A 144,179-nucleotide genomic window follows, 5' to 3' on the forward strand; every position below is an offset into this window, starting at 1 on the left:
AGTCTATGGGCAGCATAAAGGATCCAGCTGGTTTCCATTATGCAGGAGTAAAAAACTAAAAATCGGACGACCCTTTTAACTTTATTAACAACAGAAAAACTTCACAGCCACAAGTAAATCCCAAAAAAACTTCACAGCCACAAGTAAATCCAAACAGTGAAGCAGTGGTTGCAATAACTATAATGATACCACCGTTATTTTTAGTTGGCCCATATATGTCATGCTACCCTGTTGCTAATTGAATGCCAGGGGTCATATGGTGTGTGTGTGTCTGTGTTTAGTCCTATTTGGTTAGCCCATGAACATACATTCTTCTACATTGAAATTGCAACACCAAGAAGGAAAAGCCATAAGGTTATGCAAATCGAGGTAGTAGCAGGCGTTGCTAAAATCTGTAAATGCAAAAGACTAAACAAAATGAGGTACCCCCACAGGGGTAAAGGGGAATCCCCCGGTCTACCCAGAGCAAGGTGGGCCCCCAATTTCCCACCCCCTGCACAAGTGGCACATAACACAGTAGACTTACTGCACTACATACATATATTCAATATACAGCACCTCAACCAGCCAATGTTCATATAAAAACCAGATAAATTAATAAAGAAACTCCCCAGTTTATTATTATAGACACGATCAGAGCTGAGATGACTTCTAGGTGTAGAGGAAAGCTGCCAGTATCCTCCTTCTCCAGGACCTACCTTCTCAAAGTTACTGCAGGGACCCCCATATTAAATCATCTGGTAGCATCTTGCTGCTGTGTGAACAGGTAATATTTAAATGTATCCATAAAGTGGGCACCCAAAATAAATTTCACTTGTGGGCCCTAGGAACCCCAGTCTGACACTTCATGCATCACCATGGCTGAAACTACAAAAGTAGGGTGACCAGATGTCCTCTTTTGGCCAGACATATCCTCTTTTTGGGACCTGCATGGCTAGAAATGTCTGGGATTCGGGTGCTGCTGGACGGGCATAATTACTAATGATCACTTAAATGCCTTTTTTCACCTACCCTTTCTTTCCCTACTCTATGTGTGGTGTGGTATGTCAGGGTTTGTGTTATATGTATAGTTGTTCCATGCCTGGTCTGTTTTGGTGTGTATGGTCCTGCATGGATGCTAGACACTCTCCTGTCTGTCTGTGGCTTCGGTGAGAGGGCTCCTGGGTTCCCCGGAGGGGGAACAACAAAATAAAGAAGTGAAAGATCACTGTCAGTGCAAGCAAGTCACCCCAAAACTGCCGCCAGCACGCCCGAACCACCAACTAGGAAACAGGCAGCCAACAAACAGCCAGAAGTGACCGTACTGAACATAAACCACACCATACATAGAAAGGGGTAACGTAGAAAGACATGGTAACAACGGGATGACATTGATGTCTCACTAGGTGGCCCTCAATAACTGGGCAAATGGAATACCCAGGACAGGAGCATAGCTCCAGCACCAACAGAGACTAGAGGGCAACTAAACTCCAGGCTACCATCCACAGGCAATATAAGCACCTAGTGACCACACCCAGCCAGGTATTTAACCCCACAAGCACCAGACAGGGAAGGGAAACAAACTTTAAAGTAGAAGTGTACACACATGCTGGATAAACTAGACATTGCCCCAGGCAACCAGCATGAACTGCAAACGTGTCACAGTAAACAACACAAAGACCGAGACACAGCCGTGACAGGTGCTCAGAGGTGAACCTCTGCACGGATGGATTGTCTAATGAGAAGAGTGGCACATAGTGATCCATTCTGTACTGTAAGTGAAATTGGACGTCACATCCCAAGCTTAGGGAGGCAAACAGGATCTACACAATCCATCAGATTGTTTTTGCACGACAATGGGCTACGAATCAGGCATCCAGATATAGGTGTTCTATTGGCCTCATGCCACTGCCAAAGGCTATCATGGTCCACAGCAAGACGACATTGGAAGCTGCAATGTAGGTCTGTCCTCTTCAGTGATGAGCCCCGTTTTTGTCTCGGATACAGTGATAGCCGGAGATTGGTTTAGAGACAACATGGGCAATGCCATGAAGAGGCCATCACAATGGTATGTCACACCAGTCCTACTCCCGGGATTATGGTATGGGTGGCATAAAGTACATAGCCATACCCCTCTAGTCTTCTTCATTTCAAGTACATTGATTTGGTCGTGTGGTACGGCGAGTTCTCCAAAATGTTCCAGGAGTTGACTTTTTTCAACAGAACAACTCCAGGCCGCATGTTGCTAGTGCTACTATGAGCAGCCTGCGTGACTTAAATGTACTACCATGACCTGTTCTGTACTTGTCTCTCATAAAGCACATCTGGAACGTCATTGGTTGGCAATTGCAAAGGTAGCCGTCAGCAGTGGATCTTGATGATTTGCATGCCGAAATGCATTCAGCATGGTAGAACATCCTTTAGACAATCATTAATAAACTTATTGAAAGCATACCAAGGTATGTAAGTGCGTGTATTTCTGTGAATGGCGCTTTTACTCAATATTGAATAAATCAAGATACATTTTTTGTTTCCATTTTTTATCATTTGCATACCATTAACATGTCTATCGACCCTCTGATTTCTATAATTCTATGACTTTTCCATCCGGGTTGCAATTTCAATGTTGGGAAGTGTATTACACAGCTGCAGAGACACAGGGGTTACTGCACTGGCATAAGAACAATATGTGAGCAAAATGTTAAATGCATTAGAAAACTATATGATTTCACATCCTATAAACCAATAAATACAAAACAAGACAACCCCTTTAAAGGGGTATTTTCATCTCAGCCATTCATGGGTAAGATCAGGATAACTGTCGTAATGTCCAAAGTTGGCTTTGGTTATTGAAGCAGCTGAGTTGGCTGTGCTATGTTGTGTCCTGAACACCCACAGAAATGAAAGGGAGCTATGGAATCAATGTACCACAGCCTGCTTGGTTGTTTCCATAATTCCTGCCACCAATGCCCAGTGACATTTTTCCCCACTGTTTGGCACCATTTTGTTCACATTTGGTGTGGTCTTGGGTGCATGGCATTATTTTTCAAAACTCAATGCTCTAGTCATGGAATTTTCCCTCAGACTTATCTATAGGGCTTGAAAATTGCCTGAAAAAAAATGTCTTTTAAAAGGGGTTCTCCAAGATTTGTTCAAATTTGTCAGGAAGCAGGGGTCGTTGCCACTCCAGCACTGTTGCTCTGGTCCCTGCCTCTATGATTCCTGCTGGGCCTGCAATGGTCGCAATTCCTCTCTCCCATGACCACTGTAGCCAATTAGTGGCCTCAGTGGTGACGTACCATTCATGCACACGTGACCTGCTAAGGCCAGTGACTGCCTGCAGCAGTAACAGAAACTATTAATGTGATGTCATCACTACAAGCCGCCCAGCAGGCATATGACATTCATGACCTTTTTCTACAGGCTAAATACACACCATTAAAAAAAGCTGCTAAAGGGAACCTGTCACATGGTGTCTGAGCTGCAGGCAGCATGTTACAGGGCAGGAGATTTATTTATATCGTTTTGTGTGAAAATATTCAGTATAATTTGTATTTCATTCATTTTAATTTCTGCTCATTCTGGGCTTTTGATTTAGTAGGCAGTCCTATTGGCATACCTACTGTCGGGTTGTAATAATTCAATTAAGAATTATTAATTATGGTCATAAAAATAATTAACCATAAAAAATAAAATTTATAAAATTTGTCATAAATTCTTAAAATCATGACCTGGTGAATTGTAGACAACCTAATTGATACAATTCACATCTGAGTCCGACTATTTCCGACAGATAAATAAGTTCTTTTTGACGTGAGATGACGCTAATGATAAAACATGTAGTTCTACATTACACAATAATACAAAGGTATTATAAAAATATGCAGATTTATTGGTTACAAGATTATAAACATATATAAGTAAATAAACACAATGATACATGCAAATGACTATATATAGCGTTAATATAAAGCATTACAAGCTTAACAATACATGTGAGTGGAAATAACTTGTCACATTACCAAGCCATTATTAGGTTAGGATATCAAATAGGAATATAATTTATATACATCACTTCTGTTCAGAGAAAACCTCATGATATCAGGATGGGCATGTCTAATCCTAGACATCAATATGGAATGCTAAATACATTCCGCCCCCCTCTAACCAACTATACATCACATGACCTCAAGATGGGAAAATCCATTCAAGGATATAACTTAGAAGAGATAACTGTATCCTTCCGCCCTATCCTGGACTATTTTCACACATATAACTTTGGTAAGAATATTAAGACAAATAACAGGGATCTAGGATCATTGCTAGATCATATCTTAAATGGGAAGGACTTTGAAATATGTATTTCCTGTGGGAATCCATCAATTAGCTTGGCGAAGAATGTTCTATCAATATATATATATATATATATATATATATATATATAAGCAATTATTTAATGCTTTGCTAGATTATGAGTCTTGATTCTTCTGCAGGTAGAATGAAGCCTCACAATATCCTAAGACTACATCTCAATATGGAGATGATCAATTAATTAATGTATTTATTCGCCAATCTAGATGGTATAATTTCACCCACACTATCAAATTAGTCTTGATAAAATGAAATATCATTTTCTGTGTCTCTTACCAAGTCCTAGTAGAAATCTCACTTCTGCTCCTAGGAAAGCTGGGTGGTCCATCATAACGCATCTCCTTATGGCTTTCATCTTGATAGACCCCTCTAAAGAGCTTAACTTCTCTTTCCTCTCTTTCTTGTGTGTGTCTCTCCCCCCTGTGTATGGTTTATGATCACAAACTTATCAGTTAGACACACCTTCCTAATTTGGAAGTTTCCAATCATAGTCGGATGGGCGTGACTATTGATAAGAAATGACATCATAACCTTACCCAGAATGCACTTTTGCTACTGTTGTAATGTCACCTACTCATACCTAGGTGGCACTGCTGTGTAAGCTATTTGCATCATAGTATAAAGGGTTAACTTCTGTAAGTCTGAATAAAGGTATAATATACATTTTAACCTTAAAAGCTTTAATTCAAAGCTTTAGGGATTAATTCTGACACTTGTAGCAATTAGAGACAGACCTCTAGGCGTCTCTCTGAATGTTTCTCACACTGTTTATCTGTGTATCGTAAATAACTTCAATGGCTTTGTTTTCTCAGAGATATCAGTACCTCCTCTCATACCAAAGAGGTGAATAATTGTTACAAAACATACATCTTCACAGACACTCTTTTAGAGACAAAGATTCTCCCAATGAGAAATATATATAATATACTGGATACATGTTGTCTTCATCACATATAACAGTATAATATACAGACGTGGACAAAATTGTTGGTACCCTTTGGTCAATGAAAGAAAAAGTCACAATGGTCACAGAAATAACTTTAATCTGACAAAAGTAATAATAAATTAAAATTCTATAAATGTTAACCAATGAAAGTCAGACATTGTTTTTCAACCATGCTTCAACAGAATTATGTAAAAAAATAAACTCATGAAACAGGCATGGACAAAAATGATGGTACCCCTAACTTAATATTTTGTTGCGCAACCTTTTGAGGCAATCACTGCAATCAAACGCTTCCTGTAACTGTCAATGAGACATCTGCACCTCTCAGCAGGTATTTTGGCCCACTCCTCATGAGCAAACTGCTCCAGTTGTGTCCGGTTTGAAGGGTGCCTTTTCCAGACTGCATGTTTCAGCTCCTTCCAAAGATGCTCAATAGGATTGAGGTCAGGGCTCATAGAAGGCCACTTTAGAATAGTCCAATTTTTTCCTCTTAGCCATTCTTGGGTGTTTTTAGCGGTGTGTTTTGGGTCATTGTCCTGTTGCAAGACCCATGACCTGCGACTGAGACCAAGCTTTCTGACACTGGCTAGTACATTTCTCTCTAGAATTCCTTGATAGTCTTGAGATTTCATTGTACCCTGCACAGATTCAAGACACCCTGTGCCAGACGCAGCAAAGCAGCCCCAGAACATAACAGAGCCTCCTCCATGTTTCACAGTAGGGACAGTGTTCTTTTCTTGATATGCTTCATTTTTTCGTCTGTGAACATACAGCTGATGTGCCTTGGCAAAAACTTCGATTTTTGTCTCATCTGTCCACAGGACATTCTCCCAGAAGCTTTGTGGCTTGTCAACATGTAGTTTGGCATATTCCAGTCTTGCTTTTTTATGATTCGTTTTCAACAATGGTGTCCTCCTTGGTCGTCTCCCATGTAGTCCACTTTGGCTCAAACAACGACGGATGGTGCGATCTGACACTGATGTTCCTTGAGCATGAAGTTCACCTTGAATCTCTTTAGAAGTCTTTCTAGGCTCTTTTGTTACCATTCGGATTATCCGTCTCTTAGATTTGTCATCAATTTTCCTCCTGCGGCCACGTCCAGGGAGGTTGGCTACAGTCCCATGGATCTTAAACTTATGAATAATATGTGCAACTGTACTCACAGGAACATCTAGTTGCTTGGAGATGGTCTTATAGCCTTTACCTTTAACATGCTTGTCTATAATTTTCTTTCTGATCTCTTGAGACAGCTCTTTCCTTTGCTTCCTCTGGTCCATGTCGAGTGTGGTACACACCATATCACCAAACAACACAGTGATTACCTGGAGCCATATATATAGGCCCAATGGCTGATTACAAGGTTGTAGACACCTGTGATGCTAATTAGTGGACACACCTTGAATTAACATGTCCCTTTGGTCACATTATGTTCTGTGTTTTCTAGGGGTACCATCATTTTTGTCCATGCCTGTTTCATGAGTTTATTTTTTTACATAATTCTGTTGAAGCATGGTTGAAAAACAATGTCTGACTTTCATTGGTTAACATTTATAGAATTTTAATTTATTATTACTTTTGTCAGATTAAAGTTATTTCTGTGACCATTGTGACTTTTTCTTTCATTGACCAAAGGGTACCAACAATTTTGTCCACGTCTGTATATTATATGTTCTACTGATTGTCTTATGCTAAGGACTAAGGCTCATTAAATGAATACATACATATTATATATTTTGCTTCATTAATAAATGCCTAATTGTATAGGTAATTATCACCAGCTGCATAGAGCTTATCTTTATCTTCCGTCATAAATTAAAAAGTGGTTAAGGAGGCCTCTTCTCAGACTGGTACATTCATGAGAAGAATAACACTAAAAAGTAGAAACCTTCGTGTGACCTTACTTTGGCCTTCTCAAGACATACAAAATTGTAACTATAGTCGAGCATGGCTCTTAAAGGGAATGAACATTCATCTTGACTAAAATAATTGGATATCAATGCATTTACCTATGAAAAGGCACAACACTACCAACTCTTCAAAACCCCAAGAAGGGACATTATCAGTGGCATAGCGTGCCGCAACAAACTTTTTATGCTAAGTCACACCTCTAACTCCACCCAATATCTGTTTATACCCCATCCAGTCCTCTTTGTGACCCCCACACAGTATAATGACCTCTTCACAGTAGTTATCCCCCGTTAGTGCCCCCACAGAGTAGTTGTGCCCCCTTAGTGCCGCAACACAGTAGAATGCCCACTTTTGTGCCCCCACACAGTAATGTCCCCTTAGTACCCACACACAGTGGAATGCCTCCTTTAGTGCCCCCACACAGTAAAATGCCCCCTTTAGTGCCCTCACACAATAGTTATATCCCATTAGTGCCCCCACACAGTAGAATGTCCCCTTTGTGCCCACACACGGTGGAATGCCCCTTTTAGTGCCCCCTTACAGTAGTGCTGGCCCCTGTATTGTTAATAAAATAGAAAATAACACTAACCTAACCCCGTTCCCCCAGCGAATACAGCACACATGCTCTCCCCAGCAGCAGGCGCTGATAGGACCGCCTCTTTGACAACAAAGCCCAGAACGAGCATGAAATAAAATAAATGAAATACAGATTACACTGAATCTTTTCCCATAAAACCATATCAGAGGGGGTTACCTTCAGTTTGGGGCTAGTTGACTAGCTTTAAAGACCAGAACTTTGATCGAGCAGCCAATAAATAATGTGAAAAGAATGACAGCTAGGGTTCAGCTTTATTCATGTAAAAAATTGTGCAGTATGTGACAGATATATTGTTTCTTTATGTCAAACCTTGTCAATTTTTCATAACTCTGTAACATGCTTTTGGAATGAAAATTGATAAAAGTTAATAAAGATTATATTTAAAAAATAAAATAAAAAAACATATCAGTCTGCTCAGCTTCCCCTGCTGTAATATAGTATGTTCACATGGCATCTTTTGACATCGGAAATTTAGTACAGATCCCACACCACACCAGCTACACGGAGTTCCCCTCTCATTGTTCTCGTTTGAGTAATCTGCTACAAATTCTTACTGCAGAAAACGCTGTGTGTAAACATATCCTTACATACTACCTGCAGATTACACTGCATTTTTAAGGTGACAGGTTCTCTTTAAGAACGTCAGTTAGTTTGAATGTGACCGAAGTCTAACCAGTTCAGCTTGATTCTCCGAACAGCTCCTGAGTCAAAGTGGGCTGGGCCATGCCAGCTTGCCAACATTCATGGGCTGCTTACAGACACTTAAGCACCAGGATCTAGAGAATCATATTGCTGTCCACAAAACTGTTGACTTTTATCTTGCATTAAATATAGTGCACACAATCCTTCATAGAAGTGGTGGGTTACCAGATATATGATGAGCTTTTCATGACGTATCCATTAAATCAGGCATGTCCAAACTGCGGCCCTCCAGCTGTTGCAAAACTACAACTCCCAGCATGCCCTAATAGATGTAATCTATCCAGGCATGCTGGGAGTTGTAGTTTTGCAACAGCTGGAGGGCCGCAGTTTGGACATGCCTGCATTAAATGGATGCCATTATGGTCTATGGGAGACAGCAGCCACGGTTAGGCCAGCCATACAAATAATAGGACTCCTAATGTCCTCATACAGGTGCTCAGCCAAACAGGAATGTGTTTTCAATAACAAGAAGGTGAGAAAGCAGCTGCCAGACTCTTCTAGCAGTAGCTCATCTACTTGAGAACAAAGGGATTGGGCAGCCACAATCCCACTGCATGATCCTTATATCTCTAGATATCTGGCCACCCCCTTACACATTAGTTTGGTAGGTCCTGCCAAAATTGGCCGGTACAGCTTGCATACACCTAATATGTATTTTCAGCTTATGGCATCAATCACCCATAGGCTATATTGACATTTATTTAAAGGGATTCTGTCACCACATTTTACCCCCTACAGTAAAACATAGCTACTTGTAGGTCTCCCTGAGCTGTATTAAATGATGCCCTTATTAACTAATAGTCTTGATTTATTTCTTTAAAAAATAGATTTTAGTGATATGCTAATGACTTACATAATGTGCCCAAGGGGATGTCCTTTCCTAACTTGGTGCCCAGCCGCACCCCTCGGTCCGGTGCCCAGCGCCGCCTTCCTGAGTCCAGTGCCGCCTCTAATATAATATATTCAAGAGCCGGCCCGCTGACGTAATGCCTGAGCCAGTTTGAAATCCCGCGCGTGCGCACTACACACTGTAGTCTGCGCCCGTGCGGACTACAGGTAATGGCATAGTTGAGCGAAGTGCGCTGCATGCCGAGGGGTGCGGCTGGACACCAAGTTAGGAAAGGACATCTCCTTGGGCACCTTATGTGAGTAATTAGCATATCACTCAAATCGATTTTATAAAGAAATAAATCAAGACTATTAGTAAATAAGGGCATCATTTAATACAGCTCTGGGAGACCTACAAGTAGCTATGTTTTACTGTAGGGGGTAAAATGTGGTGACAGAATCCCTTTAACGGATACAATATGAAAAGTTATTAAAAAGCTCATGCTATATACTGTATGTTTTACAGATGCCTGAGATGGATGCCATACAGTGGTATCCGTTACCCATAAGCCACCATGTTAAAAAACGTGGAATCCGAGGGATGGAACCGACGTATACCAGTCAGATGGAGGTCAAAGGACACTCTTTAGCCCCCCTCTGACAAACGGAGCCTTATAGACACGTTAATTGTGTACGTCTGGAGCTTTCTTCTTGCACACAAAATACTAATAAAAAAATCCTATGTGAACTTAGTCTTTAGGCTAATTTCACAAAGGTGATGTTTCTGTCCAGATGTGGTCCATTTTTACAATGGACAGCATCTGGACTGGTCCCTGACCCATTCATTTCAAAGGGAATAGGCACTTGAGCATTGTTTATCACTGACCATCTGTGTATTCAGGAAAAATCAGAGCATGTCTTATCTTTATCCATTTTTCACACAGGACTGGTCTATTTAAGTCAATGGATCAGTGAAAAAAATGACAGCATATGGACGGCATCCGTGTGGGGTCCATTTTTCACTGATGGCTGCTAGCAGATATGTATTATTCTTCAGTTTTTCTTGATGAGCATGAAAAACAGATGACAAATGGAAACAATATGTACAGAAAGAACAGAAATACTGAACACAATCACAGACAAAACTAATTCAACTTGCATCCAAAATCATACATTTTTCACTGAGCAGAACCTGGCACATTCCATATCGCTTACAGAGGTTATCCCATGACTAATGTAAAAAGTGAAAATCAGACATCATATAGTACACAGCATTCTCTTTCTAACAAAGCTAGAATCAGCCCTGTACATCACATGGATCCAGAGATCTCCCCATTCATTGCTCTGCTACATTTATATCAAGCTGACAGCTCAAGGGGAATGTTTTTTCTGCTGCAGCTCAGGGGGCGTGTCCATGCTCTCCCTATCACAGCTCAGGAGGCAGTAAAGGATAAAACTGAGCATGTGCGGCCATCTCAGTGAGCAGGACAAAGAAAGAAAAAAAAACAAAAGGTGGCGCTATACAGATACATGTTATTGAATAACTCACTGGCGATACAAATTTTTTAATTACATGCAATTACAAAAATATTCAGATCTAGGTGCTGGTATGAAAACTGTAGAATATTTTTTATGGGACAACCCTTTTAAGTATTGTAGGGTCTTTGGTGATCTTACGCCAAATTCACATTGCGTTTTAACCCTCCGCAGGGCATATACAGTGGATATACAGTAAAAAGGTCTACATACCCCTGTTAAAATGTCAGGTTTCTGTGATGTAAAAAAATGAGACAAAGATAAATCATTTCAGAACTTTTTCCACATTTAATGTGACCTATAAACTGTACCACTCAATTGAAAAACAAACTGAAATCTTTTAAGTAGAGGGAAGAAAAAATATAAAAATAAAATAATATGGTTGCATAAGTGTGCACACCCCTAAACTAATACTTTGTTGAAGCACCTTTTGATTTTATTACAGCCCTCAGTCTTTTTGGGTATGAGTCTGTCAGCATGGCACATTTTGACTTGGCAAAATTTGCCCACTCTTCTTTGCAAAAACACTCCAAATCTGTCAGATTGCGAGGGCATCTCCTGTGCACAGCCCTCTTCAGATCACCTCACAGATTTTCAATCGGATTCGGGTCTGGGCTCTAGCTGGGCCATTCCAAATCCATATCTTTTGGAATTATAGCCATGTTCAACCTTGGTTTCATCAGACCATAACACCTTTTCCCACATGCTTTTGGGAGACTTCAGATGTGTTTTTGCAAAATGTAGCCTGGCTTGGATGTTTTTCTTCGTAAGAAAAGGCTTTCGTCTTGCCACTCTACCCCATAGCCCAGACATATGAAGAATCCGGGAGATTGTTGTCACATGTACCACACAGCCAGTACTTGCCAGATATTCCTGCAGCTCCTTTAATGTTGCTGTAGGCCTCTTGGTAGCCTCACAGACCAGTTTTCTTCTCGTCTTTTCATCAATTTTGGAGGGACGTCCAGTTCTTGGCAATGTCATTGTTGTGCCATATTTTCTCCACTTGATGATGACTGTCTTCACTGTGTTCCATGGTACAGTCAGGTCGATAAATATTAGGACATCAACACAATTCAAATATTTTTGGCTCTATACACCACCAGAATGGATTTGAAATGAAACGAACAAGATGTGCTTTAACTGCAGACTGTCAGCTTTAATTTGAGGGTATTTACATCCAAATCAGGTGAACGGTATAGGAATTACAACAATTTGCATATGTGCCTCAGAAAGCTGAAAGGATTTGGACCTTTCTGCCTCCCACTTGTTAAGAAACCAAAAGTAATGGGACATAATAATAATCATAAATCAAACTTTCACTTTTTAATACTTAGTTGCAAATCCTTTGCAGACAATTCCAGCCTGAAGTCTGGAATGCATAGACATCACCAGATGCTGGGTTTCATCCCTGGTGATGCTCTGCTCAGGCCTCTACTGCAACTGTCTTCAGTTCCTGCTTGTTCTTGGGGAATTTTCCCTTCAGAAAGTGAAATGCATGCTCAATCTGATTCAAGTTAGGTGATTGACTTGGCCATTGCATAACATTCCACTTCTTTCCCTTAAAAAACTCTTTGGTTGCTTTTGCAGTATACTTTGGGTCATTGTCCATCTGCACTCTGAAGCACCGTCCAATTAGTTCTGAAGCAGATAATATTGCCCAAAACACTTCAGAATTCATCCTGCTGCTTTTGTCAGCAGTCACATCATAATAAATACAAGAGAACCAGTTCCATTGGCAGTCATACATGCCCACGCCATGAAACTACCACCACCATGCTTCACTGATGAGGTAGTATGCTTAGGATCATGAGCAGTTCCTTTCCTTCTCCATACTCTTCTCTTCCCATCACTATGGTACAAGTTGATCTTTGTCTCATCTGTCTATAGGATGTTGTTCCAGAACTGTGAAGGCTTTTTTAGATGTCGTTTGGCAAACTCTTATCTGGTCTTCCTGTTTTTGAGGCTTACCAATGGTTTACATCTTGTGGTAAACCCTCTGTATTCACTCTGGTGAAGTCCTCTCTTCATTGTTGACTTTGACACACTTACACATGCCTCCTGGAGAGTGTTCTTGATCTGGCCAACTGTTGTGAAAGGTGTTTTCTTCACCAGGGAAAGAATTCTTCAGTCATCCACCACAGTTGATTTCCGTGGTCTTCCGGGTCTTTTGGTGTTGCTGAGCTCACCTATTCGTTCCATCTTTTTAAGAAAGTTCCAAACAGTTGTTTTGGCCACGCCTAATGTTTTTGCTATCTCTCTGATGGGTTTGTTTTGTTTTCTCAGCCTAAGGATGGCTTGCTTTACTGATAGTGACTGCTCTTTAGATCTCATCTTGAGAGTTGACAGAAACAGATTCCAAATGCAAATAGCACACTTGAAATGAACTCTGGACCTTTTATCTGCTCATTGTAATTGGGATGAGGGAATAACACACACCTGGCCACGGAACAGCTGAGAGGCCAATTGTCCTATTACTTTTGGTCCCTTAACAAGTGGGAGGCACATATGCAAACTGTTGTAATTCCTACACCGTTCACCTGATTTGGATGTAAATACCCTCAAATTAAAGCTGACAGTCTGCAGTTAAAGCACATCTTGTTTGTTGTATTTCAAACCCATTGTGGTGGTGTATAGAGCCAAAAATTACATTTTTTTCGCTGCTGGTGACAGCGACATTAACTGCGCTACATCTCCTATATAACGCTTGCACATCCTAAATATCTGTGACATTCAGTTAAATTTTTTCGCTGCTGGTGACAGCGACACTACCTGCGCTACATCTCCTGTGTAACGCTTGTGCATCCTAAATATCAGTGACATTTGGTTAAATTTTTTCGCTGCTGGTGACAGCGACATTACCTGCGCTACATCTGCTGTGTAACGTTTGTGCATCCTAAATATCTGTGACATACAGTTAAATTTTTTTGCTGCTGGTGACAGCGACATTACCTGCGCTACATCTCCTGTGTAACGTTTGCGCATCCTAAATATCTGTGACATTTAGTTAAATTTTTTCGTTGCTGGTGACAGCGACATTACCTGCGCTACATCTGCTGTGTAACGTTTGTGCATCCTAAATATCTGTGACATTCAGTTACATTTTTTTGCTGCTGGTGACAACGACATTACCTGCACTACATCTCCTGTGTAACGCTTATGCATCCTAAATATCTGTGACATTCAGTTAAATTTTTTCGCTGCTGGTGACAGTGACATTACCTGTGCTACATCTCCTGTGTAACGTTTGCGCATCCTAAATATCTGTGACATTCAGTTTAATTTTTTCGCTGCTCGTGACAGCGACATTACCTGCGCTACATCTCCTGTATAATGCTTGCATATCCTAAATATCTGTGACATTCAGTTAAATTTTTTTGCAGCTGGTGACAGCGACATTACCTGCGCTACATCTCCTGTATAATGCTTGCATATCCTAAATATCTGTGACATTCAGTTAAATTTTTTCACTGCTGATGACAGCGACATTACCTGCGCTACATCTCCTATGTAACGCTTGCACATCCTAAAAATCTGTGACATTCAGTTTAATTTGTTCGCCTCTGGTGACAGCGACATTACCTGCACTACATCTCCTGTATAACGTTTGCGCATCCTAAATATCTGTGACATTCAGTTTAATTTTTTCACTGCTGATGACAGCGACATTACCTGCACTACATCTATGTAATGTTTGCGCATCCTAAATATCTGTGACATTCAGTGTAATTTATTTGCGCATACACTTACAAAACCTGCGCTACTGTACGTGTGACATACTTGCAAGCATATATACCATTTAATATGCTCAAGGCTAGTAGTAAGAGACAGGGAAGTGGCCATGCTGATGATGGTGCACGAAGAGGCCGTGGCCCTGGTGAAACTGTGCCTGCTGCCAGAGCACATGAAACACACTCATCCACGATACCTAGCTTTATGTCCCAGTTTGCAGGGTGGCGCAGGACACCACTCTTAAAGTCACACCAGTGCGACCAGGTGGTCGGTTGGATTGGAGCAGATAATGCTTCCAGTCGGTTAAGCACCACCCTGTCTTCCACAAAGTCGAGTCTCAGTAGCCAAGAGTCTGTTCGACAGAATCCTCACCCTGATTCTCCTTCCTCCCACCATGGAGAGTCTTGGAAAACAAGTGATCCCACACTCAGATATTCCGAGGAGCTCTTTTCATCGCCATTCAAGTCCGCTTGAAGAGGGACATGAGAAGATCTTATGCACTGATTCCCGAACTCTTGAGCATCCACAGTCAGAAAAAGATGACGTGGGGAACGACAATTAGTGTTTCACGAGGTGGATGATGATTATGAGACACAGTTGGCAATAAGTCAACAGCAATTAGTGTCTCAAGAGATTCATGATGAGGATGAGACACAGTTGTCAATAAGTGAGGTTCTTGTTAGGTGAACAAGTCAGCAGGATGACCAGAGTGAGGAAGTGGAAAAGGAGGTGCTGGAAGATGAAATCACTGACCCAACCTGGGAAGGTGGCAAGCCGAGTGAGGATAGCAGTACAGAGGGTGAGGGATCCGCAACACCGCAACAGGCTGAAAGAGGCAGTGGGGTGGCAAAAGGGAGAAGGTGGGCCACCCCAAACAGGCCCTCAACTGTTCCCCAGAGCACCCCCTTGCGGAAATCTCCCTTGCCAAGGCGTAGGTGTTCTGCAGTCTGACGCTTTTTTGAGGAAAGTCCAGACGATAAAAGAATTGTCATTTGCAACCTGTGCCGTACCAAAATGAGCAGGGGCGTGAACACTAGCAACCTCACCACCACCAGCATGATCCGCCACATGGCATCAAAGCATCCTAATAGGTGGGCTGAACGCCTGGGTCGGTCCACAATCAGTGTCTGCAGGTCACACCACTGCCTCCTCTTCCCGTGTTATGTGCTGGCCAATCCCGTCCAAGACGCAGGCCCTGATGCCTTCCACCTTGCACCTGGACCTTCGCAAGCACCATGATCTAGCACATCCGCTTCTGTGTCCCAGTGCAGCGTACAGATGTCCATACCCCAGGCCTTTGAACGAAAGCGCAAATACCCAGCCACCCACCCACAGGCCATAGCACTAAATGCACACCTTTCCAAATTGTTGGCCCTGGAAATGTTGCCATTTAGGCTTGTGGACACTGAGGCTTTCCGCAGCCTGATGGCGGCGGACGTCCCTCAATACCCCAGCCGCCACTATTTTTCCTGGTGTGCCGTCCCCGCCTTACACCAGCATGTGTCCCGTGACATCACCCATGCCCTGACCAACGCAGTTATTGGGAAGGTCCACTTAACGACTGACACATGGACAAGTGCTTTTGACAGCACACTGGGTGAACGTTGTGGAGGCCGGGAGCGAGTCGTACCCTGGGATGGCACAGGTACTACCGACACCAAGAATTGCGGGCCCTACTTCCATCAGGATTTTCGCCACCACCAACATTAGTGGCTGCAACCCCCCCTTCTCCTCCTCCATCTCTGAATTCTCATCTTGCAGCACCAGTCAGTAGCTGGAAGCAGTGTAGCACTGCAGTGGGTAAGCAGCAACAGGCCGTGTTTAAACTAATTTGCTTAGGTGACAAACAGCACACCGCCGCAGAGCTGTGGCAGGGTGTAAGGGACCAGACTGAGCTGTGGCTCTCGCCACTCAACCTACAACCAGGCATGGTTGTGTCTGATAATGGCAGTAACTTGGTGGCGGCTTTGGAGCTTGGCAAGCTCACACACATACCATGCCTAGCCCACGTCTTCAACTTAGTGGTTCAGCGTTTTTTTCAAAACCTACCCCAATTTGCCTGAACTATTGGTGAAGGTGGGCCGCGTGTGTGCCCATTTTCGAAAGTAATCTACAGCTGCCGCCGGTCTGCCAGCTCACCGACTGTTGTGCGACGTCAGCACATACTGAAACTCCACGTTCCACATGTTGGCCAGGCTTTGTGAGCAGCAGAGGGCAGTAGTTGTATACCAGCTGCAATATGGTCGTCGCCTTTCCAGTCAGCTTCTGCTCTTCACAAGCGACGAGTGGGCATGGATGTCTGACCTCTGTGAGGTTTTACGCAACTTTGAGGAATAGTGAGCGGCGATACCGCAATTATCAGCGTAACCATCCCACTTCTGTGTCTACTAAAACACTCGCTGCTCACAATGAAGGCAGAAGTTTTGCATGTGAAAGAGGCGGAAATGGGGGAAGACCACCCTCTTCTTTGTCTTCTCAGTGCGAACTGAATAATGATGAGGAGGAGCAGGAGACGTTGCCTCCGCTACAGAGGGTAGTACCCATAGCAGGTTTATTCCATCTGTTCAGTGTGGATAGGCCGAAGAGGAGGATGAGGAGCTTGAGAGTCATCCTCCTGATGAGGACAGCGAAGTCTTGTCTGTTGGGACAATGGCACACATGGCTGACTTTATGTTATGCTGCCTTTCCTGTGACCCTCGCGTTATACGCATTTTGGCCAACGCCGGTTACTGGTTGTTCACCCTTCTCGACCACCGCTACAAAGAGAACTTCTCATCTCTCATTCCTGTGGTGGAGAGGATTAGCAAAATGGTGCAATACTAGAAGGTCCTTGTGAAAAAATTGCTCCAAAAATTTCCAGCTGACTACACTGGTGGCAGAGTACGTAGTTCCTTGGGCAACCGAGGAGGGGAGACGAGTGGAACACACAGAATTTCCAACAGAGGCAGGGCAACACTCTCCAAGGCCTGGGACAGTTTCATGGCACCCTGATGCACGGCCTAGTGTCACAAGGAGGGAAAATGTTTTGAAAGATGGTGAAGGAGTATGTAGCAGACTGTGTCAGTGTCCTCAGTGATCCCTCTGTGTCTTACAACTATTGGGTGTCCAAGCTGGACATGTGGCACGAACTGGCGCTCTATGCCTTGGAGGTGCTGGCCTGCCCTGCTGTCAGCATTTTGTCAGAGCGGGTATTTAGTGCTGCTGGGGGCATAATAACTGATAAGCTGAAAATGCTGACAGCTTGACTCTTATCAAAATGAACAAGGCCTGGATTGCTCCTGACTTCTCTACTCCAGAGGAAAGCGGCTGAACATAAAGGCTTTTATGGTGTATTGAATACACTGTATTCCCATGCACCCCTTCCAGCACAAAAAAGGGTATATGGTTCAATCTTCCTTTTCTCGTCCTCCTCCTTCATCATATCAACATGCTTATTAGGCTGCCCTCGCTCCTAATGTTTTAGAGGGTCAGCTCAGCAGCAGGCCCTCGCCCCTAATGTTTTAGTTGGTCAGATCAGCAGCAGGTCCTCGCCTCTAATGTTTTAGATGGTCAGCTCAGCAGCAGACCCTCACCCCTAATGTTTTAGAGGGTCACCAGCAGGCCCTCGCCCATAATGTTTTAGATGGTCAGATCAGCAGCAGGCCCTCGCTCCTAATGTTTTAGATGGTCAGATCAGTAGCAGACCCTCACCCGTTTTAGATGATCAGATCAGCAGCAGGCCCTTACCCCAAATGTTTTAGAGGGTCAGCTCAGTAGCAGACCCTCACCCCTATTGTTTTAGATCGTCAGATCAGCAGCAGGCCCTCACCCCTAATGTTTTAGATGGTCAGATCAGCAGCAGGCCCTCACCCCTAAAGTTTTTGAGGGTCACCAGCAGGCTATCAATCATAATTTTTTAAAGTTGTGTATGATGTCCTCCTTTATGTGTAATAAAGGGTGTATTAGAGTGCCGGTTCCATGTAATTTTTGGCAGCCCTTTCACTTAGTGCATAGGCTTTATGAGTGTAGTCCCACTACCTGAACAATTGTACAATGTGAATAAGGCCCTCCTTTATGTGATATACAGGTTGTATCGGAGTGCCTCTTCCTTGTAATTTTTGGCAGCACTTGTACTTTATATACAAGCAAATATATAGGAAAGAATATTTCCTAACAATTTTTCCTCTAAAATCGATTTTTATCTTCGGTTTTGTGTGTATTATTGTCAGTCTGTAAAAGTGGTGTTCTACTCGGACAACATTATTCCCAGCAGCGACCTGGGAGTCCAAGATGCATCCAGACATCCTCCCCATGCTGTTCACGAACCATTTCAGTGGTGTTTCCACCAACTATTGATTGAGGCCTGTGATACACTGGCTTCCACAAAATACTGATTGAGGGGTGCGATATACCTGCTTCCACCAATTATTGATTCAAAATACCAGAATGCTGGATCCGTCCTTCCGGCCTGCGCAGACCGGTAAAAATGTGAAAAAAGATCCGTCTGTCTGCATGACAAGCGGAGAGACGGATCTGCTCTTGCAATGCATTTGTGAGACGGATCCGCATCCGGATCCGTCTCACAAATGCTTTCAGTCACATGCAGATCAGCGGATCCGGCGGCCAGTGTGAAAGTAGCCTAAGGGGTGCAATATACCTGCTTCCACCAAATATTGATTCAGGTGTTCTATATACCTGTTTCCACAAAATACTGATTGAGGGGTGCAATATACCTGCTTCCACCAAATATTGATTCAGGTGTTCTATATACCTGTTTCCACAAAATACTGATTGAGGGGTGCAATATACCTGCTTCCACCAAATATTGATTCAGGTGTTCTATATACCTGTTTCCACAAAATACTGATTGAGGGATGCAATATACTTGCTTTCACAAAATACCGATTAAGGGGTTTGATATATCTGCTTCCACAAAATACTGATTGAGGGGTGCGATATACCTGCTTCCACAAAATACTGATTGAGGGGTGCGATATACCTGCTTTGACCAAATATTGATTGAGGCCTGCGATACACCGGCTTCCACAAAATACTGATTGAGGCCTGCGATACACCGGCTTCCACAAAATATTGATTGAGGGGTGCAATATACCTGCTTCTACAAAATACTGATTAAGGGGTTCTATATACCTGCTTCCACAAAATACTGATTGAGGGGTGCGATATACCTGCTTCCACCAAATATTGATTGAGGGGTTCGATATACCTGTTTCCACAAAATACTGATTGAAGGGTGTGATATACCTGCATCTACAAAATACTGATTAAGGGGTTCTATATACCTGCTTCCACAAAATATTGATTGAGGGGTGCGATATACCGGCTTCCACCAAATACTAATTGAGGCCTGCGATATACCTGGTTCCACAAATACTGCTCTTCTCTACGGACTTTGGTACATGGTCAATTTAAAAATGAAAGGCAGAGGAAGAGCCAGGCCATTCCACAGGGGTGGTAGGGGTCGGGCAGGTTCAACAGGCCGGAGCCTAAGTGGGAAGTTGGAGAAGGCGCGTGCGATTACGTCAAAGGACACACCAGAGTTGGTTGCATGGCTCACTCAGCCTTCCACTTCTAAACCCTCCTCAGCCTCTGTATCTGCACCCTCCTCACTCTCTGCTGTGTGCACCCCCAAATACACCACCACCATAGCCCCTCCACTCGAGTCAGAGGAATTATTTCTCCATCCATTCCCAGACATTACAGATGCGCAGCCATTCTTGGCATCGGATGAGGAAGAGGAGGTAGCAACGGCTGCCAACCAGCGGTCTGACGACAGTACCCAGATCAGCCCAAGGAGAGAGGTCCCCGCTGTTGCTGTCTACTCTGAGATCTCTAATGTCAGTGGTGGTGGTGACGATGATGATGTGTAGATGGACGTCACGTGGGTGCCCACAAGAAAGGAAGAGAAGGGGAGTTCAGAGCGAGAGACGGAACAACAGATAGGGAGGAGAAGCAGGTAGAACTTGCAGTGCACAGGAGACAAAAAGCAGACTGCAAATGTATCTGGAGCGAGCCATCCACCATGCACGGTCACATCTTGCGCTCCCAAAACGCCGGCACATGGCTCCGCAGTGTGGGCTTTTTTTTTACCTGTCAGCTGCTGACAACAGTGCTGCCATCTTAAGCCTGTGCTGTCAGCGCATAAGTCGCGGTAAGCCCAACACTCACCTAGGGACGATCGCCTTAAGAAAGCACCTGGCCTCCCATCACCAAGCCCAGTGGGAGCAACGCCGTCCGAACCCACAAAGCCACAGCTGACCGCTGGCTTGTTGGAACTGCTAACCTGCTTACTACTGCCATATAAACTGGTGGACTCAGAGGCCTTTAGAAAATTTGTGGCCATTGGCACACCACAATGGAAGGTCCCCGGGAGGAAATATTTCTCCCAGAAGGGCATCCCAGAGCTATATGGCCACATTCAGCGGCAATTGAATATATCTCTGGTACACAGTGTTGGTGCCAAGATACATCTGACCACAGACACGTGTTCTAGCAAACACGGGCAGGGAAGGTACATAACTTTTACTGCCCACTGGGTGAACCTTCTGACGGCCGTCAAGCATGTTACCCGTGTGGATTTGGTGTTACCGCCACGGATTGCATGCAGGCCTGCCTCTTCTTCTCCTCCATCCTCCCATCTCCTCCTCGGCTGACTCCTCCTTTTCCACTGCTACCGCCTCTTCCGCTGCAACCCCCAAAGCTCCCCAGAACCTATTTGACGTGCCAGGTGATACATTGCCATGCTGTGCTGCAGTTGTTGTGGCTGGAAGCCAAGAGCCACACTGGTCCTGCACTCCTTTCAGCTCTGTGGCCACAGGTCAATCAGTGGCTAACCACGCTCAATTTGACAGTTGGTAAAGTGGTGTGCGACAATGGTGCCAATCTGCTGAGTGCGCTGAAACAGGGTAAAATGACACACATCCTGAACTTAGTCGTGCAGCGATTCGTTGATAAATACCCCGGAGTCCAGGACGTCTTGCGGCAGGCCAGGAAAATCTCTGGCAATTTTAGATCTTAGGCTACTTTCACACTTGCGTTCAGAGCGGATCCGTCTGAGACAGATCCGCTCATATAATGCAGACGGTGGATCCGTTCAGAACGGATCCGTTTGCATTATATTGTAAAAAAAATTCTAAGTGTCAAAGTAGCCTCAAACGGATCCGTCCAGACTTTACATTGAAAGTAAATGGGGGACGGATCCGTTTGAAAATTGAGCCATATTGTGTCTGGACGGATCCGTTTGAAAATTGAGCCATAGTGTGTCATATTCAAACGGATTCGTCCCCATTGACTTACATTGTAAGTCGGAACGGATCCGTTTGCCTCCGCACGGCCAGGCGGACACCCGAACGCTGCAAGCAGCGTTCAGGTGTCCGCCTGCTGAGCTGAGCAGAGGCCAAACGCTGCCAGACTGATGCATTCTGAGTGGATCCGCGTCCACTCAGAATGCATTAGGGCTGGACGGAAGCGTTCGGGGCCGCTTGTGAGAGCCTTTGAACGGAACTCACAAGCGGAGCCCCGAACGCTAGTGTGAAAGTAGACACGACCATGACTCGCCTTGCTGACGTTCAGTGGCGATACCACCTGCCTGTCAGACGTCTGATTTGTGACAGCCCGAAGCGCTGGAACTCCACCTTGTATGTGCTTGATAGACTACTCCAGCAGCAACGTGCCGTTAACGACTACCTGTACGAACTCTTCAGCAGGACAGGTTTTAGGGAGCTTGTTTTTTTTTTTACCGTGCCAGTGGCTGCTTATGCGCGACACATGCAGACTTCTGCGGCCATTTGACCATTTGATAAGATCACCAAACTGGTCAGTCGCAGCCAGGGCGACATCAGCGACATCGTACCTTACGCCTTCTTTCTGGAGCGTGCATTGCGTGACGTCGAGGAGGAGCTGGAAGATGAGGAAGTCACAATGCTGAATGAATTCCCGGGGGGGGGGGGGGGCTACTCCATCTGAGACAAGTTAGCAGGAGTCTGAAGAGGAGGATGGTAGCTGGGGGGAGGAGGAGGAGCAAGAAGAGCAGGCTGAGGGGAACTTTAAACTTTTTGGGGATCCCTGGTGTTGTCCGTGGCTGGAGGGAGGAGACAGAGGACGACATTCTCCTGGGCGATGAGCAGGAGCCAGGGCGCTCCACCGCTTCCAATTTAGTGCAAATGGGGGACTTCATGCTCCAGTGTTTGAAGAGGGACCCCCATATCAAAAGCATAAAGGACAAGGACCAGTATTGGGTGGCAACGTACTTAGACCCCCGTTACAAACACAAAATGGTGGACATGTTACCATCATCACAGAGGGCTGTGAGAATGCAGCATTTCCAGGCCTTGCTGCTAGAGATGCTGCATTCTGCTGTTGCGGGCGCTAGCAGAGGAATTTCCACCCACAGCGAAACAGGTTCGGGTACGAATCCTACCGCGCCTGCAAGAAGAGGGCGGTTTGAAGATGTGTTGGTCACTTCGGATATGAGATAATTCTTGCAGCCAACCCATCGAAAGCCGCCCTCCGGATCCAGCCTCAGGGAATGTCTAGACAGGTGTCTGACTACATCGGGTTAACGGCCGATGTGGACGCTCTGAGAAGCAAGGAACCCCTGGACTACCTGGTGTGCAGGCTTGACCAGTGGCCACAGCTGGCACAATTTGCCATAGAATTCTTGGCTTGCCCCTCGTTGAGTGTCCTGTCCAAAAGGATGTTCAGCGCAGCAAGGGGGATAGTGACCGATAAGTGCACTCGCCTAGCTCACGACAGTGTGAACTACCCCACATTTTTAAAAATGAATGAGGCATGGATCTCGGAGGAATTCAACACCTGTGATGACCATGTGTAATTGAATTTCCTCATGCCAGCCCACACATATCCGCCACCACCCAGAACAAAGAATGGTCCTTGTCTTATGTATATACAGAGGAATAAAAGGCCTTTTCTGTCAGATGAATGCCAAATTTTTGGGGCCTCCAGTTATATATTTATCCAGTGACCGCCTAATATACCTCCAGCCACATAATCACTTGTTCTTTTCTGTCAGGTAAATGCCTAACTTTTAGGGCCTGTACTCCACTGGCCTAAAGTAAAATTGTTATCCACTGACCGTCTAATATACTTCCAGCCACATAATCACTTGTTCTTTTTTGTCAGGTGAATGCCTAATTTTTGGGGCCCGTACTCCCGTGGCCTAAAATTTAATTTTTCTAGGCTCCGCCAGGGCACATTTTTGAGAGTTCCCCTTTAAGACGCATAAAAATGGCCCCTGATTAAAATAAATATTTTTTGTGAGAATTTTTGCCATTGATCCCCCTCTGGTATGTCACTGTCCATGTTGTGGGACAATCTGTGCACTTCTAGTAAGTATTTGGTGGCTGCAAATATGAGCTGAAGGTTTTTTCAGGTTCGCCTGCCATTAAAGTGAATGGGGCTTGCCGCGAACGCACAGTTTGTGAACATTTGATCGTGAAATGTCCCGGCCGATGTTCGTCCATCACTAGTCTAGGATAGTGATAATAACGGAAGCATTACCGGTGGTCTATGATAGTGATAATAATGGAAGCATTACTGGTGGTCTATGATAGTGATAATAATGGAAGCATTACTGGTGGTCTATGATAGTGATAATAACGGAAGCATTACCGGTGGTCTATGATAGTGATAATAACGGAAGCATTACCGGTGGTCTATGATAGTGATAATAATGGAAGCATTACTGGTGGTCTATGATAGTGATAATAACGGAAGCATTACCGGTGGTCTATGATAGTGATAATAATGGAAGCATTACCGGTGGTCTATGATAGTGATAATAATGGAAGCATTACCGGTGGTCTATGATAGTGATAATAACGGAAGTATTACTGGTGGTCTATGATAGTGATAATAATGGAAGCATTACTGGTGGTCTATGATAGTAATAATAATGGAAGCATTACTGGTGGTCTATGATAGTGATAATAATGGAAGCATTACTGGTGGTCTATGATAGTAATAATAATGGAAGCATTACTGGTGGTCTATGATAGTGATAATAATGGAAGCATTACTGGTGGTCTATGATAGTGATAATAATGGAAGCATTACCGGTGGTCTCGTATACTGATGATAACGGAAGCATTACCGGTGGTCTATGATCATGATAATAACGGAAGCATTACCGGTGGTCTATGATAGTGATAATAACGGAAGCATTACTGGTGGTCTATGATAGTGATAATAATGGAAGCATTACCGGTGGTCTATGATCATGATAATAACGGAAGCATTACCGGTGGTCTATGATAGTGATAATAATGGAAGCATTACCGGTGGTCTCGTATAGTGATGATAACGGAAGCATTACCGGTGGTCTATGATCATGATAATAACGGAAGCATTACTGGTGGTCTATGATAGTGATAATAATGGAAGCATTACCTGTGGTCTATGATAGTGATAATAACGGAAGCATTACTGGTGGTCTATGATAGTGATAATAACGGAAGCATTACCGGTGGTCTCGGATAGTGATGATAACGGAAGCATTACCGGTGGTCTATAAAAATGTGATAATAACGGAAGCATTACCGGTGGTCTATGATAGTGATAATAACGGAAGCATTACCGGTGGTCTATGATAGTGATAATAACGGAAGCATTACTGGTGGTCTATGATAGTGATAATAACGGAAGCATTACCGGTGGTCTATGATAGTGATAATAACGGAAGCATTACCGGTGGTTTATGATAGTGATAACGGAAGCATTACCGGTGGTCTATGATAGTGATAACGGAAGCATTACTGGTGGTCTATGATAGTGATAATAACAGAAGCATTACTGGTGGTCTCGGATAGTGATAATTCTGGTGGTCTATGATAGTGATAATAACGTAAGCATTACTGGTGGTCTCGGAAGGTGATAATTCTGGTGGTCTAGGGTGACTGCATCAAAGTAGTTGTCCATGATCTACAATACAGATGTGGCACATCTGCTGGTAAGAAGAGCCCACTTTTTCTAACCCTGTACATCCCCTTGACTTATAAGTATTAATGCCATTGCTTGGAGCAAAATAGTAGAGTGTATAGGAAGTGGGCAATCCCTGTTTTATCATGACTAGTGAAGTAAAGGTGTCTTCTATTAGGGATATATGCGGGCACACCCGGTGCATGCCCTCATAGCCCAGCTGCGGTATACCATACGTGAGTAACGTGATCGGAGTCGGCTGAATGTTGTCAGCTCCCCCCTCCGTTGCTCGGTGACCCGGTCTGGGCGCACCAGGAAGTGCCGGCCCTTTACCGGCAATGCATTGTGGGAACTCCCCTCAGATCCAAGATGGCGGCCAGCAGGAGGCTGATGAAGGTAATGGGGGGATAGGGCGGCTCTTTCATTCGGAGAAAGCGGGGTTCTGACTGCTTACCGCTCTCCACTTATATTTCAGCCCCTGGGGGGGAACTAGAGGCGGCGATCAGTAGTAATAATAACCCAAGGGCTAGGCCTAGGATCACCGGCCTCACCCCGCGCCGCCCGCCGAGTCCGGCACTCCCTGTCCCGCGTTGTGTGGGAAGCGGGATCGAAGCGGCTGGAGACGAGAGCTCCGCCATAAGACGGGAGCACTGGCTCCGGGAGGTGATGTGCGGGGACATGGAGGAGCGAGCGCTGCGGGGCCCGGGGATCTCGGTGTGTGCGGGGCAGTCATTGTGTAATCCCGCCGGTATGGCAGGGGAACCTACCTGTGCCAGTCACAGCTGGGGCACTGCATGCTTGTAGTCTCCAGCCCCTTGTTACATACATGTGTACAGTACAGGCCTGTAGTTATTACATCAGCAGCCTGCTCTGTGCTGGACACCTACTTACTGACTGTTTCCAGTGGAGTCCCATGTAATGATCATCTCAGCAGTTACATCATATTTTGCTCTGGTTGGAAACCATGATAGGGTCATCTTCACTGACTCCTGGGCGGTTATGATCGGCAGGGGTTGTGTATTATTATTTTTTTTTATCCATAGCGGATGGATTTGACATGAGAATGGATAGATTGGTCTGCCTCCCCGGTAATACACCGCTCTGGAGGTGCAGAGGGCTCACGTTATTATGTCTCCTCAAGTGCCACCTGTCAATTGGCTAAGCAGGTAGAAGTCGGGTCTCCTCTGATGGAAGGTGTTATGGGTCTGTGGCTTTGGGTGATGGGTTGAGCTGGACTTTGTGATACAGTATATGGGATCTGCCACTAGAAGTCTGATTTCTGCTCCGCAGCCATCTAGTCATGTTAGATAAAGTCTGCTTTCTGCCAATATTCCTCTCCTTTTTATGACCGGAAAGAGTGACTGAAGCCAAGCAAAGTCTGTGGAAAAGTCGGATATTTTTGGGTATGGGCAGCTGCTTGTGTGATCTTCAAGGCTTCCACAAACATCATGTATGGGCACCATAAGGACTTCCTTAGAAGTGAAAGGGGACTTGGATATTGATGGCATATCCTCAGGATAGGGTATCAGATCTGTGGAGGTCTGACACCTAGGGTCTGCACCAGAAACCATATAGTGGATGAAGTCGGAACCATCCGCTTTGTAGTGGCCGAGCAGCTCAAGCCAGTGCTTGAGTAAATAGTTGTGGGCACGCTGGTGCCATCTGCTCTGTTACTTTGGGTGCTCCATTCTAGGGATAGGTTTGCAGAGGTGGTACCCATACCTTATCTGACTGACAAATTTGTGTCTTTAAGAACTCTCTTGCATGGGGTGGCGCTGGCAGCACACTGAGGCACCATGTGCCAGTATTGGGCTCTGTTCTCATCTGCATCAGGGGCCCTGTGATCTTTGGCAGCAATAGTGTAAGAGCAACGACCCCATGATGAAACCCCACTGAACCCTGTTATAAGGCCTCATGCACATTGTGTGGCCGTTCCGTGCATTGGGGACTGCAATTTGCATGTCCGTGCGGTGGCCGGGACGGATCGAGACCCGTTCAACTGGAATGGAACAAGTACTTTTTTTTTTTTTTTTGCGCAGCGGCATGGACAGAAACACCATGGAAGCCCTCCGTTCCGTTCAAGTGAATGGGTCCGCTTCCGTGATGCGGGGAGCACAAAGCCAGTGCCCTCATATTGCTGACCTGCTGTTTGCGGGCCGCAGTGCTGCCACGGCCGGGCAACGGCTGTGTGCATGAGGCCTAAGGCAATAAGATCTGTCCGGTGTTGTGAAGATGTACACAGAGCCTTAAAAGGGTTGGTCCAGCTGGGATATGCCATTAGTATCAGATAAGTGTGGGGCCCGCATCTATCTAGAGATCAGGGCCTCAAGTGAAGGAAAGCACACTGCACATGCGTGTCATGCTCTCCATTTATTGCTATGGGTATACTGGAAATGGCCAAGCATGACCACTTCTCCATTCACTGCTATGGGACTGCCAGAAATGGCCAAGTGGTTGGCAATTTTCAGAACTCCCATAGCGATGTATTGGAGGGTGGCTGTGCTTGAACGTCTGCTGTTCACTTTGGGGGTCCTGTTCTGGAGATAGGAGTGTGTCTGAGACCCATGGCCAACCCTTTTAATTACTCTCCCCCAGCATAGTGTTTGCCAGTTTCGGGGCTAAATTGCCTGCTACAAGATTAGTGTGTGGAACTTCACTGAGAAAAACCTCCCCCCAGTGTAGGATACAAGGATTTCACGGCCGCTTAACAGATTCGCAGGGTATGAACTTATCCCGGCTGTTCTTTAAAATTTCCCAAAGCAATGAATTATCACTTTATGTACAAACCGCTTATTTCTCACTGTATTGGGTTGGTGAATACTTTATGTAAGCAGGGGTTGCGCAACCTTTGTTCCAGAAGAGTAAAAATACTCTGCTTGCCATTTTGGAGGAGTATTTTTACCCGAGGAGTACAAATACATAATATATCGGCCTACACTTGTTCACTTCTGCCTTGGAGGCTACTTTTGGAGCCTCTGTTGCAGATTCTGTAAAAAAAAAAAAAAAAACCTTATATGCAGGACTTTTTGTCCGATAAAAAGACAGAATCCTGAACGGATCTAGTCAGTCAATGGAGTCTTCAGCTCCGTTCCTGTCAGTTAGGCTGGGTTCACATCACATTTGTGCCATACGTTTAACGTACACAAAAAAAGTATATGTTGACAGATGCCATACTGTCATCACTATAGAGTTCCATTGTACAAAAAACATATGTTAACATGTGCGGTTTTTTGTTTTCTTTTGGATGGATGACACAGTATGGCATCTGTTAACGTATACCTTTTTTGTGTACATTAAACGTATGGGGGGAAAAAATGGGATAAGAACGCAGCCTTACGTGCCCGATCCAACACTTCTGTTATTGTTCTGCTCATCTAACAGAGCAGAACAACGGAAAAAAAAAGCAGTGGTGTAAACGTGGCCTAATAGTTGGGCATTTATGCAGAGTACTATTAATGGTGTAAATAACATCCAATATAGCGGATCTTCCCTGTACTTTACCACTTGGCTATAATAGCCTGCTGTGCATTCGCCACACAGTGCGCTCCAGGCGTCGCCCAGATCGATACATTGCAGCTGCGCTGTCACCTTGTACTGCACATCAGACTGGATGTATGGGCTCAGCTTTAGTTGTCCACCACTCTGGAACTGGATCGGCTTGGGGGCTGTATTATGGCACACTAAAGATGGCCATACACATTAGGCCTCATGCACATGGACAGTGCCCGTTTTGTGGCCCGCAAACAGCGGGTCCACAATATACGGGCCCGGCCGTGTGCACACTGCATCACAGATGCAGACTCATTTACTTGAATGGGTCCGCAATCCGGAAGGTGTGGTGCGGAATAGAGGCACAGAAGCACTAGAATATTATTATTATTTTTATCTATTTTTTTTGTGTGGTGCGGACAGATCATGGACCCATTCAAGTTAAATGCGTCTGGATCCGTCTGCGGCAGCCGCACGGATAATGCCTGTGCATTGGGGACCGCAAATTGCAGTCCCCAATGCACCAAATGGCCATGTGCATGAGGCCTTAGACAGAAATAGGTTGAGATTTGACCCGCAGTTAAACTGATGATCTGGTGAACAACCATTAGGGCTCGACCTATAATATATATATTATTATTTTTTATTTTTATTATTTTTTTTTTTTCAGGTGTCCGCTCACTGAGCGGAGGCTGAACGCTGGCAGGCGGATGCATTCTCAGTGGATCCGCCTCCACTGAGAATGCATTAGGGCCAGACGGCTGCGTTCAGGGCCGCTCGTGAGCCCCTTCAAACGGAGCTCACGAGCGGACACCTGAACGCAGGTGTGAAAGGAGCCTTACACTGATATTTTATCTCATAATATACAGTACAGACCAAAAGTTTGGACACACCTTCTCATTCAAAGAGTTTTCTTTATTTTCATGACTAAAAAATTGTAGATTTACACTGAAGGCATCAAACTATGAATTAACACATGTGGAATTATATACATAACAAAAAAGTGTGAAACAACTGGAAATATGTCATATTCTAGGTTCTTCAAAGTAGCCACCTTTTGCTTTGATTACTGCTTTGCACACTCTTGGCATTCTCTTGATGAGCTTCAAGAGGTAGTCATCTGAAATGGTCTTCCAACAGTCTTGTTCCCAGAGATGCTTAGCATTTGTTGGCCCTTTTGCCTGCACTATGCGGTCCAGCTCACCCCAAACCATCTCGATTGAGTTCAGGTCCGGTGACTGTGGAGGCCAGGTCATCTGGCGCAGCACCCCATCACTCTCCTTCATGGTCAAATAGCCCTTACACAGCCTGGAGGTGTGTTTGGGGTCATTGTCCTGTTGAAAAATAAATGATGGTCCAACTAAACGCAAACCGGATGGAATAGCATGCCGCTGCAAGATGCTGTGGTAGCCATGCTGGTTCAGTATGCCTTCAATTTTGAATAAATCCCCAACAGTGTCACCAGCAAAGCTGAATAAAATAAAACTCACCTCTCCTGCGCCGCGGCTCCCCTTCATCTCCGGGTCTGGCGTCTCGCTCCACCGTGTTCTCTAGCCCGCGCTCCACTGTTACCTGACAGCGTGCAGCGTCAGGTCATAGTGCGCGGACTACGTCCTGACGCTGTACAGGGTCAGGACAGTGCAGCGCGGGCTCCATCAAAGAAGACCAGCGAGGGTGAGTATCGGAAGCGCTTGCTCCGCTTCTTCCCGGCACCCAATGCATACTAGTGCGCGCTTCCATAATGGAGGCGCTCACAAGTATTCGCTTTATATGCATTATCGGTATATCGGCAAGGTTAGATGCCGATACAGATAATGTACAAAATCCTGAATATCGGCCGGTAACATCGGTACTTCCGATAATCGGACGCACCCTAAACATTTTAGTCCATATTGGCGGTTTTAGTCGTTCAGACTGGCCGTACATGCTCATTGACAATGGACGATGGATGTAAGATCTTTCTTGGCACATTATTTTAAAGAATGAACTTTGATCTGACTATCGGGTGAAAATTTTTGTTGAAATTAAAACTTTTCATCAACTTTAGACTAATATGTATGACCACCTTAAAGAGCTTCTGTCAGCAGATTTGTACCTATGACACTGGCTGACCTGTTACATGTGCACTTAGCAGGTGAAGGCATCCGTGTTGGCCCATGTTCATATGTACCCGCATTGCTGAGAAAAATAAGGTTTTAATATATGCAAATGAGCTTCTAGGAGCAACAGGAGTGTTACCATTACACTTAGAGGCTCTGCTCTCAAACTGCCACGCCCTCTGCACTTTGACAAGGCCAGGTAGTGAAAACATCATCGCGCCTGCCTGGCCCTCTCAAAGTGGAGGGCACAGCAGTTGCAGAGAGCAGAGTCTCAAGGTGCAATGATAACGCCCCGTTGCTCCTAGAAGTGCATTTGCATATATTAAAACATCGTTTTTCTCAGCAATGCAGGCACATATTACCATGGGACCAACACAGATGTCCAAGCGAACATGCAGCAGGTCAGGCAGTTTAATGATCGGCAGGGGTCCAACCACTGGGGCCCTTGCCAATTATGGGGGCTTCTGTTACCCATTTGAATGTGAAATGCATTTGTATCCACCTGCTCCATTCAGCTCTATGCAGTCGGCGCATGCATGTCTGTTGTAGTGATCTGCTGGGACCCCAATGGTGAGACCCCAGCTTATTAGACACATCCCCTATCTCGTGCATAAGGGATACGTTATTGTCATTGGCCAACCCTTTAAGTTTTCTGCAGTTTTGGGTGTTTGTATAGCCGTCTACCTCAGTATGAAATTGAAGGTACTACAGGTGCCTTGGTCAACTCTTTATGGAGTGTACATGAAGTCTCACTCATAGTATGAGGTACATGGGGGAGATTTATTAAAGCTTAAACCCAAGAGTGTATTGGAGTCGTGCCAAAATTTGTGGTGTACAATGGTTAATAAATTTGGTGCATCTTGCCGCCTCCTGCTGCCAGATGTCAGTGGGAAGTGTAGTTGTGATCTCTGTGATTCTCGGGGCTACAGTATCTCCCCCACTTGGCTGTACAAGTCCTGGGTGGACTTGAGTTTGTTCTGCACGGCTCCATCCAGTTCTCTTGCTTGGGCAGCATTTGAAGCTGTGTAAGTCTCTTATCGTGCCCCTGAGTTCCTGTCAAACGGGACTCCAGATCTCATCGGCACCTGAGCGGCATGTCAGGAGACAGACTTCAGGTCTGTGTGTGTTTGTTGGAAGAGCTTTTGGGGTATTGTAACTGGATTTTGGGAATGGTCAGCAGGTGGTGGAGATCCAGCTAGTGGCTATCGTGTGGCCATTAGAGATATACCTTGACAGACAGATGGCTCTCGCAAGTAGTCGGCAAGTGATCTTGGTGTGATGAGCACAGTCCTTTCTCCTTTCCACTGACATTTTGAGGGGTAGACCTTAGGCCAGTGACGATTAATCTTTTAAGAGACCAAGTGCCCAAACTGCCATAAATAAGTGGGTTTTGGGTTGCAAAGTGCCAACACAGCAATTTAACCTGAATCCCATTACAGTATATGTTTCATGTATTTTATCATTTTAGCTATAATACCCTGCCTACATTCAATGTGCTGCCTGCGCTGTTCATAGTGCGCCTTGTGCTGATGACTGGCAGGAAAAGTCTAAGGCATATTGGTACACCATAGACCCTTTTCCACGGTGCGGGTGCCCACAGAGAGGGTTCGGAGTGCTGCCTCTGGCACCTGTGCCATAGGTTCGCCACCACTGCCTTAGGCTTTCTATCCATGGATGGCTCCATAGAGTGATAAGCAGGTAACAGGTGCTGTTTAAATGGGCTCTGTCATATTGCCGCCATGTTTCGGGAAGTTCTAAAGACAGACATTGAAATCTACACCAGCTGACGCACATTTCCACTACAATTTACTATAATCTCATACATTATAATAAATCTGTTGACTTGTGGGAGGCCATGTCACCTTCCGATAAAACTCATACGCTTCTCTTTGTTTAAAAGGTGATGAGAGAAGTGCAAAAAGCTGCAAGTTGTGGCTTGCACAAAAATGTGCAACTTTTATGCGAGAACTGGCATAAAGCCAATGATGAATCCCCCCCACACTCATCCCAAATTGTCTTGAGGATTCTTCCCATACCTTGTGTAATGATTGCTTTCCTTCTGAGGAGTCATATGACCAGACTGGCTCTGTTGGATTGTCATACGAGCGCCCATGATTCACTGCTCACAGTGACGCTTGCATTCAGCCATACTCTTCTGTTCAAATTGCCCCACATTCGAAGAACTCTAGTATTTTGGTCCCTTTGCCTTGGATCTGGACACAATTATCAAATCGTTACAGTCTGAGAGCACAAGGGAGAAACCTACCAAGTGTGCCCAGGCTAGGGGTTAGTACAGCACTGTATACACCAGTTCTCCTAGACCGGTGCGTCTTTAGTCACAACTAGTTACCTTAGTATTAGGCCTTATAAACATGAACGTATTGTTTGTGTCTGTTCCGTGTTTTTTTTTTTTCTTTGAATAGGATGCGGACCGATTCATTTCAGTGGGTCTGCAAAAAAATGTGGACAGCATAAAAAAAAGATAGAACATGTACTATTCCTGTCCATTTTGTGGACAAGGATAGGCATTGTTTCAATGGATACGCAAAAAAAAAATGATGCCAAGACATTTCTGTATTTTTTTTTTGCGGATCGCAAAACACATACGGTCGTGTAAATGTAGCCTCAGGCTGAGGCTACACAGCCTTAGAAATGGAGTAACTGACAAGCTTCCTTGACTGCTGCAGCCCCATTATAGGGTCACTGTAGCTTGTGAATTGTGCTGCAACTCTATTAATTTCTATGGCCATCCTTGGTCATGTGAGAGGTGTCACAAATCGGCCCTAGATTCTGCACTGATGACATGTATAGCTTCCAGAAAGATGTTTTCAACTTTTTGGGGCCTACACCAACACACCCTAAATGCACTATGGGAGAAATCGCTGCTGTAGTCTCTAATTCTGGGGAGACACACACAGGCAAAGATGCAACAAATTTTCTAGGTGGCCTTTGTCTCAATAAATTCATCACATTCTAGTCCAGCACAGTTTGAACTAGGTCTAGTGTGTAGGGCTGTCACGATACCAACATTTTGATTCAATTTCGATACTAGAAAAAAGTATTGCGATACTTGATACCGCACCAATAAAGCCACGTGCATTCCACATTTTATTGAATGTCCAGCCCATAATCGAACAGTCTGATCCTATTGTTTTGGGGGGAGCAAGGTGACAAAAAGGCAAATCACACGGTTTTTATTTATTTTTCTGTTATGGCTTTCACCGCATAGGAGATATTTTCCCCACGCCTCCACAACGGCACTTCCTAAAAGGGTACCCTACTCTTCAGGGACAGGAAAACAATGAAGATCAACGTATAAAAGCCCCCTCCTAATCAGTGAAAAACAAAAATAGTGGATTGCGCTTCTCGGATAAGTCCTCCCGTCCAAGTACCACATAATGATGCCAGAGGTCCAGTCGGGGGGAGATTAAAAAAACTTCGACCAAGGCTGGGTTCAGATTCATGCATCATCTTGGGTACTATCTGTAATAGCATCCGGATACAGGCTGGAGCTATCAAGTATTTCCCAAGACAGATACCTGGAGAATTCAAGAGAAACAAACTATAGAATCACAGATTGTGCTTCTACTTCAGAGGAAGGGGGAAAAAGGGGCTGCTATTCAGTCTTTATGGTGAAGAAACCAGACCAGTCATTCAGATTGATAATAAATCACAAAAATCTAAACAAATATATAACATACAAGAAGTTCAAAATAGAGACAGTAAGGGCCACAATCGACCTGATATACAAAGACTGGGTAATGTCAATAATAGATCTATCTATTGCTTACTACCACATCCCAATCCATCAACATTACCAGAAATTTTTGGGAATGGCAGTCTGGATTCAGGGGAGAATTAATCATTTCCAGTTCCAGGTTCTTCCCTTTGGTCTATTCTCTGCCCCAAGGGTATTTACAAAAATTATGGCGAGATTTCAAGCTTCCTCCATCGGTCAGAAATGGTCTTGATTCCGTACCTGGACGACTTGTTAATAACAGCCCCAATGACAGAGTCCTTTCTTTTGCAGTTACAGACTCTAGTCAAAACCTTATCACAATTAGGTTGAATCATCAATATGAAGAAGTCAGACCTAGTTCCACATTATCGGAAAGTATTTCTAGGGGTTCTCTAAGATTCTCATCTAATATTCTCCTTTCTTCCGGGGGGAAGAAAGGAAAGACATGGTCCAAAGAGTAGAAAAGTTTCAAAAAGTACGCAAGGCATTTATAAGAGATCATGATGATTATGGGGGTAATGACTTCCACAATATCATCAGGGAAATGGGCCCAGGCTTACTCAAGAATTGTAGAATGGCAACAGACGGAGCAAGTAGTAGTCACAACGGATGCAAGAAGCCAAGGCTGGGGAGCTCACCTGAATGGCAGGACATGTCGGGGTCTATGGCAGAAGAGCCTTATCCGCCCATCTTCAGGCAGTTTTGCAGGTATTAAAATATTTTGCTCCATCCCTGGTCCAGAATCATGTAAAAATATTTTCTGACAACTCTACCGGTTGCTCACGTGAACAAATGGGGGGGCGGGGGACAAAGTCTTCTCCTCTCGAAGGTGGCAGAAAGAATATTTGTCTGGGCAGAAGCAAACCTAAAATCTGATGTGCTCATATAAAGGGAAAAGAAAATCATCTAGCGGTCTTCTTGAGCAGAGAAAAACTGAAAGGGAGAATGGAGCTTAAACCAGACAATATTCAACCAGATCTCGGCAAGATGTGGAACACGTTAATCGACTTGTTTTCTTAAAAGAAAAAACAGAAAGTCAGCAAGTTTTTATTCCCTTTCTTACAAAGACAGACCTCTGCAAGTGGATGCTTTAGCACACAAATGGCCGAAGGGTCTCCTGTACGCCTTCTCTCTAATACCAAAAGTCCTGACAAAAGTGATAGAAGAAAGATCCCAATTGATATTAATAGCCCCATTTTGGCCCAAAAGGACTTTGTTTCCGATACACAAGTCTCTAGCAGCCTTCCCCTTCTTCCAAATCTCCTACTCCAGGGTCTGGTTCCTCATCCCAACGGTCTGCAACTCCATCTGACAGCCTGGAGATTGAACGGGACATCTTGAGAAGGAAGTGGCTATCCAAAAAGGTAACAGATACATTACTGCGTAGCAGAAAATCTGTTACTTCAAAAATATGTTTGATTCTGGAAAGCTTTTTCTAAATTCGTTCAGACCCCCAGACCTAGGACTAGTTCTAGATTTTCTCCAATCGGGACTAGATGGAGGTCTTAGAATAAGCACCTTAAAGGTACAGGTATCAGCATTAACTGCTTTTATGGGTGAAAAGCTGGCTGAATCGGATCTAATTAGAATTTTTTTTTGTTTTTTTTAAAGGGCGCTAGTAGATTACACCCAAGATAAAGATCCTCCGTCACATCTTGGGATTTAAATGTAGTTCTTTCCGTCCTTTCGGTTTCTCCCTTTGAGCCCATTCGAGATGTAGCTATCAGACTGACCTTTTTTAAAACTTTATTTTTTTTCTTGCAATTACGACAGCTAGAAAAGTCAGAGATTCAGATTTTTTTTTTCAATTCAGCCCTTATATTTTACAATACTGGAAGATAGAATTGTTTAAGACATTCTCCTGAATTTCTTCCCAAGATGGTATCTATATTTATCTTCCGTCATTCTGTCATCAGGCTTCTTCTGAAGAAGAGAGGAGATTCAGTAACCTTGATGTGAGAAGATGTGTTCAATATCTGGATATTACAAATTACTTCAGAATGACTATTCAATTATTAGTCCAGTACCTGGACACTAACCAGGGTGGAGCAGCTAGCAAGGCTTCCAGAACACCGATTTAAGTCCCGTAAATCTCTGTTACATTGAGAAAGAGATGACTCCCCTGTTGGGACTAAAAGCCCATTCTACGCGGGCTATGGCTGCCTTGCTTGAAGATATTTGCAGAGCAGCAGCTTGGGCGACCCCCTTCTACTTTTTACAGACATTACAAACTTGATGTGCTATCCAATAGAGACCTATCCTTTGGCAGAAAAGTTTCATCTGCTGTGGTCTTACCGGGAATTGGATTTTCCCTTAGCCTCCACAACTGCACCGGGAATTCCCACCCAATTTTTTATTTTCTTTTAGTTACATTTATTTTGATTATGGGCAGTTGACCCTTTCTTTCATTTGTATCATTATGTCTTAACCTTATTAAATGATGCATCTACTTGAAGTTCTAGTCTAACTGGTAAAGGGGAGGGGGCTTTTATGCCTTGATCTTTGTTTTCCTGTCCCTGAAGAGGCGGGTACCCTCCAGGAAGTGCCGCTGTGGAGGCTAAGGGAAAATCCAGATACCGGTAAGAGTAATTTTCATTTTAATAGTTTGGACTTTTTCGGACGTGGCGATATGTAATATGTTAATTTATTGTGTATATATTTTATATGTAAAATTGGGAAAGGGGGGGTGATTTTAAACGTAATATTTTGGTGTGTTTTTTTTTTTTTTTTTTTTTTTTTATATTTATTCAATAACCATTTCCCCTTTAGGGGCTAGAACCTGGGATATTTTAATCCCTTGTCCTATTCACCCTGATAGGAGCTCTATTAGGGTGAATAGGACATCACACTCTCCCTGCTGCCCTGTGCATAGTACACACAGCAACAGGTAGATTACCATGGAAGGCTTCAGTAGCGTCCTGGCTGCAATGGTAACCGATTGGACTGCCGCTGTACCACCAATGAAGGGAGTGAGGGGACCCTGTGACCACTGCCACCAATGTTTTTAATACTGGGGGGTCGCACTGCACCACCAAAGAAGATAACTAATGTTTAATACAAATACAGACGGCAGGTGCCAGTGGTAGAATCACATAGGCCTCTATGACAAGGCGCTGCGATCTGCTGCAGTTAACACCAAGTGTGGCACCTGAGGGGTTAACTGCCATGAATCACAGCGCCCTGTCACAGCCTAGTATCGGTAGACGTCAAATCCCAGTATCGAATCGATACTGGTACAAAAGTATCTATTTGGTTACCATAATTTGATACCCGGTGCAACCCTACTAGCATGTGAAAATTAAAATTCCTCCTATATCTTTGACATTTTGAATTCTTTCTAACCATGGGCTCAAGGTGATAAAGTAAATTGCAGATATAAATGTTAAACATATTGAGTAGGGTTTTTCCAGCCCATGAAATCTTTTACAAGGCAGTGACAATAAAGTATAATACTCTCCTTATCAATCCCAAGGCAACGTTTCTCTGGTCCCCTGCCAGTTTCTCTCCACTGAGCTCCAGCAATTACGTTGCACGCCAACATTTTACTGCTGCAGCCGGTCACTGGCTGTATCGTCAGCGTGCTGATTGGCTGCAGAGTTCACTATCGCTGGTGCTGAGTAAGCACAGACTAATGGGGAATTGTGGGCTCTGGAGTGGCAGGGAATGGGTTGGGTTGCTCCATTTTTGTTTCATACCAGTGTCGGCTATTTGTAGAAATGTATTGGGGTTGGAAAGCCTTTTTAGGGACATAACTTGAGTATATAAAAATACTTACTTTTGTCGGCGCATAAAGTTACAAGCCTGCTGCTGCCCGTAGGCCAACACTTATTGCTCTGGCTTCATTTAGCCTTTTTATGGGGTATGCATACAACATTTTAATTCAGTGGCTCACATTTATTATTCAGTTTGTCTGATTTTGGCAAAAATTGCATAGGTTAAAAATGTGCAACAAAAAGTGTGCCAAGTTTGTGCAGAAATTGAGATCTGCGCTGCGATTGGCCAGCGCTACAGCCTGGGAGAAGGAGACGCCTAAGAGAAAAAGGGCAGACTCCTCCCAGTATAACCAAATCAGCGAAAATATCGGGGGATATAGCGGAGAACGGAGCAGCACCCCGGAATAATAGGTGCAGTGAGATCCCGGGGTGCCGCTCTACAGTCTGATGGTTATCTTACAATGTTTGGACCAATGACAGGTCCTCTTTAAAGGGACGCTACTGTCAGAAAGGGATGTTGTTTTTTTAAATCTGTTTATCAAGCCCTGCACTTCAAAATTCTGGCTTAAAAAAATTGCAGAAGAGGATCAGTAGATTTATGACTTATATATTGTTTCATGCTATTACACTGGATGACCCCCTTTTAAAGGGATTAATAACTTCTTGTAGATAAATTAGCCATAATTCTGCAATCACTGGATTCAAAAATATACTGGTTTGATAATTTGTAATTGCACTTTTTACAGAGGCAGGCTGAGGGCATTAGATAAAAAAAAATCTTTATTCCTGGAGAACCCCTTTAAAGTTTTATTCCAGGACTGGATCCCTTTTTTAATTAGGGCCCACTGACTTGTGGTACCTAAGTAAAGAATGATATTTACCTGGTCCCCAGGGCTCAGGCTCCATTTGTCAGTATTCCGGTCTCTGGCTTGCATACTTCCAGCTGGGAAATGGGCAGGGCATGTGTGCTGCGGCTGCTGCTATGCCTATGGTCTTGACTGCAGCAGCGGACAGGAAGTGAGATGGCACATGCACACTGAGGATAGGTCATCAATACTAAAAGCCTAGAGAACCATTTAAAATGGAGGCCAATCCGGGAATACCCATTTAGTCAGTGTATGTGATGGTAAAGCTGGCCATACACGTTAGGCTTATGTCCTCTGAACCCGCTGATTTTGGCAGGTTCAGCCAACCATCTATTGTGTATGAGGCCTCTAGGCATCTCCTGATGACTGATTTGGGGGTGATGAAGATTTTTAACCGCCTGATCTTTTTGTTCTCCTCGTTTACTTGTATGTATGGGAGGAACGGGGCGATGGCTGTTGTTGGAATGAACGTTTGGCTGGCATCTCGTGTATGGCTAGCTTTAGTTGTCTGGTCCTAAAATGAAAATTCTTATGTGCTCCTAACACCCCTCACCATGCCTACATATGCCCCAATACCTGTTTTTCATGTCTGAGCACCCCCCCCCCCCCCCCCCCCCCGACACACAATGTAAGTCAATGGTGACGACAGATCTGTTTTGGCTATGTTACAGATAATACAAATGGATCAGTTCTGAACGGGTGCATGCGGTTGTGTTATCTGAACGGATGCGTTTGTGCAGATCCATGACCGATCCACACCAAACACGAGTGTGAAAGTAGCCTAATAGTAAGTGCAGTGAGATCCCTGGGCGCTGCTCTACATATACTGATAGTTTACAATGTTTGGACCCATGAAAGGTCCTCTATCATTGGTGGCACAGTGCGCCAGCCCCTCTCTTATTAACAGCAGCAGCATGGGGGGGGGGTTAGAAGAGTGAGTAACTCCTTCTCCACTGTGCTGCTGAGGGAACATGAGCGCGCTCATGTTCTCTGATGCTAGGCTGCGCAGGAGGGCAGCCTAGTATCGATAAATGTCAAATCCTGGTATCGTATCGATACTTTTGTCCTGGTATCGATATTTGGATACCCGCAACAACCCTACGTCCAATAAAGTCAGCCTAGTTTGGTGACTTCACTCGACTGTCAAGTGTGTATGGACCATGGAGGTATCTCAACTCTCCCCTGAAGACAGATTCTGTGGGGAAGGTATGTTGCATTTCAGCAGTGAAGGTAAGCCATCGCCGGTCTTGCAACTGCTGGTCTCCCCTCTGAACAAAAACAAGCACTCTTAACATATGCCATAGTTTTCTGGTCCTAGATTAGAAGCCAGCGTGTGATATTTTCAGGTTGCAGACATGCTCCTCGGGACTAAAATCTGCCTGTTCCTCTGTTTTATGTATTTATCCACTCGTTATTTTTTAGGAGCTTGAAGAGATCCGCAAATCTGGGCTGAAAAGTTTCCGCAATATACATGTTGACGAAGCCAATTTACTGACCTGGCAGGGGCTCATAGTTCCAGTAAGTATATAGTCCTAATTTTCTTTCGTTAGTAAGTCACATTCCTACTATAGGTGACTGTCCGGCCTCCCTGACTCCACCATTTAGACTTGCTCAGCACATATAGGCCCCATGCACATGACCGTATCCGTTTTGTGGCCAGCAAATCGCAGATCCCTAAAATACGGTTGCGTTCCATTTTGCATCCACATTTTTTGCTGGCCCATAGACTTCAATGGGTCAGTGGTCTGCATTTTGCAGACAAGTATAGGGCATGTTCTACCACTTCACAGTATGGACATATGGATAACAATGGGTCCACATATAAAATGCGGACAGCACACGGATGACATCCATACATCTGTGATTTGTGGACTGCAAAACGGATACAGTTGTTTGCGTGGGGCCTTAGAGTCATATAAAAGGAAGGATAATCTCACCAAAGATGGTTCTGGCTCCTTGTGCTCATCTAAAACTACAGCTTGTCCAGCAAAAAAACAAGTTCTAAAAAGCCTGCATTGATGTAAAAATAATAAATAGTTGTAGCTCTTGGAAGGCGACGATCAAATGGAAAAAAATTGCTTGTTCAAAGTCCTAAAATGCATACTGGGGAAAGAGGTTATTGATGGCTTATCAGGATATGCCATCAACATCAGACTGGCATGGGTTAGACACCATGCACCACCTAGAATTTTAATATTGATAACCTATCATCAGGAATCAGGATAGGCATCATTAGCAGATTGACAAGAATCAGACATTTATTTATTTAAAGTAATGGATTTGAGACCTCTTTGGTTACTTTTGCCCACACTTTAGCCTGAAAAGGATGTGAATGATTCTTATATAAAGCAGAACAAGATGATCTATTATTTTATATTACACCAGGACAATCCTCCATATGACAAAGGAGCATTTCGGATTGAAATCAACTTTCCTGCAGAGTATCCATTCAAGCCTCCCAAGATAACCTTCAAAACCAAAATCTACCACCCGAACATTGATGAGAAAGGCCAGGTATGCCTGCCGGTGATCAGTGCTGAAAACTGGAAACCAGCAACTAAAACTGACCAAGGTAATGATTACTTATTCTATTTTTTGGTATGTATTTTGGCAATTGGTATTATATATATATATATATATATATATATATATATATATATATATATATAATTTTATTTTATTTTTTGCATCAGTCTTTTTCTGCAAAAAAATAAATTAAATAAAACTGCAGCCCCATATGTTACCTGTAAGGCCAATTTCATATGAGCGTATGCAATGAGAGAAATACCCACACAGAGGGTATTTCCCACTGCTCCTGTAAGAAACTTATAGCATTATAATTTATAATGCTGTGTGTTGCTGCCGGACCACGGTTGTAATGATTTGTACTGACCACATTATGTGACTACAGTTCATTAAAGTCAAGGTCTGGCAGGAACACAAAGCATTATAAATCATTATAAGACTCCATGCAAACGACCGTATGCCAAGTCAAAAGTATATAACTGCTCGCTTTCTTGTTACTATGGGCAAGGTGCTCTTGTCGATTTGACTCACCCCGTGAATGTGATGAATTAATGTATATACCCAGGACAGGCACTCTACACTTAGAACCATCCCGAGAGGGTATTACTTTAAGATAGACATTTTTGCTTGAGTCTGCATTGTCTTACCTTATACCGCATTTATCGAATCTCACATGTTTGAAAAATTTGTCTTATCCTTAAACCTAACACTTTTTTAGTCTAGAAAAACTAATTCAGTTTTCCTACTCGAGCGAGATTGCAACTCGAGGAAAAAAAGTCTTTAAATCTGTAGTGAAACTCATTAACATAGCTAACCACACCCACTTTCCCGCCGACATGACAAAATTGGAGTGAGTGGTATAAGAATGCAGAATTTTGCGCAAACTAATGCAAAAAGTCACAAAAGCCCGATTTTATGACCTTTTTGAAGCCAGAATTCTGGAATGAAGGCATGATAAATTAAGGCCTTCGTTTTATATAGCAACATTTATTTCAGTTGCATTTTTTTTTGTGTTTATGGCATTTTTTTTTAATTGCAGCGTTGGAGTATTTTTCCATACCTTTCTGTCCCAAAAAAATAAATAAAAGCTGTATGTGATATGAAAAGAACGCATGTAGTTGCCGGCGCATCATCCCGCGAGAGTCGGAATTTCGCGTGAACATGCGTGCGCATTCACAGCGACGCGCGGCTCACAAGTTAATCTACAGCCTGCCAGCGATGATCATTCGCTGGGAGGCTGTAGATGTTAAAATAATCGCATCAGAAAGGTATATTAGACGCTGTTTTGTTAACAGCGTCTAATATACCTGCTACCTGGTCCTCTGGTGGTCCCTTTTGCTTGGATCGACCACCAGAGGACACAGGCAGCTCTAAAAGTAGCACCAAACACCACACACATTACACCCCCCCCCCCCCCCCTTATTAACTCCTGATTACCCCCCTGTGTAAGGCTCCATTCAGACGTCCGTATGTGTTTTGCGGATCCACGGATCACAATTGCGGACAAGAATAGGACATGTTCTATAGGCTCTACAAAAAATGCAGTGTTTGCTTGATCAGGCCTGATCTTGTGCACACACTTGCGTTCAGTCCGCCCCACCGCAGTGATCACTGCAAAAACACTGTAAAATCGAAGAGGCGCTGTAAAGATCACTTTTTAGGGGCATGGCGAGTTCATAGAATTTTTTTTTTTTCATTTTTTTGGCACAAGTTAGCAGAAATTTTTTTTTTTATTTTTTTCTTACAAAGTCTCATATTCCACTAACTTGTGACAAAAAATAAAATCTTACATGAACTCGCCATACCCCTCACGGAATCCAAATGCGGAAAAATGCCCTGTGAAATCCTAAAGGTACTCATTGGAATTTGGGCCCCTTTGCGCATCTTGGCTGCAAAAAAATGTCACTCATGTGGTATCGCCATACTCAGAAGAAGTAGGGCAATGTGTTTTGGGGTGTATTTTTACATATACCCATGCTGGGTGAGAGAAATATCTCTGTAAAATGACAACTTTGTATAAAAAAAAATGGGAAAAGTTGTCTTTTACAGAGAGATTTTATCTCACCCAGCATGGGTATATGTAAAAATACACTGCCCTACTTCTTCTGAGTACGGCGATGCCACATGTGTGACACTTTTTTGCAGCCTAGGTGCGCAAAGGGGCCCAAATTCCAATGAGTACTTTTAGGATTTCACAGGGCATTTTTTACACATTTGGTTTCCAAACTACTTCTCACGCTTTAGGTCCCCTAAAATGCCTGGGCAGTAGAAATACCCCACATGTGACCCCATTTTGGAAAGAAGACACCCCAAGGTATTTCGTGAGGGGCATGGCGAGTTCATGTAAAAATTTTATTTTTTTTGTCACAAGTTAGTGGAATATGAGACTTTGCAAGAAAAAAATAAATATTAAATTTCCACTAACTTGTGACCAAAAATAAAAACTTCCATGAACTCACTATGCCCATCAGCGAATACCTTAGGGTGTCTACTTTCCGAAATGGGGTCATTTGTGGGGTGTTTCTACTGTCTTGGGCATTGTAGAACCTCAGGAAACATGGCAGGTGCTCAGAAAGTCAAAGTGCGTAAATTTTGTAAACGCTATAACTTTTACCCAAACCAATAAATATACACTTATTGCATTTTTTTAAATCAAATACTTGTAGAACAATAAATTTAGAAAAAAATTTATATAGAAATTGAGTTTTATTTAAAAAATTACAACAGAAAGTGAAAAATGTTTATTTTTTTTGCAAAAAATTCAGTCAATTTTGATATAAAAAAAAGTTAAAATGTCAGCGGCAATGAAATATCACCAAATGAAAGCTCTATTAGTGAAAAGAAAAGGAGGTAAAATTAATTTGGGTGTTAAGTTGTATGACTGAGCAATAAACCGTGAAAGTAGTGTAGTGCAGAATTGTATAAAGTCTTCTGGTCATTAAGGAGGTTTAAGCTAGGGGAGCTGAGGTGGTTAAAGGACTTTTCCGAGTTCTATATATTAATGTTTATCAATATCAGATTTGTGGTCCAACCTTGAGTGGGCAGAGCCAGAAACAGTTCCCATTCACCACAGTGCTGTTGTAACCTGGCACAGCTATTACACATTATCCGTATCTAGGGCCCAAAAAACCTTAAGGTGGTTTGTGTTTCTTTGAGATGAAGATCTTCAGGTATCATCAGAAATGGGGGGGGTTAGTGAGCACATCCCAATGGCTGAAAGCACAAAAGCAAACACAATGCAATAGCGCTTTGCAAACACAAATAATAAAGTTAATACAATAGTGCCATACACACTGTAGAAAATGTACTAATGCTACGTGCCTCTTTGCCCCCAGCAAGGCAATGTCTTTAGGACAGGAACCTATGCTGAATACCACTTCTTTTGGTGCCATACCAACCTTCATTAAATTCAGGGAATGCGGGTTCCACATGCATGCTGAGGCCACTCTGTTTCTTACCTCTTTTGGTGCCATAATGGCCTCCAATGAATAAAAGGGAGAGCAGGCTTCAGCTTTATGCGGGCACTAATTCAAGTCGGCCTATGGGGTTAGTTTAGTCAGGAGTGCAGGACCAATGGAGTTGGCCACATCTCCAAATGCAGACTGCAAAGAAAAAAAGGGGGTTCGTCAGCAGATCCCAATTGTGCAGATGTACATCACCAGACGTGCAGTAGACTGATTGGAGTTCTTTATTGCTATCTGGCTGAATAGAAGAATAGGGTATATACACACACACAGTAGATTATTATTATTATTATTTTTTATTATTTTTTCACCACTGATTCGCAGCACAATTCACATTTATTACATTTATTTTGTTAAATGGAATCTGTCACCTGCTTTTACCATTTTAAGCTGTCACCATTGCCATGTTCATTAAAGTACCTTATTTCCGGCAGTCGTCTTCTTACTTTTATTTAGTTTTGTCCTTTTGATAAAAAAAGGCCTTTTTATGATATGCTAATGAGGCTCCAAGGTGCCCAGAGGGGCGTGTTTTTCCTCTGTGGCATACCCCTGCAGTGCTCAGCCTGCCTTAATTTGAATCCCAAGAACGCCTCCTGTTCCTCAAATAACCTCCCTCAACCCCGGCAAACGGTTCCGCCCCCTCCCCACGTCATCGGCGAAATTCTAGAAATGCCCCGTCCTTCCTGTCGGCGGCCAGAAGTCTTGTGCAGGCGCAGCACCGCCTGCGGCCTGTGCGATCAACCACTTCCTGGGGGGGGGGGGGTGTGTGTGTATTTTTTTATTTATTTTTTACTGATGGCCTAGGCACAGCTTCATTCTCAAACAGCTGATCTGTGGGAAAAGGTCATGTGACGTCGCATGGCCTATGCACAGCTCAGTCCCATAAAAGTGAATGGGGCTGAGCGTGATGCCAAGCACAGCCGCTAACTATGTATGGCACTGTGCTTGGTGAGCAAAGAGAAGGCAATTGCGCTACTGCGAATGCCAGTGCCTCCTCAGACAGTTGATCGGTGGGGTTACGGAGTGTAGGATCCCCATGATCAGTATAAAAGTCTTGGGAAACCACTTTAATATTAAAGTTTTATATACTGATACATTATTTTACTTGCAATTGATTATTGTAGAAAACCCATTCTTACTTTCTATTCCTTTCCATCTTTTTCTTTGTCTAGTCATCCAGTCTCTCATTGCCCTGGTCAACGATCCCCAGCCAGAGCACCCACTGCGTGCAGATCTAGCGGAAGAATACTCAAAGGACCGTAAAAAATTCTGTAAGAATGCTGAAGAGTTTACAAAGAAATACGGAGAGAAGCGACCTGTGGACTAGACATTGAGGCCTTGCGCCAGAGGAAAACGCACACAATATACAAACACAAATTCAAAAAGCGCAACTGAAGAATTGGAGTCAGCGAGTTCAGAATCCCCTCCTTCACCTTTACCCTGAAAATACACAAGAGGCAGGACTCCGCGGGAACACGGATAAGAGGCGCAGCGTCAACCCACGGCTTTTGCTAAACTCTATTTAAAACTGTTAGAGGAGGATTTAAAATGTGTGAATTGGGAGTGCAGTTCTGCTCTCTGTGTAAAAAAAAGTCACTCTTTTCCATTCTTAATTGCAGAAAATGTTTTTCTTTTCATCTGCCATTCTGAAATAAATTACACACAACTCAATGATTTATTTTCCAATAGGGTTAAACTGTAGCATCGCTTAGTGTCTTTCTTTTTTTCTTTTAGTACTATTCTTGTCATCTAATTTTGAACACTCCCAGGCGAAGGTCCTTTATCTGTTAGGTTTTAGTCTGCTGTCACTACCCCTTCCATTAGCAGTCTTCTCTGTGTCAGATTTGTCTTCTGACATTGGCGGGATTACATAACCATGGCCCATAAAACCCACCAAAGGGAGGGGGATTGTCGAACATTTGGCTCTTAGTTTTCCTTTCAGTGTTGCACTGTGCTTTGTGGGACTTGGTAAATTCTCCTTCAGTTTGTAACATAAGAATATTAAAGAAAAAACAAAAAAAATTTAAACTGTTGGAAATGAGCCCGTTCTTCTGTAATTCTGCCGGATGTTGAGATTATGTTTATTAAAGGGGTAAACCAAGCTGCCCTGTTGTGACTCAGTTTTTCAGATATAACCAGCATTTTCAAATGTCTTGGTTTCCTTCCTAAAATTTCATTTAGGACTGGGTGCTACTTAAAGGGGTTTTTAGCAAGTGGCCAGCAGCCTGCCCCTCTGAACAGAAGACTCTTATCTGCTCCGGTCCTCCACGCTGTGTCCATGTTCCAGTGTCTGCTGTGTTGACATCTGATGCAGCATGGTCACATGCTTTAATGCCGCCAATGACTGGCTTCAGCATTGACATGCTGCTTGTGTCCTTGTAACTGCTGAAGCCAGTCATTTCTGGGACCGGGAAAAATGGCCACAGTGAAGGTGGGGAGCAGGTAAGTATGAATCTTCTGTTCAGAGAGGCAGGCTGCAGGCACTTGCTAAAAACCTCATTCCCAGAGACCAGCATTAAAGGGATTGTCCTAGAGCAAAGGTCAGCAGCCTCTGGAACGCCAGCTGTTTTGGAAGTTCAACTCCCAGCATTCCTCATTTCTGTGGGAGTCCCAAGAACAGCTGAACAAGTGAGCATGCTGGGAGTTGCTGTTACAACCACTGGAGTGCCAGAGATTGCCTGATGCCTGTTCTAAAGCTTACAAAAAAAAGCACCAAATCACTAGTCAGCCGTTCAGTTCCCTGCTGAGGCTGTGGTGGTCTGTCATCAGTCTTTGTTGTTAGAATGACAGCAATAAAGTACTGTATCAAGAGATGGGTATGAATTTTTTTTATTTTAGTATATTTGCTGGCACCAAATCAGAAGTTATAGCAATTAGTAAAGCTTGGTTTTTATGTTAAGTACTTCTAAAGTATTCTATTATTGAATTGGCTTCTCAATAAGGCTGCTTTCACGCTGTATTTGCCATTTGTTTGACACATGGGTTGTGAAAGCTTCTGGTGTCTATAGCAAATGTTTCATTGGCATGATGCCGATGGCTTCAGTTAGGATCTGGTGTAATATATTAATATACAGTACAGACCAAAAGTTTGGACACACCTTCTCATTCAAAGAGTTCTCATTTTTTTCATGACTATGAAAATTGTAGATTCACACTGAAGGCATCAAAACTATGAATTAACTCGTGGAATTATATACATAAAAAAGTGTGAAACAACAGAAAATGTCATATTCTAGGTTCTTCAAAGTAGCCACCTTTTGCTTTGATTACTGCTTTGCTCACTCTTGGCATTCTCTTGAAAAGCTTCAAGAGGTAGTCACCTGAAATGGTCTTCCAACAGTCTTGAAGGAGTTCCCAGAGATGCTTAGCACTTGTTGTCCCTTTTGCCTTCACTCTGCGGTCCAGCTCACCCCAAACCATCTCGATTGGGTTCAGGTCCAGTGACTGTGGAGGCCAGGTCATCTGGTGCAGCACCCCATCACTCTCCTTCATGGTCAAATAGCCCTTACACAGCCTGGAGGTGTGTTTGAGGTCATTGTCCTGTTGAAAAATAAATGATGGTCCAACTAAACGCAAACCGGATGGAATAGCATGCCGCTGCAAGATGCTGTGGTAGCCATGCTGGTTCAGTATGCCTTCAATTTTGAATAAATCCCCAACAGTGTCACCAGCAAAGCACCCCCACACCATCACACCTCCTCCATGCTTCACGGTGGGAACCAGGCATGTACAGTCCATCCGTTCACCTTTTCTGCATCGCACAAAGACACGGTGGTTGGAACCAAAGATCTCAAATTTGGACTCATCAGACCAAAGCACAGATTTCCACTGGTCTAATGTCCATTCCTTGTGTTCTTTAGCCCAAACAAGTCTCTTCTACTTGTTGCCTGTCCTTAGCAGTGGTTTCCTAGCAGATATTCTACCATGAAGGCCTGATTCACACAGTCTCCTCTTAACAGTTGTTCTAGAGATGTGTCTGCTGCTAGAACTCTGTGTGGCATTGACCTGGTCTCTAATCTGAGCTGCTGTTAACCTGCGATTTCTGAGGCTGGTGACTCGGATTAACTTATCCTCCACAGCAGAGGTGACTCTTGGTCGTCTTTCTTTCCTGGGGCGGTCCGCATGTGAGCCAGTTTCTTTGTAGCGCTTGATGGTTTTTGTGACTGCACTTGGGGACACTTTCAAAGTTTTCCCAATTTTTCGGACTGACTGACCTTCATTTCTTAAAGTAATGATGGCCACTCGTTTTTCTTTACTTAGTTGCTTTTTTCTTGCCATAATACAAATTCTAACAGTCTATTCAGTAGGACTATCAGCTGTGTATCCACCTGACTTCTCCACAACGCAACTGATGGTCCCAACCCCATTTATAAGGCAAGAAATCCCACTTATTAAACCTGACAGGGCACACCTGTGAAGTGAAAACCATTTCAGATGACTACCTCTTGAAGCTCATCAAGAGAATGCCAAGAGTGTGCAAAGCAGTAATCAAAGCAAAAGGTGGCTACTTTGAAGAACCTAGAATATGACATATTTTCAGTTGTTTCACACTTTTTTGTTATGTATATAATTCCACATGTGTTAATTCATAGTTTTGATGCCTTCAGTGTGAATCTACAATTTTCATAGTCATGAAAATAAAGAAAACTCTTTGAATGAGAAGGTGTGTCCAAACTTTTGGTCTGTACTGTATATTAAAATATTTTTTTTTTCAGAATTGTAAAAAAAAAAAAATCCAGGTACTCAAGGTACCCTAAGGCTACATTCACACAAGAGTGAAAAAAACTATATTAACTGCAAAATGGTCTGTTTTTAACTGATGCCTTTCTGAGAAACAGATAAAAAATGGTCCCCTTCAATTGTATTAGGGGCTATTGTTCAGTCGTTATTCACTGGCTGTGTAAATAACCCTACAGGCTATTCTTAAAATATATGTAATGGCTGGTAAAAAAAAAAAAGACATCCGTCATAGGTCAGTCGTGGTGTTTATTATTTTTTTTTGTTGTTTTTATTTTTTTTAACCTTTCACAAAGCCAGAGGAAGCCAAATGCTGAGCTCTCAATGCGTTCCCACGGGTAATTTTATTAAAATAGTTGGTATAGAATTGGGATAAGAGTATGAAAGTTCTGTTCTCTTGGTAGGTGTATAGTAGGGATGAGCAAATCGACTTTGAATGAAACATCTGAAGACGATTCGCATACAACTTTGGTCCAATACTGTACAGAGCGAGCGCGCCATACAGTATTAAAATGTATTGGCTCAGATGAGCTGAAGTTATTACTTTGCGAAGACTCGCGTGACTTCGCATAATAACTTCATAGATTAATTTTTACTGTAAAAAAAATATATAAAAATTTCCTGAACTCTGGTTCAGTTCCAAGTGGTACCTTAGTTCGGGAAATGTGTAATTTTTTTTTTCAGTAAAAATTTATTTATGAAGTTATTACACAGTCACGCGAGACTTTGCAAAGTAATAACTTTCTACATTGATCATGTAGAGAAAGTTAATACAAGGCACTTACTAATGTATTGTGATTTGTCCATATTGCCTCCTTTACTTGCTTGATTTATTTATTTTTCATCACGATGCAGTTCTTGTTTCCATGGTTACGACCAGCCTGCAATCCAGCAGCAGTGGTCGTGTGGGCACACTACAGAAAAAAAAAGCACTGGCCTCTCTGGTGATTTGGACCACAGAAGTGCACATAGGCCTGAGCTTTTTCCTATAGTCTGCAAGCGCGGCCACCGCTGCTGGATTGAAGGGGATCATAACTATGGAAACAAGTAGTGCACAATATGATGGGGGGAAGCAATATGGACAATTGCAATACATGTGCCTTATATTAACTTTCCATACATGATAAATGCCATTTGCTGAAGTGAGACAACAGCTTTAAAGTACAAGTAAAATATACATGGTGGGAGTGCATATATGCCTTTACAACTGAGTTGTTGGATCATGGATCTGATGGTTAATAAAATGGCAGACAAAGTATTAAGTTACTGAACATCCCACCTTGATCCAAAATGTGGTTGTGTGCAATTATGCAATCATGTTTGGTTTTATTGATTTAGCTTTTTTTAAAATTTTTGTTAGACATATACAAGTATATATATTTAACAAAATGCAATGTGTACATTACTTAGTGTTGAAAAGAGATTTTAAAAGGAAAGGCTAAAAATAGAGAAAGTCATAAGTAAGAGTTAATCCTTATTCACACGTCCATGCTTAAATCCGTGAAAAGGTGGTCAGTGATGGATCCATTTTTCATGGACACTGCACAGCAGAATTTTTATTTTTATTTTTTCAAAGCATCTCTGCCTGAAACATGGATGGCATCCGTGGTTTTGACAGACCCATAGACTCTAATAGAGCATGCTCCCGTGCTAAAACACTGGTGTGTGAATACACATTAGAATGAATGGGGACATGTGCTGTCTGTGGGGCACACGTAAGTGGAACACTGATGTGAATGAGGCTTTAGGCTTAGTTCACATCACCATTTAGCTTTCCATTCTTCTGATGCATCAGAAGAACAAAAAAAAAAAAAAAGGATTCCTTATTTTGAGCATCAGTTATGATCAGTTTGTCACTTCCATCACAGATCAGTTATTTTGGGGGGGTTGGTATCCAGGTCATTCTGAAACCGCAGTGACTAGGGACAGGATTTTCACAGCAGGAGCTGAAGGACCTGCGTTGAAGTTACCATCATGTGATCAGTGCAATTATAGGCGGAGCTTACTGGTGGTTAAGGACCTGCGATGACATCACCATCATGTGCTCAGTGCAGGAGGGGCTGGAGCTCAGCAGTGAAGAACCTGTGATGATGTCTGACATGACACATAATTCCTGGAAGCTGAAAACATCCCAGTTCTTGCATGGCCAGCATACTCACCGGATGTGTCACCCATTGAGCATGTTTGGGATGCTCTGGATCGGCGTATACAACAGCATGCTCCAGTTCCTGCCAATTTTCTGTAACTTTGCACGGCTATTGAAGAGGAGTGGACCAACATTCCCCAGGCCACAATCAACAACCTGATCAACTCTATGCGATGGAGATGTGTTGCACTGCGTGAGGCAAATGTTGGCCACACCAGATAGTGACTGGTTTTCTGACCCCCCCCTCCCTGGCTGTGATGCTCTATGCCAGTGTTTCCCAACCAGTGCTGCCTCCAGCTGTTGCAAAACTACAACTCCCAGCATGCCCGGACAGCCATTGGCTGTGCGGGCATGCTGGGAGTTGTAGTTTTGCAACAGCTGGAGGCACACTGGTTGGGAAACACTGCTCTATGCTACAGTTGGACAGCGCTACAGCCAGGGGAGAAGGAGACGCCCACAGAGAGATAGTGTGTCTCCTCCCCATTGCTCCGATGCTCAGTATTAGCATACGGAGCATGACATTTGCAGGGGGCCATAATGGGGCGCAGGAGCACTATTTTTAAAAACCAGGCAGGGTGGCAGCACAGCAGGGGGTCCCCACAGGTACAGATATTTATCTCACTTACTACAAACCCACGAAAGGTCCTCTTCAATATCAGCTGTCAAAAGACCTGAAGGGTAGGGACATTTTTCTACAAGTTGTGTATTTGCGTTTTGTTTATATGGTGACAGAAAATGGAAAGAACGCTGCTCTTAGAAGAGGGGTCCTTGCAGGAAGGAGGGGGGTCTCATCTAATGAAATAAATGGCCATTAAAAATGGTAACAGTCAGCTTTTCATAGCCATTTTGCATCAGTGTGTGCATCCATTTTATGACCACATATCTTTGTTTTAATGGCTATTTTGCATCTGGTGACCACTTATCTGGTGTCCCCGCCCCCAGGACAGAAAAAAACGCTGAAGAATTAAGAATATCCAGCTTGTAATGATTGAAAAAAGTAATGGGGCTTGCCCACGTGGATGCTCTGCAGCTCTGGTTTAGAGAAACTGAAGCTGACTCCACCCAGGAAGATGACACAGCCCTAGTTGAGGGGGATGAAGAGCTCTCTGGATATAGGCTAAGGCAGGCATGTCCAAACTGCGGCCCCCCAGCTGTTGCAAAACTACAACTCCCAGCATGCCTGGATAGCTTACAGCTATTAGGGCATGCTGGGAGTTGTAGTTTTGCAACAGCTGGAGGGCCGCAGTTTGGACATGCCTGGGCTAAGGTAAAACATCCCTAAACCATCTTTCTATGGATGACTTGCTGGCCGCCTGTCCCTTATTAGGACCTTGGTATTGGAGAAAGAGATGATCCGATTGTCTGAAACTATTTGTGGCATCCGGGTAAGATAACACGCTTCTAACATCCAGGTTGTGGAATTTCGTATCTCTTTCAGTACTTGGAAATGAACAAAAGGCAGGCAAGGATACTTCCTGTTCACAATGAAACCTGGAGACAACCTTGAGAAGGAAGAAAGGACAATGCCTGAGAATTATGTGATCATCCTGGACTGTAAGATATGGAGGCTTGTAGGAAAAAGCCTGGATTTCTCCAATCCTTCTTGCGGTAGTTATTGCTACAAGAAAAACTGTTTTGTAGGCAACTAGTTTTAAAGGGATCTGATCCAGTGGTTCAAATGGAGATTCCATCAAGACTGAGAGGACCAAGTTTAGGTCCCAGAGTGGAATGACTGAACGGATGGTAGGCCTTATGCATCTCATAGCCCTTTTAAAAAAAATTGGCAGGCTCCCCACTTATTTAATCTAGGAATCTAAAGCTGATATCTCTACTTTGAGTGTAGCAGGCCTGAGCCCTTTATCCAATCCTGCTTGCAAGAAACTAATAATCTGAGGGATGTCTGGATAAAGGCGATTATTTGAGAGGGATAGAAAAGCGTTCAATGTTCTTAAATAAATTTTGGATGTAAGAGGCTTATGACTCAACATTAATGTGGCAATGACACCATCCGACAACCCTTTCTTCTTAAAGCTGAGGCGGTCAGCCGCAAGGTTGAGTTGGTTCATCTTTGGATGAAATACCGGACCCAGATGGAGAAGGTCCGGGATCGAAGGAAATGTCCAGAATATTCCCGCAGACAGCTGGAACAGTAGGGGAACCCAGGACCTTCTTGGCCAAAATGGTGCAATGAAAATTACTTGAGCCCCTTCCTCCTCCACCTTTATTAGAGTTCTTGGAATCAAGCTGAAGGGAGGGGACACAAAGAGTCTTCGGCCATGGCTGGGCTAGAGCATCTATCCATAAAGGCTGGTCTTGACGCGAGAGGGAGCAAAACCTCTTGGTCTGTCTGTTGTTCCTTGTGGCGAATAGATCTAGGTCTGGTACTCCCCATTTTTCGCAGATCAGCTGAAATATCTGAGAATTTAGGAACCACTCTCCTTCCTTCAAAGTTTTGCGGCGGAGGAGGTAGGCTATTATATTGTTTTCCCCATGGACTGCAGTTAAAGTAATATTTTTTTCTGCCCAAAGAAAAATGTCTTGAGACACTGACCGCAATGAGCGACTCCTTGTCCCCGTTCCCCCCCATTTGTTCAGGTAAGCAACAGCTGTGGTGTTGTCTGAGAACACCTTCCTGTGTTTTTGAGATGAGGCTCCACGGTGTTTTCTTTAGCTCAGCTATTAAGATCAGCTAGTGTTTTGTTTGCGTAGTCTCCAAAGCATTGCTCCTGGTTAGCCAGAATCCTACTCCACACTGATGAGGGGCCACACCCCGAAACAGCTGTCTGTGGATGGATAACCGGCTTAGGTCTTCCCCGTCACATCCTTAAAGCTTGTAAAAGAATGGGATCTTAACATAGGGGCCACTTAATATGGTGGATCTTGTGATCTCTGCAATGGAGACACTCCTTTGCTTGGTTTTTCCTTCCTTTGAAGGATATCTGGCTTCTCTGTGTTGAGGACCCATAACTGGGGCTCCACAGTTCTTTTGCATATTACTGTTTCCCAGGGAGCTTTGCATTTTGGATTGCTGTGTTGAGACTAAATTAGGCTCCACAGTGTTTTCTTTAGCTGGTCTCCTTAGGATCAGCTATTGTTTTGTTTGTGTTTTTAAGATAAGGGAGTGTGAAGGGAAGTAATGTGATGGCAGCGAGTTCTTTTAGATTGGAGGAAGCCTATAACATGTCTTCTTCCCATTTGCCCTGCACTATCTTTCCCTCTGCAGGACCCCCCAATCCTGATGTGATGGCATCTGTGGTTATCATCATTTGTCTCTCCTGTCGCCAATGAACCCCCGGCTGCAGGTTCTTCCCCATTCTCCACCACATCAGGACCTTTTTTTTTTTTTACAGTATTGGGAATGTAAACACGCTTTTCTAGAGTGGAATTTGCTCTGTTCCAGGAGGATTAGAGGAAGGCCTGAAGGATCCTTGTGCAACAGCCCATCTGACAGACAGGATTGCAGCTGTCAGAAGGCCAAAGACAGTCATGATATTCCTGATGGAGAAAGTCTTCTGGCTGCAGAAGCGAGAGACCTTTTGAAGTAGATGGTTCCTCTTCTCTATGGGTAAAAAGGACATTAGTAGACGAGAGTCTAACAGTACTCCCTGGAAGACTTTTCTTCTGTCCGGGGACCGGTCTTACTTCTTGAAGTTTATAATCCACCCCAGGGTGGTAAAGCATTTCTGAACCAGAGAGGTGGGATTGCAGGATTTCTTCTGAGGGTGAAGCGATCAGGAAGTTGTCCAGATATGGTATAATTAGAATCTCCTTCAGATGTACAGTGGCGGAAATAATTATTTGACCCCTCACTGATTTTGTAAGTTTGTCCAATGACAAAGAAATGAAAAGTCTCAGAACAGTATCATTTCAATGGTAGGTTTATTGTAACAGTGGCAGATAGCACATCAAAAGGAAAATCGAAAAAATAACTTTAAATAAAAGATAGCAACTGATTTGCATTTCATTGAGTGAAATAAGTATTTGAACCCCTACCAACCATTAAGAGTTCTGGCTCCCACAGAGTGGTTAGACACTTCTACTCAATTAGTCACCCTCATTAAGGACACCTGTCTTAACTAGTCACCTGTATAAAAGACACCTGTCCACAGAATCAATCAATCAAGCAGACTCCAAACTCTCCAACATGGGAAAGACCAAAGAGCTGTCCAAGGATGTCAGAGACAAAATTGTAGACCTGCACAAGGCTGGAATGGGCTACAAAACCATTAGCAAGAAGCTGGGAGAGAAGGTGACAACTGTTGGTGCGATTGTTCGAAAATGGAAGGAGCACAAAATGACCATCAATCGACCTCGCTCTGGGGCTCCACGCAAGATCTCACCTCGTGGGGTGTCAATGGTTCTGAGAAAGGTGAAAAAGCATCCTAGAACTACACGGGAGGAGTTAGTTAATGACCTCAAATTAGCAGGGACCACAGTCACCAAGAAAACCATTGGAAACACATTACACCGCAATGGATTAAAATCCTGCAGGGCTCGCAAGGTCCCCCTGCTCAGGAAGGCACATGTGCAGGCCCGTCTGAAGTTTGCCAATGAACACCTGAATGATTCAGAGAGTGACTGGGAGAAGGTGCTGTGGTCTGATGAGACCAAAATAGAGCTCTTTGGCATTAACTCAACTCGCTGTGTTTGGAGGAAGAAAAATGCTGTCCTATGACCCCCAAAACACCGTCCCCACCGTCAAGCATGGGGGTGGAAACATTTTGCTTTGGGGGTGTTTTTCTGCTAAGGGCACAGGACAACTTATTTGCATAAACGGGAAAATGGACGGAGCCATGTATCGTGAAATCCTGAGCGACAACCTCCTTCCCTCTGCCAGGAAACTGAAAATGGGTCGTGGATGGGTGTTCCAGCACGACAATGACCCAAAACATACAGCAAAGGCAACAAAGGAGTGGCTCAAGAAGAAGCACATTAAGGTCATGGAGTGGCCTAGTCAGTCTCCGGACCTTAATCCAATCGAAAACCTATGGAGGGAGCTCAAGCTCAGAGTTGCACAGAGACAGCCTCGAAACCTTAGGGATTTAGAGATGATCTGCAAAGAGGAGTGGACCAACATTCCTCCTAAAATGTGCGCAAACTTGGTCATCAATTACAAGAAACGTTTGACCTCTGTGCTTGCAAACAAGGGTTTTTCCACCAAGTATTAAGTCTTTTTTTGTTAGAGGGTTCAAATACTTATTTCACTCAATGAAATGCAAATCAGTTGCTATCTTTTATTTAAAGTTATTTTTTCGATTTTCCTTTTGATGTGCTATCTGCCACTGTTACAATAAACCTACCATTGAAATGATACTGTTCTGAGACTTTTCATTTCTTTGTCATTGGACAAACTTACAAAATCAGTGAGGGGTCAAATAATTATTTCCTCCACTGTAAGTATTTTGTGACTTCTGAAATCATCTTTGAAAATATTCTTGGGGCTGAGGAGAGTTCGAATGGAAGATCTCTGAACTGAAAATGGCTTAGGGTACTTTCACACTTGCGGCAGGACGGATCCGACAGGCTGTTCACCATGTCAGATCCGTCCTGCGGCTATTTCGCCGTGCCGCCGCTCCGTCCCCATTGACTATAATGGGGACGGGGGCGGTGCACGGAGGAAGCCAGCCGGACTAAAATTACCGTATGTCAGGCTTTTTAGTCCGGCGGCTTTCTCCGTGGCTCCGCCCCCGTCCCCATTATAGTCAATGGGGACGGAGCGGCGGCACGGCGAAATAGCCGCAGGACGGATCCGACATGGTGAACAGCCTGTCGGATCCGTCCTGCCGCAAGTATGAAAGTAGCCTAAGATGATCTATGAAGACAGCTATTCTCAAATATTTCTGATGACCTGGACATATCGTAACATGATAGTAAGCATCCTGGAGGTCCATTGTTACCATGTAACAATCCTGAAGGAGTAAGTTGATGGTTGATTTTAGTCTCCATCTTGAACTTCTTGTAGATGATGGATTTGTTTAGGGTTTTTAAATTATCAAACGGAAGGATCAGTTTGGTTTTCTTACCAGAAATATCGGAGAATGGAAACCTCTGCCGCATTGCTCTTCTGGGACTGGAAGGAGAACTCTTTTTTTCTACTAGGGTAGAGACTTCTGATTCTAAACACAACTGTTTTTCTTTTTGAGGCATCTTTCTGTTTATTATAAATCAATCTGGAGGAGGGGATAAAAACTCTAGTTTTAAACCTTCTCTTAGAGTAGAAAATACCCAGGCCGAGGCGAAGTCTATTAACCTGCCTCCCACATGACTGCTGGTGTCATCGAGTGGGGCGGAGGAGCTTTCAGGATTAAATAGGAATCCTCTCCCTCTGCCACTAGAAAGCTGCCAGTTCCTTGATCCTTCTTTCTTCTTCCGATCCAGCCTTGTTCTTTTCTGGTTCTGAAAGTATCTCTTATGGTGAAAATAACAGCTCTCAAGGGGGAATCCTTTTTTCTTATCCAAGGCCTTCTCTACGATATCATCCAATCCTGAGCCAAACAAATCTCTCTCACAGCAGATTGAGCTCAGGCGGCTATTTGAACTTGCGTCACCTGACCATGACCGAAGCCAGACTGCTCTAAGAGTTGCATTAGACAGAGCAGCTGACCTGGTGGACAATCTGACTAAGTCAGCAGACGCATCAGCTAAAAAGTTTGATGCTTTTTTAGCATAGGCAAGGAGGCTAAGATCTCCTCCATCAGGGTACTTGCAGCCAAGTGCTCTTCTAACTGATCAAGCCAGACAGATAGTGTTCTGGCTGTGCAGGTCGAAGCGATACTAGGGAGCAGCACAGCCGTATTTTTCCATGGGATCTCGTAAGAGACCCATATCCTCAAACGGGAGAGAGGTTTTCTTAAAAATGCAGGCAACTGGGGGATACATGTTTGGCGTTTTGTCCCCCAGATTAGACTCAATCTCTGCAAAAGGATATTTTCTCTTAAAGGAGTTTGTTACAGCCGTTCTCCTTTCAGGATTCCCCCATTCTTTGGCCATTAGGGATTTAATGTTATTATGGATGGGGATGACTCTTTTCTTTCTTTCTCCCAGACCCTGGAACATTTGATCCTGGATGGAGTGGGCTTCCTCCACGTCTTCAGAAGACAGTCTGTTTCTTCCGGGAGAAACAAAGGTCTACCCCAAGCTGTCATCTGAAGAAGCAGAGTCTGGATCAGATACCAGCTCCCCCTCATCCAGATCAAATACAAACTCAGAAGTATGGGATCTCTGAGACATGGATGGACGTGGGGATTGTGGTGCAATTTTCAAGTCCACTGCCGCATTAACTTCTTCCTTGATTCCATACGAGCTATGATTAAGGAGGGCGGGCGACGCCTCTTTAACCACTTTTTGGCACACTTTTGACCTAAGGCTTTTTTAGATTTAGCAGAAAAGGCCCTACTGCAGATGGCAAACTTTCTGCGTGCCGAATCTCCACTGGCTGGTTTTAGTGTCATGGTCTCTGTGCCCTAAGAATTAAAAGAAAAAAAGGACTATAGGGCCATGAATCTAAAAGACCAACACCTTCACCAGGGTGAATTTACTGCCGTCAATAAAGATAACAGCAGCTGCTGTGTAGATTATAAGCACACAATAAGAAAGGATAGAATATATACGAGTCCCACCGGGCTGAGTTAGCAGATTGCGGAGTCGGGGTCCCCCGGGGCAAGCATGACTGCAGGCGGTGAGCGCTACATCTGCAGTCGCGCTTTTATCCCCAGCCACATTATCGCAAGATTCTCTTGCCCAAGGTGATGTCACGAGTCAAATCACATGTGATTTCCCCTTACCTGGGAATATCGCGATACCAGGGAGGCCTGCACGCAGGGCTTACTCAGAGTACCAGGTAAGGGAGGCAGTGCTTCCCTGGCGTACCCGTTCCCTGCACTAGCCCTCCCACTGGGGAAAAGTAGTAAGGCTGGGTGAATAGTAGAACATTCCTGACTCTCCAGGAGAGGCTCCCACTAATCGCGAGGACAGGAATCAACGACTGAATAGGGAAGTGGAGGAGGCCTTTTTAAATCATGTGCTCCTGCGTTATTTCCTGTCCTGGGGGGCGGGGACACGGGGGGAAAATATAGGTCATCAATATCAAAATCTCAGACAACCCTTTTATATATAATTTATGCCCCTCACAACATTTTGTAAGCCCAGGCCAGGGCTTCTAATCTCCCAACATGATTGTACTGACTGCCCAGTTGGGAATTACTGTTCTAGACTCACATTATACAATGAGTATAGGGCAGGCGTAGGCAACCTTCAGCACTGATCCCTGGTATAGGGACTGACCAGCCTAATAGGCCCCAATTTATCATACCTTCACTGCAGAATTGACATTAAAAAGTCCCAAAAATAGGGCTCTTGCAACTTTTTGCACAAAATTTACAATTTTTACACCACTTGTTCCAGTTTTGTAATGTGGGTGGAAAAGTGGGTGTGGTTAATGAGTTTTACTCCAGATTTATCATTGCAATTTTACTCCAGTAGGGTGGAGTAGGAAAACTGGAGTAGCTAGGTCTAAAGATAAGACAAATAACATGAGACATTTGATAACTATGGCATAAAGTACTCCAACGCAGACTCGAGCAAAACGGACTTCAAATTTTAGCTGCATGATAAATTCCCCCATAGTATGTTAGAAAGTTGCGTAACTTAAGTCATAACTACCTTCAAGATTTCTTCTTGCTGTCAGTGATGGCATTTTATTACATTGCTGGATGTCAAGATTATACCCTATATACTGAATGTATACCAATGACACTTCTATGTATACAGGCAAAGGGCGATACAGAATAGAATACTTTAATGATTTTCTCAATGCAAATTGATAAAATGCAGTGAAGTTTTATAGACCCTGAATTGCACACTTGTTAGGCAGCAAAATCAGCATTTACACTCGTAATAGTAGATATTTGAACATTGTCCTTGGTAATGGTTTGAAATTTTAAAAATATCTACTATATTTATACAGAATTTACATTTAAATTACTTTTAAATTAACTTTATTTTGCAGACCATGCTAATGATGAATTCACTTTAGGTACATATCTGTCCTGGCCCTGGCAGGGTGTCTAAGCTGGAATACCCCTTTAAATGTTTCACAAAAAACAAACATTTCTTCCTGATCCCCAATTTTTTTGTATGCTAGTATGTTACCATTTGCTGTTCAACAGAATGCACATCATAAACCCTCTATCATAAGTCTCTAAATGCACACAGTTGTATACCTCTTTCACTGTAGGAACTATGCAATAATGGGTCTTTAAGAATTTTCATTTCATGCAATCTTTCCCAAGACTGGGAAAAGTCATCAGGGCCCTCCCCACAGCCCCCTTCAGATAATATACTGGGGTAGCCAGGGTGGGTCATTAGTTCAATACTGGTACTGGAGCCAGACGTCAGACTGTACAGGGAGCTCTGTTGTGTTAGGCAGCTGTGAAAAGACTCAGTGCTGTAATCGAGGGCTCGCTGAATATTCTTTACCGTCATGTTCTCCCCCATGGTACTCAGACCAATGTATACATCAGGCCACCTGTATAAAAACAACAACAATAATTGAGTATGAACCATCTTACACCTCACTTGCTAGCTCTGATGTTGGAATAGAACAGTTCCCCATACACTGTACAAAGGATGATTCAGCTCCAAGCACGTATCACAAGGGTCGGCAACCTTCAGCACTCCAGCTGTCATGAACTACAATTCCCAGCATGCTCCATTCTCTAAGGAATTTCTGAGAACAGCTGAGCAAGTGTGCATGCTGGGAGTTGTAGTTTAACAAGAGCTGGAGTGCTTAAAAGATAACTGTCGTATACATTTTTTGGGAGTATTGGATTGTGGTGATTAATATCACCTTGGTGGCCCTATTTAAACTTTTCACTGTGTATTCAATTACCCCTGAATTCCACAGTTTAGTTCCTGTACTGCCTACTTTTACCTCTGCTTAAAATCAGGTTGCTATGCATGGTCCGTCTATGTGTTGGAGGACAGAGGACGCAGCGTGTAGGGTCAGATTACAGACAGCCAGGGACTGTGAGTAAATGATTAAAGCCAGGTCCTCCCCAGCAGCTGATAACAGTGCTGGGCTGTGTGCACTTCTGCCTGTCCCTGCGCTTGGCAGACGCTCCCTCACTCAGCAGACTGGGACAATGCAGAGTTGAACCAGTGCAGACCAGGGAAGGGAGATCTGCCGTCTGCTCAGTGTATAAATGAAAGCAACATGTGGTAAGAGGACCCCTTTGTGCTGCAGGAGACTAACCCTTTAGGGGGGAGGGCTCTCGTTACTGACACTTTTGGGGGGCTATTGTTACTGGCTAGTGAGGGCAGGCGGGATTAGCCTCAGGGTGAGGGCAGGGGCGGCTATCTTAACTGAATAGTGAATTTGCAGTTTTATGCAGACTGGTTGCTAAGGGCTGAATCTTATTAAATATGGGGTAAGTCAGTCTAATAGTAACTGATTCTGGAATATCATGTTATTAGTAACTACATATATGAAAATTGAAATTAGGGTCCAAATGTGACAGTTATTCTGTAAGGTTGCTGAACCTTGTATTATAATGTTGCCAAGTACTGCAAAATGAACCACAGTGAATGTTAACATTTATTATTCCTTTTTGATGTACGATCAAGTGCTTATATGACTGTGGTTTATCGTCCTACTCAATAGGTGGAAAAAAAAAAAACCTCAATATTATGTGATGACTTTTCTCCATAATTAATAGTCATTAACATGCACCATTAGTCGCATGGGGTATTCCAGGATTTTAATATTGATGTCATAGCTGTGTAGTCTCAGCACCAGAGTAACAAGGTAATCAATGGGGGTGCCGGGTAGTGGATGGAGCGGGTGGGTAACTGCAGCTCACTCGTCAAGCAGATATTGATGGCCTATCCTGAGGCTGCCCCATCAAACTAAGATTAAAGAGGATTTGTTACCTTCCAAAACGTATAAAATATAGCATTACCTATGGATCTCCTGGTTCCAGTTACTGAAGCTGCCCACTGGATGTGGAGTTTCCCTATTCTGTCTAATAAGGGTCCATTCACACGTCCGTAATTTGGTTCCGCAATTTGCGGACCCATTTACTTTCAATGGGGCTGGAACAGATGCAAATCCACATTTCCGATCCGCAAAACACTTGCGGATCCGCAAAACACTTACGGACGTGTGAATGGACCCTAAGGGAGGACGATGTCAGAGCAGAATGAGATACCACGTGATCCTGCTCTCCTCCTGCTCATGCTGCCAACAATGAGTTACTGGACTCGATATGTGAAGACAGGAGAGTGAGATCATATAGCAGTGATGGCGAACCTATGGCACAGGTGCCAGAGGTGGCACTCAGAGACCTCTCTGTGGGCACCCACACCCTGGATAAAGTCTATGGTGTACCAATATGCCTTACACTTTTCCTGCCATCCATCAGAGCAGGGCGCACTATGAACAGCACAGGCAGCGCACTGAATGTAGGCAGGCTAACATTTAGCTATAAGTACATGGAAGTAGGGCTGCAACGATTAATCGATGTAATCGATTATATTCGATAACTGGATTCGTTGTCGACGAATCCAGTTATCGAATAATCGCCGATTCGTTGCTATTCGGGCGGGCGGTCGCTGCATCTTTATTTTACCTTTTTACAATGACGCTCCCGCTCCTGTAACAGCCAGGCAGAGCGGACGGCGGCGTAACGTCACTCACTCACGTGACACGCCTGCTCCGCCTCCTTCATTCATGAAGTGGGCGGAGCAGGCGCGTCACGTGATTGAGTGACGTTACGCCGCCGTCCGCTCTGCCTGGCTGTTACAGGAGCGGGAGCGTCATTGTAAAAAGGTAAAATAAAGATGCAAGCATCGGGGCCGGGGCTGTTAGGGGGGGAAGGGGGAGGGGGGATCTGTCTATGCCCATAACAGTGCACATATCACCCTCTCCATAACTACGCCGTCCACAGACCCCCCTCTCCATAACTACGCCGTCCACAGACCCCCCTCTCCATAACTACGCCGTCCACATATCCCCCTCTCCATAACTACGCCGTCCACATATCCCCCTCCCCATAACTACGCCGTCCACATACCCCCCCCCATAACTACGCCGTCCACATACCACCCCCCCCCCCCCATAACTACGCCGTCCACATACCCCCCCCCCCCATAACTACGCCGTCCACATACCCCCCCCCCCCCATAACTACGCCGTCCACATACCCCCCCCCCCCATAACTACGCCGTCCACAGACCCCCCCATAACTACGCCGTCCACAGACCCCCATAACTACGCCGTCCACAGACCCCCCATAACTACGCCGTCCACAGACCCCCCATAACTACGCCGTCCACAGACCCCCCATAACTACGCCGTCCACAGACCCCCCATAACTACGCCGTCCACAGACCCCCCATAACTACGCCGTCCACAGACCCCCCATAACTACGTCCGTCCAACCCCCCAAATATGCGTCCACAACCCCCATAATAGTGTCGTCCACAGACCCCCCATAATAGTGTCGTCCACAGACCCCCCATAATAGTGTCGTCCACAGACCCCCCTATAGTGTCGTCCACAGACCCCCCATATAGTGTCGTCCACAGACCCCCCCATAATAGTGTCGTCCACAGACCCCCCATAATAGTGTCGTCCACCGACCCCCCATAATAGTGTCGTCCACAGACCCCCCATAATGTGTCGTCCACAGACCCCCCATAATAGTGTCGTCCACAGACCCCCCATAATAGTGTCGTCCACAGACCCCCCATAATAGTGTCGTCCACAGACCCCCCATAATAGTGTCGTCCACAGACCCCCCATAATAGTGTCGTCCACAGACCCCCCATAATAGTGTCGTCCACAGAACCCCCCATAATAGTGTCGTCCACAGACCCCCCATAATAGGTCGTCCACAGACCCCCCATAATAGTGTCGTCCACAGACCCCCCATAATAGTGTCGTCCACAGACCCCCCATAATAGTGTCGTCCACAGACCCCCCATAATAGTGTCGTCCACAGACCCCCCATAATAGTGTCGTCCACAGACCCCCCATAATAGTGTCGTCCACAGACCCCCCATAATAGTGTCGTCCACAGACCCCCCATAATAGTGTCGTCCACAGACCCCCCATAATAGTGTCGTCCACAGACCCCCCATAATAGTGTCGTCCACAGACCCCCATAATAGTGTCGTCCACAGACCCCCCATAATAGTGTCGTCCACAGACCCCCCATAATAGTGTCGTCCACAGACCCCCCATAATAGTGTCGTCCACAGACCCCCCATAATAGTGTCGTCCACAGACCCCCCATAATAGTGTCGTCCACAGACCCCCCATAATAGTGTCGTCCACAGACCCCCCATAATAGTGTCGTCCACAGACCCCCCATAATAGTGTCGTCCACAGACCCCCCATAATAGTGTCGTCCACAGACCCCCCATAATAGTGTCGTCCACAGACCCCCCATAATAGTGTCGTCCACAGACCCCCCATAATAGTGTCGTCCACAGACCCCCCATAATAGTGTCGTCCACAGACCCCCCATAATAGTGTCGTCCACAGACCCCCCATAATAGTGTCGTCCACAGACCCCCCATAATAGTGTCGTCCACAGACCCCCCATAATAGTGTCGTCCACAGACCCCCCATAATAGTGTCGTCCACAGACCCCCCATAATAGTGTCGTCCACAGACCCCCCATAATAGTGTCGTCCACAGACCCCCCATAATAGTGTCGTCCACAGATCCCCCCATAATAGTGTCGTCCACAGATCCCCCATAATAGTGTCGTCCACAGATCCCCCATAATAGTGTCGTCCACAGATCCCCCATAATAGTGTCGTCCACAATTTGTTTTAATATGGCCTTTGAACATAATTTTTCAAGTAAGATCATATAAACCTCTGTTTTGTAATTTTGTCGTTTTTTCCGATTAATCGATTAATCGTAGTAATTAATCGGCAACTAATCGATTATTCAAATAATCGTTAGCTGCAGCCCTACATGGAAGATATTTTATATTGGACTGTAGTATTCAAGGTAAATTGCTGTGTTGGCACTTTGCGATAAAAAAGCGGGTTAATGTTACAGTTTGGGCACTCTGTCTGTAAAAGGTTCGCCATCACTGTCATATAGTATCTAAGAAATATACAGTAACTGGATCTTTCTACTCTTACTGCTCTGAGAATGGAAAATAATAGAGAGTGAATAGTGGGTAACATAGCAACTCAGGAAAAAGTGGCTTCAGTAACAGGTGAACCACAGGATAATATGATATTTCACACTTTTTTGGTGACCGGTCCTTTTTGAAAGTTGTTCACCTATTTACAAGTGACGGTCTTTCCTCAGGACAGGCCATCACTATCCAATTTGCAGAGGTCTGACACTAACCCCCCCACTGATCAGCTGTTCTGTAGTAACTCTGGCACTGGAAGTCAGTGCCAGAACTACACAACTCCGTCCATTGTGCAGTGGATAGAGGTGGTTAATGTATGGCTGCTCCCATTGAAGTGAGTGGGAGCAGCACTGCTATAACCATTTCCACTGTGTAGTTCAGGCGCCAACTTCCAGCATTGGAGCTACTACATCTAATCCGCCAATCAGATAGCGATAGCCTATCCCAAGGAAAGGACATCCTTTGTAAACTAGCATGGCGCTGGAGGGGTCTTTAAAGATAGCCACAGGGTGCCTCCTGTTTCATAAAGCAAACACCCACGGCTTATGCAGTTCACGTCCATTTAAACAATCTCGACCACAGCATCCGAGCACACAAAAACCCCGAAGCGGTGCGATCGGAGCAGCTTTGCAGCAGCCAGTCATTAAAAATGATAGGCTGCTGCATAGCGTTTCCTATTGAGCCCCTGTCTATAACAGGGCTCCATAGGAAAGTAATAGATTTCTCATAGACTGCTAAATGGGCGATTTGCTGTTTTTGGTTCTTCATTTCCCACCAAATCTATAAAAATAAATAAAATAAAAATAAAAAATGGGGGGGGGGGGGGGGGGGGGAATAAAAAAAAAGTCACACCTACACACACACACACACACCAGAATGGTATCAATGGTACAGATCACTCCACAAAAAATGACCCCTCACACAGCTCCATACACACACACAACTACAAAAACGACTGAATTGGGCTTACTGGTAATTCCTTTTCCATGAATCCACCATGATGGCAAGATAGGAGATTGACCCCTGACCTCTGTAGGGGCAGGAAAACTAAAAGATACTAACATGATTTGAGCACACAATTTTTTTGGGGGTGGGAATTCCATGCAGTCATGGTGGATTTATGGAAAAGGAATTACCGGTAATCCTAATTCAGTTTTTCCCAATTTCACCACCATGACGGCAAGATAGGAGACCTACCAGATTACCTAATTAAGGGGGGGCTATGGCTTTGAGGACCAAAAGATAGTTCTGAAGATCCCGACAAGTCAAGTCTATAATGCTTAATAAAAAAGGTATGGACATTGGACCAGGTTGCAGCTCAAACGATGCACCCGCTTTTTCTCCATTGACTGAAGAGACAGCCCTGGTGGAATAGGCCCCATCGTTAACGGGGCATGGAAGATTTTGGAGTCGGTAGAAGTCATACATAGTTTGCTTTATCCACCTAGAGATGGAGGCCCTAGAAGCAGCCTTCCCCTTATTCTTCCCTCCAAACTGGACTAACAGATTGTCAACCTTCCTGAATTCTTTAGACACCCAAAATATCTTAGCACACCCTGTTTGACATCAAAAAATATTAAATTCCTCCTCCCTTAGGTTTTTCGAGTTATTACAGAACAAAGGCAGCACTATCTCCTGGTTTCTATGGAAGTCAGAATCTACCTTTGGAAGGAACTCTGGATCTGGTTTAAATATTATTCTGTCATCCGAAATGGTTAAATGTGGATGTCCGATAGAGAGAGCCTGAATTTACCCTACTCTCCTAGCAGACGTAATTGCGATAAGGAAGGCTGTCTTGAGTAAGAGCATTTTGACCGAAGCATCTTACAGAGGCTCAAAGGGACTTTTTGTTAGACCCTGTAGGACTATGTTTAAGGGTACTTTCACACTTGCGGCAGGACGGATCCGACAGGTGAATACGTCCTTCCGCTGTTTCGCCGCTCGTCCCCATTGACTATAATGGGGACGGGGGCAGCGCTCCGGCGCAGTACGGCAGTGCACAGCGAAAGGCCACCGGACTAAAGGTCCTGCATGTCCGACTTTTTAGTCAGGCGGCCTCTGACCGCGAACTGCCGTACTGCGCCGGAGCGCCGCCCCCATTATAGTCAATAGGGACGGAGTGGCGGAACAGCGGAAGGACGGATCCGACAGGGTGAACAGCCTGCCGGATCTGTTGTGCCGCAAGTGTGAAAGTACCCTTAAGTCCCAGGTTGGGATTCTAGGTCTGACAAAGGGTCTTACCCATCCTGCTGCTCTGAAGAACCTTTTGATACACCTGTGCTCAGCTAAATCTAAGTAAAAAAAAAAAAAAAAAGTTTAAACCCATTCAATCTTAAGCCCTCTCTTATTCTTCACTCTTACATAGTATAGAGCGGATCGTCCACGGCCATTTGATATTTATATTTGATTTATTGCATGTTATTGTTGGTGTTACCAATACCATTTCCCTCAGTAAGAGGGTGGTTGGGCACATGGCCCATCTTTAAAGGCACACCCTTGTGTGTTGTTCTGTACTATGATGGTTGTATTTAAGCCATCCATTAGACTGCATACTATATTTTAATTGTTATTTTACAAAGTTATAAAATGTTGTGTGTCAACCATTGACTAGTAGGCCACTGCTGATTCAACATATGCAACTTTATGCCTTAAACCACCTACCCCTCTACAATGTCCCTCCCCATTCTTGCCCCTCTCCTTTTCCCTGTGCCATATGCTACATGACATACTTTGTGATATTTTGCATCTGATGTGTCAACATTACTCTTATGGCATTGCATACTTACTTTCTCTATAAAATCTTAATAAAGAGAGAAAAAAATAAAAATAAAGTTAGGGCTGCAATCTGCACCTTCAGGGTCGAAGGACGGAGGCCTAAGTCTAGCCCTTGTTGTAGGAAGTCCAGAATTCTCTGTATATTTGGAGCTGACTGGTTTATATCCTCTTGTCCCCACCAGGAGCAGAACTTCTTCCAGATTTTTAAATAAAATCGCAGCTGTAACTTTTTTCCTACTGGCCTTGAGTGTGGAGATGACCTTCTCTGACAACCCCTGGCCCTTTAAGATTTCCAACTCAGGATCAGTAACACTTTTACATGCTGTGGGATCAGGACTTTTTCGGTCTAATGATGTCCGTCTCCTGTCACAGCATCTCGGTAGCCATAGTTGAAAAGTTCTGAAGTGGAACTGAGACCAAGGAACCGACGCTATGCATGTTGTTAATACATCTAGGAGGCTCATTGCCTCTCTGATGGAGCACGAGTTTCTTTTTTGGACCTTCCCTCTTAACCAAACAGCTTTTTCTTCTGGAAGGAACGAGGACTGCATTTCAGAGTCCAGGAGAATTCCCAAGAATTTTACACTTGTTTGGGGAAGAAGACATGATTTTTTTTTTTTTTATTTGCTATCCATCCCAGATTTCCCAGCAAGGCTAGGAAGGAATTTAGGCCGCTTTGCATCAGTTTTTTCAGGGAAATACCGAATGGGAGGGCCTTAAACTGGAAATTACAATTTTTTCCTGTACTGTCTCTTAGCGCAAACCTTAGGAACTTTTCAGATTGTTGTCTGATCGGTACATGGTAATATGCATCCTTCAGATCGATAGAACACGTTAATGTGCACAATCTTATTAGCGGGATTGTGGACGCCAGAGACGCCATCTAGAACTTCCTGTATAGGATGTTCTTGTTTAGTCCTTTTAGATTTATTATGGTTCTGAATGTCCCATCTGGTTTGTCCACCAAGAAGAGAGTAGAAATCCTCCTATTCTTGAGAAAAGGGAACCTGCGTAATTGCCCCATTTTAATTGCCCTAGGCATCCCTTCCAGAGTCTTTCCCTTAAAGGGGTTCTTCAGGAAAACCTTTTCTTATCCGTCGCTTTTTCCAGGATTTTGTCCAACACCGGACCAAATACATACTCTCCCGAAAAAGCAATGGAACAGAGTTTCATTTCTGCGGCCTATAGGGGCAGGAAAAACACTGAAGTGGCTAGGGGGCAGGGGCAATTTAATCTGTTTTCCTGCCCCTACAGAGGTCAATCTCTTATCTTGCCATCATGGTGATGAAATGGGAAAATTATTTTTCTAGGTTTTTATTATTTTATCAGAATCAAGACGCAAGAAACAGTACACAAGGTATCGCTGGAGTTGTACTGACCTGGATAATGAAAGTAACTGGTCAGTTTTATTGCATATCGAATGTAAATAAAAAAACTGCAAAACACTGGCGGTATTGCTCCCCCCCCCCAATTTGGAATATTTGTCCCGCTTCCTGCTACATAATATGCAATATTACATGGTGGCATTAGAAAGTACAACTTGTCTCCCAAAAAACAAGCCCTCATACGACTGAATGGAAAAAAAATAAAAAATAAAAATAAAAAAATTGTGGCTCTGGAAATGCAGGGAGTGCAAAACGAAAATGAAAAAACGTCAGAGGTAAAAAGGGAGTGGGTACTTTAACATAAAGGGTACGCAATCTGGAAGGTCGGTACGGAACGGAGTGCTTCTGTGGGGTTTGTATTCGTTGTGGCAGCTGCAGGGATGTTGTTCATGCCCCCAATGCATGAAACGGCTGAACAATGGCCGTGTGCAAGAGCCCTAACACTGCTTATGGCAAGGAAGACTAGCACGTGTTATTTAATGGGCATCATCAATTGACGGGTCTAGTTACATGCCCCTCCATCAACAGCCTCCTAGGGATGAGCGAATTTCATATTTTGAAATTAGAGTTTGGTTTGTGGTATAATCTGAATTGCGTTATGGATTCCGTTACCACGGATCATAACGTAATTCCATGAAGGAATGCATAATGGAATGTCTTTAGAGGCCTTGAGAGGACTCCAGCATAACGGAAACCGGACGGATACGTTATTTAGGCCATAGACTTCTATTATGACGGAATGAATAACGGAATGCCTCTAAAGGCATCCCGTTATGGACAGGGCTGTGGAGTCAGTAGATAAATGGTCCGACTCCAACTCCTCAGTTTTTGGTACTTCCGACCCGACTCCTCTGCATTTAATATGCAAATGTATTTTATACATTCCTTGAAGGAAAGAAAGGCAACATACATGTCATTACCACAGAACTACTGGCTAGGAAGCTGCTACCTTCTCCTTTGTGTGCTGATCTTCTGCTGAAGATAGGGCAGTGGGAGGATCCAGGAAGGGGCATTTAATTTAAAACATGATTTCCCTAGTAGAATCCCATAGTCATGTTTAAAGTTTAAGCTAACAATCTGAGTTTACAAGTTTTTAAAGCCTTAGCTGAATGACAGCAGTTTTTCAAATGGTTTACAGCTTCAGTCTTGAACTATTGACTATCCATTCCCTTCACTTATACAAGTGTCTAGTCCTGCAAAAAACATATTTACTTAATCAGTTATCAGTGAGAGGCTAGGTTAACCATGGGCGTTATGTTCCCTGTAACAGCAGAACACAACACAATGGAAAGTATAAGTATTGCCGCTCCTTAACTGTGCGTTGCGTGCTATATAGTGAAGCATATGAAAAGCATGCTTCTTCATGGTCTCTTAACGTGTTCGTTTTGCGGTAACGTGACGCACTGCATGCATTGGCCTTTATTCTTACAGTAGAGAAGTACCATATTTTTTGCAGAAGTGGGGGAAAAAAAAATAGCAGTGCGTCTTATGGGGGAGAATGCTGCGACCGTCCGGTGAATAGGCTGAGAGGGAGGAGGGGCTGGGGGCTCCGCTCACTGTAGAATACGGTAATCATATCCAACTTGTGGGTATTGTTAAAGTATTCCAATCATCTTAAATCTAGCGCTGTACTACTTAGTACTAAATTCTTGGCATTTAGGAGGTCGGGTGGGCGCTCGTATCGTAGCTCACCAAGTCACGCGCCTGCTCCGCCCACTTTCTGAAATGAAGCTGGCACCGGGCCCCGCTGCCATTACAGAAACAGATGCCGGCCCCCATTCACTACACAGGGACACTGTTATGATGGGGGGGGGGGGGGAATCATCTGTGGATGACACATAAGATAAGATGCCCCCACAATGATCCCCCACAACAGTGCCACCCACAGAGCACCATTAGTTCAAAACCCACCAAAAGCGCACATTTTGGTTTAAATTTTTTTTTTCTTATTTTCCGCCTCAAAAACCTAGGTGCGTCTTATAGGGTGAAAAATACGGTAATTAAATTATAACTTTTTGTGAATTAGGACATTTAAACGTGCTTTTTTTTTTTATTCCAATTTAAATCTAGTAGGAGTCGGAGTAGGTTCATTTTTTGCCAACGGCAGGAACCCAAAATTGCCTCTGACTCCATAGCCCTGGTTATGGAATTGCATTATCGTCCGTGGTAACGGAATCCATAACGCAATTCGGTAAATGCCACAACCCGAACTTCAAAATATGAAATTCGCTCATTCCTAGCAGCCTCCTTTTAAGTGTAGTTTTTCCCGATAAAATCATCCCTTCACTGTATTATTATAATTAGACTGCGTATTAGAGTACGTATACAAAAAACCCTCCACCTGATTTTTTGAATGAATATTCACATGTAGGTTGTTAATAGGTGATCAAAAAATCTGATAGAAGTGTCCCTTTAAGTGAAAGTATATTATAAAGCTGTATAACTTTTCATTTTGCATTGATTAAAAGGCGTTTGAGATATATATGCTTAAGGCCCATTAGATGAGAAGTGTATTCCAGATCCATCATTTTGCCTGTGTAATGTCATGCAGGAATTTCTGCGCTTTTCTATGCGGATATTTATTAATTTTAAATTTTTTGCTCATTTCTTTTCTTTACCTTGTCTATCTTCGGTACACCCAAGTTTGTGTATGTATTACCTTTGTTAAAAACTAAAAAACAATTGGAGGGGGGAAAGGAGTTTGAGATTTTGGCTTAGAGTTAACAATGAGTCTGTGCCTAGAAACTGTCTAAAAAGTGGCACAAATTGGCACAACTAGGGCTTCTACAGTTTTTTCGGGATTGCTCAAAAAGGGAGGTCGGGTTTAGCAAGAATAAGGTGTTGCTTCATAGGAAAAGAGTGTGCACCAAAATTGACCACAATTCTGGGTGTACAATTCTGTCACAAACTGGTATAGAGTCTCTCCCTGCGGCAGATTCATCATCCAGCCTGATCGCTGTGATAAATCTGCTGCAGGTCCGGACAGTCTGACTACGCTTACACTATCTATAAGTTTAGTAAGTCTGCCCCTTTGTGTTTCAGTTCCTCACCAATTTTAAGATGTGCTTGCTGTCAGTGAACGAGTATACCAATTTACAATCAGAGGCTGGAAACCCTGTGTTTATACCTAGTTCTGCTCTCAGCTGAGAAGGGGATACAACTGTATCAAGTCCAAGCTGTAGACATGTAGAAATGCCACAATGAATCTGGAATCCGGGCTGTCTAGCTCACAGTGTGCGCATTCCCTGGCAGCAAATAAACATTGTGAAATTGGTGACAAATTATTACTATTTTTATAGCAGCACTGTACATCCACTGTCACCACTCATATCAGCCCCTGCCTCCACTGGGGCTCACAATCTAAATTCCAAATTGAACTGCCAGTGTGCCTTTTAAATGTGGGAGGAAATCTATACAAACAAGGGGAGAGATTACAATCGCCATGCAGCCCACTATACCAGCTACTTATTGGCGGTGTTCTAAATCAGTAGGTTCTTATTTACATTATTTGCCTACTTTGGTGGGATTGTCCCTTGATTCGGCCTTACTGAACTAAGATGTGCAAAGTCTTATTCAAGATATACCCCTAAGTTCATAGTTTTGAATCTCCTCCCTGCTTCTCGTACTACATAACAAGACTCTCTGATAGCTAAGGCTATGGGGTCCCACTATATTGGAGACAGACTTCAGCTGCTTCTATTTTTCATTGGCTTCAGAAGGTCGCTCAGATTGGTAGTCTGGAGGAGCTGTGCCATCTGGCAAACCGTACAATACCTAAACATAGGTGTATATGGTCTCCATGGCTGGAGCTCGCTGAGGGTCAAGAGATCCTTCCTTTCTATCTTCCCAATGATTGGTTATGGGTGGGTCTGGCATGTTTATTGCCCTTTCCCCTTGTTTTAGTCCTTATGTGCATCTCTGTACCTCAGTACATTCCACCAGGGGCGTAGCTATAGGGGGTGCAGAGGTAGCAGTCGCTACCGGACCCAGGAGCCTGAGGGGCCCAAAGACCCTTGTGCCACATAAGACACTGGCATTATAGAAAGTGCATCCTGGTCAATTTACACCTCTGGCTGGAGGGAAGGGGTTAGGTCAAGAATTTAGCTTGAGGGGGTGCCCTTTCAATGTTTGCCTCAGGCAGCAGGAAGGCTACGTGCTCCCCTGCCCCTTTCCAACAAGCACTGAGGGAAGAGGGGCCCAAGCTGAACTCTTGCGCCAGGGCCCATGAGCTTTTAGCTATGCCCCGGCATTCCACTGCTCTGATACATCTTGATATTTATGTAAGTCAATGCAGTTTTATATGGCATGTTTGTATAGGCTGTTAGACCGTTATTCTTGTGGACTTACTTGTGGCTCCTGTGTAATAGCCCTGGCTTATTTTGTATTTGGTCCTATTTTCTTTTAAGCCTAATAACGAGAGATTTGACACAAACACCATGTAGATGTTGCCCTTGGTCCAATATAAACCCCAAACCCCAAATACTGCAAGACAACAGCGCTAACCACTGAAAGCAAAGTATATTAGAGAGTGGTTATCATTTCTACAGTGATGTGTTCACTGGTCAATACCTGTAGGATTCCATACACCTATTGTGCCCTCAGAAAATGTAATTCATTCTCACCGAATCCCTTGGCTTCTGAAGATTTCCACACTATTTAACGCATCCTTCTCCACGCTTCGATAAAATTCCATTAGTTCCTCCTTGATCCAGTTACATCTGTGCAGTCCTATCTCCACTGGAATACGCGTGTAACAAATACCATGTTCCTTCAGCACATGTGCAAATTCCTCTCGGATTTCTACATAATAAAAATAAAAAATAAAATAAAAATTCATAAAAATAGTTTTACTTGGCAAAAAGTTAAAACGAAATAAGTAAAAAAATTACATAAACATATGTAGTAAGAATGTTTAGCGTGCTACAATATTGACGCAGCAAACATTCATGCTCTATGCTATTTATGTGGCACATAATATATGAACTGGGCGCTGTGTAAATTACCTAGGAAAATTCTGGTAATGCCACAGCGGCAGCGCGTTTAACTTGCTAATCTGTATATGGTTCTGCCACAATCGCAACTTGGTATAATAAAGTTAACACATTATTTAAACTGCATGGTGAACATCATAAAAATAGTGACATTGATAAACACCAGTCACCCTGCAAAAAACGAATCATTGTACAACCCTTATACATTAACAATAAATAAATAAAAACTCTTAAAGGGAGTCACCAAGAAATTCACTGGTAAACCAGGCACAACGGGTAGATTTATCATCTCCCTTCCGCCAGAAAAGTGGCTTTAACAAGTCGCAAGCTGTAGGTTTGACTTTTCAAATGTGACTTATTTTTATATATTATATATTTTTTATTTTTTTGGGGGGGAGGGGGGAGAGGAGTTGCAAGTGCCTCCTTGTCAAAACGAGATACAGCAAAGGTGGGTAGGAAAGGGGTATGGCCAACAGCCGAGACACATTTATCTCATCAGTTTTGAAGCCAGAAATCTACGGCAGCTCTGAGCCATCAAAGATTTCCATTTAGGCGAACGGACTGCTGAAGGATGTGCCTAATTTATGATCAGGCCTGCACCTAGTCATAAATGTGGTGCATCCTCCAGCAGTGCAGGGAATATCAAGACTGGAGCAGAACGCGTCTGTCTTGATAAATCTCCCCCACAGACTGGTAAGGCTAGCACAGCTGAATGTAATGATACCTTTCACTTAGTGATCTGTTGCTTCATTCTGGAGAAAATGTATTTGTAATCCATATGCAAATGAGCCGATACATGCATCGGAGCACCCCTGCTTCTGGCAGACCCTCTTTCTTTCTTAGGGTCCATTCACACGTCCGTAAGGTGTTTTGCGGATCCACTAAACACAGACATGGCAATGGGCGTTACGCGTTTTGCAGACCTCACATCGCTGCCACTAATAGAATATGCCTATTCTTGTCCGCAAGAATAGGACATGTTCTATTTTTTTCATTGCAGCTCTTCTCGTTCAGACTGGCTGCTGTGTATGAAAATAATTTCATTTTACACCACATTTTGTGCATCTAAAATTCTGTTAGGATGCCATACATTATATTCTACTAAATGAATTTCTAAAAGAAATCACTCAAGGTAAATGACAGACTGCTCAATGTAATGGATGGTATATACTTGTGTGTAATGTATAAACCAGGCTTTGGAAGTTAGTATATGTACAAGTTCCAGATGTGTACTGTATACAAATGCACCCATTATACATCTAGAATGTATGACGTAAGGCAACGGCCTATAAACAACTAGCTTCCAACAAAACTTGCTGCAAAAAAATAAAAATAAACCTTACTTGGTAAAACATGAACATGCTGATGTCCATCCATATGCTGGGGGTACTGTCCGGTCAACTCACGAAACAGCTTGACCTGGGCATTCAATTCTTGACGAACCTGCCAATAAGATGGTCACCGGTTGTACAGTTTTGCATTGTAAAATATGCTAAACAAAGATTGAAGAAAAATTTGAGTTTGCTTAAAAAAAAAATGAAAAAAAGAAAAAAAAAAGATAAATAGCTGAATGACAGGTGAAAGCCTATTCATTGGATCGCAGTCACAGCGCTGCAGTAAATTCACATACAACTGAATAGGGTCTACATTTACCATTCCTGCCCACACAGAGCTTAATGAGAGTTCTGTATACAGATCAGGAAACAGCCATACAGTCTTAGGCCTCTTTCACACGAACGTGTGTCCCCCGTGGCAGTGTGCGGACCGCAAATTGCAATGCACAGTCACTGACCGTGGGCCAGCTGCATGCAGATCGTGCCCCCATTCACTTGAATGAGTCCCGCAATCCCTCTGCTGCGCAAAAAGATAGAAAAAGTTTTGCGGAACGGAACCTCACAGAAGCACTCCGTAGTGCTTCCGTTCCGTAACTCCAGATTTGCAGACCCATTCAAGTGAAGGGGTTCACATCCGTGATGCAGAATGCACACGGCCGGTGCCCAGTGTATTGCGGACCCGCTGTTTGCGGGCCGCAATACGACCACAGGCACACAGCGTTCATGTGAAAGAGGCCTTAGCTAGCATGTGATTGCAGGTGCCGTGTTACCATAAAATATATATACCCTATATCAGTGATGGCTAAACCTTGGCACTCCAGCTGTGGTGAAACTACGACTCCCAGCATGCTCCATTTATTTCTATAGAGTTCTGAGAGCAGCCAAGCAAGGGGGGCATGTTTTTATTTCCACCTAGGGAGCTGTGTTAGAGCTCCTTTTCTGTGGGGCGATGCGAGTGCTTCTCACAACTACTATTGCATTAATTCACAGTAGTGTATGTGTAAATCAGCATACTCCAATGCAGTACTGCCACAAGCAGCCCTACATTTGCACATACCTGCGTTAGACCTAGTAGTCTCATACTGACTCCAACCTATTACAACCAACCATTTGCCCCATCTCAGCGCCTCAGACGCCATGGTCACAATCGAGGAGTTAAAGGTCTGCCTGCTGATCGCAGACATTTTGTCTGCTGGTGAAACAGCAGAAACTGGGCAGCTATGGTGCCCGCTCTGGAGCAGGCGCCATCTTTAAAGACCCAACTTGCGTCATACATTTACGGAGAAAGTAGGGAAGGGGTTAAAGATGTGGGAGGTAGACACAGAGCAGCAATATGACATACAGGCCTGACCTTTAGTTTGTATTATTTACCTTTGAACAGATAAGAACACCTTTGCATAAAGTACATTTCAGTACAAACATTGCTTCAGGCACAGGTTACAAAGCACCCTGCCTGGTCAAAAAAGGGGCTCCCCAGGTATTTGGTCTAATCTGCACATGGTGCTAGCTCGCACTACCTCGCTCCCCGGATGCAGACGTCTCTGCTGCGCTGTCACACGCTGCGGGCTCCTCCTCCAGATGCGGCACTTTTTTTCCTGTTCCACTGCCAGAGGATGCACCCAATTTATGGCGAGGTGTAAATTAGGCATATCCTCCGGCAGTCTGTGCGCCTAGACTGAAATGTGCAGCAGCTCGGAGCTAGAAATATAAAAGAAGATAAATGTGCCTGGAGGCCCTGTCCCCTTTCCATCTTCATTATGCCCCCTTCTCAAAGTGGAGAGGGTGGCATAGAAACAGGGTTTTTATGCCAGAAAACTGACATAAGGAATGATAAATCTCCCCCAAGTATCCAAAGTAAACCCATTAAAAGATGTTGAAAACTCAGGACCCCTCTGAGAGTTAGTAGAGGGCAGTTTTGATGGACGTACCTTGTCCATGTATTACACGGTCAGAAAGTCACTGGAGGCATTGATGTTAATTGGCATACATGTCAGAATATATCTATCCATAAACTACTGAAAATGAGAATTGGCATCAGCTGCCATCTTGTTCAAACTTTTAATACATGTTTTAGGTTGCTCTACACAATCTATTTGACTTCACATCCAATCATGGACTCACCTCCGACATGATAAGGAGCCCTTGTGCCAGTGCTTTTCGTATGCCCATCTTTCCAAGAAAGACTCCTCGAGAATTGACAAGAGTGGAGTTCTGACGAAGCTCTCGACATACTGGTATGCCCTCTGAGAGATTAGCATGCAAACCTATAGGAATATTACACCTAAAAAATAAATCATGACCCTTTAACAGTGACGACAGCACTCGGCACATTTCACACTCAGAATGTAACCACAAGCAACAAAACAAATTGACACTGATTTTAAAGAGCACTTTCAGCAGGATCGACTATGAAACCAAGTATACTGCCTGGTGGGGTTGATCCTGCTGGCTAAACTTAAGGGTATGAGGCGCAGGAAACAAGAGGAGCTGAGGGGCGCTGGCTGGGGGACACGATGATGGGGTCTGATGGCGATGGCGGGGGACACGATGATGGGGCTGATGGCGTGAGGGGGCTGATGGCGCTGGCTGGGGGACCCGATGATGGGGGCTGAGTGGCGCTGGCTGGGGGACACGATGATGGGGGCTGAGTGGCGCTGGCTGGGGGACACGATGATGGGGGCTGATGGCGCTGGCTGGGGGACACGATGATGGGGGCTGATGGCGCTGGCTGGGGGACACGATGATGGGGGCTGATGCGCTGGCTGGGGGACACGATGATGGGGGCTGATGGCGCTGGCTGGGGGACACGATGATGGGGGCTGATGGCGCTGGCTGGGGGACACGATGATGGGGGCTGATGGCGCTGGCTGGGGGACACGATGATGGGGGCTGATGGCGCTGGCTGGGGGACACGATGATGGGGCTGATGGCGCTGGCTGGGGGACACGATGATGGGGGCTGATGGCGCTGGCTGGGGGACACGATGAGGGGGCTGATGATGGGGGCTGATGGCGCTGGCTGGGGACACGATGATGGGGGGCTGATGGCGCTGGCTGGGGGGACACGATGATGGGGGCTGATGGCGCTGGCTGGGGGACACGATGATGGGGGCTGATGGCGCTGGCTGGGGGACACGATGATGGGGGCTGATGGCGCTGGCTGGGGGACACGATGATGGGGGCTGATGGCGCTGGCTGGGGGACACGATGATGGGGGGCTGATGGCGCTGGCTGGGGGACACGATGATGGGGGCTGATGGCGCTGGCTGGGGGACCGATGATGGGGGCTGATGGCGCTGGCTGGGGGACACGATGAATGATGGCATGGGGCTGATGGCGCTGGCTGGGGGACACGATGATGGGGGCTATGGCATGGGGCTGATGGCGCTGGCTGGGGGACACGATGATGGGGGCTATGGCATGGGGCTGATGGCGCTGGCTGGGGGACACGATGATGGGGGCTATGGCATGGGGCTGATGGCGCTGGCTGGGGGACACGATGATGGGGGCTATGGCATGGGGCTGATGGCGCTGGCTGGGGGACACGATGATGGGGGCTATGGCATGGGGCTGATGGCGCTGGCTGGGGGACACGATGATGGTGGCTATGGCATGGGGCTGATGGAGTTTTGTACTTTGTATACGTACAGAAGAAAATAATATATAGCGATATATCATCATATCGCACATGCTTCAAATTATATTGTGATATAGATTTTAGGCCATATCGCCTAGTCCTAGGTCTAAGCACTTGAAAGGGAGCTTAAATTATGGCTGAATACAAAATGGACATATAATATGGCAATGTGTATGAAGTCCCAATGTTTGGGATTGGAGGAAACCTTCCACTTTTTGGTTTTAGTAGTAATAAAAAAAATAAAAAAAAAGTCTGTACGTTGGACATATTTGCGACACATGGGTGTGGAAAGAACAGTGCTGCTCAACTGATGGGAAAATCCTTGTAGGGGGTCCTACCTATGCTTGATAAAACTACTGTACATACTTTATTTCTATCATTAAAACCACAATCCTATACAAATACAAAGAGTGCTACTGCTCAATTGCATTTAGAATGTGGCAAACAGTGGAAATTAAGAGGATACGCTGAGTAGCTGCACTGTACACCAAATTCTTGTATATCATACAGTACTAAAACACTCATAGCACAAACATTGTGTGATATACAATAACACAATCGCTCACTCGTGCGGCAAATATTATAGAAGTAATTCCTGACTAAGGCTCCGTAATTCACACTGGTGCATCGCAACTAAATAATGCCTGAATTTAGCCTGATAGTTTTAATTTGTATTAGTATAGGATTGTGGTTTCAATGATGGCAATAAAGTATGTAGTTTTATAAAGCATAGGTAGGACCCCTACAGGGATTTTCCGGCCAATTGACCGGCATTGTTCTTTTCATGGTATATCCCATTTAGAGACACGAGTGTGGAGTCACTGGGAGTGAGGTAAACATGTCGTCAGTGGTGATGTTAGGTGCCACAAGTCACCTGCGTACGTGTTCCTGTAAACATGAACTCAGCCTCCAAATGTTTGCCTTTCATCTCATTCAGAAACTGTTCAGCGTGTTCATGCCACTTACCTGCGTGCTAGGTCTGCCGCACACGCTGCAGAGCTGCCATTCACCAGAAGAGAGACGTTCGTAATGGCGCCGGTGTTGAAACATTCCACAATGCCAACATCCCTGCGAGGGCAGTAACCAAAGTCATCTCCTGTCACCACCAGCTTGACCCTGGTGTTCACAGACATCTGTCTGCAGCCCGGGGTGACTGTGGGCATAGAAAAGTGAAGAGTACACAACAAGTTTCATTATTCTCATTCCCCACATTACTGCGGTGTAAAATGTGTCAAGGACGGTACTGACTCAGTGACAACTTACGTACGTTCATTATGCCAAACACTACAATTCCACAACCCGATGACATTAAATAGACAGTAGATGGACAGTCCACCTCTGCAAGTCCCAATAAATCCATGCACATGCAGCAGAAGACGTGCTTGGCTCAACCAACCTCTAGGACCCACACATACCTCGTCAACAGGGACCCCCCCCCCTCCCCGGATATGGTGGTCGGAACTATGGAAACAGCATTACACCGTTCCCTCAGCCGTTTGCATAGTCTTGATCACCTCTGGCTGCTGTATCCAAACCAGATAGGATCGCTGGACGGCATTCTAGAGAAAGGTGCAGATCCCAAAAGGTGGGATCCACATCCATCAGACATTTGTATATATTTGGCATATCTTGTGAAAATGCCATAAACATCTGAGATGAGAAAAAAAACGTATTACACAGTATGGAGCGACCAAGCCGCGGTAACTGCATTTGGCTAACAATACATCAACCAAGCGCAGTATTTTTTAGGAAAAAAAAAAGTCAAACACATCAAGTCAGATCAGCTGTTTTTTGGGCATTTTTGCCCATATGGCATGTTTTGGTACCTGCCGTTTTTAATGGCGGTTTTTGCATGCCTAGTATACTTTCTTCCCTCTGGAGGGCTGTATGGGGGGGGGGGGGGGGGGGGGGGAGGGAAAATATATATATATATATATATATATATATATATATATATATATATATATATATATATATATATATATATACACACAGACGTGGACAAAATTGTTGGTACCCTTTGGTCAATGAAAGAAAAAGTCACAATGGTCACAGAAATAACTTTAATCTGACAAAAGTAATAATAAATTAAAATTCTATAAATGTTAACCAATGAAAGTCAGACATTGTTTTTCAACCATGCTTCAACAGAATTATGTAAAAAAATAAACTCATGAAACAGGCATGGACAAAAATGATGGTACCCCTAACTTAATATTTTGTTGCGCAACCTTTTGAGGCAATCACTGCAATCAAACGCTTCCTGTAACTGTCAATGAGACATCTGCACCTCTCAGCAGGTATTTTGGCCCACTCCTCATGAGCAAACTGCTCCAGTTGTGTCCGGTTTGAAGGGTGCCTTTTCCAGACTGCATGTTTCAGCTCCTTCCAAAGATGCTCAATAGGATTGAGGTCAGGGCTCATAGAAGGCCACTTTAGAATAGTCCAATTTTTTCCTCTTAGCCATTCTTGGGTGTTTTTAGCGGTGTGTTTTGGGTCATTGTCCTGTTGCAAGACCCATGACCTGCGACTGAGACCAAGCTTTCTGACACTGGCTAGTACATTTCTCTCTAGAATTCCTTGATAGTCTTGAGATTTCATTGTACCCTGCACAGATTCAAGACACCCTGTGCCAGACGCAGCAAAGCAGCCCCAGAACATAACAGAGCCTCCTCCATGTTTCACAGTAGGGACAGTGTTCTTTTCTTGATATGCTTCATTTTTTCGTCTGTGAACATACAGCTGATGTGCCTTGGCAAAAACTTCGATTTTTGTCTCATCTGTCCACAGGACATTCTCCCAGAAGCTTTGTGGCTTGTCAACATGTAGTTTGGCATATTCCAGTCTTGCTTTTTTATGATTCGTTTTCAACAATGGTGTCCTCCTTGGTCGTCTCCCATGTAGTCCACTTTGGCTCAAACAACGACGGATGGTGCGATCTGACACTGATGTTCCTTGAGCATGAAGTTCACCTTGAATCTCTTTAGAAGTCTTTCTAGGCTCTTTTGTTACCATTCGGATTATCCGTCTCTTAGATTTGTCATCAATTTTCCTCCTGCGGCCACGTCCAGGGAGGTTGGCTACAGTCCCATGGATCTTAAACTTATGAATAATATGTGCAACTGTACTCACAGGAACATCTAGTTGCTTGGAGATGGTCTTATAGCCTTTACCTTTAACATGCTTGTCTATAATTTTCTTTCTGATCTCTTGAGACAGCTCTTTCCTTTGCTTCCTCTGGTCCATGTCGAGTGTGGTACACACCATATCACCAAACAACACAGTGATTACCTGGAGCCATATATATAGGCCCAATGGCTGATTACAAGGTTGTAGACACCTGTGATGCTAATTAGTGGACACACCTTGAATTAACATGTCCCTTTGGTCACATTATGTTCTGTGTTTTCTAGGGGTACCATCATTTTTGTCCATGCCTGTTTCATGAGTTTATTTTTTTACATAATTCTGTTGAAGCATGGTTGAAAAACAATGTCTGACTTTCATTGGTTAACATTTATAGAATTTTAATTTATTATTACTTTTGTCAGATTAAAGTTATTTCTGTGACCATTGTGACTTTTTCTTTCATTGACCAAAGGGTACCAACAATTTTGTCCACGTCTGTATGTGTATATATATATATATATATACACACACACACACACACAAAAACCCTAAAACACATATATAAAAAAAAAAACACTGTCTGTCCCATAGAAAGAAAATTTTTCCCTAAATAATTGAGATACTTAAGAAAATGGAAAAAATTGCCAGCATGAAAAATGCAAACTGTAAAGGCTACTTCCACACTCGCGTTTTGTGCAGATCTGTCTTGTATCTGCACAGACGGATCCGCACGAATAATGCAAACTCTTCTATCTGTTAATAACGTATCCGTTTGCATTATTCATAAAAAAAAGTCTAAGTCAAAATGGATTCGTCTTGACTTACATTGAAAGTCAATAAGGGACGGATCAGTTTTCAATTGCACCATTTGTGTCAGCGAAAAACGTATCCGTTCCCATTGCCTTACATTGGACAGGTGCATATTTTATCTCTGAGGCTGTTAATTTGGGTCAGAGGAGCCACAGTCAGAGCAGGGTTTGGGAGCATAAGAGGGGCCTGTTTCGCTAGTGTGAAAACCATTACCATTACTTGCTCCATAATTCATGAGAACGAGTCCTGACACCAGGGTGGAGGTGGCCAGATGACACTTTAACCCCTTATGGCAGAGGGGTAGAAACCTCAAAAAGGAACGAAGGAACCTACACTGCAGATACTGGTAATGACTGGTATGAATATCCGTCTATAAACCAAAGAAAAGAGGCTATAGCAGCACTACCGTGTATTACCATGTATATGCAATAGGTGGTGTTGCACGCAGTGTTAGGCCTCATGCACACTTCCGTTGTGCAGCCGTTCCGTGCATTGGGGACCGCAGTTTGCGGTCCGCAATGCACAGGCAACGTCCGTACGGCAGCCAGGACGGATCGAGACCCATTCAACTTGAACAGGTCTGTGATCTGTCCGCACCGCAAAAAAATAGAACATGTATTTTTTTTTGCAGTGCAGTGGTACGGACAGAAACGCCACGGAAGCACTCTGTAGTGCTTATGTGGGGTTACATACCTCAGTTCCGCACCGCAGCTCCGGATTGCAGACCTATCCAAGCATATTGCGCATCTGGTATCTGCACAGACGGATCCGCACCTATAATGCAAATAATTGTATCCGTTCAGAACAGATCCGTTTATGAAGAACAAAGTCAAAATGGATCCGCCCTGACTTACATTGAAAGTCAATGTGGGACGCATCCATTTTCAATTGCACCATATTGTGTCAGTGATAACGGATCCGCCCCCATTTACTTACATTGTAAGTCAGGACGGATCCGTTTGGCTCCGCATCGCCAGGCGGACACTCCACATCCAGAGCGGATTCAAAACGCCAGTGTGAAAGTAGCCTTAGACCCTGGCCCTAGGGTCCAAGACAACGATCCAAAGCAAAGAAACGTGGTGGTGGTTTATTCACCAAGCAAGGCTACTTTCACATTGGCGTTTTGGTTTCCGTTTGCGAGATCCATTCAGGGCTCTCACAAGCGGTCCAAAACGGATCAGTTTTGCCCTTAATGCATTCTGAATGGATAAGGATCTGCTCAGAACGCATCAGTTTGGCTCCGTTCCCCTGCAAAGCAAAATGGAGGCTGACACCAAAACAAAATTCAGCAAAACTGATCCATCCTGACACACAATGTAAGTCAATGGGGACGGATCCGTTTTCACTGACAAAAAACGGATTCGTCCCCCACTGACTTTCAATTGTGTTCAAGACGGATACGTTTTGGCTATGTTAAAGATAATACAAACAGATCCGTTCTGAACAGATGCGTTTGTGCAGATCCATGACGGATCCGCACCAAACACGAGTGTTAAAGTAGCCTAATGTGCACTCTATCAAATGTCACGTAATCGCATGCATTTCCTCCTCCAGTAGCTGATCACATGCTACAACAGTAGATTAAGTAACGGCAGTGGAACAAGTCTTGTGCTTATTCAGACATTTCTAAATATTACTTAATACATATAACATATATTATACAAGTATTATGATTATATACATGATAAATATTTATTTATTACAATGACTTTGGCCAGCGTTTACCACCTTATTAAAGAAAGCAGTACATAGATTTATTAATAAGTAGTTAGTTACTGCGTCAAATGTCACGTAAGATAAGATTACGTGACCAGGCTGCACTAAAACACACTCGCGCTGTAAATATAAAGTCTGCATTGCACGCTCATGTATTTCTCACTGTTAGGCTACTTTCACACTTGCGGCAGAGTAATCCGGCAATCTGCATGCAAACGGACAGCTTTTGTAGACAGATCCGGATCAGTCTTACAAATGCATTGCAAGAACGGATCCGTCTCTCCGGATGTTCGATATATATTTTTACCGGTCTGCACAGAAGGACGGATCAGACATTGCGGTATTTTTAATGCCGTAAAAATACATTTCAATGTAAATTAATGCTGGATCCAGCATTCGGGCAACTGATCCGGAATTTTGGATGGAGATAATACTATAGCATACTGCGGTATTTCTTCCGTCCAAAATGCCGTCCAGTGACTGAACTGAAGACATCCTGAACGGATTGCTCTCCTTTCAGAATGCATGGGGATAAAACTGATCAGTTCTTTTCCGGTATTGAGCCCCTAGGACGGAACTCCGTGCCGGAAAAGAAAAACGCTAGTGTAAAAGTAGCCATAAAAGGGGTTATCCCATCTTAGACAATGGGGGCATATTGCTAGGATATGCCCCCATTGTCTGATAGGTGCAGGTCCCACCGCTGGGACCCGCACCTATATCGAGAACGGAGCGGGGAGCGCTGTGGCTGGAGGACCCCAGATTTCCCGGGATCCGTCCACCACCAATCGCTAATCCCCGCCTCTCCCATAGAAGTGAATGGGAGTGTGCCACGCATGCACGCCCCATGCTCCCATTCCTTTCTATGGGGCAGACGACAATAGCAGAGCCAGCTCTCGGCTACTTTCGGCAGCCTCATAGAAATAAAGGGAGGGCGGCTGCGCATGCGCCCTCCTTCACTTTCGGGGCTCCGTTCTCGATATAGTGGTGGGACCCGCACCTATAAGACAATGGGAGCATATCCTAGTGATATGCCCCCATTGTTTGAGATGAGAAAACCCCTTTAAACATTGATACACTGTCAGTTTTTATGGCCATTTTGCATCACTGTGTGTGTCCATCTCCTGGCCATTTACCAGTTTGTAAAACAGCTAAAATGGATGAATTTCATATTTATTTATTTTTATCCAATCCCCTGCAGTGCCCCCCAGTATCAATATGGGCCCCCTTTGTGTCCCCCAGTATCAATATGGGCCCCCTTTGTGCCCCCCACCAGTATAATGGGCCCCCTTTTTGCCCCTCACCAGTATAATGGGCCCCCTTTTTGCCCCTCACCAGTATAATGGGCCCCATTTTTGCCCCTCACCAGTATAATGGGCCCCATTTTTGCCCCTCACCAGTATAATGGGCCCCATTTTTGCCCCTCACCAGTATAATGGGCCCCATTTTTGCCCCTCACCAGTATAATGGGCCCCATTTTTGCCCCTCACCAGTATAATGGGCCCCATTTTTGCCCCTCACCAGTATAATGGGCCCCATTTTTGCCCCTCACCAGTATAATGGGCCCCCTTTTTGCCCCTCACCAGTATAATGGGCCCCCTTTTTGCCCCTCACCAGTATAATGGGCCCCCTTTTTGCCCCTCAGTATCATAAAATGCCCAATTTAGCCCTCAACCCACAACAGCGCAGACAAAAAATATATACTCACCTCACCCACTTGAACTTGCAGGGGCAATGGTTCCTTATTGGATGCTGCAGGACCTGCTCTTCGAGCGTGTTTTTGTCATCATTACGGAGGAACGAACGAGTGTCCTGGTGCATTCAAGTGAATTTTTTTTTTCTTGTGCAAGTCAGTCTATTTTTCAGGCCAAAATAGGACATCTTCAAATTTTTGACGTCTGCTATTCACTGGCGCCATAGACTTTAATTGGTTCTTCGTCATGTGAATGAGGCTCTATAGTCAGCTCTATGACCATGCAGACCATGACCCTTGCAGTGAAGTGCAGCATCCCTCCTGCTGTAACCAATACAGTTAGGGCTCATGTGCCGGCCGGGCAAACAGCGGGTCCGCAATATCCACGGACACGGAACTCCACAGAAGCACTACAGAGTGCTTCCTTGGGGTTTCTCTCCATGCATGCACTACTACTTTTTTGTGGTGCGGACCATTGGTTGCGGATTGCGGACCACATTCATGTGAATGGGTCCGAGTCCGGCGGCCCTACAATCGGTGCCCATGCATTGTGGACCTGGAGGGCAAACGTTCACGTGCATGAGCCCTTACACAGGGCTTTTATTTTTCATCTGCTATTACAGACATCAGGGCTACACAGCTTTGTCAGGCAGAATTACCCTGAGGACAAGGACACCTCTATGGTGCCATATGCTCCAGTCACAGGGGAAGCAAGGCAAGTGCCCTTATCACCTATACAGCTGCATAACAACCCGGTACAACGTGATACACAGCTGCTATAGGAAAACAGTGGGAAGAGAGGTGGCAGACACATAGCAGAAGGCAGGAGCCGGCCTGGGTACAGAGAGGTGGCAGACACATAGCGGAAAGCAGGAGCCGGCCTGGGTACAGAGAGGTGGCAGACACATAGCGGAAAGCAGGAGCCGGTCTGGGTACAGAGAGGTGGCAGAGATATAGCGGAAAGCAGGAGCCGGCCTGGGTACAGAGAGGTGGCAGAGATATAGCGGAAAGCAGGAGCCGGCCTGGGTACAGAGAGGTGGCAGACACATAGCGGAAAGCAGGAGCCGGCCTGGGTACAGAGAGGTGGCAGACACATAGCGGAAAGCAGGAGCCGGCCTGGGTACAGAGAGGTGGCAGACACATAGCGGAAAGCAGGAGCCGGTCTGGGTACAGAGAGGTGGCAGACACATAGCGGAAAGCAGGAGCCGGTCTGGGTACAGAGAGGTGGCAGACACATAGCGGAAAGCAGGAGCCGGTCTGGGTACAGAGAGGTGGCAGAGATATAGCGGAAAGCAGGAGCCGGTCTGGGTACAGAGAGGTGGCAGAGATATAGCGGAAAGCAGGAGCCGGTCTGGGTACAGAGAGGTGGCAGAGATATAGCGGAAAGCAGGAGCCGGTCTGGGTACAGAGAGGTGGCAGAGATATAGCGGAAAGCAGGAGCCGGTCTGGGTACAGAGAGGTGGCAGAGATATAGCGGAAAGCAGGAGCCGGTCTGGGTACAGAGAGGTGGCAGAGATATAGCGGAAAGCAGGAGCCGGTCTGGGTACAGAGAGGTGGCAGAGATATAGCGGAAAGCAGGAGCCGGTCTGGGTACAGAGAGGTGGCAGAGATATAGCGGAAAGCAGGAGCCGGTCTGGGTACAGAGAGGTGGCAGAGATATAGCGGAAAGCAGGAGCCGGTCTGGGTACAGAGAGGTGGCAGAGATATAGCGGAAAGCAGGAGCCGGTCTGGGTACAGAGAGGTGGCAGAGATATAGCGGAAAGCAGGAGCCGGTCTGGGTACAGAGAGGTGGCAGAGATATAGCGGAAAGCAGGAGCCGGTCTGGGTACAGAGAGGTGGCAGAGATATAGCGGAAAGCAGGAGCCGGTCTGGGTACAGAGAGGTGGCAGAGATATAGCGGAAAGCAGGAGCCGGTCTGGGTACAGAGAGGTGGCAGAGATATAGCGGAAAGCAGGAGCCGGTCTGGGTACAGAGAGGTGGCAGAGATATAGCGGAAAGCAGGAGCCGGTCTGGGTACAGAGAGGTGGCAGAGATATAGCGGAAAGCAGGAGCCGGTCTGGGTACAGAGAGGTGGCAGAGATATAGCGGAAAGCAGGAGCCGGTCTGGGTACAGAGAGGTGGCAGAGATATAGCGGAAAGCAGGAGCCGGTCTGGGTACAGAGAGGTGGCAGAGATATAGCGGAAAGCAGGAGCCGGTCTGGGTACAGAGAGGTGGCAGAGATATAGCGGAAAGCAGGAGCCGGTCTGGGTACAGAGAGGTGGCAGAGATATAGCGGAAAGCAGGAGCCGGTCTGGGTACAGAGAGGTGGCAGAGATATAGCGGAAAGCAGGAGCCGGTCTGGGTACAGAGAGGTGGCAGACATAGCGGAAAGCAGGAGCCGGTCTGGGTACAGAGAGATGGCAGAGATATAGTGGAAAGCAGGAGCCGGTAGCTCAGGTGCAGGGATACAGAGTACAGCAGGAGCCGGTAGCTCAGGTGCAGGGATACAGAGTACAGCAGAAGCCGGTAGCTGAGGTGCAGGGATACAGAGCACAGCAGGAGCCGGTAGCTCAGGTGCAGGGATACAGAGCACAGCAGGAGCCGGTAGCTCAGGTGCAGGGATACAGAGCACAGCAGGAGCCGGTAGCTCAGGTGCAGGGATACAGAGCACAGCAGGAGCCGGTAGCTCAGGTGCAGGGATACAGAGCACAGCAGGAGCCGGTAGCTCAGGTGCAGGGATACAGAGCACAGCAGGAGCCGGTAGCTCAGGTGCAGGGATACAGAGCACAGCAGGAGCCGGTAGCTCAGGTGCAGGGATACAGAGCACAGCAGGAGCCGGTAGCTCAGGTGCAGGGATACAGAGCACAGCAGAAGCCGGTAGCTGAGGTGCAGGGATACAGAGCACAGCAGGAGCCGGTAGCTCAGGTGCAGGGATACAGAGCACAGCAGGAGCCGGTAGCTGAGGTGCAGGGATACAGAGCACAGCAGGAGCCGGTAGCTCAGGTGCAGGGATACAGAGCACAGCAGGAGCCGGTAGCTCAGGTGCAGGGATACAGAGCACAGCAGGAGCCGGTAGCTCAGGTGCAGGGATACAGAGCACAGCAGGAGCCGGTAGCTCAGGTGCAGGGATACAGAGCACAGCAGGAGCCGGTAGCTCAGGTGCAGGGATACAGAGCACAGCAGGAGCCGGTAGCTCAGGTGCAGGGATACAGAGCACAGCAGGAGCCGGTAGCTCAGGTGCAGGGATACAGAGCACAGCAGGAGCCGGTAGCTCAGGTGCAGGGATACAGAGCACAGCAGAAGCCGGTAGCTGAGGTGCAGGGATACAGAGCACAGCAGGAGCCGGTAGCTCAGGTGCAGGGATACAGAGCACAGCAGGAGCCGGTAGCTCAGGTGCAGGGATACAGAGCACAGCAGGAGCCGGTAGCTCAGGTGCAGGGATACAGAGCACAGCAGGAGCCGGTAGCTCAGGTGCAGGGATACAGAGCACAGCAGGAGCCGGTAGCTCAGGTGCAGGGATACAGAGCACAGCAGGAGCCGGTAGCTCAGGTGCAGGGATACAGAGCACAGCAGGAGCCGGTAGCTCAGGTGCAGGGATACAGAGCACAGCAGGAGCCGGTAGCTCAGGTGCAGGGATACAGAGCACAGCAGGAGCCGGTAGCTCAGGTGCAGGGATACAGAGCACAGCAGGAGCCGGTAGCTCAGGTGCAGGGATACAGAGCACAGCAGGAGCCGGTAGCTCAGGTGCAGGGATACAGAGCACAGCAGGAGCCGGTAGCTCAGGTGCAGGGATACAGAGCACAGCAGGAGCCGGTAGCTCAGGTGCAGGGATACAGAGCACAGCAGGAGCCGGTAGCTCAGGTGCAGGGATACAGAGCACAGCAGGAGCCGGTAGCTCAGGTGCAGGGATACAGAGCACAGCAGGAGCCGGTAGCTCAGGTGCAGGGATACAGAGCACAGCAGGAGCCGGTAGCTCAGGTGCAGGGATACAGAGCACAGCAGGAGCCGGTAGCTCAGGTGCAGGGATACAGAGCACAGCAGGAGCCGGTAGCTCAGGTGCAGGGATACAGAGCACAGCAGGAGCCGGTAGCTCAGGTGCAGGGATACAGAGCACAGCAGGAGCCGGTAGCTCAGGTGCAGGGATACAGAGCACAGCAGGAGCCGGTAGCTCAGGTGCAGGGATACAGAGCACAGCAGGAGCCGGTAGCTCAGGTGCAGGGATACAGAGCACAGCAGGAGCCGGTAGCTCAGGTGCAGGGATACAGAGCACAGCAGGAGCCGGTAGCTGAGGTGCAGGGATACAGAGCACAGCAGGAGCCGGTAGCTGAGGTGCAGGGATACAGAGCACAGCAGGAGCCGGTAGCTGAGGTGCAGGGATACAGAGCACAGCAGGAGCCGGTAGCTCAGGTGCAGGGATACAGAGCACAGCAGGAGCCGGTAGCTCAGGTGCAGGGATACAGAGCACAGCAGGAGCCGGTAGCTCAGGTGCAGGGATACAGAGCACAGCAGGAGCCGGTAGCTCAGGTGCAGGGATACAGAGCACAGCAGGAGCCGGTAGCTCAGGTGCAGGGATACAGAGCACAGCAGGAGCCGGTAGCTCAGGTGCAGGGATACAGAGCACAGCAGGAGCCGGTAGCTCAGGTGCAGGGATACAGAGCACAGCAGGAGCCGGTAGCTCAGGTGCAGGGATACAGAGTACAGCAGAGACGGACAGAGGTCAGAGCGCTAACGCCAGCAGCTGTCTGAATGACCAGGATTACGGGAGTGAAGGCCTCGCCCGCTCTCTCCCTGTCTCCGCTCCTCACCTGCAGGCACACTACAGCGGTCGCAGCGCTCTCCTCGGCTTTCTTCGAAGCTTTCATTTCCTCCTCCAACTGCAGGATAGTGCTTCTGTATAGACCCGCCCCTATGTCGCTGACGTCACACCAGCCCCGCCCCTTAGCGCTTACGTTCTGCGTTGACTGACAGGGGCCAGTGGCAGGATTTGTGTGAGGAGACATGGCGTTATTCTGCACGTGGCTGGTGTCTGCAATACACAGTTATAGATAGGGGTTGTCCATTAGGACTAAAAGGCAGGGCCGGCGTCAGCACCCGGGCAAGTGCCTGTGCCAGCTCACTCCTGCAGTTGCATAGGTCTCAACTGTCCCGGGCGGCTGCCTGCATGTCCCGGCTTATGATAAGCCCGAGGCAGTGTGCTGCCTCTCACTCACTGTGCCAGTCTGCGCCCCTTGGCTCCGCCCCCTCACACAGCCAGGGAAAACAGCTCGGGAGACTTGCAGAAGGCGGGTCCCAGGAGAATAGCCCGATCATTGCCTCCTCCTTGTGCAGCCCTCCGTGCTCCTGACATGCCCCACGTTCTTCTGTGACCACCAGAGGGCGACCACTCAGGGCTACTCTACTCCTGCCTTTCTCCCATCACTGCAGAGTTGGTTCCTGTCCTGCTTGCTGCTGGCCTGTCTTCAAACTAGTAAGGGTACTTTCACACTTGCGTTTTTCTTTTCCGGCATAGAGTTCCGTCACAGGGGCTCTATACCGGAAAAAAACTGATCAGTTTTATCCCCATGCATTCTGAATGGAGAGTAATCCGTTCAGTTTGCATCAGGATGTCTTCAGTTCAGTCGTTTTAACTGATCAGGCAAAAGAGAAAACCGTAGCATGCTACGGTTTTCTCTCCGGCCCAAAAAACTGAATACATGCCTGAACGCCGGATCCGGCATTTTTTCCCATAGGAATGTATTAGCGCCGGATCCGGCATTCTGAATGCCGGATCCGTCGTTCCGGCATGCGCATGCGCAGATCGGCAAAAAATGTACAAGACGGATCCGTCTGTCCGCATGACAAGCGGAGAGACGGATCCGTCCTTGCAATGCATTTGTGAGACGGATCCGCATCCGAATCCGTCTCACAAATGCTTTCAGTCAGCGGCAGATCAGCGGATCCGGCGGCCAGTTCCGACGACGGAACTGCCCGCCGGATCACACTGCCGCAAGTGTGAAAGTACCCTAAGCTAGTAAGGTCCTTTTTTTTCTTTTCTTTTGTCCAGTTGTTTAATTTTAACCCCTTTAGCCTCAGCCATGTCACAGTGACTGAGCTTTTTCCATTAGCCAAATAGTAAGTCTCAGCCAGCACCACTCTCCTCCCATGATGTCCCATTTACTTATAATAAGGACACGCTGTAAGATTTAGCATGGAGACGTAGTATTTATCCATGCTAAATCTTTAGAGCGTGTCCTTAGTAGGTGTAGTCACTCATCGCTGCTGTCACCACCAAGTGTCGCTGATGACCCACCTTTAGGGTCCAGTCACACGACCATAATTCTTGGTCCGCATCCGTGCCACAATTTTGCGTAATGTGTGCGGACCCATTCATTTAAATCGGGCTGCAAAAGATGCGGATCGCAACAGTTGTCAGTCTTCCCTGTACAGAGAGAACACTGAGAGAAGGATCAATATGAGGCTTTGTTCACATCTTCTGCTACGTTCTGGGAGCAGGAAAATGGAAAGGACGGATTCAGCACATAACTGAGCCGATCGGAGCCTACGGGTCCCATAGACTATAATGGGGTCCATTAGGTTTTCGCTCAGAAAATGATTTTGGAGCGGAAACAAAAGAGAGAACGGAAAGGCTGAACGTTGATGTGAAAGAATCCTGAGTTGTCACTGGGTTTTCACCGTTGTCCCAGGCAAAAGTGGAAACAGGCGTAAAAGTGGAGTGCAAACAGGCGCACAAACTGCTGGTGATGCACTTAGGGTCGCCACCTTTCCCAAGAAAAAATATCAAGTTAAGCTACACCCAAAGGCGGTGTGGTTGTGGGGGCATGGTTTAACACAGGTGTTAAGTAGCCATGTTGCTTCCAGTATTAATAATGGCCCCATAAGTGCCCCTCAGTAATATTAATGCCTCCATTAGTGCCCCCAGAATTGACAATGCCCCCCAGAATAATAATGTCCTCATTAGTTCCCCCCAGAATTAAGTGTCCCAGTAATAGTAATGCCTCCATTAGTGCCCCCCCAGAATTAATTATGCCTCTACAGGGAGTGCAGAATTATTAGGCAAATGAGTATTTTGACCACATCATCCTCTTTATGCATGTTGTCTTACTCCAAGCTGTATAGGCTCGAAAGCCTACTACCAATTAAGCATATTGGGTGATGTGCATCTCTGTAATGAGAAGGGGTGTGGTCTAATGACATCAACACCCTATATCAGGGTCAAAAGAAGGACTTGACAGGCTCAGAAAAGTAAAAAATAGTGAGATATCTTGCAGAGGGATGCAGCACTCTTAAAATTGCAAAGCTTCTGAAGCGTGATCATCGAACAATCAAGCGTTTCATTCAAAATAGTCAACAGGGTTGCAAGAAGCGTGTGGAAAAACCAAGGAGCAAAATAACTGCCCATGAACTGAGAAAAGTCAAGCATGCAGCTGCCAAGATGCCACTTGCCACCAGTTTGGCCATATTTCAGAGCTGCAACATCACTGGAGTGCCCAAAAGCACAAGGTGTGCAATACTCAGAGACATGGCCAAGGTAAGAAAGGCTGAAAGACGACCACCACTGAACAAGACACACAAGCTGAAACGTCAAGACTGGGCCAAGAAATATCTCAAGACTGATTTTTCTAAGGTTTTATGGACTGATGAAATGAGAGTGAGTCTTGATGGGCCAGATGGATGGGCCCGTGGCTAGATTGGTAAAGGGCAGAGAGCTCCAGTCCGACTCAGACGCCAGCAAGGTGGAGGTGGAGTACTGGTTTGGGCTGGTATCATCAAAGATGAGCTTGTGGGGCCTTTTCGGGTTGAGGATGGAGTTAAGCTCAACTCCCAGTCCTACTGCCAGTTTCTGGAAGACACCTTCTTCAAGCAGTGGTACAGGAAGAAGTCTGCATCCTTCAAGAAAAACATGATTTTCATGCAGGACAATGCTCCATCACACGTGTCCAAGTACTTCACAGCGTGGCTGGCAAGAAAGGGTATAAAAGAAGAAAATCTAATGACATGGCCTCCTTGTTCACCTGATCTGAACCCCATTGAGAACCTGTGGTCCATCATCAAATGTGAGATTTACAAGGAGGGAAAACAGTACACCTCTCTGAACAGTGTCTGGGAGGCTGTGGTTGCTGCTGCACGCAATGTTGATGGTGAACAGATCAAAACACTGACAGAATCCATGGATGGCAGGCTTTTGAGTGTCCTTGCAAAGAAAGGTGGCTATATTGGTCACTGATTTGTTTTTGTTTTGTTTTGTTTTTGAATGTCAGAAATGTATATTTGTGAATGTTGAGATGTTATATTGGTTTCACTGGTAAAAATAAATAATTGAAATGGGTATATATTTGTTTTTTGTTAAGTTGCCTAATAATTATGCACAGTAATAGTCACCTGCACACACAGATATCCCCCTAAAATAGCTAAAACTAAAAACAAACTAAAAACTACTTCCAAAAATATTCAGATTTGATATTAATGAGTTTTTTGGGTTCATTGAGAACATGGTTGTTGTTCAATAATAAAATTAATCCTCAAAAATACAACTTGCCTAATAATTCTGCACTCCCTGTATTAGTGCCGCCCAGAATGAATAATGCCCCCATTAGTGCCCCTCAGTAATATTAATGCCCCAATTAGTGCCCCCAGAATTAATAGTGTCCCAGTAATAGTAATGCCTCCATTAGTGCCCCCAGAATTAATAATGCCTCCATTAGTGCCCCCCAGAATTAATAATGCCTCCATTAGTGCCCCCCAGAATTAATAATGCCCCCATTAGTGCCCCTCCGTAATATTAATGCTCCAATTAGTTCCCCCAGAATTAATAAGGCTTTCAGTAATAGTAATGGCCCATCAGTACCCCCCCCCCCCCCCAGAATTAATAATGTTCCCCTTCACTGCTTGTGAAGAAAAAAAATAAGAACTCGCCTCATCCAGTGGTGTGCCAGGTGGGGGGGGTCCCACCCTGGGTGCCCCCTCTCACGGGGGTGCCAGAATCAATAAACACTTCCATCAGTAGAGATGGAAGTGCTCATTGCTGGGGAGCTGCGGTCCTATCACTAACTGACTGCTCATTTCCCCGCGCTCCTTTCTTCTTCCAGGCCGATGCACTGAATGGTGAAGCAGGAAGCCTATTAATGGGCACAATGGGCATTACTGCTACAAAGAGGGCACACTGCCGGACGGAAGTTACTGCCCGGCAGTGTGTTATTGAAAACAAAAGAGCCCGTGCCCTGCGCGGTTTAGCGTAGGGCTCATGCTCCGATGCTAGGCTCAGGGGGGCTGCCGGGGTGAAAATAAGGGTATGTCCGGGTTCAGCTCTGAACCCGGACAACCCCTTTAATATATTGTGTATTGTCATCATGTCTCTCAGTGTCAGGGTAAACCATTGGAGTGGATATCTTCCTGTGTATGTCCTGTCACAGCTGCTGGGCGCAGAGGTCTCCGTCGGCGAATGGTCCATGTGCTAAGCACTGGGCTGTGAGCCGGGGGAGACTGATGTGTTCAGCAGAGCAGTGTTTTGTTGGCTGATCTATGGACGCCGGCTAGGGCCCCCGCGCAAGACGCGGATTTATTGGCTTGGCAGAAAGGAACGTGCGTTTGTCTCTAGTGCGCCTGATCAGCCGCTGGAGATAATGACGTTGTCCTGTAAAAAAACATGCATGAGGATCATAGTAACTTTATCTGGCATTGATCACTGAGCAAGGCTAGATGGAGTTCGCTCCAGTGGTTATAGTATACATGTGTTTGTTAGCTAGCTAGGTTATTCTAAATGATGGGGTCTTGTCTTCCTATGTCATCACTTCCTGTATGTCATCACTTCCTGTATCGTTGTCTTGGGCCAGCCCCCTTTACACCTTTTGTTAGTAAATAAGAGACATACTGAGCAGGAAGGAGAGGAGTGCTCAGCAAGAATTCATTCAATATGGTAACACTTAGGTCTGGATCTGACTGCGGCTAAGGGAATAGGGACTTACCTTTTTCCTTACACAAACTTTGATGCAAGCTGATTACAACTATTAATATTTCTACAACATAGATATAGCCAACTGTAAAGGGGGAATATTAATTACCAATATTATGCAAATATCGATAATTAATATTCATAAATAGGAGGAGCCGTCTAGTGAAGACTCCGCCTATTTATACCTTTATATAACAATAACACAATACTTTCGCTATGCTTACACTGATCGCTACACTAGCTGCATGCGCCTTACTTACTAACAAGTACACACTACACAAAGGGTACAAATATTACGGTATTAATTACAATACACTACGCACGCAATACTGACAACACAACACTAAATATACAGTACTCAACTACACTACATGTTCCCGAATTCCACCCACAAACTAACTATACAATACACACATACAGGTATAACAACCCACCCCACCTGACTACTTCTATCCCTAAGGTATACGACGAGGATCTACGGTGGTCGTGCTGGGGTTAAGCAGACCACAAACACAAAAGGTTAACAATGGGGAGCTGTACAGCAATGCAGGGGTGAAGTATTCTGCAAGTGTACAGTGAGGGGGGGTGTGTGTGAAGGGGTTAATAATGCACAGAGTTAACCAGGGGAATGGGGGTATGGCAGGGATAATCAGGGGCACAGAATCAGGGGAACCAGATAATAACCAGGGGAATGGGGGTATGGCAGGGGTTAATCAGGGGCACAGAACCAGATAGTGGGGGGGTTAATAGAATGGGGTTTCATTGGTGGTATAGTGGGGGTTAATAGAATAGGGTTTTGTTGGTGGGATAGTGGGGGGGTTAATAGGGTTTCGTTGGTGGGATAGTGGGGGGTTAATGGGGTTTCGTTGGTGGGATAGTGGGGGGTTAATGGGGTTTCGTTGGTGGGATAGTGGGGGGGGGGTTAATAGAATGATGGGGACCGACATCGCCTACTCCTGCAGAGGGAGGCAAGGTGGATCATCCAGACGGGTGCAATGGGTCCAGCAGGCATGAATGACAGAAATGACATGTCTGTTTTTCTGTAAGCAACAACTTGCTCCATGAATTGGCATCCGCAGTCATGTATCTTTGTCCCTTTATGCTCGGCTATGTGTTTATTTTGTAATTTTCTTCATACTTGTATTAACCTTTTATTAATTCCTTTCATGTACCTTCGTGCTTCCTATGCAGTATTCGATCCCTCTGTTCACATAATGTACAGACACATATGTGTTCTTAACTGTACTATTATTGTGCGCCCTCACCCTTTGAATATAGGGATCCAGTGTATATCGTCTTCATATATGCCTTCTCTATTCATCCTAGCCTCTGCATACATTTTCCATGGTGCGGGGGCATAGGTAGATGAATATATCCAACTGTATAATTGTATTGCTATTTCGATTGTACTTATAATGTCACTGCTGTGCGCTTGTTTTTATTATGTCATCTTTCTCAGGGGCGAACAGCTGTGGATGACGGCGTCGGCCGTGCCCTGTCCGCCTCTATATAAAGCGCACTTGCGCCATGACGTATCGAGCGGCCTGAGGAAGCGCGACCCCACGCGCGAAACGGCCGTCGCCGCCTGCAACAGTGTATCCGCCCCTGGACCCACATGTATCTTCTTCTAAGGAAGCCACAATAAAAGCAACCGATTTTTATCCTGGTGAGTGCCGCAACGCTATTATTTTCTTCTCCTTCAAAGGGGTTAATAGAATGATACTTAAGATCCTGCTCGTTGTCCAGGGGGGGCTCGTCAGTCCAGAGGATGATCCTTCAGGGAGGGTGGGCGGCCGGCTCTCTTCTCCTCTAGTGTCGGGCCCGCCGGACTTATATGTCCAGCTGCCCGCACTCTGTGCCGCCCACACAGCGGCGCGCGAGCGCGCACCACTGTGAGGGACACGTGGGCCGGCGCGGCCAGATGACGTCACCGCGCCTGCCCGCGCATCCCTGCACGTGTGCCGCAGGGCCGCGTGTACTTGCTGACAGGCGGGAGATCCTTTGATCTCCCGTCTGCAGCTCTCGGCATTCCGGACATCGCAATGGTAATTGCGATGCCGGAATGCGCAAAATAGAGGGAGCGGAGGTGTCTCCTCTTTCTCTATTATGCTTTAATTATCTCCAGCCGTGCTGCAGATAATTAGAACAAAAGGATTCAAATTCATTAGAATTTGAATCCTTTTGAGGTCACCAGAATGACCGGACCTTATCCGGTCATCCTGGCGCCTTTACTCAGAATACATCAATGTGAATGCTTGGGCCACATTCACATTGATGCATCTGGGTCCATGTAGGGGGGGGTTAATATGATATGGGGCTCATTAATCCAGGGGGCATATTAACCACTTCAGCCCCGCTAGGTGAAACCCCCTTCATGACCAGAGCACTTTTTACACTTCGGCACTACACTACTTTCACCGTTTATCGCTCGGTCATGCAACTTACCATACAAATGAATTTTACCTCCTTTTCTTCTCACTAATAGAGCTTTCATTTGGTGGTATTTCATTGCTGCTGGCATTTTTACTTTTTTTTTTATTAATCAAAATGTAACGATTTCACTTTCAGCTGTAAAATTTTGCAAAAAAAAACGACATCCATATATAAATTTTTCGCCAAATTTATTGTTCTACATGTCTTTGATAAAAAAAAAAATGGTTTGGGTAAAAGTTATAGCATTTACAAACTATGGTACAAAAATGTGAATTTCCGCTTTTTGAAACAGCTCTGACTTTCTGAGCACCTGTCATGATTCCTGAGGTTCTACATGATTCCTGAGGTTCTCACACATTTGGGCCCCTAAATTGCCAGGGCAGTATAACTACGCCACAAGTGACCCCATTTTGGAAAGAAGACACCCCAAGGTATTCCGTGAGGGGCATGGCGAGTTCCTAGAATTTTTTTTTTTTTGTCACAAGTTAGCGGAAAATGATGATTTTTTTTTTTTCTCTTTTTTCCTTACAAAGTCTCATATTCCACTAACTTGCGACAAAAAATAAAAAATTCTAGGAACTCGCCATGCCCCTCACGGAATACCTTGGGGTGTCTTCTTTCCAAAATGGGGTCACTTGTGGCGTAGTTATACTGCCCTGGCAATTTAGGGGCCCATAATGTGTGAGAAGTACTTTGCAATCAAAATGTGTAAAAAATGGCCTGCGAAATCCGAAAGGTGCACTTTGGAATATGTGCCCCTTTGCCCACCTTGTCTGCAAAAAAGTGTCACACATCTGGTATCGCCGTACTCAGGAGAAGTTGGGGAATGTGTTTTGGGGTGTCATTTTACATATACCCATGCTGGGTGAGAGAAATATCCTGGCAAAAGACAACTTTTCCAATTTTTTTATACAAAGTTGGCATTTGATCAAGATGTTTATCTCACCCAGCATGGGTATATGTAAAATGACACCCCAAAACACATTGCCCAACTTCTCCTGAGTACGGCGATACCAGATGTGTGACACTTTTTTGCAGCCTAGATGCGCAAAGGGGCCCAAATTCCTTTTAGGAGGGCATTTTTAGACATTTGGATCCCAGACTTCTTCTCATGCTTTAGGGCCCCTAAAAAGCCAGGGCAGTATAAATACCCCACATGTGACCCCACTTTGGAAAGAAGACACCCCAAGGTATCCAATGAGGGGCCTGGCAAGTTCATAGAAATTTTTTTTTTTTGCATAAGTTAGCGGAAATTGATTTTATTTTTTTTTTCTCACAAAGTCTCACTTTCCGCTAACTTAGGACAAAAATTTAAATCTTTCATGGACTCAATATGCCCCTCAGCAAATACCTTGGGGTGTCTTCTTTCCAAAATGGGGTCAGTTGTGGGGTGTTTGTACTGCCCTGGCATTTGAGGGTCTCCGCAATCATTACATGTATGGCCAGCTTTAGGAGTTTCTGCTATTCTCCTTATATTGAGCATACAGGTAATGAGATTTTTTTTTCCGTTCAGCCTCTGGGCTGAAAGAAAAAAATGAACGGCACAGATTTCTTCATTCACATCGATCAATGTGGATGAAAAAATCTCTGCCCAAAAAAAAAAATGGAGGGGAAAGGCGTCTGCCAGGACATAGGAGCTCCGCCCTACATCCATACCCACTTAGCTCGTATGCCCTGGCAAACCAGATTTCTCCATTCACATCAATCGATGTGGATGAATAAATCATTGCCGGGATTTTTATTTTATTTTTTTAATATATATATACAAAGTGTTTGCCAAAGCATAGGAACGCCGCCTCCTCCTCAGCTCGTATGCCTTGGCAAACGTATCTGTCACTGCAGAGGAGAAAATCCCGTCTTGCAGCGCCGCATACACCGACTTGCGTGTAATCTGACAGCAGCGCAATGCTTCTGTCAGAATGCACATCGGTGCTGCAGCTAGTAGATCGGTTGGTCCACCTGGAAGGTAAAAAAAGAAAAAAAAGAAAAATATGAAAAAACCAGGCCGCAACGCAATAATTTTATTAACTTTGCAACAGAACATATAAACTTTAACTTTTTTAACTGAACATTAACGTGTTTGCTTACTGGTGTGTTTTTTTTTTTTTACCTTTATAGAACAAACCTCTCCTTCCCCATGGGTCAATGTGCAAAGCGCAAATCGCCCAAAGATGTGGCGAAGTGCGTTATGCACTTTGTCCCATGTGAAAGGAGACGTTTGCAGCAGCAGTGAGTGAATGGGCCCTAATAGCCCTGTGTGCCTATCCTGGTGAGATGATCCCTATGCTAATAGTGTACCTGTGAGTGGTACTTCCGGAAACACTCTCCAAAGCATAGGGCAGGGTGGTCCGGGCAGTCAGGACAGAAATAGCGGGTGTCACGCCTTATTCCACTCCTGCTACAGACACAACATCTTTTTCGGGGTGACTGTTGGGTTGAGGTACCAGGAACGACATTGGGGAAATGTCGCTCGTGTAGACGGCTAACTACACTGGTGGTTGGGGCCACGGAACCTCCTGGATACAGGAGGTTCTCGATGATCTCTTCCTGAAATTTGAGGAAGGATCCAGTTCTCCCAGCCTTACTGTAGAGAACAAAACTATTGTACAGAGCCAATTGAATTAAATATACAGACACCTTCTTATACCAGCGTCTGGTGCGTCGGGAAACTAAATACGGAGACAACATCTGGTCATTGAAGTCCACCCCTCCCATGTGGAGGTTATAGTCGTGGACTGAGAGGGGCTTTTCAATGACACGGGTTGCTCGCTCAATTTGTATTGTCGTGTCTGCGTGAATGGAGGAGAGCATGTAAACGTCACTCTTGTCTCTCCATTTCACCGCGAGCAGTTCTTCGTTACACAGTGCGGCCCTCTGCCCCCTTGCAAGACGGGTGGTAACGAGCCGTTGGGGGAAGCCCGCGCGACTAGTTCGCGCGGTACCACAGGCGCCAATCCGTTCTAGAAACAAATGCCTAAAGAGGGCCACACTTGTGTAAAAATTGTCCACATAAAGATGGTACCCCTTGCCGAATAAGGGTGACACCAAGTCCCAAACTGTCTTCCCACTGCTCCCCAGGTAGTCAGGGCAACCGACCGGCTCCAGGGTCTGATCTTTTCCCTCATAGACACGAAATTTGTGGGTATAGCCTGTGGCCCTTTCACAGAGCTTATACAATTTGACCCCATACCGGGCACGCTTGCTTGGGATGTATTGTTTGAAGCCAAGGCGCCCGGTAAAATGTATCAGGGACTCGTCTATGCAGATGTTTTGCTCTGGGGTATAAATATCTGCAAATTTCTGGTTGAAATGGTCTATGAGGGGCCGAATTTTGTGGAGCCGGTCAAAAGCAGGGTGGCCCCTGGGACGGGAGGCGGTGTTGTCACTAAAGTGCAGGAACCGCAGGATGGCCTCAAAACGTGCCCTGGACATGGCAGCAGAGAACATGGGCATGTGATGAATCGGGTTCGTGGACCAATATGACCGCAATTCATGCTTTTTTGTCAGGCCCATGTTGAGGAGGAGGCCCAGAAAAGTTTTAAGTTCGGAAACTTGGACTGGTTTCCACCGGAAAGGCTGGGCATAAAAGCTTCCCGGGTTAGCGGTGATAAATTGTGTGGCATACCTGTTTGTTTCGGCCACAACTATGTCTAAAAGCTCCGCAGTCAAGAACAGCTCAAAAAATCCCAGGGCCGAACCGATCTGAGCTGTCTCAACCCGAACTCCAGACTGGGCAGTGAAAGGGAAAACTACAGGTGCGGCTGAAGTTGGGGACTGCCAATCAGGGTTTGCCAGCACCTCTGGGATTCTAGGGGCTCTACGGGCACGTCTTTGCGGTGGCTGCGACGGGGTCACTACTGCACGTGCCACCGTACCAGCTTCAACTGCCCTTCTGGTGCTCGCTTCTTCACCAGGTTGTACGGCAGTGCTGGTACTAGGTCCAGGGAGGGCTGGGCTGCTGGTGTATGCCTCACCACGTAATCCGACAGCACCAGCCCCACTCTGCTGCTCCTGAAGCGGATCCTGCGCAACCTGCGGTCTAGCGACACGGGGCCGGGTACGCCTGGTGGTATCAGGGACCTCAGCCTCCTCGTCCGAACTTTGGGTCAGAGAGCCACTGCTTTCTACAGGTTCGTATTCTGACCCGCTGGATTCATCAGATGAGGGTTCCCACTCCTCATCCGACTGGGTCAGAAGCCTGTAGGCCTCTTCAGAAGAATACCCCCTGTTAGACATGTGGGCAACTAAATTTAGGGGTATTCCCTGAGACTACCCAAGAAAAAAAAAAGCAAGCCTGTCTTACAAAGGGGAGGCTAGCGAAGTACCGGAGGCCGCTGCGGTTGATAAAAAATATCAAAACTGATTTTTTTATCGCCGCAGTGCGTGTAAAGTGAATGTGCAGTGATCAAAAAAAAATTTTTTTTTGTCACTGCGGTGGGGCGGGTGTGGGCGAACGCACGTGTGGGCGACCGATCAGGCCTGATCGGGCAAACACTGCGTTTTGGGTGGAGGGCGAACTAAAGTGACACTAGTACTATTATAGATCTGACCGTGATCAGTTTTGATCACTTCCAGATACTATAAAAGTACAAATGCTGATTAGCGATACGCTAATCAGCGAATAACGGACTGCGGTGCGGTGGGCTGGGCGCTAAACGATCGCTAACTACCTAACCAAGGGGCCTAAACTATACCTAAAACCTAACGGTCAATAACAGTGAAAAAAAAAAGTGACAGTTTGCACTGATCACTTTTTTCTTTTCACTTGTGATTGACAGGGGTGATCAAAGGGGTGATCAAAGGGTTAATTGGGGTTCAGGGGGGTGATCAGGGGCTAAAGTGTAGTGTTTGGTGTACTCACTGTGAAGCCTGCTCCTCTGCTGGATCCAACCAACGAAAAGAACCAGCAGAGGAGCAGGCAGCCATATATCAGATCATATTTACTAATATGATCTGATATCTGGCACTTTGATTGGCTTTTTTAAAAATCAGCAACCTGCCAGCCACGATCATTGGCTGGCAGGTTGCTGACGAAATACTGCTGTGCGAAATGCCGGTCTCTTGTCTCTGCGCGAACGCGTCTCGCGAGATGACGCGTATATGCGTGACTGTGCGCAGCGCTGCCACCTCCGGACCGCACATCTGCGTTAGGCGGTCCGGAGGTGGTTAAGGGGGCAGATACATATATATTAAAGGGGCACATATGCATTAAAGGGGCACATATGCATTAAAGGGGCACATATATACACATATATGTATATGCATCCACGGGGCACACTATATGAATTCCCACAGGGGCATGGATGAGCCCCTGGGGAATATCAGAGGCGGATGGGCGCAGGTGCTGGGCACATCTGCGCACATCGCCCTCTGAGGGGATGCACCGCCAATACATACACATATACAACATGTGCCACCCTTCCTCAACACCAACATATATAAGAATATCATAGTGAAGCACAAAATACCGCCCCAGCATAACCAAATACCACAATGCAGCCCAAAATACTGTCCCAGAAGGACCAAATACCATAGTGCAACACAATATACTACTCCAGAAGAATCAAATAACACAATGCAGCATAAAATACTCCCTTAGCAGCATACAATAGCTGCCCCTCTGTGGTGGCCAGTGCTGGCTGCCACATTCTGTCCTCCTCCGGTTTTCTCTAATTAGCATATGGAGAAGGGGGCTGAGGAGTTAAGATGCAGGCCACAGCTCTGAGGCAGCCAGGGGCGAATCGGCCAATTAGGCAATGTGAGCCAATCGCCTCAGGCGGCGCCACCTAGTGAGAAGAAAAGAGCAGTAAGATCACTGGCTGTCATGGCCTATGTTCTGTGCGCCGTGACACTGTTGCTACCCATGCTGTTGCCTGCTGCAATGTGTTGTGGTTGCATGTGTGTGCTTTCCCTTTAAGGCTTTTCCTTACCTCCTGGTGTGCTCAGGGTTAAGGTGTGTGCTTAGATGAGCTGAGTCTGGTCTCTTGTCTCTTTATATTTTGTTGCTGTGAGACTGAGATCAGTCCATGCCTGCCTTTGTTGGAGTAGGAGCTTGCTCCTAGCTCTTGGCCATCCTAGTTGTCATCAATGTCATCCTAGTGTCTTCCTTCTCTTCCTATCCCTATTTGTCTGGAGTGGATTATGTCCATGGTGTTTGTATGTCTAGTTTGGTGTTACATGTCTGGTGGTGTTTGGTGTCCAGCATGTTTGCTAGACATTGCCATCTTACGTTGTATCCTCCGGAAGGGGGTCTCTGGTTCCCCGGAGGGGGGACCAATTGTCCGTATGCAACTATGTGTGTCCTGGATACCTGTGTGGTTGTTGTATGTGCTGTGTCCTTTATGTGTGTTGACATCAGCACTTGTGCACGGGTTACAGTCGGTGTTCCTGTGGCAGGTAAGTGTGTTGTATTCGTCGCTTACCTGCCAATTCCAAATGCTGTATTCGGTCCCCTTTCTTTGCAGCTTTGCCCATGGAGACTGCTGTTCGTCCGTGTTTTGGAGGAACAGGTCGTCTTTACCCTACTCCTAGTCCAAGGATTTCCTGAGGGTTAATAGAGCCCTGAGGTTCCGGAGTATGAGCCCTCTGTGATGAATACCACACCTCATGCCCGCTTGACGTCAACTACGTCAAGCTCCCGAGACGTAGTATGGTCACGAGTTTACCAAAAACTTGAAGTTACGCCCTCCAGAGGAGCACGCAAGGTTAGGTTGGTACAGTTTACACACACCTTCTGTCCATGTGGGCACAGAGAGGCAACAAGCTGAGAGAGCCTTTTCACTGCAGTGAAAACAGCACAGTCTCAGCCTGGGAAATCTGCCACCAGTTTCTCGTTTGATATAAGCCCGGTACGCTAACGGGATTATATAGGGTCAGAATCCAACCCGCGGTAGCTTATAACTAGGCCAAAACACGGATGTGGGGATTTGTGATCGACATACAAGATATCACAAGATTAAATTATAGATTTAATCGCCGTAAGGGCACACTAGATTGAACACAATAAACACAGAGACTATATACAGTGGTCTGAGGTTACAGATTACAGGTTATATGGTTACAACAGGGTTAAGCAGTGTAAAAGTCAGTTACCGGGTAAGATGAAAGTTCCTTTTGGTTGGGAGATGTTGTTTGCTGGAGTCAACATGAAGGGCCGTGATCTCAGCTATTTCCTGAGTCCCTCTAAACACATTTGTAGGATGTGACCCCTCTTCAGAGAAAAGACACGCCTGCTTGCCGGCACCAGACTTTTAACCTGTAGCCGGCCCCTCCCCCTCTTCTGGGCTGGCAGCAAATGACCCACAAAACCCTTTAGGGTTCATAGCTCCAGACCAGAGGGTCACAGGGAGATAGTTCTGGGACCAATGGACCTGCCTGGGTTCCGGCTACAAGTAGAGCCCAAACCTGGTACCGTTATGTGGTTTCTATAGGGAGATATGGATATCTTCCTCCCCTGACCTCGTCCCATTAAACAAAGACCATGGGAACATACATCGTGGCCACCGGGACACAAATATGTATCCGGTTTGCGCCTGCGATGGCCAGGCGATTCATAATTCCTTATGAAAGGTAGGTGCCAACATGTCTGGGAGGTCTCATTGATCCTGGGCAAGGGCGGATAGCCTATGCTGGGGGGTTTCCTGCAGGATTCAGCTTGGCTCCAAACTGGTGGACTGAGGTGAGACCTTCTCCTTGATTCATATCTAATAGTTAACTAAAGATGCTTTTAAAATTGCCCGTTCCGTCTCTGCAATGTGGGTAGTGGTTGTCATTCCCTGTTGGTATCTCCTAACAAGGAATATACATTGTTGCCTTCCTGGCTGCGTGCTGCCACTATTGCTGGAGGTACAATGTAGCTAATGTCTCCTACTTATATTTTGCTAGAGACTGTGCTGTATTAAATCATGATATTCACGCTGCCCCCCAACATGTTTTGCCGAGTACCGGCGTCTTCAGGGGTTAGGGCACTCTGTCACAAAAATGGATTTTTTTTAAATTTTTTTTTTTTTTTTTATTTATTTTACGGTGTTTACCCGAGGGGTTAGGTCATGTGATATTTTTATAGAGCTAGTTGTTACAGACACGGCGATACCTAATATGTATACTTTTTTTATTTATTTCACTTTAACACAATAATAGCATTTTTGAAACAAAAAAAATGATGTTTTAGTGTCTCCATGCTCATTTTTTGCGGGATGAGGTTTTATTGGTACCATTTTGTGGGACATACGCCTTTTTGATCACTTGGTGCTGTACTTTTTGTGATGTAAGGTGACAAAAATAGATTTTTTTGACAAAACCACAGTTTTTTTGTTTTTGTTTTTGTTTTTTAATGGTGTTTATCGGACTGGGTCGAAAATGTGATATATTTATAGAGCCTACCATCACAGACGCGACAATACCAAATATGTCTTCTTTTTTTTCTCTATTTTTAAATTTATTTTTTAATTCCTTACATGTGAAACCTTTTTTTATTTTTTATTTTACACATACAAGACCTCTGGGGGACATTTAACTTCACTTTTTTTCACTGTTGATTTTTCCTGTAACTGGGGCTGACATAGTAACCCCAGTTACAGGAGAAATACACCCCCCAGAGAGGCTGTACAGCGCAATACAGTGCTGTACAGCCTCAGTGAAGGGCTGATCGAGGTCTCTGAAAGACCTCACAGCTCCTGTACTCTCCGGCCCTGGCGATCACATGACCACCGGGCCGGAACAGGAAGCTGATCACTGACAGCGGGCAACCCGATCTGCAGCGGCAGTTTCTGAATGGACGTTCAGGAACATCCATTCAGAAATATAGAACCACCTCCCGGACGTTTTTAGTCTATGGGCAGACGGGAGGTGGTTAAAGTAACTATACACAGTCTTTGCCTGTCAAGCAACAGCATTAGAAAATCCCTCCATCGACAATTGCCTAAACCTGATATAAGGATTACAATTACCTTAACAGCTGAATCATTACTATATGGCACATATGAATGCACTTTATTGATGGACTGTAACATCTGCCTTGAGACAATTGATTCAAGTAAATGTTCAATTGTTTTACAACAACTGACTCTTCATTACTACTACTACACTCAACATTTGCACCTTGCGGTGCTGGCGTCACGAACACAGGGGCCCAGCCACCAAAGCACCATAAGAATAAAAAAGAGTGCCCCGGAGGATTTAGTGCTGTCTTCCTCATCACTGCACACCGACCCAGGGAGGCTCTGCTAACCGTGAGTAAATTAACTACTACCCCCATCGGCACACCGTGAGCCTCACGTGTTTCCCCTGCGGACCCAGTCGCTGCAATATATAATAAAGAGTAATTGTATTCTGTATGCGGTCTGGTAATTTTTATTGTATTATATTTGATATTTTACTATAGGCACACATGTTAACATTATTTGCATGGTGATTATACACGAGCACAGACTCTTATTGTATGTTTATTGACTAACAATTTTTGGGAGATAGGATTTATTCCAAAATACATAATTTCTAAACAACTATTGCATAGGGCAGACCCAAACCAACTTGCCCACCTTGGTAAATAGCATGTTCAACCCTTCAATTTCCAATTACATAAACAGTAAAAAAGAAAAATCGTAAACTGCAAACAGCACATTCTGTGCAACTCACGCCCCTGCTTCAGAGGAACTGGTAGCATAGTGTTCATCAGATTGTCCTATCCGTGGAACCCCCCTGCACACTGCAGTAATATAAATGGAAAATAAAAATAAAAAAATAGAGAGAGGAAAATAAGAGAAAAAAGAGATGAGGGGACATCCTCTGTGTCTGGAGGAAAGAAGGTTTGTACACAAACATAGAAGAGGATTCTTTACGGTAAGAGCAGTGAGACTATGGAACTCTCTGCCTGAGGAGGTGGTGATGGGGAGTACAATAAAGGAATTCAAGAGGGGCCTGGATGTATTTCTGGAGTGTAATAATATTACAGGATATAGCTACTAGAGAGGGGTCGTTGATCCAGGGAGTTATTCTGATTGCCTGATTGGAGTAAGGAAGGATTATTTTATTCCCCTAAAGTGGGGAAAATTGGCTTCTACCTCAGTTTTTTTTTTTTTTTTTTGCCTTTCTCTGGATCAACTTGCAGGTTGACAGGCCGAACTAGATATACAAATGTCTTTTTTGGGCCTTATGTACTATGTATGTTACTAGGGGAAAGTACAAGCACTCTCCAGGACAACATGTGAAGCATCAAGGGTATATCTTCCAAGACACTGACTTCTCGGTGCCCTTGTACTGCTCTTTCAGTTGACTTTCATGGCAATCTAGCTAGTGCGCCGCTTCTTCTGGATCCTCAAAGAACCGGGTAGATCCCATTGCCACCACTCTTAGTTTAGCCGGAAACAACATGGAGTACTGAACTTGCAAATTCCTAAGTCTCCTCTAGACATCTAGGAAACGTATCTTCCTCTTCTGGACCTCTGTAGAATAGTCCGGGAAGATGGAGATTTTTGCTACATTTATGACCAGATCTAAATTATCACGTGTTTGCCGCAATATGGTATCTCAGTCTTTAAAGTGTTGGCCTCAGTGGTCTGCAGGGTGGTAGTGGTCTTGTTAGCACCTGATGGGCCCTTTCTACAACATACAGTGAAGACAGTCCTTTGTCCTTAAATTTCTGATATATCCACTTTTCTATGTATTCCGTAGCATCTCAGTAATTTTGTGCATATTGTGCCTTATCAGGGATATATCTTCCTGCAGACTGCCCACCTGTAGGTTAAGGGCTTTGAGGGTGCTGTTACAACTGGCTACTGCCACCATAATATCTTTAAGGGTGGGCTTTTGTTCGTTGGGGTTAATAGGAGTTTCTTTATTCTGTGTAGTTTGTGGTAAAGTGGGGACCTGGTATCCATTCTCTCTCTCTCCCCTTCATCATCTGACAGCCGTTCCTCCTGATCTGAAGAGGACATAGCTTCTAACACTTTACATTGGGACCAGTCTCTTTCCCCCTTCGATCTCCTTGCAAATTTACTAAGGTGCGCTGCAGCGCTCTGGCTCACCACCTCATGTTGTCCCTCCTCCTCCGTGTCGGCACCGCTCTTCCCCCTCTACTGCATAAGTGCCGCGTTTGTTTGTGTTTGTTATATTCCCTGTTGTTTGTATCTGGGCCTGAGACAGAGACTTCCATTCGTCCATCTGGGGAGGAATGGATGTCTCTGGTCCTAACCTTTTCCAGGGCCTTATAGGGATATAAAGGCCTAGGTAACCTGCATATGAATATTCCTACCTTCAGGGTCTATTCATATTTATAGATAGTTAGGGCCCGGATTAGGGTTGTCTAGGAGGTGACCTGTTTCTTCCCTAGTTTCCAGGCCTACTTACTGTTCCCCTTCCCTCCTGTGTTCAGTGTGTAGTTTCCTCCCCGCACTGATCATGACAATACATTGTCTGAAATAAATGGTATTCCAGCACATAACACACTCTTAGGGCCCGTTTCCACAGCATTTTTTTGCCAGCGGAACTTTGGCACGAACACGTGTGCTGAAATTTTGTGGGTGGCCGTGTGGTTTCAGCCGCCCATTCATTTCATTTGGAAGCAGAGTTGAAGATCGCAGAGCGGTGGTTTAAAGCTCTGGCTGCACTGAGAACAGACATGTCCCTTGTCAATGCGTTTGTGGCTTTAAACTGAATGGGGGCGCCATTTCAGTGTTCGCCATAGGCAGCAGAGAGGCCAGGTGCACCCCTGGAGCTAGCCCTACCTTCAGCAAGGTGCCTGCACTTCATACCTATTGCAACCAGTAATGTTGCCTCTGATGTAGACATTCTCTTTCTTCATCTTCCCCTTTCATCCCAGATCACCATGATGACTTTTTTCAGCCACATTTCATCTCTGCAGAGTTTGACGTTGTAGGTTCCTCATTTTCCCATCATCCTCCCTACCTTTTTCAGCACAAACTCCCCATCCTTGTGCCCCAAAAGTGTCAGACTTACAGGAGCACTACCAAAATATGAAACACTGCCTCTAGAGGGCAAGTTTTCCCATAACCAAGATGGTGCGGGTGCTATCTCCTGGGCGCTCACATGACAACTCCAACTGGGGGAGGGAGCTGGACAGTGCCTCTTGTGATGACGCGCCCCTGTGTTCCCTCCTCCTGCCGATTGTGTGTGGTCACTTGTCCTATTGCATACTTGTTAGGGCGTGCGCCGTTGATCGCGACGCAGTGTCTATGCGTAATGGGAGAAAGGGTCACATGACTACAGTCACATGATCTGACGGGATCTCGCGGGACTAGGGGTGCGTCATCGCTCCTTGATAGGAGGCTGAAGGAGAGTGGTGTGGCGCGATTGCGTCACATTAAAAATCCTGGGAGACTCTGAAGGCCATCCTGGTATGTTTCTGTGCATGTATAGGAGAGAATGTTAAATTAACACAGGTGTAGGGCATTAAAGGCCCCACTAATTCAACCTGATTGGTGTATGTGGGGAGTATATATATGGCTGTTAGGTGAGGTTGAGGTTAGGTCGGGTTGGTGCCATTATCCCCTCTCCACTCCGGGTCAGTATTTGCTTGGTTCATGCCTACCATCTCCCATTAGCCACTCTTGCATCTAGGTTTGTACATATATGGTTGCACTTGGAGTATGCCTTTTGGAGACTCCATGTCTAGATAACATGCAATGGTACTTAATGGGTATTGGAAGATGTTAAGGTATGAGATATGTGAGCTATTTATATCCTTATATGTGTTTGGTACACAATATTTGTAGTAGGTATTTGGCTTATAATCTCCTATTTGACTGTGCATAACGAACTATAGGAGTTATTGGTGTTGAAGGGATGGTGGCTTTATACTTGTCGCAGTATTGTCCTGCACTGCTACCACTATACGGATTTTTGCTGTAATATGTATCTAATTTTTCTTTTTAAACAATAAAGATTGAGCTTATACTATATGTGTGTATTATCATTTTTGGTTATCTCTAGATGCCAGCATAGGCCTCAGGCATGCATTCATTGTGGCCAAAAGATGTTTCGGTCACAGTAAAGATGCCATCAGTTCCCCAGGTGAAGTAATGTATCTAGGTGTGTTCACGTCTTTTGTTTTTAACCTGTTATAGAACTCTGCAGTAAGAATGCTGTCACACCATACCTTCTAGCTTTGAGAGAATTCAAAGAGGGACAACGGCTGCAAAACTCCAAACAAAACAGTCGCACTGAAAACTATAATTTGTCCAGCAAAAAAACAATCTCAGTTATCAAAAAACAAAAACCCATGCCGTGTCATTAAAGCCAAAATTGGGTACACAAATCTGCCTCAAAATCAGCATTTGTATGTTACCTTCAAACATGACTGTATGTTGGGTTATGCGCCTTGTCATAAATTCTGTATAAAGCGTATATGATGTAAGCAGTGATTGCATAGTGAGTAATAAGGAAATATAACATCCTGATCTGAGCAGAGCAATGGCTGATCTCTCCAAGATGACACAATGAATCAGCAAGAAATGACTAGTTCCTGGTTACATAAGTTAGGCCGCATCAGGTCACACATAGTTTTCTTTTTTGTGCTTTTGGGCTATTTTGCAGGTTTTACCTTTTTTGAAAAAACAGCAGCTGTAGATGTTGCTTGAAAGATATTAAATGTAGGACAAACTAGTGGTTTTTTTTTGTCTTTTGGGTGCATTTTGGGGGTCAATAGCATATTTTTTAATCATAGCATACTCTTGGGCTGGTGTTTTACCACCATGGTTTCCCCCCCCCCCCCCCCCCCCCATTGTGTTTTTTTTTTTTTTTGTAACTTACAGCCTTTTTTAATGTACAGGGTGGGCCATTTATATGGATACACCTTAATAAAATGGGAATGGTTGGTGATATTAACTTCCTGTTTGTGGCACATTAGTATATGTGAGGGGGGAAACTTTTCAAGATGGGTGGTGACCATGGTGGCCATTTTGAATCCAACTTTTGTTTTTTCAATAGGAAGAAGGTCATGTGACACATCAGACTTATTGGGAATTTCACAAGAAAAACAATGGTGTGCTTGGTTTTAATGTAACTTTATTCTTTCATGAGTTATTTACAAGTTTCTGACCACTTATAAAATGTGTTCAATGTGCTGCCCATTGTGTTGGATTCTGAATGCAACCCTCTTCTCCCACTCTTCACACACTGATAATGTGTTTCCCTCTTTATGCACTGAAGCTGGCACGTTCCCTGAGTTTTTCCAGCAAGATTGGTGCACCACCACATTATGGGTGTCAGGTCACAGCATTCCTAGATGAACAGTTTCCTGGAAAGTGGATTGGTTGTCGTGGGCCAGTTGAATAGCCCCCAAGGTCTCCCGATCTGACTCCCTTAGATTTTTATCTTTGGGGTCATCTGAAGGCAATTGTCTATGCTGTGAAGATACGAGATGTGCAGCACCTAAAACTACGGACACTGGAAGCCTGTGCTAGCATTTCTCCTGCGGTGTTGCTATCAGTGTGTGAAGAGTGGGAGAAGAGGGTTGCATTGACAATCCAACACAATGGGCAGCACATTGAACACATTTTATAAGTGGTCAGAAACTTGTAAATAACTCATGAAAGAATAAAGTTACATTAAAATCAAGCACACCATTGTTTTTCTTGTGAAATTCCCAATAAGTTTGATGTGTCCCATGACCCTCTTCCTATTGAAAAAACAAATGTTGGATTCAAAATGGCTGCCATGGTCACCACCCATCTTGAAAAGTTCCCCCCCTCACATATACTAATGTGCCACAAACAAGAAGTTAATATCACCAACCATTCCCATTTTATTAAGGTGTATCCATATAAATGGCCCACCCTGTATTTTCACCACATTGCTGTACAGAGGAAGTGAATAAAAATCACTAGTGTGAACCCAGCCTTAGGCCCCTTGCAGATGAGTGTGAGCGGATTAGGTCCGGATGTGTTGCGGATACGTTCAGTGAGAAAAGCGCAATTTCTAAAGTTCATTCAGTCTTGTATGCGATCACGTTCATCTCTTAGCAACCATCCGTGAAATCCTCAAGCAAGTGCAGATACGATGCGATTTTCACGCAGCCCCATTCACTTCTATGGGGCCAGTGTTGTGTGAAAAACGCAGAATATAGAACATGCTGCGATTTTCACGCAAGACACAAGTGATGCGTGAAAACCAATGCTCATGTACACAGACCCATTGAAATTAATGGGTCCAGATTCAGTGTGGGCTCAATGCGTTCGCATTACGCATTGCACCCGCACGGAATACTTGCTCGTGGGAAAGGGGCCTTGCTCTGTTACATTGTAGCCAACTGTAAAACAGGAATACTCAACTGATAGACCACGGCCCTAATCAGGACTGTGGATGCCAGCTGTCCAGACCCTTTCAGATGTCCTGTTTTCAACTGTATCTGTGTCCTCAGGACCATGCTTCACCTTTCCCCTGCTATTAGTAGAATGAAATCAGTGTAGTGACATCAGACCTGTTTCGCTCTGTTCACCGGGAGAATGTGGGGTATGTGAGTATTCAAACTAGAGGCAATAAAGGGCATCAATCTGTGGCGAGGCCACTTAACCCGTTCCAGACCTATGACGTACTACTACGTAATAGTGATCACGCGGGTACCGGAGTGGTGTGTGCGCGATCACTGCAGGGGCCCAGCAGTCCGTGGTAGCCGGGCCCCTGCTGTATCCGGCATGACTGTAAAAGCCGATACTGGCGGATTAACCCCTTCTATGCCATGGTCCGTGCTGACCGCAACATAGAAGGGTTTTGTGTCGGGTGAGTGATCGCATCGAGTCCCCGCACTGCTGTGGCGGGGACCCGATGCGTCACAAGGCAGCCCGATGCCGTGCATAGGCTTCCCAATGCCTTTCACGGCATCGGGAACGGCCTTCTACGGGTGCCGAGGAGATCCAGCCTCAGGCTGAGTCTCCTAGGCAACCTGTTAGTAGTATGACTCAGTGTCATACTACAGGCAATGCATTACAATACAAGATGTATTGTAATCTATTGCAGAGGGAATCAGACCCCCAAAAGTGAACATCAAAAATAAAGTTAAAAAAAAAAGAGTTTTTAATAAAATTAAAGGGCCCTGTGTTAGTACCCTGCGCAAGTAAACTATTACTTACACCTGACCCAGTCCATTGCATATTATTGGCGTCAAAGTGTATTTTCCCAATATGGCTTACTGCTTATTTTAGCGTCACTGGAACAGGATCGAGCTGTGTGCCGACAGGATACGAACTGAATTGTGTGCCAACAGAACCGGATCCAATTGTGTGCTTAACTGGATCAAATTGCATGTTTCACAGTATTGCAAGACCTACATACAGATTGTGCAAAAAAGACCTGAAAATTGACTTTATTGCCTTGTTGCTGTGCCAGAAAGCGCTAAAATGTGAGCTCCAGCACTCTAAGGGTTAATTCGCCATATTCTCAAAATGGCGCTGCTTCTTCATGCCCAGAAGCGGGAAAACTCAAGAACGCCCTCTCAAGAGCGCGAAGATGCCGAATACGCCCCCCTAGAAGAGGGAAATCTAAAGCCTGCCCACCAGGAACTTTGCATTGTGAGCAAAGGGAGTGCAGACTCCTCCCTCTGGGCTCCACCCTCACTTCCTGAACGCACCCCGACAGAGGAGCCAAGGAAGATGGTGCTCCCTTCACCAAGATGGAACCAAATGGTTATTGGAGGAGAGCCTGTGTACGAAGACCACCCACCGGAGATTCAAGTTTCTCAACTGGTGAAAAGAAGTGGTCCCTCCGTCTTTGCCGCAAGCCCGGCCCAACAAGCCCTCCGCGGCTACGGAGCCTGCAACCCAGATTGCTGCCAGCACCGAAGAAAAGATGGCCACCGCACTCCAGCCCGCTCCCACGGAAGCAGATGTCAACCACTTCAAGACACCCGAGGGAATGACTGCGCCAACCATCTTACCGGATGCCCCAACGACCAACGTCCCGGACCAGAAGCAAGCCGCGATACCTGCCGAGCGGACTACAGTTTCAGAGACAGCCCTGATGACGTCATTCACCGCGGAGGCCCCCGCGCATCACCAGGAGGCATCAGAACCGGCCGCAACATCAGGTAGGAGCAGACGCGCTCCCTGAGGCCCATGCCCGGTCCGTAGTTGTCCCTGCACCGTTTCCCGTGGGTCCCGATACCCCAAACAGGCCTTGGCCTGCTCCGCCAAGGAAACCTACTGGTGCGGTGGAGGCGGCCGGAACTTCCACTCCGCCGCCCAGTGCTGCTACTACTGCCAAAATGGGATGTCAACCCTGAAGTCCTGTGGGAGATCACTGCTTATGCCCAGACCCCATGGGAATATAAGACCAACATAGATGAGTGGGTCAAACAAGTCCTAGACCACCCCCAGCCTGGCGACCCTAAGCTCAACAGATGGACAGGGACAGTCCTCTGATTTTCCGTACAGCGAGGCGTGGGCTTCCTTCAGGACAACTACTCTGGAACAAAGATGTTTGTGGGCCGCCGCTCTGTTAAGCGCCCCTATTTGCCACAGGCACACCACAGTCTGTATGTGGGCGACCAAGTGGAGTTTACCCCTATGCGCTCCGTCCAAGGCCCCTTTGCTGCCGGTGTGACCCTGTTGGCCAAACCGTTAACCCCTGCAGTCACCCCAGAGACCTAGAAGGAGACCCAGGCTCTGCAGAGAGAGTCCATTGTCTACAGGAGACCCCAGACGGCAGGTTGAGGTTCAGAGAACAGCCCCAGCCAGAACCTGAGCCACAAATACCTGACCTGGCCGCACCACCAACACTGCGGGTGGGCCAGATTACCAATTCGGTTCTCACCTTTAATCCCAGGGTGCAACTGTATGTTTTGCAGTGGAAGCAACCCAGGCACCCTCAAGTTGCCTACCAGAACTTCTTCAGCCAGAGGTTTTAACCACCTCTGCATCGGCAAGGGATCCCGGCTTGCAGCAGGTTACAGCTGCTTTCACCAGGCTGTCTGCACAGCCAGTACCTACAGCCACCACTAGATGGCAGTGGCGTACTACAACAGCTGCAACTCTGAGCTACCAGAGGCAAGAGCGCCCCCTGATGCGCTTTAGTAGCTCGAGCAGCGAGGAGGACATGGATGTCCTTCTCTAAAATGCATCCTTTTCAAAAAAATAAGGACTAATGGGAGCCACGTCGTGGACTGTTCCTGACGGGTGAGGACCCGTTGGCATTGTGTTTTAATGTTTCTCTTCCAGGTTGCCATATTTTGTCCTCACCCTGATAGTCATGTACTGTAAGGACTCCCCCCATCATCATTTAACCCCTTGCATCCAAGTTCTCATTGTTTTATCCCCTTTCTCAGGTTACATGATAACCTTATGGAACTACGGTTCTTAAGCTGCTTTTACATAACATTTTATACTTCCCTTGGATTACAATTAACTTTTACTACTCCTCTGGATTACAATTGACTTTTAAAGTTTCCAGAGGATTCTACTTCAAAGAAAAAAGGACTCAAGCTATATTTGAGCACATTATTGCATTAATAAAATTACACTATTTTACTGAAAAATGGTTTAATGCAACGTAAAAAGCTTGCACCCAAAGAAAAGACTCAAACATATACCTAAGCTCTTTGTGATTCCTATTTAATATTTTTGCACTAATTACCAGTTTACATGTTATGTAACGTTTAATAATAACATGTCCATTGTGTGTATTCTCTCCTAGGTGCCGCAATGTGACTTTATGCACTATTTGTGAAGATTGCACTTAACAAAAAATGTAGCAACTTACTCTTGTGTGCTTTAATTTACAGCTCTTGTTCTCTCAAACCCCTTTATACGGATTGCCTTTATGCAAACGCTTAATACTAATGGCCTACATCTGGAGTCCTATATCCCGGGTACCCAGGTAGGACCAAGTGGTCAGTCCTGGCAGGTCCAGTAACTACACGGGTAACCCTGCTGCTTCGGGAATGGTTAGAAGTCATAGACCCCTCCTTCCCGTTTGTTGTATGTTCAGGATTGCTCCCATCCTGAGGTGTTACTTCCAGGAGTTCCATGGGATTATACTACCTTCCTCCTGTGACATTGCCAGAAGTGCATGGAGATGCTAATACCTCCCCATCTGAGTCTTTTCCTAAAGTATTGGCCCTCAATTTAGCTACCCATAGTCACCATAGTGATCGTGCTATAAGCCATATTTTTCAGACTTTGGTGCAGGAAAGGGAATACAGGATAAAGCCACCCTTTCATTTGCGGGCATTCTATTACATAATGGTGGGATTACAGAGTCATCAGAACACTTCAAAGTTAGTCAGTAATGTTTGCTTAGTGCAGTATTTTCGTTCACTGGTTATACTGAGAGAGGGAAACTGTTAACTAGGACACCCTACTCATGCGGGCAGGAACCTTGGGATAGCCGTTTTATGTTTGTCTATGTATGTCATATGTGTAATTCATGCAGCACTTTGTATTTTATTTGGGTACCCCAGAGCTGGTTCCTCTCCCTCCTAAGCATAAGCTGAGGGCGGCTTAACTCGAAGTAAGGGGGAATGTAACATCCCAGAGTTATGTTACGAAACTCTTTTACCCCGCTACAACCTGTTAAGGGCATTAACCTTGTCATCAAATGTGATTTTACATATTATCCTCACAAATGTTCATTCAAATCTGTGGCGATCCAACCTCGCCACTGGGTTTTGGAGAGGCCTGTTTAAAAGCCTCTTGCCTCAGGATTATGGCCCATACTAACTTTTAAACCCCTGAACCTATTCAAGTGAATTTTGGATAGGTTTGTCCCCAAGTTATATTGTTTAAATTGATGTAAGTTATATGTATGGACAATGTAAACTCACAAAGTTGTAACAATTTATAATAAGTGTAACTTGTCAGCTTGGGAGGGATATGCTGGGTGTGTTTCTATTGTGCCATTGTGTGTTTAAAATGGTGATGTCTGTCCTGTTGTCTCCACATGTGTATTGGCGATTTCCCTTTGTCCTGAGAGATAATTGGATTGCTCCTCGGTTGTCTCCAGGGACAGAGAGGAGGAAACCATGATGCATTGTGGGGATATATTGTATCTGTCCTGTGTCGCAGTCTCCCTTCTGGTCCTCTGGGGGCATGAACGATTGGTTGCTGTACTTACATTGTATGTGTTGTAATATACTGATTGGTTGTATTTCAAAACCCTGTGGGCGGACCTGTATTTGTAACAACTGTAATAAAAACCAGGCTGGGTGTGCCAGCACGTCAGACCACTGCTTGACCCTCAACACGGAGCCTTGTCTCGTTATTGGGGGGATTCCCTGTATGCTGTTAGAGACTGATTGCCAGGAGTGTAAGCTGATTGTATGCTTTTCCTGTTCGTCTGCTAGCAGCTATTCGCGAGGTTCCAGTTTGGAGTGCTATTTTGTATCCAGCTCGGGAGTTTGGTGTTCTGCAGTATCTGTGCCTGTCTCTCAGAAAGGGGCATATCGCCTAAACTGATTTTAACCCCTTGTCTGCTGAAACGGTCCGTTACAAAATCCTTGTTATATGTATTGCTGTAATTTTCTCTGTTCACCAGCAGGTGGCAGCAGGGACTTAGAGACAGTTTAGTGTTTCTAGACTGGAATAGTTTATTCCAGTTTAGCTCCCCCCTCTTTCAGCAGAGTGGGCTCGCCCATGTCCTGCCTCATGGGGAGAGAAGGAAGTTTGAATAAGTGTGCCAGACACCCCTGCTAGGGGAAGGTTGTGCAAGTAGGAGCTCCCAGATATAGGGATCCAAAGCCAGTATCTTGTCTCGGCTACGACAATTGGTCATCATTCACAGCTTGAGCCTTGCAGCCTGAGCTGGTACAAGCAAGCAGCCACCTCCAGTATTCCAGGAAGAAGCATACCCTATGAAGCCAACTGTGAGTACCGTCCAGAGACCCCAGGAGAAGCCAAGTTCCTTCTCAGCTAGTCAATCCCCAAGACAGCAGAAGATAGTGCAGAAGATATAAATTCCTACCACATTACAGAGCCACAAACAGACGACTTATCCTGCAAAGAGCTCCAGGCACATGATCGAGCAGAAGATAGATTCCTTCCACACATTGCCGATACCTGCTGGGACCCAAGACTATTGCTGTATCTCGCATGGATTAAATCTATGACCAGTAAAGATGAGTTTGAACTTTACTCAAAGTCTGGATCTCAATTATTGCTGCAAATCCCTCAATTACTCCTACTAGCACCACACTTATTTTATTGCAAGTGAGCCAGGAATCCAGCTGTACCCAGGTAGGAGACACCGTTGACACTATACCCACTACTATACAGAGACATTACACCTAGTACGTGAGTTACAACACCTTAAAGGGCCCTGTGTTAGTACCCTGCGCACGCTGCAATTGGTGTCACAAACAAAACTGTAAACTATTACTTACACCTGACCCAGCCATTGCATATTATTGGCGTCAGAGTGTATTTTCCCAATCTGGCTTACTGCACTATCACTACCCTATATCTAGTTTATAGCTCCTCCCACCAGATACTTACATAGACACTCCCCTATCACTGCCACTAACACCCAGCTAACTAATATCTCCTCCCACCAGCTAGTTACATGGTCACTTCTCTATCACTGCCCCTAACACCCAGCTAGTTTATAGCTCCTCCCACCATCTAGTTACATAGACACTCCCCTATCAGTGCCTTTAGGAACACGCAGCTAGTTTGTAGCTCCTATAATACTAAAACACGGGGGGCACACCAATAATCATTTTAACAGAGTGCTGGCCTGGTATATATATAAGACATGAAGAAAACCAGACAAAGAAATACCATGTAATGGCCGCACATCATAAAGAAAATAGAAAATATTTTATTGAAATATCAAAGTTAAAAACAACATATACATGGGGCAAACCCCAAAGATGGTTCAGTAGGAAGTATGACAATAATTATATCAACATATAATAATGTCCCACAGGAAAGACAATGAATAAGCGGGAAAGCCATAAAATCACTATCAAAATTGTATCCCTCAATCCTATAGTGGAAACATGATCAGTGGTAACACACAAGGCATACAAAACCCATCCGAGAGGAGTGCACTGAAGCCTAACGCGTATCGCTGGTTCCTAGACCAGCTTCCTCAGAGGTCCATGTACATTGTGATCCTAAAATCTCATCTTATATAGTCAATGTCGTTAATTGAATAAATATTATATAAATTGTAATCATACCTGTTGAAAGAAGCTAATGTTAGGTGGAGGGGCCGACAGGTATCACCTGAATGTGTCCCGGAGCGTGGTCCACGTGCACCCGCGGACGCCAGCCAAGGCCAGCGTGTTGACATCGCGGGTGCGCATGCGCAAAATGGCTCCGGAAGAGACCTCAGCCCCACGATGCTGCTCCAAACAGCGGAAGCGCAGCGAGGAGCCCGACGTCACATCCGCGAGCCACATCACAAGTTAATCCCCATGAGACGCAAAGCTGCAAGCGAAAACATCCACAGCAAAGATATTAATACAAAGAACATAATGTAATATTCTTAATCATGATTAAATCCTTAATATATATAGTAATAAAACAATATATAGAAAAGAGTACATTTCCGGATTTGCCTCCTAATTATATGATTTATATGCCACAATGGATATACAGTAGTGCAGAAATACATTAAAAATATATTCTGTGACCCCCAAAACCTCAAAAAACCATAACCAATAATAATATAATTTATAAGACCAAATTCATAAATTTTTAAATATCACATATCATACATGATTGGAGGAAAAAATCAAGATTCATAATCATGATGTCCGAGCACATAAAAAAATATATATATACATCATATAACATACATGATTGAAGGAAAGAACCATAATTCATATCCATGATGTCCGAACATCCAATCCATGTTCAACCACAATGTAATAAATAAATAAAAAACTAATTCATAAATTGAAAATATAGACATTATTTTTATCCAATATCCATTGACATATTGTAATCCACTAAAATACTAAATCAATGCTGGGACAGTAATCGCATGCGCACTTCGCAAATCCAAGGGGATTGTGGACCATGCACCGGGACAAAAGAGGCCAGACAAACGCAAGCGCATACATGAGCAAAGAAGAGCAAACCTGGAGCACTCATAAAGGGACGAATAATATCTGTCTAAATTAATAATTATAGATCCCACTATTTTTATATAAAAAACCAAATGATCAGCAGTCCATACAGCATATAGATGGAGATATATGATTCAAATAAGAGCCCGGTTAGGCACCAGGAACGGGTTAAAAATGAGGATGTTGTGTATACTACAAAGAAATGTGACCTGGGGTCATTGGAGTCACACGAGCACCTAGCAAGTCCAAAGATCCGAGGTCAGTGCAAATATTAGAAGTGTCCTTTTGATAAGTCATCCCTCTGTTGTAAGGTCAGTTAGACGAAATAAATTTCCAGAGGAGAAGAGTATTCGTGTTACGGTGAGTCCTATGTTGTAGTGAGCTTTAATCCTGTGATCCTAAATATAAAGAAATAGAAACTATTCAATAAAGTGAAAGGAAAAAGAGGAAAAACAAACAGAGTAATATATAGACCCATAAATTAAGAAGATGGGTCTACATATAAAAGCCAGTGAAAGTAAGTTCCTCATTGAGCCCCCCTGGCGATTGAGAACCAAGATTATATATCCATCTTGCTTCAGACCGGAGCAAACACCTGGAGATATGTGTACCCCTAATGTTGCCCCGGATCAGGTCCAATCCCACCACCCGTAGGTCATCATACCTACCATTGTGGTGGTCCAAAAAATGAGCTGCCACTGATGTAAGTGGTTTCTCGCCCTTGCTTCTATCTCTTGCTGCCAGTCGAATATTTGATGTATGTTGTTGCACTCTTTTCCTCAATTCTTGCATTGTCTGGCCCACATAGATCTTCTCACAGGGGCACAAAAGAGCATATACTACGTTCCTAGAACGGCAATTAATATACTGTTTTAAGTACACTCTAGAATTGTCCCCATGGGAGAAAGTATTTGAGTTCAGCATTAGTTGACATGTATTACAGTTCCCACAGGAATATGTACCTTTCAGGGCAGTGCCCCTGCCCGTGGATATTACCGGGCGTTGAAAATGGCTGGATACTAACGTGTCTTTTAGGTTAGTTGCCCTTCGTGCTATGATCTTGGGTTTATCATCAACATATGCCGCCAATTTGTCATCCGATTGGAGTAAAAACCAGTGGGTGTTCAAGATTTTATAGAGGTCCGACCATTGATTGTTATATTTAGTAATTAGCCGTACCCTGCTATCCCTTGGTTTGAGTCTGGGTATGAATAGATCCTCACGTGTTGATCCTTTTGCATTCTCAAATGCCCGTGATATGACTTTTTTTGGGTAACCCCTCTCATGAAGTCTCATGGATAAATCTTCTGATGCCATCTTAAAATCATTCATTTCCGTGCAATTACGTCGTAAGCGTAGAAACTGGCCCCCAGGTATACCCATCTTTAGATGTTTAGGATGGAAGCTTGAGAAATGCAATATGTTATTGGTTGCTGTATGCTTTCGAAAAAGAGAGGTTACCAATCTGCCATCGTTTACCTTGATTTGAAGATCCAAAAAGTCAACCTTAGACTCCGAGATATTAGATGTCAAGGTTATGTTATATTGGTTGTCATTAAGTTGGTTGATGAAATCTTCACATTCTTGTCTCGAACCCTGCCAGAAAAACTAAATATCATCTATGAAGCGATACCAGCCCACCACATGATCCCTGAAGCCGTCCATTGGGTAGACACGTGTGGCCTCCCACCAACCTAAAAACAGGTTGGCATAGGAGGGCGCACAACGTGCCCCCATGGCCGTGCCCGAGACCTGCCTGTAAAACACCCGGTCAAAAACAAAATAATTATGAGAAAGAACAAATTCCAATAAACTCACCAGGAAAGTGTGGTGGGCTGGATCGCCTGTAGTGGAGCAGGACAAGAAAAATTCAACGGCAGTAATCCCATGGTTATGGGCGATATTAGAATATAGCGACTCGACGTCGCATGTAACCAAGAGGATATCTGATGGCAAGGTAATCTGCTTAAGTTGTTGGATGAGGTGCATAGAATCACGGATGTAAGATTTCAGTCCCAGGACAAAAGGCTGCAAGAAGAAATCTAAATAAATAGATGCTTGCTCACACAGTCCCCCGATCCCCGCCACAATTGGCCGACCTGGTGGGTCCTCTAGGTTTTTATGCACCTTGGGTAGCATATAGAAAGTTGGTGTTATGGGACAACTCACCTCCAGAAAATGGAGTTCCCGTTTCGTTATAATTCTCATGTCAAGGGCCCTTTTCAGGAGTTGGTCCAATTTTTTCTTAAAGGTCCTTGTGGGGTCTGCTGGAATAGGAGTGTAAAAAATCTTATTACCTAATTGCCGTTTGGCCTCTTTTACATATTTACCAGTATCCCACAAGACCACGTTCCCACCTTTATCGGCTTCTTTGATGACAAAGGAGCTGTTTTGTTGCAGCTGTTTAATGATGACAGATTCTGTTGCAGCCATGTTACGTCCCCTCATAGTATTTTTTGGGATTTTGCGAATTTCCTGAAGAACAGCTTGAAAGAACAGGTTAATATTGGGGAAGAGACTTAATGACGGTGTGATTGTAGATGGTTTCGATAAACAGAAGGTTCTCCTACCTTGGTCACTCTCACTTTCTTTTAATAAATCCATTAGATCAAGAAAAACACCACGTTCATCCTCCATTAATTCCATCAACAATGTGGGTTGAGCATAAAGTAGCTTGAAGCATAACTGCCTGCAAAATAAATAAACATCTTTCACAAACTCAAACTTGTCTAATGTATTCATAGGGGAGAAAGACAGTCCTTTTTGTAGGACACGTCTTTCTTGTTCTGATAGTACATGAGAGGAGAGATTTATGACCTGTAGTGACCTGCTAACCTGTGATGGTATAATATCTACATCCGTCTCTTGTATGGTACTGACTGATTGTTGCCCCTGCGTAATTGGGGTCCCTTCCTTCTGCGATTTTCGTAATCCCCTCCGAGTTCGCTGTCTTCGCTGTTTTCGGATAAAAAATCGGCATCACTCATCGTACCAGGGGTCACTTGTTTTACAGTTACTTTGTTGGTTTGATAACCCCTAGGAGGTGCCTGTCTCCTCTCAAAGTCACTTTTGTCACGTTGAAATTTCTTTTTTTTTACCTATCATGATCTCTTTATCAAAGCTTTCCAATATTTCTTTCAATCTTACTTGAAATGACGCAACCTTTTCCTTATCATGCTGACCCAATTTTGATTCTAACTCCATCAATCTTAATCTAGTCTGTTGTAACAATTCCTTATGTGTAATCAACATATCCATCATTATTTTGGAACATTGCAGGAGTCCCTGTTCCCAGATTTGTACCCTCAGGCCCCTAGGAATAATGGAGCACTTAAGGTATTCTTCAAGACTCTTGATATTCCACCATACTCGTGTGTATAACTTATGAGCGTCGATAATCTCGGACGTTAATGCTCTGAAGTCACCCCCTGTATCAGTGACCCCATCTTCATGGAACAAAGCAGTTGCCTGCGAAGCCCATGCTGCTTCCCTCACTTCCAAATTGAATGCCATAATATGACCACAATAGGGTGCCACAACCCCAGAAAGGCAAAAGAGAACGTGTCCCAAGCCAAAAAAACGAAGCTATAATACTAAAACACGGGGGGCACACCAATAATCATTTTAACAGAGTGCTGGCCTGGTATATATATAAGACATGAAGAAAACCAGACAAAGAAATACCATGTAATGGCCGCACATCATAAAGAAAATAGAAAATATTTTATTGAAATATCAAAGTTAAAAACAACATATACATGGGGCAAACCCCAAAGATGGTTCAGTAGGAAGTATGACAATAATTATATCAACATATAATAATGTCCCACAGGAAAGACAATGAACAAGCGGGAAAGCCATAAAATCACTATCAAAATTGTATCCCTCAATCCTATAGTGGAAACATGATCAGTGGTAACACACAAGGCATACAAAACCCATCCGAGAGGAGTGCACTGAAGCCTAACGTGTATCGCTGGTTCCTAGACCAGCTTCCTCAGAGGTCCATGTACATTGTGATCCTAAAATCTCATCTTATATAGTCAATGTCGTTAATTGAATAAATATTATATAGATTGTAATCATACCTGTTAAAAAGGCTAATGTTAGATGGAGGGGCCAACAGGTATCCCCTGAATGTGTCCCGGTGCATGGTCCACGCGCACCCGCCAATGGTCCACGCGCACACGCCAATTTATTCAATTAACGACATTGACTATATAAGATGAGATTTTAGGATCACAATGTACATGGACCTCTGAGGAAGCTGGTCTAGGAACCAGCGATACGCGTTAGGCTTCAGTGCACTCCTCTCGGATGGGTTTTGTATGCCTTGTGTGTTACCACTGATCATGTTTCCACTATAGGATTGAGGGATACAATTTTGATAGTGATTTTATGGCTTTCCGGCTTATTCATTGTCTTTCCTGTGGGACATTATTATATGTTGATATAATTATTGTCATACTTCCTACTGAACCATCTTTGGGGTTTGCCCCATGTATATGTTGTTTTTAACTTTGATATTTCAATAAAATATTTTCTATTTTCTTTATGATCTAGTTACACAGACACTCTCCTATCACTGCCCCAAACACCCAGCTAGTTTATAGCTCCTCCCACCATGTAGTTACATAGACTCCCCTATTACTGCCTCTAACACCCAGCTAGTTTATAGCTCCTCCCACCATCTAGTTACATAGACACTCCCCTATCAGTGCCTTTAGGAACACGCAGCTAGTTTATAGCTCCTCCCACCATGTAGTTACAAGGACACTCCCCTATCAGTGCCTTTAGGAACACCCAGCTAGTTAATAGCTCCTCCCACCATCCAGTTACATAGACACTCCCCTATCACTGCCCCTAACACCCAGCTAGTTTATAGCTCCTCCCACCATGTAGTTACATAGACACTCCCCTATCACTGCCTTTAGGAACACCCAGCTAGTTTATAGCTCCTCCCACATCTAGTTACATAGACACTCCCTTATCACTGCCCCTAACACCCAGCTAGTTTATAGCTCCTCCCACTAGCTAGTTACATAGACACTCCCCTATTACTGCCCCTAACACCCAGCTAGTTTATAGCTCCTCCCATTTCTAGTTACATAAACATTCCCCTATCACTGCCTTTAGGAACACCCAGCTTCTTTATAGCTCCTACCACCATCTAGTTACACAGACTCTCTCCTATCACTGCCCCTAAAACCAAGCTAGTTTATAGCTCCTCCCACCATGTAGTTACACAGACACTCTCCTATGACTGCCCCTACCACTCAGCTAGTTAATAGCTCCTCGCACTATCTAGTTACATAGACACTCCCATATCACTGCCTTTAGGAACACGCAGCTAGTTTATAGCTCCTCCCACCATGTAGTTACATAGACACTCCTCTATTTCTCCCTTTAACACCCAGCTAGTTTATAGCTCCTCCCACCATCTAGTTACACAGACACTCCCCTATCACTGCCCCTAACACCCAGCTAGTTTATAGCCCCTCCCACCATCTAGTTACATAGACACTCCCCTATCACTGCCTTTAGGAACACTCAGCTAGTTTATAGCTCCTCCCACCATGTAGTTACAAAGACACTCCCTTATCACTGCCCCTAACACCCAGCTAGTTTATAGATCCTCCCACTAGCTAGTTACATAGACACTCCCCTATTACCGCCTTTAACAGCACCCAGCTAATTTATAGCTTCTCCCACCATCTAGTTACATAGACACTCCCTTATCACTGCCCCTAACACCCAGCTAGTTTATAGCTCCTCCTGCCATCTAGTTATATAGACACTCCCTTATCTATGCCCCTAACACCCAGCTAGTTTATAGCTCCTCCCACTAGCTAGTTACATAGACACTGCCCTATCACTGCCCCTAACACCCAGCTAGTTTATAGCTCCTCCCACGATCTAGTTACATAGACACTCCCTTATCACTGCCCCTAACACCCAGCTAATTTATAGCTCCTCCCACTAGCTAGTTACATAGACACTCCCCTATTACCGCCTTTAACAGCACCCAGCTAATTTATAGCTTCTCCCACCATCTAGTTACATAGACACTCCCTTATCACTGCCCCTAACACCCAGCTAGTTTATAGCTCCTCCTGCCATCTAGTTATATAAACACTCCCTTATCTATGCTCCTAACACCCAGCTAGTTTATAGCTCCTCCCACTAGCTAGTTACATAGACACTGCCCTATCACTGCCCCTAACACCCAGCTAGTTTATAGCTCCTCCCACGATCTAGTTACATAGACACTCCCTTATCACTGCCCCTAACACCCAGCTAATTTATAGCTCCTCCCACTAGCTAGTTACATAGACACAGCGCATTTAACAACACCCAGCTAGTTTATAGGTCCTCCCACCATCTAGTTACACAGACACTCCCCTATCAGTGCCTTTAGGAACACTCAGCTAGTTTATAGCTTCTCCCACCATCTAGCTACACAGACACTCTCCTATGACTGCCCCTACCACCCAGCTAGTTAATAGCTCCTCCCACCATCTAGTTACATAGACACTCCCCTATCACTGCCTTTACCACCCAGCTAGTTTATAGCTCCTCCCACCATCTAGTTACATAGACACTCCCCTATCACTGCCTTTAGGAACACACAGCTAGTTTATAGCTCCTCCCACCATCTAGCTACACAGACACTCTCCTATGACTGCCCATACCACCCAAAAGACACTCCCCTATCACTGCCCCTAAAACCAAGCTAGTTTATAGCTCCTCCCACCATGTAGTTACATAGACACTCCCCTATTACTCCCTCTAACATCCAACTAGTTTATAGCTCCTTTGTTCAAATTCTTTTAATAGTAAGAGCCAATATAAGCACATTACAATGAGAAACAGCCCGATTCTAAGTCGGGGCTGTGTACAATAGTAGTGTACATTCAGGTGATCACATTTAATGTAAGCAAATACATTTTAGAGACATAGATGTGGAAATATAGCACGTGATCCCAGCTTCCATTGTAAAGGAATCTCATAATCCCAATTACGGGTGGTGAGGTATAGAAAGCTCCAACTTAACTAAACAACAATAGAAAACAAACAAGGACAGGACCACATAGGGGAAGGAGGAGGGGAATCCCTGACAATACAAGTAGAGGTATAAGAGACAATGCAGAATATTTCCCATTAAGGCGTACGGAACGCAGGTGGAATACTCCCTAACTTAGGCGCAACTATTGATGCAGGCAAAGAGAGTGGAATTCTACATGGAAGGTGCAGTCTCCCTAGGTAGTTTATAGCTCCTCCCACCATCTAGTTACACAAACACTCCCCTATCACTGCCTCTAACACCCAGCTAGTTTATAGCTCCTCCCATCATCTAGTTACACAGACACTCCCCTATCACTGCCTCTAACACCCAGCTGGTTTATAGCTCCTCCCACCATCAAGTTACATAGACACTCCCCTATCACTGCCTTTAGGAACACGCAGCTAGTTTATAGCTCCTCCCACCATCTAGTCACACAGACACTCTCCTATCACTGCCCCTAACACCCAGCTAGTTTATAGCTCCTCCCACCATGTAGTTACATAGACACTCCCTTATCACTGCCCCTAAAACCCAGCTAGTTTATAGCTCCTCCCACCATCTAGTTACATAGACACTCCCCTATCAGTGCCTTTAGGAACACGCAGCTAGTTTGTAGCTCCTCCCACCATGTAGTTACATAGACACTCCCTTATCACTGCCCCTAAAACCCAGCTAGTTTATAGCTCCTCCCACCATCTAGTTACATAGACACTCCCCTATCAGTGCCTTTAGGAACACGCAGCTAGTTTGTAGCTCCTCCCACCATGTAGTTACATAGACGCTCCTCTATCACTGCCCCTGTTGCTGTTCTGACAAGGCCATAAACATAACATCACCAAGAAATATATAAAAAATTACAGCTACCTTCATAAATAATCATTTTAAAAGACGTTGATGCAAACTAGAAAACCCTTTAAAGGGAACCTGTCACCTCTACTATGCTACCCTCACTGAGTGTTTCTAAATGTTCATTGTGTTATCCTAAACATATAAATTACACTTTTAATTTCATTTGCAGATGAATTCAGTAAGTATTATGCATTTTTGTACTTCCCACCTTTTATGTAAATTACCATAAAAGAGTCATATTTTACTTGTGTGACCGGAGAAGAGTCATATTTTCAAGCTCTGACACATCTCAGGTAAATTTGCATATGTATCAAATCGGTTTTTATACGCAATAAAAGCACACAGAGCTATGGGGACTGGGTATTGCGGATGTGCTAGCGGCCATCTAGCAACCCATATCCTCAGCTCTATACACAAAATCCCGGTGACAGGTCCTTTAAGGTTTTGGCGGCTAAGATGGCAATTGCTAATCAACCATGTCAAGTGACAGATAATGTAGCCACCATAATGTTGAATTAGAACAGAACAATGTAAGCTACATGTTTAAAGCTAGCAAAAAGGCACACCATTGTAACAGCAGTACAGGAGTCATGGTGAAGCCGGGAAATGTATTTAATACCTGAGTAATAAATTATAGATAAGAATGGAGAGAAGGATCATGTCTACCTGGTAATGCTTGTTTGCATTGTTTACTATACGCAGTGCATGGAGGTCCCATTTACAACCTGTGTACTCCAAGGACCTCATTCACATCATGGAAATAATATACAGGGAGTGCAGAATTATTAGGCAAGTTGTATTTTTGAGGATTAATTTTATTATTGAACAACAACCATGTTCTCAATGAACCCAAAAAACTCATTAATATCAAAGCTGAATATTTTTGGAAGTAGTTTTTAGTTTGTTTTTAGTTTTAGCTATTTTAGGGGGATATCTGTGTGTGCAGGTGACTATTACTGTACATAATTATTAGGCAACTTAACAAAAAACAAATATATACCCATTTCAATTATTTATTTTTACCAGTGAAACCAATATAACATCTCAACATTCACAAATATACATTTCTGACATTCAAAAACAAAACAAAAACAAATCAGTGACCAATATAGCCACCTTTCTTTGCAAGGACACTCAAAAGCCTGCCATCCATGGATTCTGTCAGTGTTTTGATCTGTTCACAATCAACATTGCGTGCAGCAGCAACCACAGCCTCCCAGACACTGTTCAGAGAGGTGTACTGTTTTCCCTCCTTGTAAATCTCACATTTGATGATGGACCACAGGTTCTCAATGGGGTTCAGATCAGGTGAACAAGGAGGCCATGTCATTAGATTTTCTTCTTTTATACCCTTTCTTGCCAGCCACGTTGTGGAGTACTTGGACGCGTGTGATGGAGCATTGTCCTGCATGAAAATCATGTTTTTCTTGAAGGATGCAGACTTCTTCCTGTACCACTGCTTGAAGAAGGTGTCTTCCAGAAACTGGCAGTAGGACTGGGAGTTGAGCTTGACTCCATCCTCAACCCGAAAAGGCCCCACAAGCTCATCTTTGATGATACCAGCCCAAACCAGTACTCCACCTCCACCTTGCTGGCGTCTGAGTCGGACTGGAGCTCTCTGCCCTTTACCAATCCAGCCATCTGGCCCATCAAGACTCACTCTCATTTCATCAGTCCATAAAACCTTAGAAAAATCAGTCTTGAGATATTTCTTGGCCCAGTCTTGACGTTTCAGCTTGTGTGTCTTGTTCAGTGGTGGTCGTCTTTCAGCCTTTCTTACCTTGGCCATGTCTCTGAGTATTGCACACCTTGTGCTTTTGGGCACTCCAGTGATGTTGCAGCTCTGAAATATGGCCAAACTGGTGGCAAGTGGCATCTTGGCAGCTGCACGCTTGACTTTTCTCAGTTCATGGGCAGTTATTTTGCGCCTTGGTTTTTCCACACGCTTCTTGCGACCCTGTTGACTATTTTGAATGAAACGCTTGATTGTTCGATGATCACGCTTCAGAAGCTTTGCAATTTTAAGAGTGCTGCATCCCTCTGCAAGATATCTCACTATTTTTGACTTTTCTGAGCCTGTCAAGTCCTTCTTTTGACCCATTTTGCCACCTGATATAGGGTGTTGATGTCATTAGACCACACCCCTTCTCATTACAGAGATGCACATCACCTAATATGCTTAATTGGTAGTAGGCTTTCGAGCCTATACAGCTTGGAGTAAGACAACATGCATAAAGAGGATGATGTGGTCAAAATACTCATTTGCCTAATAATTCTGCACGTAGTGTATGAGTAAACAAGGCTATCAGAACTCTATGCCGGAAAAGAAAAACGCTAGTGTGAAAGTACCCTTAGACTATGGAAACACTAAAACATGATTTTTTTTGTTTAAAAAATGTTATTACTGTGTAAAACTTAAATAAATAAAAAAAGTATACATATTAGGTATTGCCGCGTCTGTAAGAACCTTCTGTATAAAAATATTATATGAACTAACCCCTCAGGTGAACATCATAAATTAAATTTAAAAAAGGTGCAAAATTTTTTTTTGTCACCTTACATCACAAAAAGTGTAATACCAAGCAATCAAAAAGTCATACACACCCCAAAACCATACCAATCAAATCGTCATCTTATCCCGCAAGAAATGAGACCCTACCTAAGACAATCGCCCCAAAAAACTATGGCTCTCAGAATATGGAGACACTAAAACATGATTTTTTTTGTTTAAAAAATGCTGCTATTGTGTAAAACTTAAATAAATAAAAATAGTATGCATATTTGATATTGCCGCATCCGTGAGAGCCTGCTTTATAAAAATATCACATGAACTAACCCCTCAGGGGAACACCGTTAAAAAAGACGTGTCATACCAAGCGATCAAAAAGTTATACACACCCCCAAAATTATACCAATCAAACTGTCATCTCATCAAAAAATGAGATCCTACCTAGGACAATCGCCCCAAAAAAAAAAAAACTATTTCTCTCAGAATACAGACACTAAAACATTATTTTTTTGTTCAAAAAATGCTGTTATTGTGTAAAGTTAAATAAATAAACAAAAGTATACATATGAGGTATCGCCGCCTTCCGTAAGTACCTGCTGTATAAAAATATCATATGACCTAACCCCTCAGATGAACACTGTAAAAAAATAAAAATAAAAAGTGTGTGAAAAAGCAATTTTTTGCAACATTATATCACAAAAAGTGTAATACCAAGTGATCAAAAAGTCACATGCACCCTAAAATAGTACCAATCAAACCGTCATCTCATACCGAAAAAAGTAGCCCCTACATAAGATAGTCGCCCAAAAAAATTACAAAAAACTATGGCTTTCAGAATATGCAGACACTAAAAATTATTTTCTTAAATGCTTTGTTATGTAAAACTGAAACTAATAACCAAAAATTTGGTATTGTCACGTCCATAACAACCTGCTCTATAAAAATACTACATGATCTAACCTGTCAGATGAACATTGTAAATAACAAAAAAAAACTGTGCCAAAACAGCTATTTTTTGTTACCTTGCCTCACAAAAAGCTCAATATAGGGCAACCAAAAATCATATGTACCCTAAAATAGTGCTAATAAAACTGCTACCTTATCCTGTAGTTTCCAACATGGGGACTTTTGGGGGGAATTTCTACTAGGGGTGCATCAGGGGGTCTTCAAATGTGACAGGGCAACTTAAAATTATCCCAGTGAAATCTGCCTTCCAAAACCCATATTGTGTTCCTTCCTTCTGCCCCCGGCCATGTGCCCATACAGCAGTTTATGACCACATATGGGGTGTTTCTATAAACTACAGAATCAGGCTGAGGCTACTTTCACACTAGCGTTCGTCGGTCCGCTCGTGAGCTCCGTTTGAAGGAGCTCACGAGCGGACCCGAACGCAGCCGTCCAGCCCTGATGCAGTCTGAATGGAGCGGATCCGCTCAGACTGCATCAGTCTGGCGGCGTTCAGCCTCCGCTCCGCTCGCCTCCGCACGGACAGGCGGACAGCTGAACGCTGCTTGCAGCGTTCGGGTGTCCGCCTGTCCGTGCGGAGGCGAGCGGATCCGTCCAGACTTACAATGTAAGTCAATGGGGACGGATCCGTTTGAAGATGCCACAATATGGCTCAATCTTCAGGCGGATCCGTCCCCCATTGACTTTACATTGAAAGTCTGGACGGATCCGTACGAGGCTATTTTCACACTTAGCTGTTATATGCTAAAAATAATGCAGACGGATCCGTTCTGAACGGAGCCTCCGTCTGCATTATTATGATCGGATCCGTTCAGAACGGATCCGATCGAACGCTAGTGTAAAAGTAGCCTAATAAATATTGAGTTTTGTTTGGCTGTTAACCCTTGCTTTGTTACTGGAAAAAAATTGATTAAAATGGAAAATCTGCCCAAAAAGTTAAATTCTGAAAATTCATCTACATTTTCCTTTAATTCTTGTGGAACATCTAAAGGGTCAGTTTTGAATACCTTGAGGGGTGTAGTTTCTAAAAATGGAGCCATTTATGTAAGCCTCACAAAGTGACTTCAGACCTGAACTTGTACTTAAAAAGTGGGTTTGGAAAATTTTCTGAAAAATTTCAAGATTTGCTTCTAAACTTCTAAGCCGTCTAACGTCCCAAAAAAAGAAAATGTAATTTACAAAATGATCAAAACATGAAGTAGACATATGGGAAATGTAAAGTAATAACTATTTTAGGAGGTATCACTATCTGTTTTAGGCCTCTTTCACACAAACGTAAGGGCTCCGCAAATCTGGAGATGCGGAATGGAAGCATGGAACGGAACCCCACGGAAGCAGTATGGAGTGCTTCTGTGGTGTTCCGTTCCGTGCTGCCGTTCTACAAAAAGATAGAACTTGCTCTATCTTTTTGCGGAATGGACGGATCGCAGACCCTATTCAAGTGAATGGGTCTGCGATCCGCATGTGCATTGCGGATCGCACTTTGCAGTCCGCAGCATGGGCACGGAGCCCTTACGTTCGTGGGCAAGAGGCCTTAAAAGCAGAGAAATTAAAATTTTGAAAATTGCACATTTTTTTTATAAATTTTGTATTTCTTATAAATAAAAATTAAATATTTTGACAAAAATTTACCACTGTCATGAAGTACAATATTGTGATGAGAAAACAATCTCAGAATGGCTTGGATAAGTTAAAGCGTTTTAAAATTATCACTAGAGATGTCCCGAACTATTCGCCGGCGAATAGTTCCCGGCGAACATAGCTTGTTCGCGTTCGCCGCTGTGGGCGAACATATGCGATGTTCGGTCCGCCTCCTATACGTCATCATTGAGCAAACTTTGACCCTGTTCCTCACAGTCAGCAGACACATTCCAGCCAATCAGCATACCCTCCCTCCCAGACCCTCCCACCACCTATCAAAAAGCAAGGACAGGCATCCATCTTAGATTAATTCTGAAGCTGCAGTGTCACAAAGTTGCAATCGCAATGCGATTAATACAGGTTATATTAATCGCATTGCGATTACAACTTAGAGCTGGGTTCCTAATGGTTATATTGATAGAATATAACGAAGATTGAGAATATAGTGCTATATTCGTTGTCAATTCTAGCAATAAAACCGTTAGGAACTCAGATCTAAGTTGTAATCGTAATGCGAATAATGCAGGTTATATTAATCGCATTGCGAATTCAACTGAGAGCTATGTTCCTAATGGTTGTATTGCTAGAATTGACGAATATAACGAATATAGCACTATATTCTCAATCTTCGTTATATTCTAGCAATATAACCATTAGGAACCCAGCAGCTCTAAGTTGAATTCGCAATGCGATTAATATAACCTGCATTAATCGCATTGCGATTGCAACTTTCTCAAATCCGACAGTACATTCTAGCATGGAGTCGTTCCCATGGTGATGGGGAAGCTCCATGAGCACGGAAGTCGGCAGAAGCTCTAAGTTGAAATCGCAATGCGATTAATTGAAGTTCTATAAATCGCATTGCGATTTTAACTTAGAACTTCTGCCGACTTCCGTGCTCATGGAGCGTCCCCATCACCATGGGAACGACTCCATGCTAGAATGTACTGTCGGATTTGAGAAAGTTGAAATCACAATGCGATTAATTCAAGTTCTATAAATCGCATTGCGATTTCAACTTACCACACTCTGGGTCAACTATGTAATTTTCCATGGGAGTTTTGCCATGGGTCCCCCTCCGGCATGCCACAGTCCAGGTGTTAGTCCCCTTGAAACAACTTTCCCATCACTATTGTGGCCACAAAGAGTCCCTGTGGGTTTTCAAATTCGCCTTCCTATTGAAGTCTATTGTGGTTCGCATGTTCGCGAACATTTGCGGAAATTCGCGTTCGCCGTTCGCGAACGGGAAATTTTATGTTCGCGACATCTCTAATTATCACCACATAAAGTGACACATGTCAGATTTGCAAAAAATGGCCTGGTCCTTAAGGTGAAAAATGGCAGGGTCCTGAAGGGGCAATCTTCGATTGTTTATTTTCATTTTATTTATTTATTTATTTTATGCACTTATATAGCGCTACTATATTCCGCAGCGCTTTACAGGCATTGTCATCTGTATGATATCTGCTGGTGTAATAGTGCCGTTAAAATGAGTAAACTGCAGTAAAGTAATCTATATAAACCAAGAAGTGGCCCCAATTTTTAGACATATTGCTGTTTGCGGGTTGCAATACGGGCACGGACCTGCTATTTTCGGGTGCATGAGGCCTAAGGGTAAGTCCACTCCTGTGGCAGACTGTCATGGTCTCTCCTGTGACAGAGGTCAGAAGATCTAAGAGACCGGCTGCACGTGATGTGATCACAGTCCCTCCGGTCAAGAGACAAAGGGAAGGTAGAATATGCGGGCACAATAATAATGCTATTTTCTGACTATGCAAGAGAAACAGTGAGAGAAAGAAGTCACTTTATTGATGTAAAAAAAAGTTGCATCTAAATAACGTAAAGTATTCAAAGTTAAGAGTTGAATGGGAGGAAAAAACCTGGTTCTTTGACACTGCGGATGCAGCGGGGGAATGGATTAAAAACCAGATAAAAACTTGAGGTACAAAAGGGGCTGGGGCACATCTGGGAGGGAGAAATGCAAGAGAGAGGGCCAGCTCTTGATGCTATCCTGGGCCATTCAGGAAGGGTGAGTTAGGGAGGGTTTTGAAGCCTGTTGCGGCGTTCGCTCCTGGGGGGGGGGAAACAAGAGGAGGATCATTTATTTATTTATTTTATCTTTTTCATTTCTTCACTGCTTTTCCATGCCACATGCTGCCCCTTCTTTGTCCCCCCCCCCCCCCTTCTTCCCCTGGTTCCCTAACTGCAACAGCATGTGGAGAGTGAATATGTGGCAGAGACCTTATGAGAATAATTTCTTGGAACGTTAGAGGGCTGAGCAAGGGAATAAAAAGAATGGCAGTTTTTGACGCAATTCACAGGTCTCTCCCTGTTATAGTCTGTCTACAAGAAACTCACCTCACAAGTGAGACAATAAAGGGGGTGACTAGGCCGTGGATGCAGTACGCGTTCCACTCAGTGTTTTCATTGTATGCTAGAGGGGTAAGTATATTAGTCCATAGGAACATAGATATCAAAATAATAAAAACTGTAATAGATAAGGAAAGTCGATGTGTTCTTATGGACTGTATACTGGAAGGTAGACCCTGGGTTATTGCAAATGTATATATACCCCCTCCCTTTAAATTAGAGGTATTATTAAAAATCAATGAGTTTGTACTTAAGATAGGTGATAAACCATTTTTGGTAATGGGAGAATTTAATAACGTAATGGATGGCCAACTAGACAGATGCAGATTAAATAATCTCCAATTAAATAATTTGGGGTCCAAATTAAAAGATATCATAGCAGAATTAGGTTGGATCGATATATGGAGGGTTATGTACCCAAAATTAAAAAGATATTCATGCTTCTCTAAAACTCACAGGTATTTGTCACGGAATAATTTAGTTTTCACGGATAATAAAGGGCCACAAGAGATTGAACAGGTGAAGTATAAACGTCGGGGGATTTCAGATCACAATTCAATTATTGTAAATATAAAAACAAAGGCAAAGATAAATAGAAGGTTGAATATAACTATAGGATGGATTCATATAGTGGATACTCACGATAAGATATTGAAAGACATTGGGGAATACTTTGAGATAAATGAGGGTTCAGCAGGGAACAATATGGTTTGGGAGGCCGCAAAGGCATATATAAGAGGAATTATCACTAAATACACCATAATTTATCGGAAGGAAAATAGAAAAAAAAATTACTGATTTGGAAATTGAAGTGGAAAAATCTGAAAATAAATATATCGAGAACCCTACTGCATATAACTACAAAGAATGGACAGATAAGGTGGCTAAACTAGAAAGTGAACAAAAAGAAAACTACGTAAGGGACAATTATATTTTTACACATATACCCGGTAAGAAGTTGGCTGCCCTGGTGGCAACTCAGACCAAACACAATAAGTATATTCATTGCCTGATAGACAAATCTGGTCATAAAATTGTTGAACAAAAATAAAAATTAGAACTTCTTAGGGAATATTTTGAAGACATATATAGTAGTAAGGTAAATAAGAGTGTAGGGGAATTACAACAATTCCTAGGGAAAATCATTATTACTAAAATAACTGCAGATCAGAGAAAAACCCTAGAAGCCCCACTAGATTCGTCTGAAGTAGATATAATACTGTCCAGGATAACTAAGATTAAGACCCCAGGAATGGATGGTATTCCATTTGAAATATATGCCCAATATAAGGAAGTGCTAACATCGAAACTGCTAACAATGTGGACAGCTTTGAAGGAAATGGGGAAGCTCCCAGATTCAGTTAGAGAAGCCTTAATAACCTTAATACTAAAGCCAGGGAAAGACCTGGAGATTCTGGACTCTTATTGCCTTCTTTAATCAATACCGACAATAAAATATTAGCACGGATTCTTGCAAATAGACTTGGGAGAGTGGCACCCGGGATCATTCATGAGGATCAGTCAGGTTTTATGCCAGGTAGAACTACAAGTGATAACGTAATCAGATAATTTATGGGAACCCAGTTGGAGCCTCTGAACTGTGGAGAACGTATGATTATAACTATAGACGCTACCAAAACTTGATACAATAGAATGACCCTTTTTATTTGCTACATTGAAGACAATGGGATTTGGAGACCATTTTGTATCTTGGGTTAAATTATTATATACTGAAGGTTCCGCAAAGTTAATATTAAACGGTGAGTACTCTGAAAAAATACATATCGCTAGGGGGGTTAGACAGGGTTGTCCCCTGTATCCCTTATTATTTGCTATAGCTATGGAACCCCTAGCGGATATGATTAGACAAGATAAAGAGATCGTAGGATTTAGGTTTGCGGCATATGAGGAAAAAATATCACTGTGTGCAAATAATATTATTCTGTTTGTTGGATCTCATGGCTCACTGAGGAAGATTTTTCAGGTATTTGAAGAATATAGTCAATACATGGGACTTAAAATAAACTGGTCCAAGTCGGTGTGTATCCTGATTGATCCTCTGAATGGGTTTGTACCGGGGCCACTTGAAATGAAAATAAAAAGGCAAGAATAAGTCAAATATTTGGGTATTCAGATAACATCTAATTCCAGGGACTACCTGCAGTTGAATGTGCTCCCCAAAATACAATAGATACGGCAGAAAATAGACGTTTGGAAAAAAAATCATATATCGAAGGCAGGACGCATCTCACTGGTGAAAATGTTTATCTTACCCTCTTTAAATTACATGTTATGGAATGCACCAATTTTAATCCCTAAAATAATTTTTAAAACAATAGCCACTTTAATAACAGATCTGGTATGGCGTGGCAAGAAACCGAGAATAAGAGCACAGATATTACATATCCATGAGAAAGAGGGTGGCTTGTCACTTCCAAATTTAGAGTTATACTTCATTTCTGGACAGATTAGAAATATGATAATATGGAGTCACACATATAGATATAAGATGATGGTAGCTGGGGTTAATAAATGCTTAGAGAACTGTAACATCTTTCAACTGATAGAAACAGATATTCTGTTTAAAAAAAAAACTTAAGAAAATACCCCTAATGGATATGTGGATTAAGTCTTGGAATAAGGTAAAAGATCTTTGGTTGCATAAGGGAAGACACTCAGATACTTTGTTATGGGGAAATATATACCTTACGGAATTAAAATCAATTAAACAAAAAGTCTGGTGGAAATATGGAATTTTTAAATTGGGACAGGTATGGAGAGAGGGAGACCTAATCACTTATCAAAAACTCAAAAAGGAATATGTAAAAGATAACAAAGATTTGAGGTTTTATTATCTTCAATTAAAACAAGCCTTGCGAGTAGATATAGGGAAAGGAACGCAAATTGTTAACTTTAGCTAATATTGTGAATTTATCAATAGGGAGGAAAATGATATCGAAAATATACGGAAGTCTGTTACATCAGTTGACAAAAGCTAAAGCTATCACTTTGCTAAACCATAGATGGCAAGATGTTTTGGGGGTACAACGACAAGAATTTTGGGAAAAGGTTATACAAGCAAAAAACTGTGTGTCAAATAGTTTTAGAATTACTCAGTTTAACATTCTATATCGCCTGTATTATTCCCCCAAGATATTATTGAAATGCTACAAATCCAAACAATTCAGTTGTAAAAATGTGGGGAAGAAAGGGTGGATGACGTTCATATCCTTTGGACGTGTACAAAGATCCTGAAATTTTGGGGGATAGTGATTGAAAAAATAGAGGAATATCATTTCTTTAAAGTCTCATCTTCATTCGAGATTTGTATTTTGGGCATTACTGATAATACAGAAAAGGCTAACGAACAGGAAGTAGTATCCAAGTTACTTTTCTATGCGAGGAAATGTATTGTAGCACACTGGGGAGATAGTACCACCCCTTCAGTTAGGAAATGGGAGAATCTGACTAGACTCTCATTAGTCGGAGAGAAATTCCATTTAGTATCACCCAAGAAAAAACACACGTTTGCCAAGAGGTGGCGGAGATGGCTGAATTATTAGACTGTCGCAGGGATGGTTCTGTGGGACTTGGAGGGGAAGGAGAAATCGGGGGGAGGAGTGAGACGAGTAGGGAAGCAGCGGTCATTCTTCCGTCACCCCCAGGAGCGGACAAAGCAACAGGTAGAGCGGGAGGAATAGGGTAAGATAAACCGTATTTAATCATTTAATGTATAAAAGAAAAGAGGAAATTGTATATAAGTTGTATGAACAATTGTATAAACGTGCATATAAAAAAATAAAGAATATTTATAATAAGAGACTGGCTGCACGTGATGTGATCTGACAGCCTCTTTGGTTTCACTTGATTCTGTGTTGTTGCTGGGTATGACCACACCTCTTGTCTCAGGTGTAGCTTAAGTGGTCATTCCAACTCCTCTATTTAGTCTGGTCTCACTCATCATGCTATGCGGTTGATAGCTCCTTTCTGGTTGTAGAAGTGCTGGTGTTTTGGTTCTCCTCTGCGTTCCTGCTCGTCCGCGTACTTCGGAGTTAAGTGTCTTTTCCCTATTACTTGTTTGTTCTATTCCCCTATCTCTTGGTACTAGGCCTGAGGGAGTCTCCTGTTCCTTCAGCTGGGAAGGAACAGGTCACCTTTTGTCCTGGCACTATTTCCAGGGCCCTTTAGGGTCAGATAGGGCTCTAGGTTCCTGCGTGTGAACATTTCTACCATCGAGGTCTGTTCATACTGATAGTAGTCAGGGCTCAGTTTAGGGATTCACTAGGTGGTGACCTTTGCCCTTTCCCTAGTTTTCAGGCCTAGAACCTTTTCCCCTCCCTCTTGTGTTCGCTGTGGAGTTTATTACCCACACCACGTCGTGACATTGTCAACCGCCAGTGAGGCTATGGATCCAATCGCTGACCTGGCTAGACAATTGCAGGGTCTGTCTATAGAGGTAGCCGACTGCCGCACGCAGATCCAAGGATCACAGGCTGCTGGTGCCAGTAGTAGTTACCAGAGTATTGGAATCTCGCAATGATCACAGCACTCTATCTATTCTGACTGGTTTGGGTGCACGTCATGGTACGTTTCTAGCTCCAGCTCTTGGAACTATAATAAATATTCAGCAATTTAGACAGCACTCTGAAATTTGCTTATATGATTTTTATTTGTTTAGCCGGACATGGTGGTTCCTTTAAACAACATTTGGGCAGAGATAATGCCCTTCATCAGGCTGATGTGTAAAATATAAATAAAACCTATGTAAATACATGATTCTGGGGATACTGGGCTACTCCAGGAAAAGAATTCAGAACAGACCACATGAGAAAAAGACCACATGAGAAGAAGATGCGAGATGCTTACCTAGTTGATACAAATGGGGGTGTGGACGACTGGCGCATAACACTGGCGCTCGTGTCTGCTGTTTAAATAGGCAAATTTGCGCCATGTTGTGGGCGGGGGGAGGCCGTGCGCGCTAAATCTCGCGATACAGCGAGTGTGTCCCTGAGAGGTGCCGGCCCAGTCAGGTGACGTGTGGGAGGACCTGCGTCTGCGCTCTTGCGCACAAGGGACAGAAGAAGGGAAGTGGCCATCTTGGAATAGGGAAAACACATATGTATTGAAGAAACAAATTATGTTCAATTGCATGTCATAAGAGTTGGCTAGACATCGCATGGCAACAAGAAGTTCATATATGGCATAGCATAAACAAGGGGTGGCACTATTACAATAAGGCAATGCGGTAGAAGCAATAATATGTAACCGCATAACATAAGGGGCGCGGGAGCGCGTTCCTACATGTAATATGTATGCGTTATCTTGCACAAGGGTCCTAAGAAGTTATTGGTAAGCAAGCGCATTAAAAGATACAGTGAAGGGATATAGAATCCTTATGGGCATATACAGGAGGAATTACATGACCTCAATAATACAATGGCTCTGCTTATGCATAATTAT

The 144,179-nt window shown here is 44.6% G+C and overlaps 2 protein-coding genes across 3 annotated transcripts; one reads left to right on the forward strand and one right to left on the reverse strand.

The window, feature by feature from the left end:
* The first annotated feature begins 25,865 nt into the window (after window positions 1-25,865).
* UBE2L3 (ubiquitin conjugating enzyme E2 L3) lies at window positions 25,866-47,529 on the forward strand. The gene is made up of 4 exons (XM_044275549.1): window positions 25,866-25,928; window positions 40,861-40,956; window positions 41,824-42,010; window positions 46,601-47,529. The coding sequence occupies exons 1-4, from the start codon at window positions 25,902-25,904 to the stop codon at window positions 46,753-46,755; spliced, it is 465 nt and encodes a 154-aa protein (XP_044131484.1). The 5' UTR covers window positions 25,866-25,901; the 3' UTR covers window positions 46,756-47,529.
* Window positions 47,530-61,091: 13,562 nt separating this feature from the next.
* YDJC (YdjC chitooligosaccharide deacetylase homolog) lies at window positions 61,092-92,864 on the reverse strand. 2 transcript variants are annotated; one of them, XM_044275551.1, is made up of 7 exons: window positions 92,722-92,862; window positions 85,224-85,304; window positions 81,558-81,744; window positions 79,077-79,236; window positions 76,965-77,064; window positions 75,253-75,430; window positions 61,092-61,837 (listed from the first exon to the last, which is right to left on the reverse strand). In XM_044275551.1, exons 3-7 carry the CDS (start codon window positions 81,722-81,724, stop codon window positions 61,501-61,503), a joined length of 942 nt encoding a protein of 313 aa, XP_044131486.1. In that variant the 5' UTR covers window positions 81,725-81,744; window positions 85,224-85,304; window positions 92,722-92,862; the 3' UTR covers window positions 61,092-61,500. The 2 variants fall into 2 exon arrangements, with proteins under 2 accessions (XP_044131486.1, XP_044131485.1); XM_044275550.1 differs by lacking the exon at window positions 85,224-85,304 and having other exon boundaries at window positions 92,722-92,864.
* Window positions 92,865-144,179: the final 51,315 nt, after the last annotated feature.

Source organism: Bufo gargarizans, chromosome 1 (assembly GCF_014858855.1).
Source record: "Bufo gargarizans isolate SCDJY-AF-19 chromosome 1, ASM1485885v1, whole genome shotgun sequence".
Classification (NCBI taxonomy): Eukaryota; Metazoa; Chordata; class Amphibia; order Anura; family Bufonidae; genus Bufo; species Bufo gargarizans.

What these genes read in the sequence shown, in the direction of transcription:
- UBE2L3 (XM_044275549.1), top strand. Translation starts at nt 25,902, where the DNA reads ATGGCGGCCAGCAGGAGGCTGATGAAG. An exon ending in GGCAGGGGCTCATAGTTCCA is followed by an intron (nt 40,957 to 41,823) that starts GTAAGTATATAG and finishes ATATTACACCAG; the next exon opens with GACAATCCTCCATATGACAA. An exon ending in AGCAACTAAAACTGACCAAG is followed by an intron (nt 42,011 to 46,600) that starts GTAATGATTACT and finishes TTCTTTGTCTAG; the next exon opens with TCATCCAGTCTCTCATTGCC.
- YDJC (XM_044275550.1), bottom strand. Translation starts at nt 81,724, where the DNA reads ATGTCTGTGAACACCAGGGTCAAGCTGGTGGTGACAGGAGATGACTTT. An exon ending in GCGGCAGACCTAGCACGCAG is followed by an intron (nt 79,237 to 81,557) that starts GTAAGTGGCATG and finishes TTTATTTTTTAG; the next exon opens with GTGTAATATTCCTATAGGTT. An exon ending in GGCTCCTTATCATGTCGGAG is followed by an intron (nt 77,065 to 79,076) that starts GTGAGTCCATGA and finishes TCTTATTGGCAG; the next exon opens with GTTCGTCAAGAATTGAATGC.